General features: G+C 44.4%; 1 protein-coding gene across 4 annotated transcripts; it reads left to right on the plus strand.

Annotated features, from left to right (window-relative positions):
• The first annotated feature begins 13,511 nt into the window (after positions 1–13,511).
• Positions 13,512–75,953, plus strand: SPIN1 (spindlin 1). 4 transcript variants are annotated; one of them, XM_044287552.1, is made up of 7 exons: positions 13,512–13,986; positions 52,807–53,013; positions 53,919–53,967; positions 60,434–60,687; positions 63,461–63,694; positions 71,591–71,623; positions 74,444–75,953. In XM_044287552.1, exons 2-7 carry the CDS (start codon positions 52,962–52,964, stop codon positions 74,641–74,643), a joined length of 822 nt encoding a protein of 273 aa, XP_044143487.1. In that variant the 5' UTR covers positions 13,512–13,986; positions 52,807–52,961; the 3' UTR covers positions 74,644–75,953. The 4 variants fall into 4 exon arrangements, with proteins under 4 accessions (XP_044143487.1, XP_044143512.1, XP_044143496.1 ...); XM_044287561.1 differs by lacking the exon at positions 13,512–13,986 and adding an exon at positions 14,160–14,467; XM_044287569.1 differs by lacking the exon at positions 13,512–13,986 and adding an exon at positions 14,160–14,372.
• The last annotated feature ends 68,226 nt before the right edge of the window (positions 75,954–144,179 follow it).

A 144,179-nucleotide genomic window follows, 5' to 3' on the forward strand; every position in this document is an offset into this window, starting at 1 on the left:
AGGCATTAGATGGAAAACAGTGAAGACAGTCATCATTAAGTGGAGAAAATATGGCACAACAGTGACATTACCAAGAACTGGACGTCCCTCCAAAATTGATGAAAAGACGAGAAGAAAACTGGTCTGGGAGGCTAACAAGAGGCCTGCAACAACATTAAAGGAGCTGCAGGAATATCTGGCAAGTACTGGCTGTGTGGTACATGTGACAACAATCTCCCGTATTCTTCATATGTCTGGGCTATGGGGTAGAGTGGCAAGACAAAAGCATTTTCTTACGAAGAAAAACATCCAAGCCAGGCTACATTTCGCAAAAACACATCTGAAGTCTCCCAAAAGCATGCGTTATGGTCTGATGAAACCAAGGTTGAACTTTTTGGCCATAATTCCAAAAGATGTTTGGTGCAAAAACAACACTGCACACCACCAAAAGAACACCATACCCACAGTGAAGCATGGTGGTGTCAGCATCATGCTTTGCAGCTGTTTTTCTTCAGCTGGAACTGGGGCCTTAGTTAACCCCTTCAGGACCAGGCCATTTTTTGCAAATCTGACCAGTGTCACTTTATGTCGAGATAACTTTTAAACGCTATTACTTATCCATGCCATTCTGAGAATGTTTTCTCGTCACATACTGTACTTCATGACAGTGGTAAAATGAAGTAAAAAATGTCAATTTTTATTTATAAAAAATACTAAAATTTACCCAAAAATTTGAAAAATTTGCTAATTTCTATTTCTCTATTTTTATAATAGATAATAATACCTCCAAAATAGTTATTACTTTACATTCCCATATGTCTACTTCATGTTTGGATCATTTTGTAAATGACATTTTATTTTTTCGGGACGTTAGAAGGCTTAGAAGTTTATAAGCAAATCTTAAAATTTTTCAGAAAATTTCCAAAACCCACTTTTTAACCCCATAGGGACACAGCCTTATTTCACCTTAAGGACCAGGCCATTTTTTGCAAATCTGACCAGTGTCACTTTAAGTGCACATAACTTTAAAACGCTTTGACTTATCCAGGCCGTTCTGAGATTGTTTTTTCGTCACATATTGTACTTCATGACAGTGGTAAAATGAAGTCAAAAAAATTATTTTTTTTGCACAAAATAATACCTAATTTACCCCAAAATTGCAAAAATTAGCAAATTTCAAAGTTTCAGTTTCTCTACTTCTGTAATACATAGTAATACCCCCAAAAATTGTGATGACTTTACATTCCCCATATGTCTACTTCATGTTTGTAGCATTTTGGGAATGATATTTTATTTTTTGGGGATGTTACAAGGCTTAGAAGTTTAGAAGCAAATTTTGAAATTTTTCAGAAATCTTCAAAATCCCACTTTTTATGGACCAGTTCAGGTTTGAAGTCATATTGTGAGGCTTAGATAATAGAAACCTCCCAAAAATGACCCCATCTAAGAAACTACACCCCTCAAGGTATTCAAAACTGATTTTACATACGTCGTTAACCCTTTAGGTGTTGCACAAGAGTTATTGGCAAATGGGGAAGAAATTTGAGAATATCATTTTTTTGTCTAATTTTCCATTTTAACCCATTTTTTCCACTAACAAAGCAAGGGTTAACAGCCAAACAAGACTGTATCTTTATTGCCCTGACTCTGCCGTTTACAGAAACACCCAATATGTGGCCGTAAACTACTGTACGGCCACACAGCGGGGCGTAGAGTGAAAGGTGCGCCGTATGGTTTTTGGAAGGCTGATTTTTATGGACTGGTTTATTTACACCATGTCCCATTTGAAGCCCCCTGATGCACCCCTGGAGTAGAAACTCCCTAAAAGTGACCCCATCTAAGAAAGTACACCCCTCAAGGTATTCAAAACTGATTTTATATACGTCGTTAACCCTTTAGGTGTTGCGCAAGAGTTATTGACAAATGGGGATGAAATTTGAGAATTAGATTTTTTTGTCTAATTTTCCATTTTAACCCATTTTTTCCACTAACAAAGCAAGGGTTAACAGCCAAACAAGACTGTATCTTTATTGCCCTGACTCTGCCGTTTACAGAAACACCCAATATGTGGCCGTAAACTACTGTACGGCCACACAGCGGGGCGTAGAGTGAAAGGTGCGCCGTATGGTTTTTGGAAGGCTGATTTTTATGGACTGGTTTATTTACACCATGTCCCATTTGAAGCCCCCTGATGCACCCCTGGAGTAGAAACTCCCTAAAAGTGACCCCATCTAAGAAAGTACACCCCTCAAGGTATTCAAAACTGATTTTATATACGTCGTTAACCCTTTAGGTGTTGCGCAAGAGTTATTGACAAATGGGGATGAAATTTGAGAATTAGATTTTTTTGTCTAATTTTCCATTTTAACCCATTTTTTCCACTAACAAAGCAAGGGTTAACAGCCAAACAAGACTGTATCTTTATTGCCCTGACTCTGCCGTTTACAGAAACACCCAATATGTGGCCGTAAACTACTGTACGGCCACACATAGAGTGAAAGGTGCGCCGTTTGGTTTTTGGAGGGCTGATTTTTATGGACCGGTTTATTTACACCGTGTCCTGTTTCAACCCCCCTGATGCACCCCTGGAGTAGAAACTCCCTAAAAGTGACCCCATCTAAGAAAGTACACCCCTCAAGGTATTCAAAACTGATTTTATATACGTCGTTAACCCTTTAGGTGTTGCGCAAGAGTTATTGACAAATGGGGATGAAATTTGAGAATTAGATTTTTTTGTCTAATTTTCCATTTTAACCCATTTTTTCCACTAACAAAGCAAGGGTTAACAGCCAAACAAGACTGTATCTTTATTGCCCTGACTCTGCCGTTTACAGAAACACCCAATATGTGGCCGTAAACTACTGTACGGCCACAGCATAGAGTGAAAGGTGCGCCGTTTGGTTTTTGGAGGGCTGATTTTTATGGACCGGTTTATTTACACCGTGTCCTGTTTCAACCCCCCTGATGCACCCCTGGAGTAGAAACTCCCTAAAAGTGACCCCATCTAAGAAAGTACACCCCTCAAGGTATTCAAAACTGATTTTATATACGTCGTTAACCCTTTAGGTGTTGCGCAAGAGTTATTGACAAATGGGGATGAAATTTGAGAATTAGATTTTTTTGTCTAATTTTCCATTTTAACCCATTTTTTCCACTAACAAAGCAAGGGTTAACAGCCAAACAAGACTGTATCTTTATTGCCCTGACTCTGCCGTTTACAGAAACACCCAATATGTGGCCGTAAACTACTGTACGGCCACACAGCGGGGCGTAGAGGGAAAGGTGCGCCGTTTGGTTTTTGGAGGGCTGATTTTTATGGACCGGTTTATTTACACCGTGTCCTGTTTCAACCCCCCTGATGCACCCCTGGAGTAGAAACTCCCTAAAAGTGACCCCATTTTGGAAACTATGGGATAAGGTGGCATTATTTGGGGGACTATTTTTAGGGTACATATGATTTTTGGTTGCTCTATATTACATTTTTGTGAGGCAAGGTTACCAAAAATTGAGATTCTGAAATTTCATCTCCATTTGCCATTAACTGTTGAGGAACACCTAAAGGGTTAATAAAGTTTGTATAATCAGTTTTGAATACCTTGAGGGGTGTAGTTTCTTAGATGGGGTCACTTTTAGGGAGTTTTTACTCTAGGGGGGCATCAGGGGGGCTTCAAAAGGGACATGGTGTCAATAAAAAAGGCCATCAAAATCGGCCTTCCAGAAACCATGTCGGTCCTTTCCTTTTGCGGCCTCCCTTTTACTGATACAGCAGTTTACGACCACAAATATGGCATTTCTGTAAACTGCAGTATCAGGGTAATAAATATTAACTTTTGTTTGGTTGTTAACCCTTGTTTTGTTACCGAAAAAAACGGATTGAAATGAAAAAGTGCCAAAAATGGAGTTTTTGGCACCGTTTTCATTTTTTTTTTTTAACCGTGTTAATCTGGGGGGTTGGGTCATGGGATATTTTTATAGAGGAGATTCTTACGGACGCGGCGATACCTAATAAGTCTACTTTTTTTTATAATTATTTAGGTTTTTGACTATATTATCCTTTTTGATACCCAAACATTTTTTTGGTATCTCTAAAGTCTAGGTGTCATTTTTTTTATTTATTTTTTATCTGATTATCTTATGTGGGGGCTCATTTTTTGCGGGACGAGCGGACGGTTTTTCTGGCACTATTTTGGGGGCTATATGACTTTTTGATCGCTTGCTATTAAATTTTTTGTTATGTTTGGTGACAAAAAAAAATCTTTTTTTGCACTTTTTTTTTTTTTTTTGGACCGTGTTAATCTGGGGGGGTTGGATCATGGGGTATTTTTATAGAGGAGATTATTACCGACGCGGCGATACCTAATATGTCTACTTTTAATAAATTATAGTTTTTTTGGGTGTCTCAAGTCTGAGAACCCTTTTTTTTTTTATCCCATGTCAGTCCTAAATTGGGATATAAATTTAGTACTCCATGGAAGTGTGATACTCCCTGAAGCAACCAATAATGCAGAGGCCCGGATGATCGGGGCACGTGTCACATTGAGTTGTGGTGTCCTTCCGTATCCCCCTCCTGTGACACACTCTGCACCTTTTTTGGGTTCGTCCCTTCTTTCCAGTATGGGGGACCACACCTGGAAAGTGTTGGCCAGGGACGATCCGGGCGCCTCCAGTTCCCGAGGTACTCCGGCCTGCTCTTTCCCGGTCCGAAAAGATCAGGTCTTTGAGGACTGCCTCATAGAATTGGAGGAATGTCCCTGTGCTGCCAGCGCTTCGGGATAGTACAAAAGAGTTGTACATGGCAACCTGCACCAAGTAGACTGCAACTTTTTTGTACCATGCCCGGGTTTTGCGCATGGCGTTATATGGCTTGAGGACTTGATCAGAGAGATCAACTCCTCCCATATACCGATTGTAGGCGACGATACAATCGGGCTTGAGGACCGTTGCCGCGGTACCTCGCACAGGGACAGAGGTGATGCCGTTACCATGAATTGTGGACAGCATAAGGACATCCCTCTTGTCCTTATACCTGACCAGCAACAGGTTTCCAGTGGTAAGGGCACGGGTCTCACCCCTGGGGATAGGTACCTGGAGGGGGAGGGCAGGGAGGCCGCGTTGATTTTTCCGCACAGGTCCCACAAGCGAACGTGGATCTGGCGGCAAGGGACTGGAACAAGGGGATACTGGTATAAAAGTTATCCACGTAAAGGTGGTAACCCTTATCCAGCAGTGGGAACATAAGGTCCCACACAAGTTTCCCGGTAACACCCAGAGTGGGGGGACATTCTGGGGGTTGAATCCGGGAATCTCGCCCCTCGTATATACGAAATTTGTAAGTGTACCCTGAGGTACTCTCACAAATTTTGTATAGCTTCACGCCATACCTCGCTCGCTTGGTGGGCACATACTGGCGGAAAATGAGTCTCCCCTTGAACGCAATGAGAGACTCATCAACCGCGACCTCTCTTCCAGGTACATAGGCCTCCATGAATTTGGCCCCAAAGTGATCGATGACCGGCCGTATCTTGTACAGACGGTCATGGGCAGGATCACCTCGGGGGGGACATGCTGCATTATCGGAATAATGCAGACATTTCCGAATGGCCTCAAACCGGGAGCGTGTCATGGCTGTACTGTAAAGTGGGGTCTGGTATAGGACGTCCCCACTCCAGTACAGCCTGACACTGGGTTTCTTGACCAGGCCCATATGCAGCACGAGGCCCCAAAATGTCCTCATTTCGGCTGCACTGACCGGCGTCCAGCCACCGGGCCTGGCCAAAAAGGAGCCCGGGTGTTGAGCGACGAACTGTTGGGCGTACAGATTCGTCTGCTCCACCATCAGATTTACCAGTGGTCACTGAAAAAATGACGAAAAAAGTCATATTCAGTGTAGCCCACTGTGGAAATCTGGATTCCTGATTGGCCTACAAAATCAGGAATCACGGGCTCGTATCGCTCTGGGCTACACCAGACAAATTCACCGGCAGGGTGCTCCGGTGGATTTAACTGGTGGGCCGGGAAACCAGTACGAGCCCCAGAGCTGCTCGTACTAGGCTGGGCCACAGGGTCCCTAACATGGCGGTCCCCTTGCTCCGCCTGGCGGCGTCTCCGCCGCCTTGGGGGCTCATCATCATCGCTAGATGATGAGGAGGATGCGGATGACAACAGGAATGTGGGGTCATCCTCATCCTCACTGGGACTCTCGGATTCGGAGGCAAGCTGGGCGTATGCCTCCTCGGCCGAGAACGTCCGGCGGGCCATAGGGGAGTGTGTGTCTGCGTGTATATGTGCGTGTGTGTAACTCTTTATTTTGTGTGCGTGTGTGTGGGGGCACGGGTGTTCACGAACTCACCCTAAAACTAAAAAAATAAAAAATAAACTGACTAAAAAAAAGGCCAAAAAATGTGGAAAAAAAAATTCAAAACCGCTGATCAACCGTCCGAAGTTGATCAGCGGTGGGGTGTGCGATGCGCTAACAGTGGCCGGACACTAAGAGTGCCGGCCACAGTCAGCGTACACAAAAAAAAATAAAAAAATCTTGCACCCCAAAAAAGTGGGGGGGGCAAGTGGCAGCACCCCTGGGGGGTCTAGGGTCACACAGCTGTGCTGTGGACCCCAGACACCCTAACTAGGGTGATGCAATGAAAAGTGAAAAAAACTAACTTTCCCTTTTTTTCCCTGCCTAACCCAAACTTTCCCTAGCTGTCCCTATGTACCTGATGGGGGGTGCTGGTGGCAGAGATCGGGTCCTGGGGGCACAGATCGGGTGCAGGCAGCGGCAGCAGACACGTGCAGGCAGCTCCTCTCTCCTCCGGCTCCGGAACACAAAAGGAGGAGGAGAGGAGCGCCTGCCTCTTTTGAATCTGCCGCCGGACCGCCCACTGACCAATCAGAAAGCGATCCTGAGTGGTGATGTCACCATCACCACTCAGGATCGCTGGATGGTGATTGGTGGAGTGAAATCACACCACCATCACCATCCTGTTCCGGGTTATCGGGTCTTCAGAGACCCGAATAACCCGGAAACGCAGAAAACCGCAGGTCTGAATTGACCTGCGGTTTTCTGCGATCGCCGACATGGGGGGGTCACAGGACCCCCCGGCGCATTTGCCCCAGGTGCCTGCTCAATGATTTGAGCAGGCACCGGGTTCCGATCACCGCCCGCCGAGCGGCGGTGATCGGAACCATTCATGACGTACCGGTACGTCATGTGTCCTTAAGTACCAGGACATCATGACGTACCGGTACGTCATGTGTCCTTAAGAGGTTAAGGAGCAGTTCAGGTCTGAAGTCACTTTGTGAGGCTTACATAATAGAAACCACCCAAAAATGACCCTAGTTTTTTGACACCATGTCCCATTTGAAGCCCCCCTGATGCACCCCTAGAGTAGAATATGACATATGATTTTTGGTTGCTCTATATTACACTTGTTGAGAGGCAAAGTAACAAAAAATAGAAATTCTGAAATTTGCCATTAACTCTTGTGGAACAACTAAAGGGTTAACAAAGTTTGAAAAATCACTTTGGAATACCTTGAGGGGTGTAGTTTCTTAAATAGGGTAACTTTTTTGGAGTTTCTACTCTAGGGGTGCATCAGGGGGGTTTCAAATGGGACATGGTGTCAAAAAAACAGTTCAGCAAAAACTGCCTTCTAAAAAACATATGGCGTTCCTTTCTTTCTGCGCCCTGCCGTGTGGCCATATAGCAGTTTAAGACCACATATGGGGCGTTTCTGTAAACGACAGAATCATAGAAGAGTGGGAAAATCTTGCCAGGTCAAAATGTGCCATTATTCAACTATTTTTCTGGTCAAGAAGCCAAACGGCTCATTTCGGACTATAATAAACTTGAAGTGTTTGAACCAATCAAGTCAACAGTGAACAATCTCTTCCCGGATTGCTTTATGGCCACAGTAGACCTGAGGGATGCGTACTATCATGTCCCCATTCATCCCAGCCACCAGAGGTTTTTGAGGGTAGCAGTTCAGTTAGAGAGAGATTCTGCATTTTCAATTCCGGACGTTATCCTTCGGCCTCGCTCAAGCTCAGAGGGTTTTCACAAAGATTGTTTCGGAAATGATGGCCCACGTCAGGGAGAAGATCATCATTATACCATACCTAGGCGATTTTCTGCCGGTGGCCCGGCCAGATTCTTCAGGTTCAGATTGCCTGGTTGAGGGAAATTCTAGATCAGCTGGGATGGGAGATAAACCTAGAAAAATCCAGCTTATGCCCAGGCCAGAGATGCAAGTTCCAAAGAATGATTTTGGACTCCAGTTCCCAGAAGTGCCTGCTACCCCTGCAAAAAGCTTTACTAATCAGATCAAAAGTTCAGCTTCTTCACTCGTCTCAGTCACCTTAAGAGAGTACTGGGTCTCATGACAGCCACTATTCCAGGGGTGGAATGGGCCCAGTACCATTCAAGGCTTCTTCAGCTTCAGATCCTGCAGGATTGGGACGGAAGTCTCCCCTCTCTGGACACAAAGATATCTCTATCCTCCCAGACCCTAGATTCCTAGGGGTGGTTGATGGATCTAAAAAATCTAGGAAGAGGAGTTCCTTGGACCAGGGAGGCGGTTCTTACCTTAACCACAGATGCGACCCCATCTGTTTGGGGAGCCCATGTGGGGTCCCTGCTAATGCAGGGAAATTGGGACAACAAATCTCTCTCCCATTTGCACAATTTGAGGGAATTGGATGCAATCCGGATAGCCTTAGTACAAAGTCTCCCGGCCATCAGAAGGGTTTTTTCGGACAACATGACAACAGTGGCCTATATCAACCGGCAGGGAGGTACAAGGACTCAGGGCCTAATGTCTCTCGCTTATCAGATTTTTAGCCTAGCAAAAGCTTTTCTATTATCTCTTTTTGCAGTACACCTAAGGGGTTCAGACAATGTGAAAGCAGACTTCCTCAGTTGTCATCAGCTATACCAGGGAGAGTGGTCCCTAGATCAGGGAATTTTCAATCAAGTGGCAGCATTGTGGGGTACTCCGGAGATAGATGTCTTTGCCACCAGGGCAAACAGGAAGGTAAAGGTCTTCTTTTGTTTTTCTCCGGAGGAGCATCAGAGAGCAGTGGATGCACTGGCTCAGTCTTGGAGGCAGTGCCCTTCTGTGTGCCTTTCCCCCGCTAGAATTGCTACCGAGAGCCCTCAAAAAAACCAGAGAGGATGAGGCCACGGTAATAGTTATAGCTCCCTTTTGGCCGAGAAGGGTGTGGTTTTCATGGCTCCGCAAAATGTCGATAGCAACACAATGGGTTCTTCCAAAATCTCAGGAGCTTCTGTCCTAGCGTCCAGTTTTTCACCCAGAGGTGAAGAATCTGCACCTGACTGCCTGGTTATTGAGAGGGAGATTTTAAAGAAGTCTCTCCTAGGATGTGGTAAACACTCTGTTGGCCAGTTGAAAAAAGGTAACTTCTGATATCTACCTTGGAGTTTGGAGGACCTTTTTTAGATTCGCCAAAAGAACTGTGGATGTGCTAGAAGCTCCTGACATCCTGCTCGTATTAGAATTACTACAAGAGGGATGGAACAAAAAACTTAGGTCCAGCACTTTGAAGGTCCAGATTTCTGCCTTAAGCGTCTTATTTGAGTTTAAGTTAGCGGAACATCCTTGGATTAGGAGGTTTATAACAGCAGTGTCTAAGTTATCCCCGGTCTGTAAAAATAGAATTCCCCCCTGGAATTTAAATTTGGTCCTCTCCTCTCTCACTTCAGACCCTTTTAAAAAAATATCCCCAAAGTTGCTCTCCCTTAAGCTTGCTTTACTTCTAGCCATTACTTCGGCTAGAAGAGTTAGTGAGTTTTCTGCTCTCTCGATTGACCCTCCCTATTTGGTAGTGGAAAATCGGGTAGAGATTTCTCATGATCCTTCTTTTTTTACCAAAAGTCTCTTCACGTTTTCACCATTCTCAGGAGATAGTGTTACCTTCCTTCTGTGCTTCCCCTTAAAATAAAAAGGAATCAGAGTACCACTGTCTACATGTTAAGAGATGTATTTTGCAATATCCAAAGGTCACTCAGCCTTGGAGACCCTCCTCAGGTGATTTTGTTTCAGGGAGCAAAAAAGGGATCTGCAGCCTCTTCTCACACTATTGCTAGGTGGATTAAACAGGCCATTTCCTTAGCTTACTCTTCTAAAGGGATTGTTCGGTCCTCTGGGTTTGGGGCTCACTCTACGAGATCTGTCTCCAAGTAATGGGCAGATAGAGCCTCTGCCTCTATAGAGCAGATTTGTAAGGCAGCTACCTGGAGCTCTCCACATACGTTTTTTAGACACTATAGACTAGTTACCTTCTAATGAAGGTCTTACCTTTGGTCGTAAAGTACTTCAGGCTGTGGTCCCACCCTAGACAAATTCTTGGCTATTCTCCAGGGGTGCTGTCATAGGCGAAAAAGAAAGATTGGATTACACTTACCGGTAATCGGTTTTCTTTGAGCTTATGACTGTTAATTACCAGCCCTATATAAAATTTGTATAGAGCTATATATAATAAGGAAAATAATGGCGGCACCGGATGCAGACAATATGGGTGCTAGGTCCAGGGATGTAGCTGCTTACCCCAAATGAACAAAAACGAAGAAAGGACAGCACTCCAAGTAAAAAGTAGTGGTCTTTAATCACCCATGTGGATGGCAACGTTTCAGCTCAAACAAGAGCCTTTTTCAAGCCCTTGAAAAAGGCTCTTGTTTGAGCTGAAACGTTGCCATCCACATGGGTGATCAAAGACCACTACTTTTTACTTGGAGTGCTGTCCTTTCTTCGTTTTTATATATTATATATATATATATATATATATATATATATATATAATATATTAAAAATATATATATATATTGTTAGGTTGTTAAGATGTTATGCTTCTTAGTTATTGAGAAAAGGACTGGAGATAGAGGGGATAAAGCCTCCTTTAAAAGGCGGTTCTGTTTCCTGTCCTGAGGCGGTCTCTCCAAGGGTGCTGTCATAGGCTCAAAGAAAACCGATTACCGGTAAGTGTAATCCAATCTTTTATTGCACTTGCTGCCCTTTGCAGTTCTGATTAGATACAAACTATATTTTGTTACCATGTACTTTACATGTGTAATGACAATAAAGTTGAATCAAATCAAAATATCTGCATTTCTACAGAAGGAGAAAGACAAAGGAGAGAACTAGAGAACCTAGAGTCTGCATGGCTGAGCATTGGGGTCAGTAAGGTGGTTGTTAAGACTTTACTGCAGTGAGGGACACTGTTAAGACATCGTTCACACCAAGACACATCCTGGCCAGTCCTATCTCTAAAACCCTGTATCTCTCAGTGGACATTACAGTCATCATTTCAAGAATATGATTGCCTGCCACAGGAAGAGACTTGAGACAGAGAGAGGGACATAACTCTCATCATTGTTCAAATCCCTACATCGTTATCTGGGAGGAATTGCACTGTGTACAGTTGAAACTGTGCTTTGCTATCATTCCATGTACTATAACTCATATTTTGCACCTTGGTAAAGAGAGACTTTATTCTGCTATACTGGGCCTCTTTAATGACTCCTGCACCATACGCCGGCCAGCATACGCTACACACCCTGCTATGCATCCATACAGGGGTGGAATGGCTAACCTTGGCACTCCAGCTGTGGCAAAACTACAACACATTTAAGATGCCCCCCTTTGCTTGGCTGCTCTCAGAACTCTGTACAAATAAATGGAGCATGCTGGGAGTCGTAATTTCACCACAGCTGGAGTGCCAAGGTTAGCCATCACTGCTATAGACCCTACAGGGAAACTTCCTGATGGACCTATGTCCAGGGGCCGTCTGAGCCCTCCTCGCGGCCTCCAGCTAGGTACATAAAAGCAACCTTACGCTCTTAGCGTTTATTGATGCTAGGAATGTCAGGTACTAAATAGTGCAGTATTTTGTGCTGCACTGTGGTATTTGCTTCTGCTTGGGCAGTATATTGCGCTGCACTGTGGTATTTGCTCCTGCTTGGGCAGCATTTTCTGCTGCACTGTGGTATTTGCTTCTGCTTGGGCAGCATTTTCTGCTGCACTGTGGTATTTGCTCCTGCTTGGGCAGCATTTTCTGCTGCACTGTGGTATTTGCTCCTGCTTGGGCAGCATTTTCTGCTGCACTGTGGTATTTGCTCCTGCTTGGGCAGCATTTTCTGCTGCACTGTGGTATTTGCTTCTGCTGGGGTGGTATTATGTTCTGCACTATTGTATTGCTTAACGCTTACTTAAATTGTCCCTACCAACGTGTGTTGCCTCATCCTCGTCAATTTGAACCTGCTTACCACATCTTTTAGTTTTTTCCTGGGCTAATTTATGCTTCCAATCCATCCTTGCATCCATACAAACACTTAACATCACAGGCACCCCAACTATCATCAGGCAGGAGCCCCAGAAACAGTGTGTGCCCCCAGGGAAGAAAGGGTGCCCCCTCCTTTCACTTCACGGCCCCAGGGAGCAACAGTGTGAGGAAAACCACTGTGATTGACTGTAATAGCCAGAGCACATAAGCTCCATCCATTTTCAGCCCAGGACAGCCTGAAGTTGCAGGGACCCTCTAAAAATTAGGGATGCTCCCTGCAAATTTGGAAAAACGCTTCAGTTTTATCCTAATGCATTCTGAAGAGCATTCCGTTCAGTATGCATCAAGATGTCTTCAGTTCAGTCCCTCTTACGGCATTTGGCCGAAGAAAATACTGCAGCATGCAGACCTTTAAATCTGCAAAAAATAAATACCAGATCCGTTTTTCCAGTTGATACCGGAGAGACGGATTCGGTATTTCAATGCATTTGTCAGATGGATCCGCATCCAGAAACAAATGCTATCCGTTTGCATACGGATTTCCGGATCCGGCAGGCAGTTCTGGCAACGGAACTGCCTGCCAGAATCCTCAGACGCAAGTGGGAAAGTAACCTTACCAGTGACTGTATTTGTGAGTTACAACCTCCCTTCTGATCCTCAGCTGTGTCATGTGACCAACTCTCTGATCTCCAACTGACACAGGACAGGAAGTCAGTTACTTCTCTATCCATTCCTATGAGACAGACAGTGAGGCTCCCATAGGATACATAGAGAAACTGACTTCCTGTCCACACATAAGATGCTGTGTGATTTAGAAAGTCAATGTTGGTCACATGACACAGCTGAGGATCAGAAGGGAGGTTATAACTCACATATACAGTTTCTGGTAAGAAAACTACCTTCACTACAGATTACATCATCAGAGAATAAACATTTGTGGGCGTTCTTCTTTAACAATGCGCTCTTCAGTACTTTATATGGTGGCACCACGAGCTGATACCCTTAGTTATTATGGGTCAGATGAGGCATTCAGTCCAAGAAATGCAGCCAAACAGACCATATGTGAACAGAAGATCTATGTAACTAGTGGAACTAATGCAGTCATAAAATGTCTGTCCACCATCAAAGTGCTGGGATTCTTTGCAACGCAGTGAACTCACATGTTATACTACAAGCACTTCCATGTATGACAATCCCCACAGCCAGCGCATGTGCTCATTGTAAAGCAGGACAGCCTGGGACCCGGCGTCTAGTACCAAATCTACTCTGGCCACAGACACGAAGATAAAAAACGCGGCGGACATGCGCATTCCACTCTTACCGCTGCGGAGAGCGGGCTCCGTCTGCGCGTGCGCACAGCTCAGGTCTGCACCAACACAGGGAGGAGGGGCCCAGCTCTGTGGGGATCATTATTTGGCAGGAAGGCGAGGCCTTATCCTTGCAGGAGAGACCCTAGCACAGTGTATACTAGCAGCCAGCTCCAAATCTGGCAGCGTCTGAAGGGGGGAGGGAAGAGGGAGAAAACGAGAACTGGAGGGCTTGGAAGTTCAGGGGGGGAGCGGAGAGTGAGGCGGGAGCTGCTGTGCCAGAAAACAGCGCTGACGGCATCTGACAAAGGAGGGAGGGGGGCGGCACGGGGGGCACTCGGCCGCACCGGAGCAGTGTCGCAGCCTTCTTGGGAGAAAGTGGAGGGAAACCCCTCTCGTTCTCGAGGTAAGAGCCCATTGTGCGGGCCCGGAGCCCTTTGTCAGTCCGTCCTGTTGCTGCGAGCGCCACACTACTTCAAACTCTCCCCTAGCGCGCGGCGACGCCCCCTTGTGTTCCCCTTCGGGCAGTGACGTCACGGCGGCTGGAGAATGTATGACGTCAGAGAGGCGCTGCTATTGTTCCGCCTGGGTTTGGGAATCTTCGCTTTGTGATGCGTTTGTTGCAGGCGGCATGCGATAGTCGGGCTGGGGGAGGCAGCAGACACACGAGGCGGGGATAGAGGCAGGCACGGGCTGGGTGTCTTGTCTGCGTCTCGGGCTCTGGGTTCCTTTGTCTGCTGCCTTCCGCCCCCTCCCCCTCTCGTCTCTTTCTCCAGGACTGGACCGCTGCAGGTTTGTAAATACTGGAGGCGCACACAACATGGCTGACACCCGGCTGCTTCCTCGCTGATCAACCTGCTGCCCTCCAGCATCCTCTCCTCCCAAGGGTAAGGCTGGCTTTCCATCTGCAGGCATAGGAATGCCAAGTTTGAAGTCTGATGGCAGGCCTCGGTACCCAGTGGAGGGCTTGGGGAGGGGAGGGATGCACCACAATGCGCTGAGGGCTAGCTTAGCATTAGGAGACGTTCTGGCCACTTGAACCCTTCTGCTGGAGATGCATGAATGTCAGGGGCAGGTTCCTTGTGGATTTCCCCATGAAGGAACCTCGGCTTTTGTCATTGCTGCTGCCTGCTAGGGATTCCTTCAAGGCTCCTTGTGATTTTGACCTTGTCGCTGTAAAGGGGTGCTTCTTATGGATGATGAGGGATCCTCTTGGCTGGTTTTGTAGTGACATGTGATCTCCTTCATTGGTTATTGATTAGAGTCTACTAAATAGTCTGAGAAGTTGAGGAAACTTTACAGCACCGTTGGGCTCGCCACCAGAAGGCTGGAGTCTAAGCCAGGAGTGGATCCAAAAGGAAGGAAAGGACTACTACTTTACCTCTCGCTTGTATCTGCCTTTCTTCTAGAAAATCCGCCACCTGAATGGTGGTGGTCTTACGATTAGTGTCTGCTGACATACAAAGTTCTTTAGAATTGAAATGAATAAAAGTCACTAATCTGCTTTAAGAAATCTTCACTGGTTTCAGTGCTGGTCCAGGAAACTCCACTTCAGCATTCGTTCTGACACAGAAGAAAGCATTGCCGTCCCATTTTCTATCTTGGCTGAGGATGAAAGAGTGAGGGGGGCTGGCTCAGCTAATGAAGCGAGCCAGACAGTCGACCCCCTGCACACATGCCGTCTTCGGGAGCAGGACATCTGGGCAGATTTCTTAGTGTATCAGTAAAATTTATTTATTTTTGCTCCTTTTTAAAGGTGTTTTCTCAACGCTGATGGCTTCTCCTCCGGAATGGTCATCAGTATCTGATTGGTCTAAGTCCACCACCCCCGGCGATCACAATGTCTGAAGAGGCCTCCTCACAGCTTACCAAGCTCAGCGCTGTGCTAGATATTGCAGCCCCGTACATTCGAATGGAACTGAGCTGCAAATGGGCCTTGTGATCAATGTCGCTGGCCTAGAAAGATGATGCACCTCAAACATCCAAAAGGCAGGTATTGGCAGTTGGACCCCATCAGATATTGATGACCTATCCTGAGGAACTCCCAGAAAACTCCGTTAACTTGCCTCTCTGGACAGCCCCCCCCTTTTTTTATTTTCCTCTAAGCCTATGGCTACCGATTTTAGAGGGCAGGTCCAGACACTATTTTCCGCATTGCTAATACATAAAACTTAGACCTTTCATCAGTTTAGCCCTAGTCTAATTATGGTCTTGCCTTTTATAGGGCGGCTCCCACTGATGCCATAATGGAGTAAATCTCAGCGAGTGCTTGTAATAGTCTTCAATTCTTTATTTCATATAAAAATAATACATATAACAGGGATGTGTTTCAACCTGTCCAGGCCTTCGACAGGCTGAAACGCATCCATGTTATATGTATTATTTTGATATGAAATAAAGAATTGAAGACTATTACAACGACTCGCTGGGATGTACTCCATTACGCTGTGGTCCTGTGTCCTTTCCATGCGGGTGTGCTCTGGGTCCAAGTGCCGGCTATTTCCTGGATTCCCACTGATGCCATGGGACCTTTTAATTTTACAAAGACCCACCCTGTTCGTCCGCTCTTGGCCCAGTTGATTTTAGCGCCATTATATTATAATGAGCCGACTCAGTTATACTAGGCGGAGACCCGCATCCAATCAGAGCACACCACTCCTAGCCAGGGAGAATGAACTTCTCCCTGGCTAAGAGCGGTGCGCTCTGCTTGGAACGCGCTTCTCCCTGGCTAAGAGCGGTGCGCTCTGCTTGGAACGCGCTTCTCCCTGGCTAAGAGCGGTGCGCTCTGCTTGGAACGCGCTTCTCCCTGGCTAAGAGCAGTGCGCTCTGCTTGGAACGCGCTTCTCCCTGGCTAAGAGCGGTGCGCTCTGCTTGGAATGTGCTCACAGCCAGGTAGAAGAGAACCGCCCCCAGTGAAACTGAGTCTCCGACTAGTATAACAGAGTCGGCTCATTATAATATAAGGCGCTGAAATCATTGGGGGCCGCCCTATAAGGTAAGACCATAATTGGACTAGGGATAAACTGTTGAAAGGTCCTCTTTGAGACGGGCTGCACCAAACTTTTCACAGGGACTCTGGCTTTTGATAAGTTTGGCAAGTAGACATTTTTGATAACTTTACATCAGAATTTTACCATAGAACTGTGACGCAATTTTGTAGCAAAATGTCACATTTTAGGCAACACGCACTTTCCTGCGAAGCCATGCCCCCCTTTGGTCATCTACATGCAGTGGAGTTTTCTAAAACTAGGTGCAGTTTGCCAGAACATCCAGGTGCGCTCAGATGAGTAAATTTGGGCCATCGCCCTGTTTACTGACTGACGCATTTTAGAAGTCAGTTCCGTGCTTGGTAGACTTGTTTGCTGTCCACCTTGATGGCCCTTGCTGATAAATGCACTCTGTATGACCTGTGGGTGCAGGAAACGGACAACTACTGAACAGACTAAATAAGTGCTTGTCTCTCCTAAAGAGTATAGCTAATCTCTGAATAAAATAAACATAATGCTGTTACTATTGTGCAGTAACGTGTTAAAACCACAGTTTGGAGAGTCCTACTCTAAACTGATGTCCTCTGAAATGAAATAATGTCCCCGTCCGGAATCGCTTACAGATGTGCGCTGCTGCACGATCCCACAAATGACCACTCTATCGCAAGAGGGGGCTCTCAAAGACTATAAAGAGGTTATCCCACCAAAACTATTAGCGCAATGAATGGGGCGCTGAAAATTAATTTTTATGTCGCCGTGCAGTGATCTTAAACCATAGGCACACACCAAACGACCTCTATAGCCTGTCCTCTGTGGACATGGCCTTCTCGTTTGGCTGCCATCCATTAAATGCTGGCAACCAAATCCCGTACTCCAAAAACCTCTGCTTTATTGTAGTCTGCACACTGATCCAATAGTAGTAAAACTTACGCGTTTTGGATATACAAATCCTTTAGTCATAGCATGCTTTTCGTGGATTTGCTGCTGATCTCTGGGCATGTCTGGTTCATTGCTTTTCTTGATGCATACATGCTAGTGCATCTTCTGAAGCGGCTGCAGAGTGGACTGAGGCATCCAAAGTACATTTTATTACAACCCTGAAAACGCCTTCCATTTGATATTAAAGCTAATCCATCCCCATAGTTACAAGGAGATCAGAAATGTACTTTTTGTTTCTTTTGGTAATCTACATTTTTGACAAACTAGGTTTACTGGGACACCTAATCCATTCTCTTAAACAGTACCTTCATCCTTGTGCCGAGATTTGATCCTCCTTCTGTGCAGAAAAGACTTGTGTGGATCTCCTAAAAATGGTGCCGTGGCCATAGGCCGCCCCTACATATTAGTCTAGCTCATGTTCAGACAACGGCTATTTCTCCTTCCACTGCTATAACCCTGTGATAGCCGCTTACCTCACCTGAAACAAAATGATCGGGCATGTTGAAATCCAGCAGCTTGATCCTTCTCTCCTCAACATCTACGATCAGAGGGCCCTTACACATTAAACCACCAGCCAGTCCAGCTGAATTTGGTGGCTTACTATAGGTATAGCCATTTTTAGACTCTCGTTTTCATGATAATCCTTTTGATAATTAATTCTGAAGCCATAAAATGTCACCTGTTAGGATTGGAAAAGGCCCTTTTACGTCAGCGCATGCATATTGGGAATAAGCAGGATGTTCCGGATAATTGGCTGATCGTTGAGTATCAGGGACGGCTGCATTAACATGCTGCAGTTGTCTCCTCTATATTAGTTTTTTATACAGAAGATGATTTTATGTGTCGAATAAAATATATGATCACCCAATCAATGTTGATTCCTGAAAATTGCCCTGAAAAGGAGAAGCAATTGCATGTTTAAGTCCCCCTAGGGGGACTTCATTATTTTTATTATATAGAAATTCTAATTGCCCTTTCTCATACAGATATGCGAATAGAAAAATAAGTTATGCCTCCGGGAAAGCAGGGAGTTAAATACAAAAACAAGAAATCTCTAGGTCCTGAAAGGTTTAAGCCAAAACCAGGAGTGGGTACAAAACCTATAAGTACAAATCTTTTGTCATACTATTTCTGAGTTTAGCTTATAAATAGTGATACAAAATACCATACTGACCAGAATATTGTTGTGTAAATGAGGCCTTACGTATATTTGGTAGGGTAGCAAGAGGTTGGGGACAGATCTTTGACAGGGACTATAGGATCAGACTACACAGGGTTTATTTGTAGTCTGTTACCATAGAAAAGCATAGTAGCGTAGACAAAGAGTGATACATTTTATTTTATTTTTTAAATTACAGTTATCAAAATAAAAGCAAACAGTATATAGCAGCACGTATTAAATATAAGAAAAAGAACGGGATCGCACATCCTCAATACTATGCTTTTATCTAATTGCTTCTCGGCACAATTAACATTGCTTCTCAGCACAATTTTTCGTATACCTACCCCTGTGCTACATATTGTACATGAGGCATTAGTATACAATTTGATCAAAAAGCATAGGCCCACTCACCGCAACAAGGTTGCCTCTTTGAATGCGGATGTGCGTTCCAGTTTTTTCTTATATTTTGCACTTAGTATATAGCAGCACCCTGCTGCCAGCACAATGAGACATGCAAACACTGGAAAATTGATTACTATGAAGTGTATTACTGCTGTGCTTGCTATATATGAAAATTTTAAGTTTTGTGCACATTTTTGATATTGTGTCTGGCCCATCTACCAAAGGCAAGGTGGCTTCTACAGATGGGAACCTAACAATATCAGAATTTGCAACGTTGCCAGCTTTATATAAACCTAGCGGAGCAATGAATGTGGAGATCTCTGGATCCATGTAAGGTACAGGGCTGGTTCTAGCTGTTTTAAAGAGATGTCTGATTTTCATTTTTTTACACTAGTCGTGGGATAGTCTTAAAGGGTTTATCTGTGGAATTGATCTTTTGTGGCCACCAATAGTTGTAAGCAAATGGTTCCGAACTTTACAGGATTCTGGGGATTATTTTCATTGTTAAAGATCTAGGACTTGCTCATGCCTTCCTCAGTCTGCACTTGGGACCTCCATTGAAGATTACAGCAAAAACAATGGGCATGCAGAAGCTTTTTTTTTTTTTTTTTTTTTTTTTCTTTTTCTCTGCTAAAAAAAGGATTCCTGAACAGTCCCCATTGGGTCAGTTATGTGCCAAATCCAGGAATTCTGTTTTCGTTGGTTTGTTGATTTAGTTAAGTGAGGAGAACAGTGGAAACCAATAGCGCAAGTATGGAGGAGGCCTTACGGAAGCATTATAATTATAGTTTTGGCATTTATACCTGACTACCTGTATTATTCATGGTATATTATTCTGCTCTACATGTGTGCAGTGCTAGGTTATATCATAACCATATTGTGTCCTTTTAAAACTGACAGTATTTCTATATACACTAACAAAAAGTTAGGGATATTTGGCTTGTGGGTGAAATTTCAGGATGAACCTAAAATGCACTCTAACCTTTACAGGTGAACTTAATGTGACCTTCTCTAAACTTTTGAATGCACATGTCCAACTGTTCAGTTCTTTTTGCACAACTTGCTGTTCTCTAACAAGGAGCTTAACGGCAAAATTCACAACAGGTGTTTGATCCATGAATTGCCGAATAAGTTTCTTGGATCAATTAGAATAGGTATTTAAACAGTCCTCCTCATCATGCTGTTCACATTTTGACATCATGAGACCAAGACAACACCTAATAATTGATCAAAAGTACCTCACCATTGCAAGGCTTCAAGCAAGATGTTCTCAGATGGAAGGGAAACAGGACGGATCCGTTTTCAATTGCACCTTATTGTGTCAGTGAAAAACTGATCCATCCCCATTGACTTACATTGTAAGTCAGGACAGATCCGTTTGGCTCCGCATCCTCAGACGGTCACCAAAACGCTGCAAGCTGTGTTTTAGTGACCGTCTAAAAAAACGCAACGGAGATCAAACGCAGCCAAATTGATGCATCCTGAACGGATTCTTATCCATTCAGAATGCATTGGGGTGCCCCAAAACGGACCAGTTAAGCTGGTTAGAGCCCTGAAACGAATATTACAAGCGGACCCAGAAACGCCAGTGTGAAAGTAGCCTTAGTGTCGGTGTCATCAGCAGGTTGCAACAGACACAGATAAAGCATAGAAGTGGACGTTTTTTGGCTCCATCCCACACTGATGACTTCTTCATTGTTAACAATGCCCTGCAGAACCGGATGATGAATGCCACACAACTCCAGGCACATTTAAAGGAGATGAGGCACCCAAGTGTCACGTCAGACCATTCGAAACCGTTTACATCAGTGTGGTCTGTGTGCTAGACAACCTGCAAGGGTACCTCACCAGACACAGGTGTCACCATCTTACATGGGCCAGGGAGCATCTACGCTGGACAATGGACCAGTGGGCCTCAGTGCTGTTCACTGATGAGTCGATTCACGCTAAGCAGAAATGATGGCCACCAATGATGTTGGAGACGTCAGGGAGAGCGCTATGCATCGGCCACTGTTGTCACAGGATGAGCCCTTTGGTGGTGGTGGTACAGTGTGGGCAGGTGTCTAGTCAATACAGAACTGCCCTACACTATATGAATAGTATAGTGACAAGCCCATACTTCTTGAATACATCATTAATCTAGTCATTGGGCCTCTGCGTGAACAACACAGGCCTAATTTCATCTTCCTAAATGACAATGCGGCAGCTCGTTGAGGTCGCATCATTATAGACTGGGGCACCTCAAATGGAGTGGCCTGCACTTTCTCCAGACCTGAATCCCATTGAAAACCTATGGGATCAGCTGAGTCACCGTGTAGAGGCTTGTAACTCTGTACCCCAGAACCTAAATTTTAACGTTTGTATATTCCATTAATGGCTCACTGACCAATTGGTGAGTTTTGATAATGTGCCGTATGGTAAAAATATAATTAGTATAGTTAGATTGGCTTTCTTTACAGTTGCTATTGCTATATTTAGTTGGACAGACAGGTTCCTTTTAATAGCAGCAGTTGTGGTGTTTGTAGTCATCTTAGCGTACATTCACACGAAAAACAGATACTGTCAGTACTAGTTCATGGCCATTTTTTATCTATGTATGTGTGTGTATATATGTGTGTGTAATAAATATATATATATATATATATATAGTGATCCCTCAAGATACAATGGCCTCAGCTTACAATATTTTCAACATACAATGGTCTTTTCTGACCCATCGTGACTTGATTAGTTGCTGGTCATATGTAAGGACTTGTTTTATATGCTTATTTTTCTTAAATCTTCATTTTCTCTTATCTTGGATGGCATTTTGGGGCTTTGGAATCAATGTATAATATGCAGTATATTACCCCCACCTCGGGTAGTGCCGACAGTTCCTTATAAAAAAAAAAATACATTTGCATAAGAGGAACACTTGCTGTACACTGGAGACACCAGGACCTGACACTCCCAGCATCACATGATGTGATGTCCTAATACTGGGAGCGTGAGGTCCTGCTGCCTCCAGTGTTGAGCAAGTGGGTGAGGTGTTTATTTTTTTATTTTTTTAAAGGATCCATCGGCACTACCAGAGGTGGGGGGCCATTATTTATACTGGGGAACTTGTACTCCTCTCATACACTCGATCCTTAGGGCACAATTTTGGGTGTGACGCGTGCCGTGTCCAAGTATCGCAATGTGACTCATGTTTGTTGTGACTGCGACACATAAATCGCCAAAGATCCACCAGTGTCACACCCAAAATCGGTGAAGCCGTACCCTTTTGTAAGAGTAATAATAACTGGTTGCAACTGAAAGATCGGTTCTGGTCATCTGGGTTAATTCTGCAGAAGGTTTTCCTCAAGCTCTATTCACACAAATGGGAGTCTCTCGGTCTGCCTCGTGTGAATTGACCCTAAATGTACATGCATGGTTGATCTGTCGAGGTGAGAGCTGATGTTGCAGATAAGGCTACTTTAACACTCGCGTTTGGTGCGGATCCGTCATGGATCTGCACAGACTGATCCGCACCGATAATACAACCGTGTGCATCCGTTCAGAACAGATCCGTTTGTATTATCTGTAACATAGCCAAGACTGATCAGTCTTGAACACCTTTTGAAAGTCAATGGGAGACGGATCCGTTTTCTATTGTGCCATATTGTCAGTGAAAACGGATCTGTCCCCATTGACTTACATTGTGTGTCAGGACGGATCCGTTTGCCTCCGCATCGTTAGACGGTCACCAAAACGCTGCAGGCAGTGTTTTGGTGTCCACCTCCAGAGCTGAATGGAGGCGGCACGGAGGCAAACTGATACATTCTGAGTGGATCTTTTTCCATTCAGAATGCATTGGGGTAAAACTGATCCGTTTTGGATCGCTTGTGAGAGCCCTGAATGGATTTCAAACGGAAAGCCAAAACGCCCATGTGAAAGTAGCCTTAGCTTGTATGATCCATTTTTGTGATGTGGCATTTATGTGACACCTTTCTCGCGTGCGCTTGTCATTATGAGCTCTTCTGCAGTTTCCATATACTTTCATGTATGCAGTGTCTGGGACCACCAGTTGTAGGCTGCGTGGATTTATTAGTGCTGTATATGGTTCTCTGACCTCAGGTCAACTCTTGAGATCTTGTGGCTTGAAAAACTTGCTTCGTATTCCAGAAGTTTTTATTTTATTTTTATTTTTGGTCCTTCAGTGTTGTTATGCGGGCAAAACATGATCTCTGTGAGTTTACCATATTCTGTGAATTTGAAGCATTTTTTTAAATCTAAAAACTGCACCACTGTTGCCCATAGGCCAAACACATAAATGGAGTGATCTGCATCCCCACACTCATTCCATGGTCACACAGCTGCTCAATAAATCTGAATCTGCATGGCGGGGATGCTGTTGTAGCAGAGGGAAAGAAAGAAGGTGCTGGAATTCTAGTGGATAAAGCAGACGTCGCTGCCTTTATCGTTCACACGTGTGGAGCCCAGGACACCCCATTGATTTGGAAATATATGAAATACATAGAAGGAAATTGACACCCATCATTTAGTTTATACTGTATCTTAGCAAAAAAATGTAGGCGTAAGAGTCCCATCCCTAAATAAATATCAAGTAGACTATTCCTTAAAGGGATGGTCTGAGCTCCAAACCCGTTTTAGTTAGGTCTTGGAAAGTGTATAACATTAATACAAAAAATTCACCATCACTCCGTTCCATCCAGGCTTGTTTTGTTCCCAGTGGACTGGAAGAGTCATCCCATCTGTGGTCACATGAATTTTTGTTGCCATTCACTGCCCTCAGTGGTGATGTGTCCCCATGCAGCTGGTAGTTATTTATATTTGGTTTATCTTTGCTTGATTATGGGGCGGCCATCTTGCCATAGCTGCCGTTAAGAATATTTTCCCAACACCTCCACAATGGCACTGACAGTAGGGTTTTCCCCCTTCTTATGGACTAGAAGCACATGTTTAAAAGCCCCCTCCCCTTTACCTGCTTCAATGGTTTCATGTCCCTTTAGTATGTGTAAAAGCCTCTGCCTAACAGTGCCAGGAATACTCCTCTTATCACTCCCTTTTTATCCTTCAGAGATCAGAGGGTCTGGTGGGGGGGCTGTAGTGTTCCTTCTTTGTTCTTGGCCTAAGCCCACTGATCGAAGACAGCCTTTTGCTTTATTGTGCAGGCTTCCAGTTGGCGCCCGCACTTTTGCATCAGGCGGATGCCTGCTCATCTGCACCCTGGGATTCTTCTTACCAAGAGAATCCCACGCCCATACTTCTGGTTACATCGGTGATGTAGGCTAGTGCAGGGAAGATGCCTACTTGAGAGTTAAAGCATCCTTTTCTTTAGCAGCAGCTCCTCTCCGGCTTTCCCTGGTGGAGGTTGTCGGTACCGTGCGGCCCTTCCAATCAATCCTCCCTACAACTGGGGATCCCTTACTGCCCTAAACACAGTAATCCTCCTTTCCACTGTTCTAAGGGTTGTGTATCCTCGTGTGCTATTAAAGTGTTGGTACCCTCTGGCAATGTCTCCTCATGGTGCGCCCTCTAATTTGGGGCTCTCTATTTTCCTCCCCTTTTTTTTTTTTTTTTTTTTTTTTTTTTTTTTTTTAATCCCAATATTGACTCTCAATATTGTATGATCTTAGGGCAGCTAAAGTGTGCTATCTACAGAAAGTCCTGGCCACTGCACTCTAAATAACCACTTTGCTCTAGAAGTACTGAAAAAGTTGTTACAATAGAGGCTCCTTGTTAGACTCCTTGAGAACCCTTAGGGCTCTTTCATCCTCTCTATCTCCCTGTGATTTTGTAGTAAAAAGGTCACAAAGTTGTCACTGACTTTGTAGTAAAGTCACAGAGGCAAAGAGCATGATCAATCATGTTAATGCGGCTTGGCTCTTTCACGCAGTGGATTCCATGCACGGGATCCGCTCGTGTTAAAGAGCCCTTATTAAGGAATAGTTAATGCAGCTTGAGACTGTCTCCTTAGCCATCTACTTCTAGTAGATCATTAGTCCTGGACCCCTGTAGCTATGGTATTGATATAAATGAAGTCCTTTTCTTCAGTGTAGACTGATTCCTCTGATGATGATGGGTCTGGCCAGCCTCTATCTTCCGGAAGACACTGAATCTCTTCTAAAGACCTCAAGATCTACTCTGCATACTGAAGATAAAAAATAACTTCAACCCATCTAGGATCAGATGTTTCAGGGCCTCTAAGGAAAGGAAAAAGCTTTACCCATACACCATAAAATTAAGACCTTGATCTCTAGAGAGTGGAGGGACCCAGTAAAAAGGAAATATCCTTTAGCAGAACAAGATTTGTTTCTTTGGGACAAAACCGCAAAAATAGATGTCCAGTTGCCTGTTTTAACAAACAACCTTTTTTACCCTTTGACATTTATGAACCTATTAAGAGAGTCTATGGAAAAAAAATTGAGGGATTACTCAAATGTACCTGTGACACCAACACAGCTATGTTAAGGGCTAACTGCTGTATTTTTGATACCAGAAGCCTTTTTATGGTATTTTAAGGTCCCTTTACACGGGACGATATTACAGCAGATGGTTGTGAAGGAAGTGTTCCTTCTCGACAATCTGCTGTTCACTGGTGGAGACCGGTGCATTTACATGCAGCAATCTCCTCCAGAGGGGGAGGCGCGATCGCTAATGCCATCACTCGTCCCTATACGGTCTCATTGTTTACACAGCACGATCGGCTGCCAGTAAACCATCATTTTCACGTGCGCACAAACGATCAGATTCATCAGTTAATCTGCAGTACATTTACACCGCCCTATCATCGCTAATGATCGTTACTATGAATGCTCGTTAACGATAATCTGTGCGATTCCCTGCCTTTATAAAGTACCCTTATGCCTAATAGGCGCCACCTGTACAGTTCACTTACGGCAGTTATATATTATTCTAATCCTGCCAGTAATGATAAGGAGATATCACCTCTGTGTACAGATAAGACAGGATTCTCCATACACAATAGGTGATTGTCAGAGCTTATCTATCCTTTCCCTGTACAATGAGCTCTGTACATAGAGGTCATCAGGTCCCTTCCTGACCATTGTGTCTATGGCCCATGGGGCTGCCGTAAAGCAATTTTATTAATACTGTGTAAATGCTGTTAAGAACAGCTCAGGCAAAATGGCCGCCCCCATAATAATCTTCAGAAAACTGCAATCGGAAAATAAAGAGCTTAGACAAAAAAAGGATGTGCCTCACTATCTAGTTTTAATTGGCAGATAACATTTTTTGGCAACACATTTCCTTTTAAGAATTGTATGTGTATATATGACGCAAAAAATTAGAATATCGTGCAAAAGTCCATTTATTTCAGTAATGCAGCTTAAAATTAGAATTTTGTGAAAAGGTTCAATATTCTAGACTCAGTGTCACACTCTGGTCAGCTAATTAATCCATACCCCCAGAACGGATCCGTTTGTATTATCTGTAACATAGCCATGACGGATCAGTCTTTAACACCATTGAAAGTCAATAGAGGACGGATCCATTTTCTATTGTGCCAAATTGTGTCCGAAAACTGATCCGTCCCCATTGACTTACATTGTGTGTCAGAACGGATCCGTTTGGTTCAGTTTCGTCAGACGGAGCAAGCAGCGTTTTGGTGTCAGTCTCCAAAGCGTAACGGAGGCATTCTGAGCAGATCCTTTTCCATTCAGAATGTATTAGGGCAAAAACGGATCCGTTTTGGACCGATTGTGAGAGCCCTGAACGGATCTCGCAAACGGAAAGCCAAATCGCCAGTGTGAAAGTAGCCTAAGCTGTAAGCCATAATCGTCCAAATTATAACTAATAAAGGCTTGAAATATCTCGCTTTGCATGTAATGAGTCTCTCATGTGTTAGTTTCACCTTTTAAGTTGCATTACTGAAATAAATGAACTTTGCACAATATTCTAATTTTTTGCGTTTCAAAATAAATGATATACACAGTACAGACCAAAAGTTTGGACACACCTTCTTATTCAAAGAGTTTTCTTTATTTTCATGGCTATGAAAATTGTAGATTCACACTGAAGGCATCAAAACTATGAATTAACACATGTGGAATTATATACTTATCAAAAAAGTGTGAAACAACTGAAAATAGGTCATATTCTAGGTTCTTCAAAGTAGCCACCTTTTTTGCTTTGATTACTGATTTGCACACTCTTGGCATTCTCTTGATGCGCTTCAAGAGGTAGTCACCTGAAATGGTCTTCCAACAGTCTTGAAGGAGTTCCCAGAGATGCTTAGCACTTGTTGGCCCTTTTGCCTTCACTCTGCGGTCCAGCTCACACCAAACCATCTCGATTGGGTTCAGGTCAGGTGACTGTGGAGGCCAGGTCATCTGGCGCAGCACCCCCATCACTCTCCTTCATAGTCAAATAGCCCTTACACAGCCTGGAGGTGTGTTTGGGGTCATTGTCCTGTTGAAAAATAAATGATGGTCCAACTAAACTCAAACCGGATGGAATAGCATGCCGCTGCAAGATGCTGTGGTAGCCATGCTGGTTCAGTATGCCTTCAATTTTTTATAAATCCCCAACAGTGTCACCAGCAAAGCATCCCCACACCATCATAACCTCCTCCTCCATGCTTCATGGTGGGAACCAGGCATGTAGAGTCCACCCGTCCACCTTTTCTGCGTGCGTCGCACAAAGACACGGTGGTTGGAACCAAAGATCTCAAATTTGGACTCATCAGACCAAAGCACAGATTTCCTCTGGTCTAATGTCCATTCCTTGTGTTCTTTAGCCCAAACAAGTCTCTTCTGATTGTTGCCTGTCCTTATCAGTTGTTTCCTAGCAGATATTCTACCATGAAGGCCTGATTCACACAGTCTCCTCTTAACAGTTGTTCTAGAGATGTGTCTGCTGCTAGAACTCTGTGTGGCATTGACATGGTCTCTAATCTGAGCTGCTGTTAACTTGCGATTTCTGAGGCTGGTGACTCGGATGAACTTATCCTCCGCAGCAGAGGTGACTCTTGGTCTTCCTTTCCTAGGGGCGGTCCGCATGTGAGCCAGTTTCTTTGTAGCGCTTGATGGTTTTTGTGACTGCACTTGGGGACACTTTCAAAGTTTTCCCAATTTTTTGGACTGACTGACCTTCATTTCTTAAAGTAATGATGGCCACTCGTTTTTCTTTACTTAGCTGCTTTTTTTCTTGCCATAATACAAATTCTAACAGTCTAGTCAGTAGGACTATCAGCTGTGTATCCACCTGACTTCTCCACAACGCAACTGATGGTCCCAACCCCATTTATACGGCAAGAAATCCCACTTATTTAACCTGACAGGGCACACCTGTGAAGTGAAAACCATTTCGGGTGACTACCTCTTGAAGCTGATCAAGGGAATGCCAAGAGTGTGCAAAGCAGTAATCAAAGCAAAAGGTGGCTACTTTGAAGAACCTAAAATGACATTTTCAGTTGTTTCACACTTTTTTGTTATGTATATAGTTTTGATGCCGTCGGCGTGAATCTACAATTTTCATAGTCATGAAAATAAAGAAAACTCTTTGAATGAGATGGTGTGTCCAAACTTTTGGTCTGTACTGTATATGTACACGCACACACTTAGGCTACCTTATCACCTGCGTTTAGGTGCGGATCCGTCTGGTATCTGCACCTATAATGCAAACACTTGTATCCGTTCAAAACTGATCCGTTTGCATTTCCATGAACAAAAAAAATTAACATTTTTATTTATTTCTTTGTTCATGGTAATGCAAACTGATTCGTTTTGACTTACATTGTAAGTCAGGACGGATCCGTTTGGCTCAGTTTCATCAGACGGACATCAAAACGCTGCAAGCAGAGTTTTGGTGTCCGCCTCCAGAGCGGAATGGAGGCAAACTGATGCATTCTGAACGGATTCTTATCCATTCAGAATGCATTGGGGCTGAACTGATCCGTTTTGGGCCGCTTGTGAGAGCCCTGAAACAGATCTCACAGGCGGACCCAGAAACGCCAGTGTGAAAGTAGCCATAGATGTTATTCCTGCCTGTGATATTGCGATAACTACAGAAAATCGATCTCTACAGTATGGGAAGTATCAGCATATTGTGAGGCTCCTTTTATACAAGCAGAAGAATTGCCTGAACTTGCAGCATTTGTATTTGTTTAATTTTTGCTTTTACTTCAATGATTGATCGTCCATTCAAACCCCTCCTCTCACTTTGTGTGTCGGCAGCACATCCCCTTTTTTCCAAACGATCATTTTTATGCCGCTATACCAGAGAGAGTTCCTGTTTAGGTCCTAATGGACTGGAAGCTGTTTAACCTTGCATTCAGTGGGGATCCAACGGTTTGCGGCATTATCCAGCTATGCCGGATACGGTGAACTCCAGCCAAATTTCACAATGCAGTTGCGAAGGAAGTCCCACGAGCGCTTATCTACACCTTCCATCCTTCATTCATCTGGAGTATATAAACCACGGAACTAGTTGTGAAATAGATTCCTGCTGAGTATGTAAATGCCTTGTTTTTCTCCTCCGTCTTCCATGCTTGAGCAGTAATGTGTAGCCACAGCATTACACACACCAGAAAATTCCAATGAGCGCTTACTCCATTGTAACAGAAAAGTCATTTTTTTCCATGCACCAGTTTACGAGCTGCAGAAATTCACTTCTGTGAGGAGTGTTCAGGCTTGTATTCGTTACATGAGATGTTTTCTGTCTGAAGGCTTGGTGATTTTCCTCTGGGTCCTAATATTAAAGAAAGAATAGAATATGTAATACTCGTGTTATGCTCAGCACCACTACTACATATATATGATTTGCTGTGCCAGCTGGCAGTAGCCATTTCTGAAAGAAGCCGTTCAAAAAAGGAGGGGGGGGGGGGACCCAAAAGGGCATCTTGAGGTTTTGTCTGAACAGCACAGCGAGAAACGTGGCATGGAACAGTCTTCAGTAGTAAACTGCCTGCTGCTGGCACATGTGGACCCAGGTATATATATGTCCCAATGTTTAGTTCCTTCTGGCTCCCAGACCTTCATCATCCTATGTCTGTGTCCAGTTCTTTATTCATAAGTGCTGTCCGCCTGGTGCAGTGTATGGCTACATGGTGACACTGGTCTCGGCCAGGTTCACTGAGTAGCGCTGATCCCCTGGAAATGAATGGGTGCTGTGCCCGTTGCCAGAAATCCAGCAGTGTTGGATTTCTTGCTCCGGGTGCGCCGATCACATTCATTTCCATGGGATTGGCGCTACTTGGTGAACCTGGCCATGGCAGCTGCCGCACGACCAGTGTCGCCATACTCTAAATAATGGGGGGCCTCCTGAAGTACTTTCTTTAGTGGGACATGTTTTCTCAGTTCTCATAATATGTGAAAGATGTCACTTTGTCACCTCTGCTGACATGAGATCACAGTTTGTTTTATTGCAGTCTACTGTTATTCCTCCTGGCAGTGTAGTAATAATTTGACATCTGGTTCATACCATTCCCCTTGATGTTCAAGTATGTCCCTATGGGACTGTGATACCTAATCAGTGTACTCCATCTCCGGCAGTCCTGTTGAGACGGATTAGAGTGGTAGCATGCCTGCTCGACCTGCCAGAAGGAAGAGAGAGGTAGTTGCTGTGGCTCCATGTACAGTTAAAAGGATTGGTGGCCCTCCTGACTCCTTTCTTGTTCCTGCAAATTGACGCTGTCGACACTGATTGGACTGTCAGTTTATCAGACCCCTCCCAATCTAACAGTTATGCCCTATCCTTCGGGTAGGTTTAGCTTCTAACCAGAAAATCCCTTTAATTGAGTTTAATATGGTTTAACCGCATCCGGCTTCATCTCGCCCTCTCCTGCAGGGCAGAAAGCAGACAAAGGCTGTCTTATGTCAGAGCTGTGTGCTCCACCTGCTTCGGTCTCCACAGTTTTACAGCTGCAGCTTTTCATGTACAATACCTTAAACTCTCCAGCCTATTCCACACTGATTGTATCTTAGCAGGTTTGAAATGCTGCGTTATTTCTAATAATGATGGAAAGTGTTTGGTACATGCCTGGAGGGTATGTCCACATGGGACGGAGAGGCATTCTGTGGATGCCGCAGAAAATTCTGTGGCAAAATTCAAATGTTTTACATGTGGATTTTAAAACTGATTTCACCCCATGTATTGCATAGGGTGATATCTCCAGAAAGAATGTTTAGTGCTCACATTAAGAGAAACAAGAATATTGCAGGTTTGATTTTTTTTTTTTTTTTTTTTTTTTTTTTTTTTTTTATGGCTAACAAAAATAGAAGTAATGATGTTACATAGCGAGCTTTCGAGACATCCCCAGTCCCTTCATCAGGTGTACTACAAGAATATATGAAGAAACAGAAATATATATATATATACAGACATGGGGGAATGAATGGACATTTCAAAAATAACGGAACATCAAATCAAAGATCTTTTAGAAAGAGTCCTAAATTATCTTACAGATAAGGGGTGTGAAAGTTTTATGGTCTCTAAATTGAAGACTCTTTTTAGATCTTGTAGCGTGTCCTAAATCCTGGGGTAAACGGAGCCTGAAAGAGAAGGTTCATCTTATAGTATGCTTTGATCTGTCTCTGAATCCCACTGATCATTAGAACAATGTGGCCTCTGTGCTCCTCTGGTATCTTTGATTTTTGTAGAGCCAGTGGATTGACTGGAAGAATTTCAATCTTGCGTTGGAATGATCAGTGGGGTTGGAGGACACAGACTGACCAAACTGGTGGCATCTCATGACACATTAGCAGATATTTTAAGGTTGGAGAATCTTGCTGGAAATACATGTCTATTTGCTGTGGAATCTGCAGCAGAAGATGTAGACTGAGACCTGCAGATTGTACCCCACTTCTATATCTGCATAGCTTCCTTGGCTCTCGCATAGCTAGGAGGGCCTGCTTTTCATTAGTTCTTGGACATTGCTTGAAAATGTACTTGCTCCCTAATTTCTAGTACTCCCCTAATAGACTATTACTTCCTTTCACTTGCCTTCTCTGTGGATACTCATGAAACCCAGGTTCAAGTCTTTGTGTCCCTTTTGCTGTAAATGATTTGACAGGTGCTCCGCTTTCTTGTTTACTTGCTTATATAGAGGCACCTATTTTCTTTTTGTATTTTTTGAAATCCCTGAGGAAGAGATCGAGAGTCTTCTGGTGAAAAGAGGTATTTATAGCTTCGAAGTGAAATCTAATACGGAAGGAGCATTCGGGTATTCCCACCCTGCATTTCCCTGGATGTTGGTTTTTCCATGTATCTTGAGAAAAACATAGCTGTTTGTAATCTAGTATGTTAGAACTCAAATGTAGACCGTGATCTGTGGTACAGTGTCACTTTGTGGGGAATTTACAGGAAAATTTACCTATTCTGTAGTTTTACTGAGGAAAATGACGTGACTGAAGGGTGGATCGTTTAGCACATGTGTAAATGGAGCATTATCAGATAAGCTCTTCAAATGATTTTCACCAGGGGATCCTGCTCTCATGGATGGGGTCATGACTGTTGTCATGGACACCTGATTTGGTGGGTAACTGATTAAAAAGTGGAAAATTTTGCAGTTTTGGCTTTCTCAATTGATTTTTAGTAAAGAATGTGATCTATTACTTTACTTGAAAAGATGAGATGGGAAGGTTCTGCTAGCTACCGCTAGCAGGGATAGACGACGGATCCTTAATATTGCTAGGCAAGCAAAGCAGGAAAGGGAGGTAGATGTTATTGTCCATCTTGGGACAAACGATCTGGCTTGCAATGAGGTTTCAAAGGTGAAAAGCTTTTCACACACTTGGAAAGGATATACGGGAGGTTGCATCAACTGTTTAATTCTCTGCAGTTTTGTCTGTGCATAACCTTCAGCATGACAGGAAGATGCGCATTAAGCATTCAATGTATGGCTTGGTGAATGGTGTCTGAACCAAGGGTTTGGCTTTGTGTCTCATGTTTAGCTCTTGTTGGAATGGAAAAGAACTGTACAAGAAAGATGGTTTGCATCTTTCTCTCAAGGGAACGAATGTCCTCTGTGAACAGTTCCAAGTATTTGCTAAGAAGCATTTAAACTTGGAAAGGGGGGCAAAAGAGTGATAATCCAGCAGTCCAACTGTCCCCCGGAACAATGCCAGAAGATGCCAGTAGCACAAAGGTTAAGAAATGACCAGCTCAGATTCTGGTCTACAAATGCTCGCAGTTTAGGGAATAAGATCAATGAACTTGAGGCTATAATGGCATCTGAGAATATAGATGTAGTGGCTGTTACTGAGATGTGGTTCAAGGGGAGTAATGACTAGGATATATACAAATACCAAGGTTCTCTCTGTACAGAGCAGGCAAGAAGGGGGAGGGGTGGCCCTGTATGTGAAAGATGGCATCAAATCTAATTTGATACAAGTTAGCGAGAACAATTTAGAGTCAGTTTGGGTTACCTTGCAGCTTGATAATCGTAAGGTAACTCGTGTAGGTGTGATATATAGACCACCTAGCCAAGTCAATGAATTAGATAATCTACTAGTTGAGGAAATAACTTCCCCCTTCAATATCATTTTAGCTATCATTATGGGAGACTTCAATCTTCCTGATGTAAACGGGAAAACCAAAATAGCTAGTTCTGCCAGGAGTACAGATATTCTAAATTCCCTACTGGGATTAAAGCAAGTAGTTGAGGAGCCAACCCGGAAGGAGGCCATTTTAGATTTAGTATTCACACATGGGAATTTGGTATATATTACTGTAGGGGAAAGCTTTGGATCTAGTGATCACCAGTCGGTGTAGTTTACTATAAGTACAGTGACCTGAGTCACACCACACAAAAACAAAAGTTTTAGATTTTAGAAAGACTAACTTTTTTTCTAAAATTAGATTAGTGGTATACGAGTCCCTATCAGATTGGAACAGTTTCATTGGAGTCCAGGAGAAATGGGGCTACTTAAAAGTGGCACTATTGAAGGCAACAGAAAATTGCATTAGGCTTGTCAGTAAAAGCAAAAAAAAGCAAGAAGTGGCCAAAATCATTAAAAACAAAAAGGAATTATAAAAAAAAATAAAGAGGATGACTGGCAAATTTATAAGATTAGGCAGAGCGAGGCCAAACAAGTTATAAGAGCTTCTAAAGCACAGGCAGAAGAGAAAGTGTCTGTCAGGGAAAAAAAGCGATAAGGCATTCTTCGGATACATAAATGAAAAACGGAAACTAAAACAAGGAATTGCCAAATTAAAAAGAAAAGGAAGGTATATGGAAGAAGATAAAAACTAGCTGACTGCCTCAATGAATACTTCTGTTCAGTTTTTACAAAGGAAAAGGACCTCAGTTAGGAAAGGAGACTAATGAATCTTTTGATGCATGTGTCTTTTACAGAGAAAGAGGTTCTAAGTCAGCTGTCTAAAATTAATACAAATAAGTCACAGGGGCCTGATGGGATACACCCAAAGCTATTAAAAGAGCTCAGCGGTGAACTAGCAAAACCATTAACAGATTTATTTAACCAATCCCTGGTAACAGGAGTTGTCCCAGAAGATTGGAAATTAGAAAATGTTGTGCCCATTCACAAGAAAGGTAGTAGGGGGGAATCGGGCAACTATAGGCCAGTAAGCCTGACATCAATAGTGGTGAAATTAATGGAAACCATACTTAAGGAGAGGATTGTGGAACCTCTAAAATCCCATGGATTGAAAGATGAGAAACAGCATGGGTTTACTTCAGGGAGATCATGTCAAACTAATCTTTATTGGGTTTTTTTTTATATTTTTTTTTTTTATTGGGTGACGAAAATAATAGATGGAGGAGGTGCAGTAGACATCGCTTATCTAGACTTTAGTAGGGCTTTTGATACTGTCCCACATAGAAGGCTTATCAATAAATTGCAGTCTTTGGGCTTGGACTCCCATATTGTTGAATGGGTTAGGCAGTGGCTGAGGGACAGACAACAGAGGGTTGTAGTCAATGGAGTATATTCAGACCAAGGTCTTGTTACCAGTGGGGTACCTCAGGGATCTGTTCTGGGACCCATATTGTTTAATATCTTTATCAGCGAAATTGCAGAAGGCCTCGATGGTAAGGTGTCTTTTTGCTGATGACACAAAGATTTGTAACAGGGTTGATGTTCCTAGAGGGATACACCAAATGGAAAAGTATTTAGGAAAACTAGAGGAATGGTCAAAAATCTGGCAACTATAAAATTTAATATTAAGTGCAAGATAATGCACCTTGGGCTTAAAAACCCAAGAGCAGAATATAAAATCAGTAATACAGTCCTAACCTCAGTATCTGAGGAAAGGGATTTAGGGGTCATTATTCCAGAAGACTTAAAGGTAGGCAGACAATGTCATAGAACAGCAGGAAATGCTAGCAGAATGCTTGGGTGTATAGGGAGAGGAATTACCAGTATAAAGAGTGAGATGCTCATGCCGCTCTACAGAGCACTAGTGAGACCTCATTTGGAGTATTGTGCTCAGTACTGGAGACCATATCTCCAGAAGGATATTGATACTTTGGAGAGAGTTCAGAGAAGAGCTACTAAACTGGTACATGGATTGCAGGATAAAACTTACCAGGAAAGATTAAAGGACCTTAACATGTATAGCTTGGAAGAAAGACGAGACAGAGGGGATATGATAGAAACTTTTAAATCCATAAAGGGAATCAACAAGCTAAAAGAGGAGAGAATATTTAAAAGAAGAAATACTGCTACAAGAGGACATAGTTAGAGGGGCAAAGGGTTAAAAGTAATATCAGGAAGTATTACTTTACTGAGAGAGTAGTGGATGCATGGAATAGCCTTCCTGCAGAAGTGGCAGCTGCAAATACAGTGAAGGAGTTTAAGCATGCATGGGATAGACATAAGGCCATCCTTCATATAAGATAGGGCCAGGGGCTATCCATAGTATTCAGTATATTGGGCAGACTAGATGGGCCAAATGGTTCTTATCTGCCGACACAGTCTATGTTTCTATTTGCTTGCTTGGCTGATTTACATGACTGGCGGCGGCTCCCCTGACTAGAACTGACTGTCAGTGGTTTATGATGCAGTCAGTTCCTATCTGATCATGGGTCTATTGTGATGTATTGTGGAGGAACTGCCTAGTCTCCCCAGCATTTCCTTGGCAATTTGGATTGGCAGAATTTCTTTTATTTTCTTTGTAAATGTCAGTAGTAATATTGCGAGAGGGTGAAAAGAACTGGTCCCATGTTGAACGCATGACTGGGTGGGACCACCTGCATCACGGGTCATAGGAATTAACTGTGTTCAGAATAATGCTGCTTGTCAAACCTCGTTGAGGAACCTCATGCCGTATTAGTTGCCAGAACAGCTATCTAGGACGTAAAATATGTAGCATTATTATAAAACTGCATTAATTCCATTGCATACATAATATATCAACTTAGTGAAATGGTTCTTCAGTCGTATCGTAGCCGTGTCAACGTTACGGAACGTTGTCCATGTTTGACCGGTTGTTGAAAGGCTCTAGACTGCTACTAAATTGGTCTGTCGTGGGACCCGAGTAATGGGAAGCAGCTAGAATCCAGGTATGGTTGGTCAGTTCCTGTTGTTACATCTTCTTATACTTATTACGTGTTTTGCGGTGCTAAGCTGTCATTGTAGATGGAACATGGACCCCTGTCATGTACAAGCTCTATTGCTCAGTATAATTTAACATTAGAAATGTCAGTCTGCATTTTGTTGGCTCCTTTTTTTTATGTGCCTTTAAAAAAATCCAGGCACATCAACTGTTGGGGTCCATTCACACGTCCGCAAATGGGTCCACATCCATTCGGCAAGAAAAGGAACTGGTGCGGACCAATTCATTCTCTATGGGGTCGGAAGAGATGCGGAGAGCACACTGTGTGCTCTCCGCATCTGCATTTCCGGAGCATGGACCCGAACTTCCGGGCCACGGCTCCACAAAAAAATATAACGTGTCCTATTCTTGAACACCATTGAAAGTCTGTGGGACGGATCCGTTTTCTATTGTGCCAGATTGTGTCAGAACGGATCCGTTTGGCTCAGTTTCATAAGAGAGACCGCTTTTATCAGAGGTGTCCGCCTCCAAAGCGGAATGGAGACTGAACGGATGCAAACTGATGAATTCTGAGCGGATCCTTCTCCATTCAGAATGCATTAGAATGCAAACTGATCCGTTTGGACCTCTTGTGAGAGCCCTGAACGGCTCTCGCAAGCGGAAAGACAAAACGCCAGTGCGAAAGTAGCCTTAAAAGTTTGTTGCCCTTGAATACCTCCTCCCAAATAAGATGAGATGCAATTTAGAAAAATTGCGTTATTTCACAGCATGGCCTTCTAGGAGTGTGAAGATTGTGGCTGTTTTTTACTATTTGTCCCTCTTTGTATCGCACTGATGTAATGGCAATGTCTATCAGTTGTCACAGATGGTAATTAAAGCGTCTTTCGAATAATCCATGTTCCCTAGTGGATAAGAGTGATTATCCTATACCACAGTATAGTGTTTCTCATTAACCTGAAATCTGATCGCTTTTCTGTGTACGAAGGATCTGTTGTGGAACTCCCCTTTTCCCCATTTATATTCTTGACTTTGGTACATGGCTAGATATTTGCCTTGGCGTCAGCTGTGAAGGTCTTTTTAAATGGCTTTTAAAGGGGTTTTCCACAACTGCGAACATACAAAGAGCGTTCTGTAAAGCTATTATACATAATGCAGCAGGAACAGATGACTACCCCCAATTCTCCTATTTGTGGCACAACCCTTTAGTGTGAGCAAAGTATATGGAGTTGTCATTTTTACTGGAAAAAGTGAGCAAAATCACGCTCCAAATGGAAGTAAGCTTTTCCACAGCTCTCACCAGTTACAGCAGTGATTATGCATACCTCTCAGGCCAGAACACGTGGGGAAAGCTAGTAAAATAACACTCTTCAGGAATGGGCTTAAAGGGGTTGTACAACAGAATTTTTATTTAACCATATAGGAAAAAAGTCACACCATTTTTCCCTAATTTTCCGTTCCAGTGCTGCTCCAGTTTCCACTGTGTTTTACTTCCTGGTATCGGCTTAAAATTCCAGGAGTCCCTGCTATGGTTAAGATTAACCTATAGAATGCAAGCTGCTGGCAAAGAAACAACTTCGTGCACATCAGCATTCATCCTTTCCGTTCTCCTACTCCATTATAGGGGCAGGAAAAACAGGACGGATTCGGCACACAACTGAGCCTACGGACTCCATAGACTATAACCTGTTAGGTTTCCTCCCGGAGGAAGATTTTTGAAGCGGAGATAAAAATCCTGCATGCACTACTTTTGTCTCCGCACCAAAATCATCTTCTGAGCGGAAACCTAATGGACCCTATTATAGTATATGGGGTTCGTAGGCTCAGTTTGGCTCAGTTATGTGCCGAATCCATCCTTTCCGTTTTTGCTGCCCCTATAACTGAGTAGGAGAACGGAAAGGCTGAACGCTGACCCGGGACCCCCGCCGATCAGCTGTTTGAGAAGGCAGCGGTGCTCCAGCAGCGCCATGGTCTTCTCACTGTTTACAGCCGGCCCTACTGGCGTCTCGACTAGTATCAACTAGCGTGGGCAGGGCTAAGCTTCATTCAAGTGAACAGAGTTACGTCAGTGGGCCGGCGGTAAACAGTGAGAAGGCCGTGGCGCTGTTGGAGCGCCGCTGCCTTCTCAAACAGCTGATCGGCGGGGGTGTCGTACCCCCGCCGATCAGAAGCTGATCTATCCAGGATAGATCATCAGTTAAATGAAAGTGCAGAACCCCTTTTAATTTATAATTTACGGTACATTTATAATATACTAGTGCCTAATACCAATTTGCACCACCCCTCCCCCACCTCAGTGACTGAGTGAGTAACTACTCCAATAAATAACATAGTATTAGATGAAAGAAAATAAAATGACCTTTTTTGTAGTCCAGAAGAAAAGGTGGCAATCTGGCACACAAGCGGCAGAGCAGACTTGGGCGGCACACGGCACTGCAGCCACTCCTCCAGACAGCACTACTTCAGGGCCGGGACTTCAGCTCCTCTGCAGAAGTCCCGCAATTTGTGCGCTTGACTTGTTTTGCTGCGCGGAGCCGTGAGACTTCAAGACAGCTTGGGGGCGCTCGCGCTGAGCGCATTATCGGCAAGGTTAGATACCGAAACTTAGAAAATCATGAATATCGGCCGATAACATCTGTAAATCCGATAATCGGTCGATCCCTAGTGATGGGGCACATGTACATAATTAGGGACTGGGTAGTGACAAGAGGCAGGCTGGAGGCCACTGTATATTACACACAGGTGTCTTCCCCACTCAACAAAACTGAAGATTGACTCTCCTTAACCCTTTCAAGACCAAGCCATTTTTCACCTTTGTGACCAGGCTTAATTTTGCAAATCTGACATGTCACTTTGTGTTAATAACTTTAGAATGCTTTTATTTATCCAAGCCATTCTGAGATTTTCTCGTGACCTCTCGTACTGAATGTTAGGGGTAAATTTGGGTCAATCAGTTTCTATATTTATAAAATATCCCAAATTTACAGAAAATTTTGGGGGGAAATTTTATTTTCTAAATTTGAATTTCTACGCATTAAAGTCAGATAGTAATACCTCATTAGATAGTTTTTACTTTTAAGATTCCCTATATGTTTACTTAATGTTGGCATCATATTGAATATTACAATTTTCAAAACCGACTCTCTGAAGGACCAGTTCAGTTCTGAAGTCACTTTGTGAGGCTTAGGCTACTTTTACACCTGCGTTGGGTGCGCATCCGTCTGGTATCTGCACAGACGGATCCGCACCTATAATGCAAACAATTGTATCTGTTCAGAACGGATCAGTTTGCATTATGAAGAACAAAGTTAAAACAAATCCGTCCTGACTTACATTGAAAGTCAATGGGGACGGATCCGTTTTCAATTGCACCATATTGTCAGTGAAAATGGATCTGCCCCTATTGACTTACATTGTCAGGACGAATCCGTTTGGCTCTGCATCGCCAGAGTGGAATGGAGGCAGAACGGAGCCAAACTGATGCATTCTGAACGGATTCTTATCTATTCAGAATGCATTGGGGCTGAACTGATCCGTTTTGGGCCGCTTGTGAGATCCCTGAAACGGATCTCACAAACGGAATTCAAAACGTTGGTGTGAAAGTAGCCTTACATAATAGAAAACACCCATAAATTACCCCATGTTAGAAACGACACCCCTCCAATTACTCAAAACTGGTTATAGAACCTATGTTTATCCTTTAGGTGTTCCACAAGAATTAAAGGAAAATGGAGGTGAAATTTACAATTTTCAGTTTTTGTACAGATTTTTAATTTAAATCTAATTTTTCCTATAACATAGCAAGGGTTAGTAGCAAAACGAGTCAATATTTTACTCTAATTCTGCATTTTACAGGAACACCCCATTTATGTCCGTAAACAGCTGTATGGGGACAAGGCAGGGTTCAGAAGAAAAGGAGCAACATGGTTTTTGTGGGGCACATTTAGCTGGAATGGCTTTTAGGTGTCGTGTCATATTTAAAGGCACACTAAGGCACCCCTACAGTAGAAACCCCCCCAAAGTGACTCCATTTTGGAAACTACACCCCTCAAAGAATTTAGTGAGGTGTGTAATGACCACTTTTACCTCAGAGGCGTGTCATAAATTTAGAAACACTTGGCTGTGAAAATGAAAAATTTCTATTCTTTTACAAGAAAGTCTCTTAAGCCCAAATTTTTCACTTCAACAAGGGATAAAAGGAGAAAATGCACCTCAAAGTGTTACCTATTTTCTCCTGAATACGGCAACACCCCATATGTGGTCATAAACTGCTGTATGAGCAGACGGCAGAATTCAAAAGGAAAGGAGCCGCATCTGCATTTTCTAACATGGAATTTGCTGAAATAGATATTAAGCAGGGTGGATAAAAATCTATATTTTTTTTTTTGTTTTTTTTTATCGAAAAAATCTGATTTATTTATTTAAATCAGATTTTTTTATATAAAATGCTTTTTGAGGAAAATACATAACCTTTGGATGGTAATTTCATTATGAAATAAAGATTACTTTTTAAATTATGTAGAATAAGGCTGTATATGTTTAATTTTTTGTTAAATTCCATTAATCCATTCACAATGTCATGCTCTTCCAGAGGTTTTTGTAAGATTACTGGGTAGTTTCTCTGCCTACAAGATATTATCACAGATGCTTGGTTTAATTTTGGAGTTCTCAAAACTGAATTTATAACATGAAAAGAGTTCAGAAAAAGATCTTAATCCTAACTTCTACAAACCTATAAATACAGAATCAACCCCTTCAGTGCTAAGTTTAAAGTTCAGTGAATAGAATATAAACAATATATTTCTGATTGTTTGGAGTGGAATAGATCTGCACAAGAAGAAAGTGAAACTAAGCGTAAGGAGGAAAAGGCAAGCAGACAAGGAGTACTACAAAATGAAAGTGAAACTTTCTGAGCACAGTACTGCACAGCCACAGACAGACAAGTCTTCGGATCTTTTTGTGTGTGTATGACCTGAGGTTTATCACATTCTTTCCTTGGAGGAAAAAAAACTATAATGGCAGCAGGCCGTAAAAGAGACCCAGTTTGGCAATATTTTAATGAAGTTCCTTTACCTATCGGTAAGGCGGGCATGCGTGCAAAATGCAAACACTGCAACAAAGAAATGCAAGGCCTGGTGGCCCGAATGAGGCAACATCATGAGATGTGCTGTGATGAAGATGACCAAAGAAACACATTTTTCTCCTTCCTAAGTACAACAGAAAAATTGTCCAAATATGAATCTTTATGTAAAAAACTATGATTTAAATCAAGCCTTACTGACTAGTGATTTAGATCGTGATTTAAATCTGTTTGATTTAAATCAAATCCACCCTGATATTAACCTCTTAAGGACATAGGGCGTACAGGTACGCCCTTGTGCCCTGGTACTTAAGGACACAGGGCGTACATGTACGCCCTGTGTATTTCTGATCACTGCCGTGCGGCTGGCAGTGATCGGAACCCGGTGCCTGCTCAAATCATTGAGCAGGCACCTAGGCTAAATGCGCGGGGGGGTCCCGTGACCCCCCCATGTCGGCGATCGCGGCAAACCGCAGGTCAATTCAGACCTGCGGTTTGCTGCGATTTCTGCAGTTTCTGATCCCCGCGGTCCCTGACCGCGGGGATCAGAAACTTTAGGATTCCAAAAATGTTCCTGCATCCCTCCCCCCTGCACCCCTAAGTTATTTGAGCACGGTGGGAGGTGCAGGGGGAGGGTTGCGGGCGGTGCGGTAGGCGGGATCGCGATCCCCCGCCCGCCTCCCCTTGAATAATCGTTGGTTTCTAGTGGGTATACCAGGGTGCCAGCACATTGCTGGCACCCTGGTATAAACGGCTGACATCTGTGCTGCGATGTCAGCCGTTTAACCCTTTCCATACCGCGGTCCGTACGGACCGCTGTATGGAAAAGGTTAACAGCGCAGGGAGCTCCCTCCCTCTCCCATCGGGGGGCTGCTGTGCCTTTGCAGCCCCCCGAATGGAGAGGGAGAGAGCTCCCAGGCAGCCCCCCCAGAGCCCCGTCCTTACCCTTCCCCGTCTGCGCAGTTCTGACCATAACTGAGCAGACGGGGAAGGTTCCCATGGCAACAGGACGCCTCTCAGGCGTCCTGCTGTCCATGGTGCTGAACAGATCTGTGCTGAAAGGCATAGATCTGTTCAGACAAAGTGTAAAATACAGTAAAGTACTATATATTGTACTGTACTGTATTATACAGACATCAGACCCACTGGATCTTCAAGAACCAAGTGGGTCTGGGTCAAAAAGAAAGTGAAAAAAAGTGAAAATAAAGTAAAAATCAAAAAACACATTTATCACTGATTAAAAATAAAAAAAATTAAATTCCCTACACATGTTTGGTATCGCCGCGTCCGTAACGACCTGATCTATAAAACGGTCATGTTACTTTACCCAAACGGTGAACGCCATAAAAATAAAAAATTAAAAACTATGATGAAATTGAAATTTTGCCCACCTTACTTCCCAAAAAAGTTAATAAAAGTGATCAAAAAAGTTGTATGTACTCCAAAATTGTAACAATCAAACCGTCATCTCATCCCGCAAAAATCATACCCTACCCAAGATAATCGCCCCAAAACTGAAAAAACTATGGCTCTTAGACTATGGAAACACTAAAACATGATTTTTTTTGTTTCAAAAATGAAATCATTGTGTAAAACTTACATAAATAAAAAAAAGTATACATATTAGGTATCGCCGCGTCCGTATCGACCGGCTCTATAAAAATATCACATGATCTAACCCCTCAGGTGACCACCGTAAAAAAAAAAAAAAACGGTGTAAAAAAAGCAATTTTTGTCATCTTACTTCACAAAAAGTGTAACAGCAAGCGATCAAAAAGTCATATGCACCCCAAAATAGTGCCAATAAAACCGTAATCTCATCCCGCAAAAAATGAGACCCTACTTGAGATAATCGCCCAAAAACTGAAAAAACTATGGCTCTTAGACTATGGAGACACTAAAACTTTTTTTTGTTTTAAAAATTAATTCATTGTGTAAAACTTACATAAATAAAAAAATTTGTATACATATTAGGTATCGCCGCATCCGTGACAACCTGCTCTATAAAATTACCACATGATCTAACCGGTCAGATGAATGTTGTAAATAACAAAAAAAAAAAAAAGGTGCCAAAAAAGCTATTTGTTACCTTGCCGCACAAAAAGTGTAATATAGAGCAACCAAAAATCATATGTACCCTAAACTAGTACCAACAAAACTGCCACCTTATCCCGTAGTTTCTAAAATGGGGTCACTTTTTTGGAGTTTCTACTCTAGGGGTGCATCAGGGGGGCTTCAAATGGGACATGGTGTCAATAAAACCAGTCCAGCAAAATCTGCCTTCCAAAAACCGTATGGCATTCCTTTCCTTCTGCGCCCTGCCGTGTGCCCGTACAGCAGTTTATGACCACATATGGGGTGTTTCTGTAAACTACAGAATCAGGGCCATAAATAATGAGTTTTGTTTTGCTGTTAACCCTTGCTTTGTAACTGGAAAAAAAATATTAAAATGGAAAATCTGCCAAAAAAGTGAAATTTTGAAATTGTATCTCTATTTTCCATTAAATCTTGTGCAACACCTAAAGGGTTAACAAACTTTGTAAAATCAGTTTTGAATACCTTGAGGGGTGTAGTTTCTTAGATGGGGGTCACTTTTATGGAGTTTCTACTCTAGGGTTGCATCAGGGGGGCTTCAAATGGGACATGGTGTCAAAAAAACTGTCCAGCAAAACCTGCCTTCCAAAAACCAAACGGCGCACCTTTCACTCTACGCCCCGCTGTGTGGCCGTACAGTAGTTTACGGCCACATATTGGGTGTTTCTGTAAACGGCAGAGTCAGGGCAATAAAGATACAGTCTTGTTTGGCTGTTAACCCTTGCTTTGTTAGTGGAAAAAATGGGTTAAAATTGAAAATTAGCCAAAAAAATGAAATTCTGAAATTTCATCCCCATTTGCCAATAACTCTTGTGCAACACCTAAAGGGTTAACGAAGTTTGTAAAATCAGTTTTGAATACCTTGAGGGGTGTAGTTTATAGAATGGGGGCATTTTTGGGTGGTTTCTATTATGTAAGCCTCGCAAAGTGACTTCAGAGCTGTAGTGGTCCCTAAAAATTTGGTTTTTGTAAATTTCCGAAAAATTTCAAGATTTGCTTCTAAACTTCTAAGCCTTGTAACATCCCCAAAAAATAAAATATCATTCCCAAAATAATTCAAACATGAAGTAGACATATGGGGAATGTAAAGGCATCACAATTTTTAGGGGTATTACTATGTATTACAAAAGTAGAGAAACTGAAACTTTGAAATTTACAAATTTTTCCAAATTTTTGTTAAATTAGGTATTTTTTGGTGCAAAAAAAATATTTTTTTTTTACTTCATTTTACCAGTGTCATGAAGTACAATATGTGACAAAAAAACAATCTCAGAACGGCCTGGATAAGTCAAAGCGTTTTAAAGTTATCAGCACTTAAAGTGACTCTGGTCAGATTTGCAAAAAATGGCCTGGTCCTAAGGTGTAAAAAGGCTGTGTCCTTAAGGGGTTAAGGGCCATAACGTTTTTATTTTATTGTTGACTGAGCTGAGTGGGGGCTCATTTTTTGCGTGGTGGGCTGTAATTTTTAATGGTATAATTTTTGGGTACATATGACTTTTTGATCCTTTTTTATTGAATTTTTTTATGAGGTGAAATGGGCTAATATTGCAATTCTGCCACTTTTTTATTTGAGGTTCTTCATTTGGTGTATTTGTTAAGATCATTTTATTCTATGGGTTTATACGGTTATGGTGATACCAAAGTTATATTGTTTTATTCTGTTCTACCACTTTTATATCAAATTATTTTTTATTTTTTGCATCACCAAGTTGAAGACCCATAACTTTTAGATTTTTACTTCAATGTAGTTGTGTGAGCTTGTTTTTTGGGGGTTCTATATGACTTTTTGAGCGCTTTTTATTCCATTTTTCGTAAGAGGTGAAGTAGGCTAAAAATAGCATTTCTGTCTTTTTTTTTTTTTTTTTTTTAAATGGGGTTCTTAATGTGGTAGATTTGATATAATAATGTTAATTTGTGGGTTAATACAGTTATGGCGACACCAAACTTGTATTGTTTTTGTTGTACCACTTTTATATCATAAAATCACTTTATTAAATTTTAAAAACATTTTTGCATCACCAAAATCTAACACCCATAACTTTTTTTATTTGTATCTCAACATAGTTGTATGAGGGCTTATTTTTTGCGAGAATCGGCTGTAGTTTTTATTGGTATAATTATTTATTCAATTTTTTTTATTTTTATGGAGGTAAGGAATAAAAACTGCAATTCCGCGCTTTTTTTTTTTTTTTTTTTTTTTTTTTTCTTTTTTTTTCTTCGGACAGCGTGGTTTAGTACCATGATCATTTTATAGATCAGGTCTTTACGGACACTGCGATACCAATTATGTGTAGTTCTTATTTATTTATTTTTTCATTTTTTTTAATCTCTTGGGAGAGAGAAGAGTGGATATGGGAAGTCAATTCATTTTATTTTTAATTTACTTTCCTTTTTTTTTTTAATGAAGTCCCACTTGGATCTTGAATATCCAGTGGGATAGATGCCTGTTCTATAAAAAAAAAAAAAAAAAAAAAAATATATATATATATATATATATATATATATATATATATATATATATAATATATATATATATTTTTTTTTATTTTTTTTGGGGGGGGGGGGGTTTGTCTTTACAGCGTAACTTTGCAGGGTTAATTGTGATAATTGTACAGTTCGGGTCATTACTGATGTAGTGATGCCAAATATGTGGAGGAGATTCTCTCCTTCTTCTTCATAATAATAATATTATTATATATATATTTTTTTTATTTTATATAAAGCTTTTTTATAGGAATATATATATATATATATATATAATATTTTTGTAAATGTATTTTTTTTGCCTCTTACTAGACTAACAAGGGGACTTTGACATGTAATCCTCTTATTGCTTACATATTACACTGTATTACTTATGTAGTGCAGTGCATTATTCTGTCTTTATAAAACTGACAGGCAATCTTTTAGGCTATGCTTCTGGAATGGCCAAATAGGCATACACTGAAGGCAGACCTAGGGGTCTTCACTGTGGACCCCTAGCTACTGACTACAGACATTGGCATCCAATGATTTTATTTGAAATAGTTATTCACCACAGTGTCCTAAGGTATTAACCACTTCAGCCCCGCTAGGTGAAACCCCCTTCATGACCAGGCCACTTTTTACACTTCGGCACTACACTACTTTCACCGTTTATCGCTCGGTCATGCAACTTACCACCCAAATGAATTTTACCTCCTTTTCTTCTCACTAATGGAGCTTTCATTTGGTGGTATTTTATTGCTGCTGACATTTTTACTTTTTTTGTTATTAATCAAAATGTAACGATTTTTTTGCAAAAAAATGACATTTTTCACTTTCAGCTGTGAAATTTTGCAAAAAAAACGACAACCATATATAAATTTTTCGCTAAATTTATAGTTCTACATGTCTTTGATAAAAAAAAAATGTTTGGGCAAAAAAAAAATGGTTTGGGTAAAAGTTATAGCATTTACAAACTATGGTACAAAAATGTGAATTTCCGCTTTTTGAAACGGCTCTGATTTTCTGAGCACCTGTCATGTTTCCTGAGGTTCTACAATGCCCAAACAGTAGAAAAACCCCACAAATGACCCCATTTCGGAAAGTAGACACCCTAAGGTATTCGCTGATGGGCATAGTGAGTTCATAGAACTTTTTATTTTTTGTCACAAGTTAGCGGAAAATGATGATGATTTTTTTTTTTTTTTTTTTTTTCTTACAAAGTCTCATATTCCACTAACTTGCGACAAAAAATAAAAAATTCTAGGAACTCACCATGCCCCTCACAGAATACCTTGGGGTGTCTTCTTTCCAAAATGGGGTCACTTGTGGCGTAGTTATACTGCCCTGGCAATTTAGGGGCCCAAATGTGTGAGAAGAACTTTGCAATCAAAATGTGTAAGAAATGACCGGTGAAATCTGAAAGGTGCACTTTGGAATATGCGCCCCTTTGCCCACCTTGGCAGCAAAAAAGTGTCACACATGTGGTATCGCCGTACTCAGGAGAAGTTGGGGAATGTGTTTTGGGGTGTCATTTTACATATACCCATGCTGGGTGAGAGAAATATCTTGGCAAAAGACAACTTTTCCAATTTTTTTATACAAAGTTGGCATTTGACCAAGATATTTTTCTCACCCAGCATGGGTATATGTAAAATGACACCCCAAAACACATTGCCCAACTTCTCCTGAGTACGGCGATACCAGATGTGTCACACTTTTTTGCTGCCAAGGTGGGCAAAGGGGCACATATTCCAAAGTGCACCTTTCGGATTTTGCAGGGCATTTTTTACACATTTTGATTGCAAAGTTCTTCTCACATATTTGGGCCCCTAAATTGCCAGGGCAGTATAACTACGCCACAAGTGACCCCATTTTGGAAAGAAGACACCCCAAGGTATTCCGTGAGGGGCACTGCGAGTTCCTAGAATTTTTTATTTTTTGTCACAAGTTAGCGGAAAATGATGATTTTTTTTTTTTTCTCTTTTTTCCTTACAAAGTCTCATATTCCACTAACTTGCGACAAAAAATAAAAAATTCTAGGAACTCGCCATGCCCCTCACGGAATACCATGGGGTGTCTTCTTTCCAAAATGGGGTCACTTGTGGCGTAGTTATACTGCCCTGGCAATTTAGGGGCCCAAATGTGTGAGAAGTACTTTGCAATCAAAATCTGTAAAAAATGACCGGTGAAATCCGAAAGGTGCACTTTGGAATATGTGCCCCTTTGCCCACCTTGGCATCAAAAAAGTGTCACACATCTGGTATCGCCGTACTCAGGAGAAGTTGGGGAATGTGTTTTGGGCTGTCATTTTACATATACCCATGCTGGGTGAGAGAAATATCTTGGCAAAAGACAACTTTTCCAATTTTTTTATACAAAGTTGGCATTTGACCAAGATATTTTTCTCACCCAGCATGGGTATATGTAAAATGACACCCCAAAACACATTGCCCAACTTCTCCTGAGTACGGCGATACCAGATGTGTCACACTTTTTTGCTGCCAAGGTGGGCAAAGGGGCACATATTCCAAAGTGCACCTTTCGGATTTTGCAGGGCATTTTTTACACATTTTGATTGCAAAGTTCTTCTCACATATTTGGGCCCCTAAATTGCCAGGGCAGTATAACTACGCCACAAGTGACCCCATTTTGGAAAGAAGACACCCCAAGGTATTCCGTGAGGGGCACTGCGAGTTCCTAGAATTTTTTATTTTTTGTCGCAAGTTAGTGGAATATGAGACTTTGTAAGGAAAAAAGAAAAAAAAAAAAGAAAAATCATCATTTTCCGCTAAATTGTGACAAAAAATAAAAAATTCTAGGAACTCGCCGTGCCCCCCACGGAATACCTTGGGGTGTCTTCTTTCCAAAATGGGGTCACTTGTGGCGTAGTTATACTGCCCTGGCAATTTAGGGGCCCAAATGTGTAAGAAGTACCTTGAAATCAAAATGTGTAAAAAATGGCCTGCGAAATCTGAAAGGTGCCCCTTTGCCCACCTTGGCTGCAAAAAAGTGTCACACATCTGGTATCGCCGTACTCAGGAGAAGTTGGGGAATGTGTTTTGGGGGGTCATTTTACATATACCCATGCTGGGTGAGAGAAATATCTTGGCAAAAGACAACTTTTCCCATTTTTTTTATACAAAGTTGGCATTTGACCAAGATACTTTTCTCACCCAGCATGGGTATATGTAAAATGACACCCCAAAACACATTCCCCAACTTCTCCTGAGTACGGCGATACCAGATGTGTGACACTTTTTTGCAGCCTAGATGCGCAAAGGGGCCAAAATTCCTTTTAGGAGGGCATTTTTAGACATTTGGATCCCAGACTTCTTCTCACACTTTCGGGCCCCTAAAAAGCCAGGGCAGTATAAATACCCCACATGTGACCCCACTTTGGAAAGAAGACACCCCGAGGTATTCAATGAGGGGCCTGGCGAGTTCCTAGAATTTTTTTTTTTTTTGCATAAGTTAGCGGATATTGATTTTTTTTGTTTTTTTTCTCACAAAGTCTCACTTTCCGCTAACTTAGGACAAAAATTTCAATCTTTCATGGACTCAATATGCCCCTCACGGAATACCTTGGGGTGTCTTCTTTCCGAAATGGGGTCACATGTGGGGTATTTATACTGCCCTGGCTTTTTAGGGGCCCTAAAGCGTGAGAAGTCTGGAATATAAATGTCTAAAAATGTTTACGCATTTGGATTCCGTGAGGGGTATGGTGCGTCCATGTGAGATTTTATTTTTTGACACAAGTTAGTGGAATATGAGACTTAGTAAGAAAAAACAAAAACAAACAAAAAATTTCCGCTAACTTGTGCCAAAAAAAATGGCTGAATGGAGCCTTACCAGGGGGGGAGTGATCAATGACAGGGGGGTGATCACCCATATAGACTCCCTGATCACCCCCTGTCATTGATCACCCCCCCCTGTAAGGCTCCATTCAGACATCCGCATGATTTTTTTACGGATCCATGGATACATGGATCGGATCCACAAAACGCATGCGGACGTCTGAATGGAGCCTTACAGGGGGGTTATCAATGACAGGGGGTGATCAGGGTAATCACCCCCCTGTCACTGATCACCCCCCCTGTAAGGCTCCATTCAGACGTCCGCATGATTTTTACGGATCCATGGATACATGGATCGGATCCACAGAACGCATGCGGACGTCTGAATGGAGCCTTACAGGGGGGTTATCAATGACAGGGGGTGATCAGGGTAATCAGGGTGATCACCCCCCTGTCACTGATCACCCCCCCTGTAAGGCTCCATTCAGACATCCGCATGATTTTTTACGGATCCATGGATACATGGATCGGATCCACAAAACGCATGCGGACGTCTGAATGGAGCCTTACAGGGGGGTTATCAATGACAGGGGGTGATCAGGGTAATCAGGGTGATCACCCCCCTGTCACTGATCACCCCCCTGTAAGGCTCCATTCAGACATCCGCATGATTTTTTACGGATCCATGGATACATGGATCGGATCCACAGAACGCATGCGGACGTCTGAATGGAGCCTTACAGGGGGGTTATCAATGACAGGGGGTGATCAGGGTAATCAGGGTGATCACCCCCCTGTCACTGATCACCCCCCCTGTAAGGCTCCATTCAGACATCCGCATGATTTTTTACGGATCCATGGATACATGGATCGGATCCACAGAACGCATGCAGACGTCTGAATGGAGCCTTACAGGGGGGTTATCAATGACAGGGGGTGATCAGGGTAATCAGGGTGATCACCCCCCTGTCACTGATCACCCCCCCTGTAAGGCTCCATTCAGACATCCGCATGATTTTTTACGGATCCATGGATACATGGATCGGATCCACAAAACGCATGCGGACGTCTGAATGGAGCCTTACAGGGGGGTTATCAATGACAGGGGGTGATCAGGGTAATCAGGGTGATCACCCCCCTGTCACTGATCACCCCCCTGTAAGGCTCCATTCAGACATCCGCATGATTTTTTACGGATCCATGGATACATGGATCGGATCCACAGAACGCATGCGGACGTCTGAATGGAGCCTTACAGGGCGGTTATCAATGACAGGGGGTGATCAGGGTCATCACCCCCCTGTCAATGATCACCCCCCCTGTAAGGTTCCATTCAGACATCCGCATGATTTTTTACGGATCCATGGATACATGGATCGGATCCACAGAACGCATGCGGACGTCTGAATGGAGCCTTACAGGGGGGTTATCAATGACAGGGGGTGATCAGGGTAATCAGGGTGATCACCCCCCTGTCACTGATCACCCCCCCTGTAAGGCTCCATTCAGACATCCGCATGATTTTTTACGGATCCATGGATACATGGATCGGATCCACAGAACGCATGCGGACGTCTGAATGGAGCCTTACAGGGGGGTTATCAATGACAGGGGGTGATCAGGGTAATCAGGGTGATCACCCCCCTGTCACTGATCACCCCCCCTGTAAGGCTCCATTCAGACGTCCGCATGATTTTTACGGATCCATGGATCCATGGATCGGATCCGTAAAAATCATGCGGACGTCTGAATGGAGCCTGACAGGGGGGTGATCAATGACAGGGGGTGATCAGGGAGTGTATATGGGTGATCACCCCCCTGTAAGGCTCCATTCAGACGTCCGCATGATTTTTACGGATCCATGGATACATGGATCGGATCCGTAAAAATCATGCGGACGTCTGAATGGAGCCTGACAGGGCGGTGATCAATGACAGGGGGTGATCAGGGAGTGTATATGGGTGATCACCCGCCTGTCATTGATCACCCCCCTGTAAGGCTCCATTCAGACGTCCGCATGATTTTTACGGATCCATGGATACATGGATCGGATCCGTAAAAATCATGCGGACGTCTGAACGGAGCCTGACAGGGGGGTGATCAATGACAGGGCGGTGATCAATGACAGGGGGGTGATCAGGGAGTTTATATGGGGTGATCAGGGGTTTATAAGGGGTTAATAAGTGACCGGGGGGGGGGGGGGGGGGGGGTGTAGTGTAGTGTAGTGTGGTGTTTGGTGGGACTGTACTGACCTACCTGAGTCCTCTGGTGGTCGATCCTAACAAAAGGGACCACCAGAGGACCAGGTAGGAGGTATATTAGACGCTGTTATGAAAACAGCGTCTAATATACCTGTTAGGGGTTAAAAAATTCGGATCTCCAGCCTGCCAGCGAGCGATCGCCGCTGGCAGGCTGGAGATCCACTCGCTTACCTTCCGTTCCTGTGAGCGCGCGCGCCTGTGTGCGCGCGTTCACAGGAAATCTCGCGTCTCGCGAGATGACGCGCCGATGCGTCCAGGAGGAGAAAAGCAACCACCTTCCGGACGCATCGGCGCGTTAGGCGGTCCGGAGGTGGTTAAACGGGCATGATCAACGCTTTATCTGGGCCATTAGAGCAGGAGCCTGGCTGTCATGAGGAGACCCGTGCAGCGCTTGGACTAGGCCGCCGTAAAAAGTTATTCCATGACTTCCAATATTGTGACCTGCTTTGGTAGTCAGGTGATGGTTGTCCCACTCACACATTTATTATTATTATTATTATTATTATTATTATTATTATTATTATAAAAAAAAATTTAAGGCGCAAGAAATATGAAACCTGAAAATATTGTTTTTTGTTTTACAGGTAATTTGGAGATAGCACTTCATGGTTGAAGAGCCCCTTGTGCGGTGGAAGGAAAGGCTGTCTTTTTCATGTAGACTGCAACTACTACATCAAACTTGGAGTGACTAGTTTTCACCCTAGTTTGGCAGCATTGCTGCCCTGGCATACACAGATGAATGAAGACTCCATTTGGAAAGGCAGCCGCTCAGCGATCAAGAGCTGATGCAGGTAAAACTTTGTTGGCTGTAGATTGTAAGTGCTACTGGGATACTGAAGGGACAGTTCTTTTGATTTGGTTCAGTTATTCATTAATCGAGTTTTCACACTTTTTTTATTTTGACTTCTCATGGGCAAGTCGTAGTAGCACCATGAGTCTAACTACTAAAGCAATGTGAAGAAACAAACTCCAGGTCCTCCATTTAAAAGTTCTTCTAGTAAATGTATTTATAACAGTATTAATCTTTTTATATACATTTTGGCCCTCTGGGTTTGTTTTGTTTTTATTTTTGAATAAGCCATGTGTAGTGTAATTGACAGAACAACATACATAACTGCACAAATCAGCATGGTTTGCATCATGTGTTTTCATGTTACTAGAAAACATCCTTATAAATTATGAAAGTTGACAAACCTAAGAAATATATTCTTAATTTTGTGTTGAATCACTGCACTTTCACCAAATTTTGCATGAATCAATAGGTACAGGTGAATATAAGAAAAATTGTAATAGTCTTATCAGAGAATATGCCTTTTTCTCCCCTCTGCCATCTGTGCTCAAACTCGTGCTACCAGTCACCTCCCTGTCAAGGCAGATTAATTAACTGGCAAAATGCTTAGGCGATAGGGCTTATAGAGTGTAGGGTGTACTAGTTCTAGGGACGAATTTCCAGACCCAGGGGTCACCAATAACAGAACAGTGGTTTTGCATTTGTCCAGTATAGAGCTTAGCAACTGTATACTATAAGATGTATAGGAATAAGCAGAATATCTGCAGACCTGTGCTCTGTAGACCCTGGACCCATTGCTTCCAGTGGCCAGTGTGAAAACTGCAGGAATTGTATTTATAATATGCATTTCTTTTATGCCCTTGAAACTGTATCTATTTATTGTGTATTGTTTTTCTTATCTACCAGCACATGCAGGTGTTTCTGCAAATATGATGAAGAAAAGGACCTCTCACAAGTGAGTATAGAAGAATCTTTGTGGATTTGGTTTAGGCCTTTACTAGTGCATCCAGCTGGTAACAGAAAATAGCTCCTTATTCTACAAGGATGCTTCAGTGTGACCTTAGCACTTTACAGTTGTGTTCAAAATAATAGCAGTCAGACATAACTAACCTGATCAATCAGTTTTTTGTAGGAATGATATTTCTACTTGGCAAATAATTTACTAGCAGGTGTAGTAGAGTAATAGAAATCCAACAGTCATGACATGCATGCTGCCGATTCTCTGTAATTCAATCACTTATTGAAAGGGGCATGTTCAAAATAAAAGCAGTGTGGAGTTCAATGAGTGAGGTCATTCATTCTTTGAAAAACAGACAGCAATTATTGCCCTTATTTAGGGAAGGAAGGCATCAAATGTTGTACATGCTGGTTACAATGCATTTCTCTCTGAGGAAAATGGGTCATTCTAGATATTGTTCAGAAGAACAGTCTACCTCGATTTAAAAAGTTGATTGGAGAGGGGAAAACATATATAAAGAAGTGCAGAAAACGATAGGCTGATCAGCTAAAATGATCGCAAATGCTTTAAAATGGCAACCAAAACCTGAAAGACGTGGAAGAAAGCGAAAAACTACCATTCGAATGAATAGAAGAATGGCCAAAATGGCAAGGACTCGGCCAACAATCAGCTCCAGGAAGATCAAAGAAGGTCTAAAGTTACCTGTGAGTATTGTTACAATTAGAAGAGGCCTATGTGAAGCCAAGCTATCTTCAAGAAGCCCCTGCAAAGTCCCACTGTACATATGCTGAAGAGGTTACAATTTGCTAAAGAGCACATTGACTGGCCTAAAGAGACATTTTGTGGACTGATGAAAGTAAGATTGTTCTTTTTGGGTCTAGTGGCCGGAGACAGTTTGTCAGATGACCCCCAAACACTGAATTCAAGCCACAGTGCACTGTGAAGAAAATAAAGCATGGTGGCGCAAGCATCATGATATGGGGGTGTTTCTTATACTATGGTGTTGAGCCTATTTATTGCATACCAGGGATCATGGATCAGTTTGAATACAATGCCCTTGAAATGGGTGTTCCAACAAGACACCAACACCAAACACACCAGTAAACGTGCAACATCTTTGTATCAAACCAACAAGATTGACGTTATGGAGTGGCCAGCCCAATTCCCGGATCTTAATCCAATAGAAAACTTGTGGGATGACATTAAAAAAAGTTTCTGAGGCAAAACCAAGACTTGGAGAAGAACGTGGAATGTAGTCCAATCCTCCTGGGCTGGAATACCTGTTCACAGGTGCCAGAAGTTGGTTGACTCCATGCAACACAGATGTACAGCAGTTCTCAGAAACACTGGTTATACAACTAAATATTAGTTAAGTGATTCAAAAGAAAGCAAAATATTCAAACATTTTTCAGTTTATATAGTGAATGTTTGAGTTTGTAAAGAAGAATACAAACACTGCTATTTTTTGAACAACAGTCTAATATTCACTTTTTTTAAAATTTTTCGAAACAACACAAATTTGATATATTTTTCTTTTGTTTTGATTTGGAATAGAATGTGCAGTGTTCCCAATGCATTTGTGTGTATGGAAATAAAAGCTCTTAGAAGGATTTTGAGCTTTATTCACTCTTTGAAACACACTGCTATTATTTTGAACACAACTGTATATTAGACTGTCCTCCCTTGTTCCTGCTGTTCAATAGTAGCTAGCCCTACATAGCATTCTTCTTTTCTTGCAGTTTTGCAGCTATGAGAATACTATAAAAAAAAAAAAAAAAAAAAAAAAAAAAATTCATGCAAGTATTTATACCATCGCTTAAAGAGGACCTTTCACCGATCCTGACATATTGAAGTAAGAATACAGACTTGGAGAGTGGCACCCGGGAATCTCACTGCACTTACTATTATCCATGGGCGCCGCTCCGTTCTCCCGCTATGCCCTCCTGTATCTTCAGTCCCTAAGTTATAGTAGGCGGAGACTGCCCTTGTTCTGCTGTAGCGCTGGCCAATCGCATTGCAGAGCTCACAGCCTGGGAGAAAATAACCTTCCAGGCTGTGAGCTCTGCACTGCGATTGGCCAGCGCTACAGCAGAACAAGGGCAGACTCCGCCTACTATAACTTAGTGACTGAAATCTCCGCCTACTATAACTTAGTGACCGAAGATACCGGAGGGCATAGCAGGAGAACGGAGCGGCGCCCGGGGATAATAGTAAGTGCAGTGATAACCCCGGGCGCCGCTCTCCATGTCTGTATACTTAGTTCACAATGTCAGGATCGGTGAAAGGTCCTCTTTAAGATTGTGCATTTATACAGCTCCCCAATACCTGCCTGAAGTAGTTTGAAGGCAACGCCAGAATTTCCAAACTATGTTGTGCCCCTGATATAAGCCTTTGCTTTATGCTAGTCTTGTTCGCCTGATAACGTGAGAGCTTTTTTTTTTTTTTTTTTTTTTTTGGTATGCAGTCAGGACATGTACAGTGGGTGCCCAGAGAACACCAGGGAGCTGTGAGTACAGTAAGAGCTAGCATCGCTACTGTCGCCACTCCCAGTGCCTCCTGCATGCTTTCCATAATGGAAGTGATCACTAGCAATCGCTTTGTAAGAGGCACTGCCATTTTTCCCACACTTTTGAGGGGGGAAAGTGCGTTTTGTAAAGCCCAAAAATAACATTTATTTCACAGGCTTTAGCCAGCTGGCCAAGCGATCAGGCAGTGATCATAAAGGTGAGGTGATGGTCAGGTCATTGCTGGGATACTGATACTAGGAGGCTGCTGTTAGTCCTAACGGGGACAATTGTCACTGCATCTGGGCAGATTTCTCCTGTATAGTCCAAGTGTAAAGAAATTTAGCAAAGCCTTGCAATGGTCTTTTCTGACGTTTTGAGGGACAGAGTACAAGAATAGAATATTACACGAAATAACCCGCCCAAAAAAAAAAAAAAAAAAAATCCACTCCCTTATAACAGTTAATTAAAAAAGTAATATTTTGATTTACAGTATACTATGACAAACTCAAATCTGAAGTCCATTTCAGATTGAGACTATATTACCAGAAAAAAATTCTAAATTGTAATGTGTTTTTACTACTTTCTTCAAACTAAAAGTCAAAAAATTCTCAAGAAATAAAATGGTGTGTAAAAAAAAAAATAATAAAAAAAATATGAAAAGGAGCCTGCATTATTCATGAAATAACTCATGATGCTAGCGGGAACAAATAATTTTTTTTAACTAAATAGTATAGCTATTAAACGTATGAAAACCGGCTAAACTGGTCCTGAAGACCGAAGTAGCCTTGGTCCTGAACTGTGTACTGTCTTGTTAAATATTGGGGTTAAAGGACTCAATGTTGTAGAGGCCTATGCTTATTACTTTACAGATTGATATAGGGGCATCATGGTAGCCATTTTGTCTGCTTGCTAGAAGGTCAATGCGAGTTTATTCTTTCTGGACAAAGACTTACAAGGAAAGAGTTGGGAATCTATACGTAAACATTCTCATATCGTAAACTGCGGGGGACTCTGACAGGTACCATAAAAGATTCTTCAGGCTTCTACAAAAGATAGTGAACGAGGAATGGAATGTTCTAAAGAATTGTATTTATTTTTTTTTTTTTTTTTTTTTTTTTCCTTCTCCATAATTAGAAAGGGGGTTTATTAAAAAGTTGCCTGATGTAAATTTGCAATTCATAGCAGTGATATTAGCATAATGTTATTGTATTATGATGTTATAGGCTACATCTATATATTTATTTGATTCATTGGAAGTAAAATATAAACCTGTAATTTCATCATATCCATTATATATTGTTTAAGTATACCCATTGAAACGTATTAGTATGTCTTATTAACAAGTTTTTTTTTAATCTATAGAATTAGGTAGGATATACTATATATTTTTTATTTTTTTTGTGTGTGGCAAAGGCTACTGTTGGGAACGAATTACCGAATTTTCCAAGTATATGGAGAAAGAAGATTAAGTGCTTTGGTAGATGGTCTTAAAGTAGTATATCTATAAGCAGACTATATGTCTGATAGTTGGTATCCATTACAATCCCTTTTCCTCATATTTAGGGCTTTGTCCAGAGCTTAGGTCAAAGGTTATCTTTCTGTTAGATCTTTAGAAAATATAAGAATTAAATGTAATTATACAAACTTTTACATAGAACACTAGTGTCCCCTTGTGGTGGTGCTGAGTAAGAGATGAGTAGCCAGTTGATGCACTATGATGTCATTGGTCATGTGGAAGACCAAATAATTGGTGGTATAGTGTAAATTTCTTTATATTTTATTTATATATATATATATATTCAAATAGACAATATCGTTCTTGTAGGATCTAGATTTGAGATCATTTCAACTGCAGTGCAAGTTAAGTCTTTCAGTCTTGGGAGATAAATATATATCATATTTTTCACTTTATAAGACTGACCCATTTTTCAGAGGATTTGAACTAAAAGGGGGGTTGTAGTTGTAGTTACAGTATGTTTAAAATGAACACTGCCCAGGGACTGTTCTGTAATTGGCATCTGTCTAGATATGACTATAACCCCCCCCCCTCATCCATAGGAATCCACCCATATTTTGCCGTACATTTGTATTTCTATGGATGATGGGGGTTATAGTCATATTTGGCACACAGTTTTTAATTTGGGTACCATAAATTGCCTTAAGATGTCCTCACCTTGGGACTTAAGATTTCATCTACGGTACCCAGAGTGGGGGGGGGGGGGATGTCATGTGGTAACTGAACAGTGTACCGGTAGCTGATTGGTGGCGAGTCCTGCTCCCCCTTCCTCCACCAATCAGCACCAGACAAGTAGAGTAGGGGTGAGTAGAAACTGCCCAGGGGGAGAGGAGGAGGGGGGGGGGGGGGGTGTATGGGGTCTGGAGAGGAGGTGAAAGTGTCAGGACCTGTACTTGGATACAGAGATTAGAGTTACGGTACCGGTCCAGACACTCCAGAACCAGCTCACATGGAGGTCGGGCGAAACACTTGGTCATCACTGAAACCGCCAGCCCACTGCTTAGTGCCGCAATGTATGCACGGGCTGGCGGCTTCACTGAAGGGTACTGTGAGTGCTGCCCGCCCGTTCTCCTGTCTGTCCTCCCGCCCGTTCTCCCATTGTTTTATGGCAGCTTAGGAGCAGTTAGTTAGGGCTCCTGAGCTGCATTGAGTTACACATTTGGGCCACATTCGTTTTATAAGACACACATTTTAGTTTCTAGTCAATGGCCTTGTCGGAGATCAGCAGGAGCACACGGCGTCATTGGTTTCGATGATTGCGTGCGCTTCATGCCGCTGCTGCACTACAGTAATACACTCGTATGATCTATACCAGTGTATTACTGTAGTGCAGCAGCGGCATAAAGCACATGGCGTCATAGCAACCAATGACGCTGTGCGCTCCTGCTTTCAGCAGGAATCCAGGCCGGGATACCACGGACCGTTCACGGCCGTGTGCATTCGGCCTTATTCTGTGGGCTATTGATAAGATACCCATTTCATTTAAAAAGTTATTTTATTGGTTGCATTTATATCTTACAAGTTACCTATTTTTCCAATTGATTGAACATAATTGATCATTATTCTTTGTCACCAATTTGATATTTTATTATTTTGCACTGAAATTGTTTATAAATAAATATATATATATTTTGTATATAATTGTTTCCCTCTTGTCTTCAACTCAGCGCAGATGACGAATTCTTGTTAAAGGGAGTCTGTCACCTCCATATGGCCATATACAGTGCTTTTATTGTCCTATAGAACACCTCTACCTGAATGTAATGGTACCTTTGTCTCTTTCTTTACACTTACAGAAAAACGAACTTTGATTCATATGCAAATGAACACTGGCAAGTTCACTGTGTTGGAGCCCAGGTTTCTCTGCCTTATTTTTTCATTGTTCCTCTGCCCGCCCTCCTATTCCCTTGCGTCATCCTTCGGTTCAGCCGAGATCCCACGCTGGTGAACAGCGGTAATGTGGTGTTTGCCGGCGCATGCGCAGTACTTAAAGCGATGCCGTGCCCACAATGGGCATCGCAGTGTGCATTCTCCGGCCCGGTGAGGCAGTGCACAGGTGCTGGGATGACGCAAGGGAATAGTAGGGCGGGCAGAGGCTGGGGCGGGAAAACATTTAAAGGCAGACTTGCCAGTGCTCATTTGCATATGAATTAAACTTAGTTTTTCCAGCTTCTGCAAGTGTAAAGCAAGTGTAAAGAAAATAACAAAGGTACCATTACATTCATGTATAGGTGTGCTATAGGACAATGTAAGCACTGTATATGGCCATATGGAGGTGACAGACTTCCTTTAATTTGGATTTTAAGTTGGAATCTCCTCAACTTACAGATCCTTGCTTGTTTTCATAAATAGAAAACTATTCATCAGAACAGTATAAACGTTGACAATCTCAAGGAGGGAATACATTCTGCTAAGCTTTAATAGACCCTCTCATTTTTAGGAAACATCGAAGCAATATGGGACCAAGTAAACCAATCTCTCAACCAAGAAGAAATATTGTAGGTTGTAGAATACAGCATGGCTGGAAAGAGGGCAGTGGTCCAATAACTCAATGGAAAGGAACTGTTTTGGATCAAGTACCAGTTAACCCTTCTCTTTATCTTATAAAATATGATGGATTTGACTGTGTGTATGGACTTGAGCTTCACAAGGATGAAAGGGTGTCTGCTCTCGAAGTTCTTCCAGACAGAGTTGGTAAGTGCACCAAAATCATGATTTACTGCACAAGTGATCATGTAGACCCGCACTTTATGTATGTTACAGCTCGAAAGATACGAAGAATAACCTTGTATGTGGTGCGTTTTTAATAACAAAATGTGGCAGGAAAGCATAGGCGAAACTAAAACTAGTATTAAGGGTTAATGGTTTGACTAGATCTATAGGGTAGTAATGACAAACCAGAGGATAATATGGTGGATGTGTGCATAAAATCAAAACGCTGCATGCAGAAGCCTACAGTGAAGCACTTTGAGAATTGCACCCTTTGAGATGAGTTGGGTTCCTTTTAAGGCTACTTTCACACTTGCGGCAGTGTGATCCGGCGGGCAGTTCAGGCGTCGGAACTGGCTGCCGGATCCGCCGATCTGCCGCTGACAAAGCATTTGTGAGACAAATCCGGATGCGGATCCGTCTCACAAATGCATTGCAAGGACGGATCCGTCTCTCCGCTTGTCATGCGGACAGCCGGATCTGTTTTGTGTATTTTTTTTTTTTTTTTTTATCAAATTTTTACCAGTCTGCACAGTCCGGAAGGACTGATCCGGTATTTTGAATTCCGGATCCGGCACGAAGGGTACTTTCACACTTGCGTTGTTTGATTCCGGCAGGCAGTTCCGTTGCCTGTACTGCCTGCCTGATCAGGCAAACTGTATGCAAAAGCATGTCATTTTTTCTGACTGATCAGTCAGAAAAATGCATTGCAATACCGGATCGTTTTTCCGGTGTAATCAGGCAAAACGGATCAGGTATTTTTTTTCTCTCTCATTTTTAAAGGTGTGCGCATGCGCAGACCGGAAGGATGGATCCGGCATTCCGGTATTTTGAATGCCGGATCTGGCACTAATACATTCAGGTAAGTCTTTTTTTTTTTTTTGCCGGAGATAAAACCGTACAGTTTTCTCTTTTGCCTGATCAAAACGACTGAACTGAAGACATCCTGAACGGATTACTCTCCATTCAGAATGGAACTCTGTGTGCGGCCATAATAAGCAGAGAGTGACAATATAAGAAGATTGGCGCTTATTTAAAGGGGTTTTACATGGCCAATGCATGAGTGATGGACGATGGTTAGAATAATTGCACAAACTGCATGGAGAATGAACATTGTCCTGTTTACACGAGGCAATGTGCTGCAGACACACAATGCTTTTGTAGCTTCCTTAAAAGATCCAATAATCCAACAGACACATTTTTCCCCTGATCAGCCACAAAAACATTTGTATGAAAGTTGGCTCCCGATCGTCGAACCCCCCCCATGTAAAAGGGCCTTTAGACATTGTTCACATCCGCTATATTTACCACAGCAATACTAGTGCAGCACTCTACATTCCAGTAAAATAAGATTCTAATGTATCCAAAACATGAAGAGGCCAAAATATTTGTATTATGCTTTTTCCACTGACCGTGGGCTCTGTGGCCTTAAGCCAGTATTACACCTGCCGTCTAGTGTTTTTTTTTGGGGGGGGCAGATCATGGCTAACAACGAGCGTTTGTAGTGATCCTGGTTAGCGATCATCTGGCAGTCTAATACTGCTGCCGATTGCTCATCGGGCAGTCTGCCTTTTGACAGGTTATAAAATCGTCGCAGGTGGCAGATTGTGGTGCCTAATCACTACCTGCTGTGACAAACAATGATTTAGTATAGGGAAGAGCGATGGTGTAACATGCAGCAGTCTCCTCCGCCAACAAGCAGGCGATTGGCAGGAAGGAATGCATCCTTCCCAACAAATGCCTGCTAAATTGGGCTGTGTAATACAGCCTTTAGGGCTCATGCGCTTGACCGTTGGATGTTTTGTCTGTAAATTTCAGATCTGCAAAACGCTGATACAGGCCATGTGCATTCCGTATTTGTGAACTGAACTGCTGGCCCCTAAATGAACAATCCTATCCTTGTCCATAATGCGAACAATAGTAGTACATGTTCTATTTTTTTATTTTTGTGGCCCCATTGAAGTAATGGGTTCTGCATATGGGCCGCAAAAAGAACAGACACTGACAAAAAATAAATTTGTGTGCATGAGCCCTTAGGCTGAATGTACCACCTCAATTGTTAAAGGGAACCTGTTATCAACTTTATGCTGACCTCACTGACAGACATGCTGATGTCAGCGGTGTGTCACTCATGAGCTACAAGTAAGTGGTTGCTGAGAACCAGCATCATAATCCTTGCAGCCCAGGCCTTGAAGAGTCACATCTACCTGAGAAGAGTCCTGGTTATACATAATCTCCTGCCCACCTGCTGATGATTGGCAGTTCTCTCCTAGAGAGATGGGGAGAAAACTAGGTAGAAGCCGGTCAGTCATCAGCAGGTGGGTAGGAGAGCAGGATTCATGGATAACCAGGACTCTTCTCAGGTGGCCAGGACTCTTTTCCAGGCCTAGTCTGCAATGATAGTAATGTTGGTTCTCGGCAACCACTTACTTGTAACTTATAAATGACAGACGGCTGAAATCAACTCATCTGTCTCTACTTTATACTGCTGTTAGTATGGGCAGCAGAAAGGCGATGATAGGTTCCCTTTTTAATTTGTTTCTCAATTTGTCTTCTCTCCTGATTATTATATATTTCAACTTCTAGAGAAAATGGGCGCAGGGTGGACAACTCGGACTAGAAAATGTGGAGCTAACTTCACACAATTAGCAGTGGAGCTAACTTCACACAAATATAGCATTGTTTAATTTGTACAATTGTTTTATAGCGTTACGATTGGTCATTTTTGTGAAACAATTTTTTGTTTCTTTATTCAAAGCATCATCTCGAATCAGCGATGCCCATTTAGCAGACACAATGATTGGTAAAGCTGTAGAGCATATGTTTGAAACAGAAGATGGCTCGAAGGATGAATGGAGGGGGATGGTACTGGCACGAGCACCCATTATGAACACATGGTTTTATATCACCTATGAAAAGGACCCTGTCTTATACATGTATCAACTTTTAGATGACTACAAAGAAGGAGACCTTCGCATTATGCCAGATTCAAGTAAGTCATGCTTGTATTTTTTTATTTGTTAATATGAATGGAAATATTTTTTCACTTTTCAACGTGAATGTCCCACCGAAAAATTTCTGCTGCTTCACCCCTTTCCGGCCTTTGTCGTATGGCAGAAGTTTGGTTGTTAAACATGGCTTCCACTCCGCTTCCGTTTTACACAGCAGACACCGGAAAGCAATGTCTGTGATTGGTGACTGTGGGGCTTGAGCGGCTTCACCTCACTGACACTGAGGGAATCGCTCGGTTTTCAATGCAGCTTTGTTCTTGTGAAAATTTCGAGGCCTGCCAAAGTGAAGTTCATGAAACTCCCACAGGCTGCAATGGTAAATCATTGCAGTCTATGGGACAAAATAATAAAAATATCTATATATCTATATATATATATATATATATATATATATATATATATATATATATATATATATATATATATATATATCTATATCATTCATATATATATATATATATCTATATCATTCATATATATATATATATATATATATATAATCACTGCTATGTCCCAAAATGCCCATACCATTAGAAATTAAATGTATTTATCCCATATGGTGAACTGTGGTCATCAAAATGGCTGATTTAATTTTTTTTTTCCATTCCTTGAGCTCCCAAAAACATAATAAAAAGTGATCAAAAAGTCATACAGAAGGCCACGCAAAAAATTAGCCCTCACTCAGCTCGGTAGATTTGAATATAAAGTTATGGGGGTCAGAATATGGCAATGCAAAAAAAAATATTCTGATGTTAAAGTATTAACACACAAGAAAAACGATGTAAATGTAGTTTACTGTAAAAGTACTGACCTGGAGAATGAAGGTAGCAGGTCTGTTTTTACCACATGTGGAATGCAGGAAACCCGAAACCAATAGGGCTATGGCATCCAGCTTCTCACTAGATCGTGTGCAATATTAAGCGGTGCCATTAGAAAGTGCAACTTGTCCTGCAAAAAGCAAGTCCTCATACAGCCATGTGAATGGGAAAAATAAAAGTTACAGCTTCGGGAAGGCAGGGAATAAAATATGAAAACGCAAAAATTGAAAATCACACGGTCCTCAGGGGGTTAAAATCAAATGGTAACACACATTCTTTCTAATCCGTTTTTATTTTTTGATTGCAGATTTCTTTTAATCTACTCCCTGAACATGATTATGGGGGCGGCCAATTTGCTAGAACTGTTCTTGATAACATTAAGGCCGCATGCACACGACCGTGGTGTGTTTTGTGGTCCGCAAAACACGGATGGCGTCTGTGCACGTTCCGCAATTTGCGGAACGGCACGGACAGCCTTTAATATAAATGCCTATTCTTGTCCGCAAAGCGCGGACAAGAATAGGACATGTTATATATTATTTTTTTTTGCGGTGCCAAGGAACGGAGCAACGAATGCGGACAGCACATGATGTGCAAGTGAATGGGTTCGCATCCGAGCTGCCAAAACTGCGGCTCGGATGCGGACCAAAACAACGGCTGTGTGTATGAGGCCTTAGAGAGATGATTTAAAGCAGCCACCATGGTTCATAGACACGTTGGACAGGAGGGGACATTATTGACTTCTGTGGGAGAGTTTTCTAGCCCTGCTGTGTGACCTGTGCAGAGATCAGGAGGGAATAGATAAGCTTTGATATCACCTGCAGAATTTTATGTTGTGTGTTTTTTTTTTTTTTTTTTTACTGAAGGTATTTAGATGGAAGGTTACAAATAACACCAGAAAATTGTTTAAAATTATTAATAGCCTTTTCCCTACCGCCCCATGACTATATATGTTTGCAGTAGTGACTTTAAAGATGGTGCCCACTCCACACTGATCGCAGACAGTTAACCCCTCAGATGCTGTGGTCAGATTGCCACTTCTGTTTAGCAGTGGGAATCGGTATATTCAAATGTAGTGTCTTCCACTTGCTGGCCTACATTGAAATATACCCATGAAATGTCTTTCACAGTGAATGAATGGCTCTCCCGATCACCCCATGGCGCAGCGCTTCCAGGTTTTTAGCTCTCAGATGACCACAGCATCTGAGGGGTCAAATGCCTGTGATCGTCATTATTGCTGATTGGGGGGGGGACATTAGCCCCAGGTGTCTGCTATTTAAAACAGCAGAAACCCCGCTGCTATGTTGGCCGCTGCGCTTGCGAGTGGGAACTATTTTTAAAGATCGGACTTTTGCTATACATGTATGGCGGAGGTCAGGAAAGGGTTAAATAATCACTTTCTCCAACATTTCCTTTAGGCTGATTGCACACTGCCGTGAGCGGTCCGTGGAACCGCGGCCTGGATTCCTGCTGAGTGCAGGAGCGCACGGCGGCATTGGTTGCTATGACGCCGTGTGCTCCCTGCTGCTGCCGCCGCAGTAAAGTAATACACTGGTATAGATCATACCAGTGTATTACTGTACTGTGGCGGCAGCAGGGAGCGCACTGCGTCATAGCAACCAATGCCGCCGTGCGCTCCTGCACTCAGCAGGAATCCAGGCCGCGGTTCCACGGACCACTCACGGCCGTGCATTCGGCCTTAGGCTACTTTCACACTTGTGGTGTCTTGTGGTATTAAGATCTGGCAGAGGATCTCAATACCGGAAAAAAATGTTTGTTTAGTTTTCATATATTCGGAATGGAAAGACATCTGTTCAGGATGTCTTCCATTCCCTCAGCATTCGGTTTTGTGACTGGACACAAAAACTTCTGTAGGAAGCGGTGTCCTAAAAAACTGGGTCCGTCACCCATTGACTTTCAGTGTATTTAGTGACGGATCCATTTTTTTTCTGTTTTGATTTCACACAACCGCATCCTAACTGAACAGATGCATCCTGATGTGCAAAATCAAAACGGATCCGTTTAATTACGGTATTGAGTTCCTCTGCCGGATCTCAATACTGGAATTAACAACGCAAGTGTGAAATGGGCCTTCTTCCCAGAACAGAGCCACACCTGTCCACCGGTTATGTGCCGTATTACAGCCTGACCCCATTCACTTCAGAGGATCTGAGCTGCTATATCTGGCCTAAGATGTAGACCTATGCCAAAAGTATATTCTTTTGACCTACATATGAATGGTGTGTATATATTGCTTCAACTGTCTTAATACAAATTTATGCAAAAAAGGGAGTGAAAGGTAGTTATATACAACTTTATAGGCATACAGTTGTATCCATCTGGGACATTTGTGTAATGGCGACGTGGTCTGAACCTTGCCCAATCCCAAATTTTGAAAGAAAGGTGTAGGCTGGATTTTAACTTATCCAATCTTCTATCTAAAAGATCAGATGTGCATTGAAATAGCTAAGGGAACCTTCACATCACAGTTTCATTTTCTGTTCTTTTGGTCCTTTAGAGGAACAAAAAAAAAAAAAAATTCCCATGCATCAGTTAAAGAGGACCTGTCACCACTCCTAACATTCCTCTTAATAGCGCCATGCATTCCTTATGTAATAGCGATTCTGGAGCATCTATTCTTATGGCTCTGTTATGCCATTCCTTTATTATTTCTACTAGAAGTTATGAATGAATGAATTGCTAGCAGTGTGCATTAAGGGTACAGAGGGGTGTTAACCAGTTGGGGGGGTGTACCTGCACAGACTCACTCTATCCAATCAGTGCTGCCATAGTCAGACTGTGCAGGTACACCCCCCAACTTGTTACCTCCCCTCTGTACTAGGGCTGCACGATATGGGAATTTTGTGCGATTGCGATTAGGGCCCTAAAAATTGCGATAACGGTATGCAACGCAATATTTAAAGGGAATTGTTCTAGAGGTCTATTTGCTTGGATTTTCAAGGCAAAAGCACACACAAATTACTGATAATGCTGAAATGTAGTTATGCTTAACTCAAGAACTAAAATGCACAGTGTTTTTCAAAATAAAACCTCTTTTACTAAATTAAATAACATATTTGCATTACTGCAAAAGTACAAAATACAAAACTTGCCATTTTCGTAATAGCACTGCACAGAACAGATACATAAAATAGAATAAATAAAAGAACATTTGTTCATTAAAATAACGACTTGCCTCCAGCCCCTCCTCCCTCCCCATACTGTAACTGATGTATCGCCGGCCGCGCTGTGCAGCATAGCGGCCGGCGATACATCCGTGTCAACCACGTAAAAAGTCAACCATCGCTTTATAAGGCGCACTGCCATTTTCCCCCCCACTTTTGGGGGGGAAAATGTTTGTGTTATAAAGCGAAAAATATGGTAAAATAATTGCAGCATTTTTGGGTCGGCCAATTGGCGATTTAATTGCGATTGCTTTGGCGATATATTGTGCAGGCCTACTCTGTACCCTTAGGCCCCTTTCACCCGGGCGAGTATTCTGTGCGGGTGCAATGCGTGAGGTGAACGCGTTGCACCCTCACTGAATCCTGACCCATTCTTTTTTTTTTTTTTTTATGGGGCTGTGCACATGAGCTGTGATTTTCACGCGTCACTTGTGCGTTGCGTGATAATCACAGCATGCTCTATATTCTGCATTTTTTACGCAATGCAGGCCCCATAGAAGTGAATGGGGCTGTGTAAAAATCGCAAGCATCCGCAAGCAAGTGCGGATGCGGTGTGATTTTCACGCATGGTTGCTAGGTGACTATCGGGATGGGGACCCAATCTGTATTTTCACTTATAACATGGTTATAAGGGAAAATAATAGCATTCTGAATACAGAATGCAATGTAAAATAGTGATGGAGGGGTTAAAAAATAAAATAAAAAATAACTGAGTCCACTTGATCGCGTAGTTGCGAATCTATGTCTTCTGTAATGTTGAGCTGCTGGCTAAGGACCTGTGGTGACGTCACCTCACATGGTCCCTCACCATGGTGATGGACCATGTGATGAGCACAGTAATGTCATCAAAGGTCCTATTCCTGTGCACAGCAAAGACAGAAGAGATGCCGGCTGCACAAGTGGATTAAGGTGAGTTAAAAAAAAATTAAGATTTTATTTTTTAATTTTTATTTTTTTTAACCCCTCCAGCCCTATTGTACTATGCATTCTGTATTCAGAATGCTATTATTTTCCCTTATAACCATGTTGATAGGTTGGCACTTCCTGATCTGTAAAGATCTCTTCTCTGCAGTCATCGCATTGCAGGGCATGGTTAGATTGAAAGGTAAATGCTGTATTATAGGATGACACCACTTAGAATAGGTGGTGGTCACAGCTCCTCCCCTTCCCTGCACAGTGAACTCTGTAAATGTCAAAGCATGCTTCAACACTCCGGTAGAAGTCGGGTGCATCTCCAGTCACCAGTCGGAACATAACAGATTAGAAAAAGTTTCAGTGTCTAGTTTTAATTGGCAAAAAATAAAATCTAGGTGATACATTCCCCTTAACCCGTTTTTTACCTAACAATTTTTGCATTATTTTTCTTTACAATTTTGTTTTTTACTCATTAACCTTCTAGAACCAAAAATGTTAGTTTTCGTTTCACAAAGCTTTTGCAGGCTTGTTTTTTGTGGGACAAGTTGTACTTTCTAATGGCACTATTTAATATTGCATATGATGTCGTGAGAAGCTGGAACAAAAATTTAAATGGTGTGGAATTTGAAAACATGCAGTTCAGCCATTGTTTTATGGGTTTTGTTCAGTGGTTAAAATTTACAATGCCATATTCTGACCCTCCTAACGTTTTTCTAGTTATGTCTATGGAGCTGTGGGAGGGAGGGCTCTTTCTTGTGGGGTGATCTGTAGTTTTTACTGATATAGTTTTGGAGTCTGCATAACATTTTAATTACTCTTTATTCACAAGTGAGATCCTTGAAGTGGTTTTGGTTTTTGTCATGGCGGTGTCAGATTGTGTGGCATGTAAGGGGTTGTGCGTACTACTTACAGGAACGCTTTAGGCGAATCCTGAAGGGGGTGGAGCATGACTATCCTTTGCTAGTCTTTCAGTCTTGCAACCCACCATTAGGCCCTGCACTAGGTATAACAGTGTATCACTTTTTCCATGAGTCTTCATTTAAAAAAAATTGAGGGGGAGATTTATCAAAACTGGTGCGAATGGAAAATGGCTTGGTAATCAAGCATATTCCACCTTTCATTTTCCAAAGGAACTCTGAAAAGGATCAGTCTGGTTGGTTGCTATAGGCAGGCAAGTTTCATTTGGATCAGATTTAATAAACCTCCCCCTAAGTCCTTTGGGGGTTTAAATTGTGGCTCCTTATATCATTATTTTTATTCCTTGTATAATACATGAGTGGTGCAAAGCATTCAGGTCCTTCTAAAAAAAATTAGCATATTGTGATAAAGTTCATTATTTTCTGTAATGTACTGATAATCATTAGACTTTCATATATTTTAGATTCATTACACACCAACTGAAGTAGTTCAAGCCTTTTATTGTTTTAATATTGATGATTTTGGCATACAGCTCATGAAAACCCAAATTTCCTATCTCAAAAAATTAGCACATTTCATCCGACCAATAAAAGAAAAGTGTTTTTAATACAAAAAAAGTCAACCTTCAAATAATTATGTTCAGTTCTGCACTCAATACTTGGTCGGGAATCCTTTTGCAGAAATGACTGCTTCAATGCGGCGTGGCATGGAGGCAATCAGCCTGTGGCACTGCTGAGGTGTTATGGAGGCCCAGGATGCTTCGATAGCGGCCTTAAGCTCATCCAGAGTGTTGGGTCTTGCGTCTCTCAACTTTCTCTTCCCAATATCCCACAGATTCTCTATGGGGTTCAGGAAAGTTGGCAGGCCAATTGAGCACAGTAATACCATGGTCAGTAAACCATTTACCAGTGGTTTTGGCACTGTGAGCAGGTGCCAGGTCGTGCTGAAAAATGAAATCTTCATCTCCATAAAGCTTTTCAGCAGATGGAAGCATGAAGTGCTCCAAAATCTCCTGATAGCTAGCTGCATTGACCCTGCCCTTGATAAAACACAGTGGACCAACACCAGCAGCTGACATGTCACCCCAGACCATCACTGACTGTGGGTAGTTGACACTGGACTTCAGGCATTTTGGCATTTCCCTCTCCCCAGTCTTCCTCCAGACTCTGGCACCTTGATTTCCGAATGACATGCAACAGTCCAGTGCTGCTTCTCTGTAGCCCAGGTCAGGCGCTTCTGCCGCTGTTTCTGGTTCAAAAGTGGCTTGACCTGGGGAATGCGGCACCTGTAGCCCATTTCCTGCACACGCCTGTACACGGTGGCTCTGGATGTTTCTACTCCAGACTCAGTCCACTGCTTCCGCAGGTCCCCCAAGGTCTGGAATCGGTCCTTCTCCACAATCTTCCTCAGGGTCCGGTCACCTCTTCTCATTGTGCAGCGTTTTCGGCCACACTTTTTCCTTCCCACAGACTTCCCACTGAGGTGCCTTGATACAGCACTCTGGGAACAGCCTATTCGTTCAGAAATTTCTTTGTGTCTTACCCTCTTGCTTGAGGGTGTCAATGATGGCCTTCTGGACAGCAGTCAGGTCGGCAGTCTTACCCATGATTGCGGTTTTGAGTAATGAACCAGGCTGGGAGTTTTTAAAAGCCTCAGGAATCTTTTGCAGGTGTTTAGAGTTAATTAGTTGATTCAGATGATTAGGTTAATAGCTCGTTTAGAGAACCTTTTCATGATATGCTAATTTTTTGAGAGCTGTATGCCAAAATCATCAATATTAAAACAATAAAAGGCTTGAACTACTTCAGTTGGTGTGTAATGAATCTAAAATATATGCAAGTCTAATGTTTATCAGTACATTACAGAAAATAATGAACTTTATCACAATATGCTAATTTTTTTAGAAGGACCTGTATAAGCCTCTGAACTATGTCCTTGCTTCATCCTCTGGTTTCACTGATCCATCCAGAGATGGTGGCTATCACTTTTATTTTCTTGTTATCATTTACAACCTTATTAATCATATCGTTATACCTATTAGGACATTCTCCATCCATGCCAAAGAATGACAAAGGTAATACATTTTGCATTTGTTCATATCATCATTTAATATGCCATATTAAAGTTCTTTAAATTATATTTCCTGTATATGTGCTACATCAAGCGTCCCATCTGCTGAAAAACTGGGTGACCATTTCATATACCTTGTTTCTGGGGACAAAAATCATAAAGCCATATAACATTGATATTTGAAGTACTAATTTCTTTGTCCTAAAACTACTACTCATGTATTATAAGGAATGGTGGCCATGAGTTTGTTTTCAACGTGTTCCTTGGTACTTTTTAATTACCCCTTTCGCATCTTGTGTCAGAAAACTTCTACCATGTCTATTTAAAATTTGTTCAGCTGCAGAATCCTGTTTTACATGTGTATAAAAATCTAATGAAAATCAATTTTTATTTTATCAATGCAGATTTAGTCAAATACAGTAGAATGTTTTTTTTTTTTAATGGAGAAAAGCTTATGTATTGTGCCCAGTGTGATTTACATAGAGGGGTTCTGGTCTGGAGGCATTCCACCAAAGTCGTAGGTCACCCAGGTCTCCATAAGACTGCTAGCCTAATTACCCAACATTACTGGGGGCCCAGTCTGGAATTATGTTGCCGCATGTTCCATTTGTGCCCACAACACAACTGAAAACGGAGACCTGCAAGTCTCTTACTTCCCTTGCCAGTGCCAGAAGCCCATTGGTAGCACGTGGCCATAGACTTCATTACAGATATCCCTCCTTTTTCAGGATGCACTGGAATCCTGGTGGTGGCGGCTGACCCATTCTCTAAATAATCTTTATATAGTCCCAACATATTCCGCATCGCTTTACAATTCTTCAGGAGTTCAGACAGGAATAAATAGCATAGCAACAGACAAACATAATTACAAAAAACAGGCTGCACACCGTTATATAGTCTATATAACAGTGTGCAGCCATATTGTTTTTTGTAATTATGTTTGCTTCATGGATATGCACCTGTGATTCTGAAGGTTCTAGTCTAAATTTTCTTGCAAATGGCAACAGACAAGTCAATAATTAGAACAAAAGGAATTAGGGCCCTGTTCTCAAGAGTTTACAATCTGAGATTCTAAAATTGTCTCACTTTGATTTTGCACTGGTGTTTTTCTACCACTGAAAAAATGGCAGCATAAAAAAAAGTTTAAACCCACCCTTAAAGTTTAATCCCGTTCACGGCCCTTTGATGTTACTAGTATGTCAGCAGAGTACGAGAGGTCCCGCTCCATACAGTTGGCACAATGACTGGGAGATAACTTTAATCCTGGTCATTAACCCTTCAGATGTCATGGTCAATCGCTGCCATGGCATTTGAGCATTTAGACAGAGGGAGGGGACTTCCTCTGCCCGCTAATCTGAAATTCTGCGGCAGTATCACTGGGCTCAGATCAGTTGCTAGGACAGCCCCGTGGCCTTGTAAAGGCTCCCAGGCCTGTCATAGTATGGCCTGACAGGCGAGCCTGTAAAAATCCCATAGGCTGCCCATATTGCAGTCTGTGGTATAACGCTGGGTTCAGACCTGAGCGTTCCGAAAGGAGCGCTCTGTATGCGCGCTTGTACGGGCGTTTACAAGCGCGCATACAGAGACAGGCGTGCACACATTGTCGCGCGTTCCCGAAAGTCTATTGTACGGGAACGCGCGACAAACGCTCAAAAAAAGGGTCAGGTACTTGTTTGAGCGTCGGGCGTTTTACAGCGCGATCGTACGCGCTGTAAAACGCCCAGGTGAGAACCATGCTGATAGGGAAGCATTGGTTTCTCCTTGTTGTGCGTTTTACAGCGCGTAGGAACGCGCTGTAAAACGCTCAAGTGTGAACCCAGGGTTAGTGATCAGAAGATCGCATAGGTCAGTGTTTCCCAACCAGTGTGCCTCCAGCTGTTGCAAAACTACAACTCCCAGGATTCCTAGACAGCCTTTGGCTGTGCGGGCATGCTGGGAGTTGTAGTTTTGCAACAGCTGGAGGCACACTGGTTGGGAAACACTGGCATAGGTAAACACCCTAACCCTGGGTTCACACCTGAGCGTTTTACAGCGCGTTCAAACGGGCTGTAAAACGCTTAAGACATGAAAACCAATGCTTCCCTATGGGAAGGGTTCACACCTGGGCGTTTTACACCGCGTACGAACGCGCTGTAAAACGCCCGACGCTCAAACAAGTACTTGAGCTTCTTTGGGGCGTTTTGACGCGCGTTTGTGGCCATAGGACACTGCAGTCAATGACACAAACGCGCGTCAAACGCGCGTTTACTATTACAAAAAACGCGCATAAAAACGCGCGACTAAAACGCGCGTAAAACGCGCGTTTGGGGAACGCTCAGGTGTGAACCCAGGGTAAGGGAGGGAAAAAACAAAACCTGTCTAATTTCACACAAGCGAGTTCTCCGTCCTGATGAGACGCGTGTAGTGAACGCTTAGCATCTGGACTCAATGGGTCTGTGCACATGAGCATTGTTTATCACTGTTCATCTCGGTGTTCAGAAAAAAATTGCAGCATGTTTTATATTGAGCATTTTCATGCAGCCCTGGCTTGATAGTAGTGAATAGGGTTTGTGTAAAAAACGGAAGGCGTCCGGATGCAATTATGGTTGGTAGGAGATGTAAATTGTTACTCTTCAGTTTTTCTTCACATGTTTGAAAAACGCATAAAAAACGGACAGAGTGCCATTGCAGACAAAACGGATTCAACTTGTGTAGAAAGCAGTTTTTCCCTGACCCATTCCATATCGCTCGTGTGAAAGGGGCCTTAGGAAGTTGATAGTTAATGTTTTGTTAGATGTGTACTGATGTTTGTTTTTTCTTTTGTTTTCTTTTATGCTACCAATAGATGATTCTCCTCCAGCTGAAAGAGAACCTGGTGAGGTTGTTGACAGCCTGGTGGGGAAGCAAGTGGAATATGCCAAAGAAGATGGCTCAAAAAGGACTGGCATGGTTATTCATCAAGTTGAAGCCAAACCCTCTGTTTACTTCATAAAGTTTGATGACGATTTCCATATTTATGTCTACGATTTGGTGAAGACATCCTAAGTAGGATTGTGGACAGCCTTGCCAAACTTGTGGATCTAAATAGATGTAAAATTTGTAGAAAGACTTTGTTTTCTGGTTACAGAAATGTTCAGATATTCCTGCGAACCCACAATCCCTGGTGTTGCGTACTAAAGAAAGGGAAAAGTCATCTTTCTTTGAAGAACATACTTGCCCATCTTTCTCTTAAACAGGAGCAAACCACTTTCACAGGTTGACATGTTTGGATCTGGAGGATGCTACGTTTTTGAACATGAATCTTTAAAGCTGAAGGTGTCTCAGTGCAAAGACGAGCTGAAGGCGTCTCAATGCAAAAACGAGCAAGCCCAGCCATGCAGATTACGAAATAACAGGATAGATGTGTATTTCTAAGCACTCATTCCTTGCTCTACAGAGAACTGTTTGGTATGTCTAACGTCCGTAAACTAGGTGTCCAATATTTTAGCTTTCAGCGTCTTTGTTGAAGGCCGTAGGGGTAATTGATACTTGTGCTGTGAGTCCCAGCAAATCATTGCACTGTGAAGTATTGACTTCGTTCACACCAACTTTGTGCCAAATACTTGGCACAATCCAGTTGAGTATCGGCGGGATGTTAATTGGCTGTAAATTGGCCTGAAGCTCCACATTCAATATGGCAACACTAGTGCAGCTGTGTAAATGAGAGAAAATGTATTGATGCAAAAATAAAGACCTAACATTTCCTAATTTTTTGCTTTACCGTGGACATAATGTTTTAGATTGTGGGGCAGTTCTGCACCAAGTTAAACTGTGTTGAAAGCATATTTCAGTGTTATGTTTGTCTTGTGAGTGAGAAGTGTCTCTGCTTCCCACGTGTTTTTTTTTTTTTTTTTTTTATTTCCCCCAGACCCTTTTTTTGGCTATACCCTTTTTTTTTTTTTTTTTTTTTTTTTGTAATTTGCTGCTGGTCACTTTGTATTTCAAGTCCTATCAAAATTTTGTGCCCTTTATGGATTCGACTATCTTAAAAAATAATTTGAGAAATGCTGAAAAACAAGTGACAGAATGGAAACAACATTTTCCTATCCGATGTAGTAAATCTTAAAGGGTTTCTGTCACCTAAAAAATGGGTATTAAGCTGGCTGACATTAGCGAACATAACTATATTAGTGCCGTCTCGCTGCCTAAAGCCTTTATTGAGAAAACTGAACTTTTATCATATGCTAATTATCCTCTAGGCCACGCCCTGTTACACTATATTGACAGGGGCAGGCATCCATGGTCTCCTACCTCCGGCCTTGTCTGCAGTGTAAATCTCGCGCTGTTTAGTATTCGGCACAGGCGCAGTGAGTGAAGGGATCTCGCCAGCTTTCTCACTGCGCCGAATACTGAACGGTGCGAGATTTACACTGCAGACAGGGCCGGAGGTAGGAGACCAAGGATGCCTGCCCCTGTCAATGTAGTGTAGCAGGGCATGGCCAGAGGTGGGAGAACGGAGCCTCTAGGTGCCGCCCCCCCCCCCCTCAGAGGCTAATTAGCATATTATACAAGTTTTTCTCAATAAAGGCTTTAGGCGGTGAGACGGCACTAATATAGTTCTGTTCAGCTGACATTAGCTAATGTCAGCCAGCCTAATACCCATTTTTCAGGTGACAGAAACCCTTTAAGACCTATGCAGAACTTGAGTTATGACTACGTTTTTGCACCCCTGAAGTACAATTCTGATCTATAGCCTGAGACAAGCATGTAAGCTTCTTGAACATGGCAGTAAAACAGCACAAATTTTGGCTGTGCCAAATTAAAAGTGCATTCTCATCAGGTTCTGTTACAGGTGAAATACATACACTAATGGTGTCTGCTCCAGGGCGAGGGCTTGCAATGCAGGTTTATATGTAAGCCTCTTTCTATTAGGGGTGGCTTTTTCACTTATATGTTGCATTCTGCATTATTTTGCACAGATCATTTTAAGCCTTCTGTATGTTGACTTGTAGAGTCAACATAACCTTACACTCCCCAAAATTCTAGAAGTATTGGATATCGGAAATGCAGTGTAATAGGAGCGTAATTGTGACCGTCTACAACACTGACCTGGCTTACAAGTTGTGTTGGTGCCAACATATAATAATTTTTCCTCTGTGAACTTCAAGCTCTTGCATTGGAAATCAATGCATTATATCAGCATCTTACTGGTACTGAATGAATGATAATGTAGTGTACCACGTATTTCACCCACTGCTACCAAGTATTGCAAGAGTTGCGACTTGGGTGCAATGGATACAGAAATGCCGCATGTGTCCTCCCATATAGCTTTCCATTTTGTAACCACAGAGCTTATAGGGTTTTCGTTTTGTCCCCCTGTGCTGCTAAGTTTTAGCACTTGCCTCCTGTTGGTGCACGACAGTGCTGAACTGTTACTCAAAACCCTTGTGGCGTTATTTTTACAACCTCTTTTTTGCCATGTTTCATATTTAGCCTTATGGCAAATGCCTTTTTTTTTTTGTTTGTTGGTGTCCATTGCTATTTCAGTACTTCCTTGAATGTTCTTTCGGGCAAGCAGAGGCAGGCAGAGAGTGTACAGTGAATAGCTCATCCATCTGTCTTTTTGTGTTACACACTAAAGGTCTTGAATCATGTTTTTTGTGTATTCAGCAAAGTGCATAGATTTGCAACAGTGTTTCTATCCTGCAGATCTCTAAAGTGGCTTATATTGACTCTGGAGAGTCCTGCATGTAAATCTCAAAGCAGAGCCTGGCTCCGTGAGCCCACCACTATAGTTTGGTAACACATTGTAAATGTGTGCGCGCGCGCGTGTGTGTGTGCGCAGTTGGAGACGCACAGTATGTATTGTCAAATTGGGCTTTTTTCTTTTGGATGCTAAAGAACTCATTTGACCTTATGGTTACATGTATACTTGCTGTTTATATACCGTACATTTTTCTGTACTTTTTTTTTATTTTTTTATTTTTATTTTTTATTTTATTTTTTAATGCTTCTGTTACTTGTTTTCACCTAAGTCAGGTGCATGTACATTAAAGAACTTTCGCCATTCATCTCTTTTTCAGGTTTTTGTTAGGGCTCACGTTTTAGATCTGCATGCAGTGCTTGCATTTAAAGTTGCGTTACATCTCGCTACCTGGATACAAGTGGTTTGAAGTCATTGTCCAGAAATTTCACCGGACTGAACTGCAAGCTTTGTTTTGTTTGTAATCCTATTTTCAACCCTTTTTTTCTGATGTATAATTGTATTTTGTGTGCGTGATGTCAGGCTGCCATGTAATAATACATAAAAATATATATGAAGACTATAATTGACCAGACCATTCTTTATTGCATGCTTAGTTAGTATGCTTACTGTTACAAAATAAAGGTGCATGTGTGAAATGTTGCTTTTTTTTAATTTTTTTTATTCCTTATTATTTTTTTTTTAACTGCCACCCCCTCCCTGCCCCATATAATTTTTACTTGGCAAATTTGCTTGCCTAGCTTTGAGAGAATTAGATTCAAAAGGCACATTTGCGGTCAGCAAATACAGGTACAATATTTTATTTATTCATTTTTTTTCAATTCCACCCCTCCTTCCCCCTCCTCAAAATGTGAGCACAGGTCAACGATCAGGTCAGATTGACCATTAAAGGGATTTTCCAAGAAATTTTAACTGAGGACCTATCCTCTAGATAGGTTTTCAGTATCTGATTGGTGGGTGTCCAACACACAGGACCCCCAACAGTGAGCTGTTTGAGAAGGCACTGTCATTTGCAGTACAGCTGTGGCCTGCTCGCAGCTTACCAAGCACAGTGCAGTACATTGTATAGCGGCTGTGCTTGGTATCGCAGCTCAGTCCCGTTCACTTCTATGTGACCGATGAACGTGACGTCACATGGCCTAAGCAAAGCTGCGAGAAGGCAGCAGTGCTACTTTCTCAAACATCCAATCGGCAGGGATCTCCCACTGATCAGATACTGATGACCTATCCAGAGAATTGTCTCCAGTTGAAATATCTCGGGGGCGGGGGGGGCGGCCCTTTAAACAAAGGTTAATAAAAAAAAACGCCTTTAACATTGAGATAATTGTATAGCAATGGAACCTCCCCTCCCATGGGAAACCAATAGAAATACATTTATAACTTGTGTCTTTACCAAAATCTTTCCTATTTCTCATGCACATTACTGTGGCTCTTGCAGATAAGAGGATCTTCCACCCTAACTGGACTATTTCTCACATCTTTTATTTGATGTCACCCTATGAAAATATTTTTGTGTAGCATATTCTACAGAAAGCATAATCCTGAAACACGCAACAGAATTTTGGTCAAAGCTAGGATTTTTTTATTTCAAAATTTATTTTTTTCTTCAGGTTCTGTTCCTGGTTTTGGCTTTACAAATATTATTGCAAAATAATGACTAGAATACTGTCGTGTAAAAGAGGGCTTAATGTTTATGAAATATCAAGAAAATTAATGCTTGTCATTAGTTTAGTTTCTTGGCCCTCAGGTTGGTGCCAATTTCGACTTTACTGAAAAGACTAAGTGCACATCTGTAGTTGGGCATAGGAAGAGAATACTTAAACCTCCTGATCTAACATATGCCAAACACTGCTGGAGCCCCACAAAACCCATTCACTAGAATTGGGTCCTTTGGTTTCCGCTGTAAATGCTGGCATTTTGCCAGACAAAATACCGCTGGATGCAGACGGAAGTATTTAACATTTTTGGGGCTGGAATCTGTGACTGGAGTTCCTGCCAGGACACCCCACCGCAGATGTGTACCTAGCTTAATCTGAGAGCCTGTTTTATAGAGATGCACTGCTTAAAAAATTAAGGCAGTAGATTCCTAGCACTTTGGCTTTATCAAATTTCTCAGATGAAATTAAAATTGCCACTGTTCTGACCTTTTTAACAGGGAAATCGGCAAATGGCAAAATTAAGAAATATTAAAGAGGTTACTCAACAAATTATTTTTTTTCACCCATTTTTAAGAGGAGGGAAGCGATGTATGGACACTGCAGTGTCTGCTCTAAGGAAGGTTGTATACGGAGTGATGCTCTCCTACGAGCTTCCATATGTATGGAGCGGGTCTTAAACCAGACAGAAAAAAGCCTCTGTATTCATCAGTGAAATGGGAGGCATAGTACAGTAATGGACTCGCGCACCTCTATAGAAGCCTGATTAATGTAGTACAAAATGGCAGTGTGCATGAGGGTTTACTTTTTATTGTTTTTCCTTACAATTTTGTGTATGGTAAGCTACATAAATTTGTTTTAGAACACTACTTTGTCTTTTTAGGCATTTTAATGATTTCCGTGGGCATTCTTTGTATGGAAATAAATTCTGCATAAAGCAGAACTCTATGCAGCTTGAACAAGCATGATGTGTTGCAATTTCCTGTTGAAAGTTAAGAGGTAAAACCTTCAGGAAGCCAGTTTAATGATTGACTTCTGTCAGCATTTTTATGCCGTATGTATGGATGTAGCTCAGATCTCTTGACTTATTATTTTTTTTTTTTTCTTCTCAGTTTTATTTTACTAATGTTAACCTGTCTGCTGTATTTTGAAAATATATCCCATATCGATATGCTACTGTAAATATTTTTTTTTACTACGTCTCTGGTGTGACTATTCTGAAAATGTTCAAAATAAATCTTGTACATGCAGTTTGGTTTGCAGATGTTCGTACTGGCCAGATTTCCGCGCGGGTGCAATGCATGAGGAGAACGCATTGCACCCGCACTGAATCCGGACCTATTCACTTCTATGGGGCTGTGCACATGAGCGGTGATTTTCACGCATCACTTGTGTGTTGCATGAAAATTACAGCATGCTCCTCTTTGTGCGTTTTCCATGCAACGCAGGCCCCATAGAAGTGAATGGGGCTGCATGAAAATCGCAAGCATCCGCAAGCAAGTGCGGATGCAGTGCGATTTTCACGCACGGTTGCTATGAGACGATCGGGATGGGGACACGATCATTATTATTTTCCCTTATAACATGGTTATAAGGGAAAATAATAGCATTCTTAATACAGAATGCTTAGTAAAATAGGGCTGGAGGGGTTAAAAAAAGAAAAAAATAATCTTACTCCCCTTAATCCACTTGTTCATGCAGCCTGGCTTCTATTCTGTCTTTATCTTTGCTGTGCACAGGAAAATGACTTGTGGTGATGTCACTACGCTCATCACTATGGTCCGTCACATGATCTTTTACCATGGTGATGGATCATGTGATGACCGGAGTGACGTCACCACAGGTCCTTTTCCTGCACACAGCAAAAAAGACAGAAGAGAAGCCGGGCTGCGTGATCAAGTGGATTAAGGCGAGTTAAATTATTTATTTATTTTTAACCCCTCCAGCTCTATTGTACTATGCATTCTGTATTAAGAATGCTATTATTTTCCTTTGTAACCATGTTCTAAGGGAAAATAATACAATCTACACAACTTCACAGAAGTTCGGGTCGTTTTTTTTTTTTCTCTTGCGCTTGTGCAAAACGCATTACAATGTTTTGCACTCGCGCAGAAAAATCATGCATTTTCCCGCGACGCACCCACATCTTATCCGGGCCAAAAACATGACGCCTGTGTGAAAGAGGCCTTAGTGATGACATGTTATCTGTAATACCCTGTTTTCCAGCACTGCTCCTGTCTGTCCAGGCCGTTGGAGCAGAAGTGCAGCTTTCACGGGAGAGCCAAGCCCCAGCTCTCTGCTGCACTGGAGATCTGTGCAGCACTTAGACTGGGCCGCCTTTTTACGGCAGCCCAACCTGAGGTCCCTTAGTGACCGTGTATTGATCATCACCAAGGGGTTAATCTCTCATACGTGCTGAAAGTATACATTGGTCATTAAGTATTAAAATTTGACACACCAATTAGACACTATCCTAGATATTAATACAATGAACTCGAAAAATCTATAGATTTCATTAAGCTGTCCACTACTACATACAGTAGATGGTCCTATTTAGAAGAATTTAATTGATTACTTGAAGTTCTACTTTCTAACCATAATGCAGCACATTAGAATTTATACACTGATTCAGGGGTGTGGAAATAAAAATAAAAAAAACTACTTGTCGAAGGACTAAAGCGGGGGCTCTATCTACTTGTCCCTCATGACAATCTACTTGTCCTACTACAATTTTTTTTAAAAATATATTAAAACCATATTTCAATGCACCACCACGCTTCCTTATGCAGGGAGGATGTCTTGCGTTCCAGTCTTTTTGGTGTGAAATGACTCTAAGTTTAGTCCTCGTTCACACCAGATGATTCTGTCCAGAATGCACTACATCGTGGCTGGCTCACTATGTTGTGGGGCAGGAGGGGGGTGTGACAATCCAATGAAGTGAATGGCACTACAGCCACAGCCGATCGGATGCACTGGATCGCAAGGCACAATTATGCCTGAGGTCCGGTCAAAATGCTGCTTGCAGCATTTTGTTTGGACTGGTCCGCATGCATAATGTGCCTTGCGATCCTGTGCAGCCGATCGCATTGCAGCTGTTGGGCATGGTTATGGTGCCAATCACTTCAACAGACCACTATGCCCCCTCCTGCCCCACAATATAGTTAGCTGGCTGCCATACGGTGCAGTGCATTCTGGACAGAATCGAGCTGGAACGCACTGCCTGGTGTAAACGAGTCCTTAATGTGATCACAGCAATTAGTTGACACTTAGCTGCTGATGTGGCATGGAAAGGACCCCCCCCCCCTCTCACCTTCCCAGTTTGACAACACCTGCAGAATGGGGGTCCTCTGAGGTATGCTGGCAGAGTTGAGAGCTCTATCAATGCCCCTCGCTCTGTCACTGCTCCTCCCCCCGAGACGGAGACGTGACAGAACCTTTCATTGCTCCACCCCTCCAGCTCTGTCATTTCTTCCCCACGCTGTCACTACACCACGCCCCCGATCGTGAAAACTCAGATCCGATTGTATATTCTAACACAGAGGCGTTTCCATGGTGATGGGGATGCTTGAAGTTAAAATATACCATAGGATTGGAGAAAACTCCGATCCGACGGTATATTCTAAACCTGAGGCGTTCCCATGGTGATGGGGAAGCACCTCTGACAGGGCGCTGCCATCCATGGCACCTGAGGGGTTAATTGCACGGACGGCAGCTCCCTTTCAGAGGTACCGAGAATGTTTCTACAATGTTTGCATTGGTGGGCAGTGTCCTGGCTGCCATGGTAACCTGATCAGAGCTCCAGCATTACACTGCTGGGACTCTGATCGGAACTTCGGCTGCCAACAATGATGGAGGGGGGAGGGTGTACTGCCAACCAATGATTTTAATACTGGGATGGGGGGTTGCACTGCCCACCAGTGCAAACATTGTAGAAACATTCCCGGCACCTGACCTCTGACAGGGAGCTGCCGTCTGCGTAGTTAACCCCTCAGGTGCTGTGTATGGCAGTGCCCTGTCAGAGGTGCGTCCCCATCACCATGGTAACACCTCAGGTTTAGAATTATCTAAATAATACCTACCTAATGTAATCAGAGTGTGTAGTCAGTCCCCAGACCTGAATGCAGTTCACAAGCTCGGGGACGTTCTCGGTCAAGGCATCCAACATCATCAAATAGCGCCACAGACCAGGACACCAGTGTTGCATGAGCATGCCCAAACATTGTTGGGCATGCATACAGGACTGTGGGGTGGTACACATTGCTGAGTCACTGTGATGAAATTAACACAGATTGGATCCACCCTTGATTTTAATTTTTGTACTTTTTATTTTGTTATGATTTGGAATCCAGCCCTCACTTAATAGATTATTTTTGGTTTCCATTAACTGTTGAGAAATGATTTTGTTCTTGCTGCGTTACACAATTTGTCAGTTCAGATTTTCAACCTGAATCTGTCTTTACAGGCACGATGTGTCATTGTTGTTCCCTTTAATCTTTCTGCATTCTTAAATCCAGAACTGTTGCTACTTTCCTTGTCATGGGCATACAAGAGCACAACCATTAATCCTGAAAGAGGTGAGAAAACCCCCAGAGGTGACTGTTCATTTGTCCACTGTTAGAAAAGCAGTGAACAAACATGGTGGTCATGATGGGACACCATGAAAAAAAACGGCTGTCAAAAAATAAAAAATTTAACTGGCTTAAGTTTGCCCTGGACTACCTAGATCAGGGATCAGCAACCTCTGGCACTCCAGGTATTCTGAAACTACAACTGCCAGAGTGCTCCATTCACTTTTATGGGAACAGCTGAGCACTTTTGCATGCTGGCAGTTGTAGTTTCATAGCAGGTGGAGTGCTGAAGGTTGCTGATCCCTGACCTAGATGTTGTAGAGTGCTTCTAGGAAAATGTTCTAACAGATGAGGCAAAAGAGAAACCTCTTAGCACAAAATGCTCAACTCTATGGGCCAGATTTACTAACGTGCGCCTCTGCCAAAAATAAAAGGTGGTGCAATTTGGCGCACCTAGGGTTTCTACTCTTTTTTTGTGTCGATCCCATGTTCATATGTGCCTGCACGGCTGAGAAAAATAGCCTTGTGACAAATACCACGCCTTGTGCCCGCTTCACGTCACCTACGTTGACCTCACGAGACGCAGTATGGTCACTTGTTACCAAAGTGTGACGTTTATACCTTTAAAGGAGGAGCAGGTAAGGTCAGCTTGGTACAGTTTACACAGACACCTTCTGCCCATGTGGACACAGAGGGGCAACAAGCGGAGAGAGCTTTTTTTTTATATTATTTATTTATTTAAATTACTGCTGTAGTGAAAACAGCGCTGTCTCAGCCTGGGTATCTGCCACCAGCTTCTCGGTTGATATAAGCCCAGCCCGCTAATGGGATTATATAAGGTGAGAAACCAACCGCAGCGGTAATTTATAACTAGGCCGAAACACGGATGTGGGGGGGGATTCGTGATCGAGATGTAGGATGGCACAAGAATAAATTATATATTTAATCGCCTTAAGGGCACACTATATGTGTGTGTGTATATATATATATATATAAAAAAAAAACACACAATATACACAGAGAGAATATATACAGTGGTCTGAGGCTACAGATACAGGTGATATAGGAGCTCCTCCTACTGGTAAGTATAACGCTTCTACAAATTGCTAAGTAACCATGGCAACCGGGACTGCAGTAGCGTCCTGGTTGCCATGGTTACCGATCGGAGCCCCAGCGATTAAACTGGGACTCTGATCGGTACTCTCCGATCAAGGAAGACCCACGGACGAAAAAACGGTCACTGACCTACGGACCCTGTTTTTGCGGACCATAAAAAAAAAAAACGGTCGTGTGCATGAGGCCTTAAGCAGAGCAAGAGACAGTTACCAAGTAAGAGGAAAATTCCTTTGGCCTATAATGGTGGAGAAGTCCTTGGTTGCAGTGAGGTGAGCTGGTTCCCGGTCTCTCCAAACACATTGGCACGATGTGAAAATGTAGGTGCCAACATGTCTGGGAGGTATCATTTATCCTGGGCCAGGGCTTAGACCTCCTTCTGGGGGTTTTCCTGCAGGATTAGCTTGCCTCCAACCTGGCTGGTTAAGGTGTGACTTGAAGCCTGGGGCTTCCCCCCTTGCTAGCTGACATCAGATGGCTGGGGGGGTGAGAACTTATTTTGCATGTACACTAACTGTGTACATGCCAAAAGGTGAATCAAATGACAATCAGGGCTGCCAATAAATGATGAACCATATTCCTCACACCTCCCCCCTTTAGAGGGCACTCGGGGAAGCACATTCCTGTGTTTCCCCGTGCGCCCCTCCGCACCCTCTGGTGGCGAATGGCAAAGTGGTACAGCTGGAGCACCAGTCTCCGGCGTACCCACCTTCCATTAATAGTCACCCAGACTGAGCATTACACAGAGGCTGAAATTACTGGCGTCAGTTGGTACTATAAACGGCCGCGGAAAGTCGGCTGCCTGTAGTACCGGGAAGCTGGAAAGGGCGGCCAGTGGCATACCGCCCATAGAGGCAGACCACGCCACTGCTATGGGGCCCGCGGCACTAGGGGGCCTGTAGCGCAGAGAAGGCCCCACCCGCTCATGACCGGCTGCAGCCGGCTATGCGGCTGCTTTTCTCCCCAGGGCCCAGCCCCAACATCAACTTATCTTCCGCAATCGCCGAAACACCAGCCTGCATGTGGCGCTCGTGCCGCTGGCCAATCAGCACAAGGCAACTCTGTTGAGGCAGCTGCTGATTGGCCAGTGGCACAAGGGGGCGGGCGGGAGAATCGGCTCGAACTTTGCCGTCGGCCCTTCACCAGAGTCAGTGCCTGCCCTGAGCTGAGGAGAGAGAGGTAGTCCGGAGGAAGATTCTGAACTCTGAAGCAGTGAGTAGTACTGTGAGTGAGCACTGAGCAGTGCACCTGTTGTGTCCCTGGCTGGCTGGGGGCTGGCCTGAACTTGAGTCTTGAAGTAAGTCACTCGTCTCAGACTCAGTCAAGTGAAGTACCGTTCGTTCGTCCCTGCCGTGTCACTGCCGGTTGCACTCCCTGCAGCAGTGCCTGGCCCGGCCGACTAGTCCAAATTCCAAATATATTATAGCACAATGTACACAGAGATATTTACCACTACTGACTCATGGAACCCCAGAAATAGTGCCCCGGCCCCCAACCATCATGGCTGATGTCCCATGTGACAGGTCCCAAAAATCTAGCAGATGTCCCGATTAAAGGGAATCTGTCACTAGCAATTTACCACAATTTTTTTTCCATGAATCCATGTTTAACCACCTCAGGACCGCCGTACGCAGGATTGCGTCCTGCCGGCGGTCCTGCTCTTCTGGGTGGACGCATATACGCGTCCTCCCGCGAGAGCCGAGATTTCCTGTGAACGCGCGCGCACAGGAACGGAAGGTAAGCGAGTGGATCTCCAGCCTGCCAGCGGCGATCGCTCGCTGGCAGGCTGGAGATCCGAATTTTTTAACCCCTAACAGGTATATTAGACGCTGTTTTCATAACAGCGTCTAATATACCTCCTACCTGGTCCTCTGGTGGTCCCTTTTGTTAGGATCGACCACCAGAGGACTCAGGTAGGTAAGTACAGTAGCACCAAACACCACACTACACTACACCCCCCCCCCCCCCCCCGTCACTTATTAACCCCTTATAAACCCCTGATCACCCATGATCACCCCATATAAACTCCCTGATCACCCCCCTGTCATTGATCACCCCCCTGTCAGGCTCCGTTCAGACGTCCGTATGATTTTTACGGATCCACGGATACATGGATCGGATCCGCAAAAAGCATACGGACGTCTGAATGGAGCCTTACAGGGGGGTGATCAATGACAGGCGGGTGATCACCCATATACACTCCCTGATCACCCCCTGTCATTGATCACCCCCCTGTCATTGATCACTCCCCTGTAAGGCTCCATTCAGACGTCTGCATGATTTTTACGGATCCATGGATACATGGATCGGATCCGCAAAACACATGCGGACGTCTGAATGGAGCCTTACAGGGGGGTGATCAATGACAGGGGGGTGATCACCCATATACACTCCCTGATCACCCCCCTGTCATTGATAACCCCCCTGTAAGGCTCCATTCAGACGTCCGCATGCGTTTTGTGGATCCGATCCATGTATCCGTAAAAAATCATGCGGATGTCTGAATGGAGCCTCACAGGGGGGGTGATCACCCTGATTACCCTGATCACCCCCTGTCATTGATAACCCCCCTGTAAGGCTCCATTCAGACGTCCGCATGCGTTCTGTGGATCCGATCCATGGATCCGTAAAAAATCATGCGGATGTCTGAATGGAGCCTTACAGGGGGGGTGATCAGTGACAGGGGGGTGATCACCCTGATTACCCTGATCACCCCCTGTCATTGATAACCCCCCTGTAATGGCTCCATTCAGACGTCCGCATGCGTTCTGTGAATCCGATCCATGTATCCATGGATCCGTAAAAAATCATGCGGATGTCTGAATGGAGCCTTACAGGGTAGGTGATCAGTGACAGGGGGGTGATCACCCTGATTACCCTGATCACCCCCTGTCATTGATAACCCCCCTGTAAGGCTCCATTCAGACGTCCGCATGCGTTCTGTGGATCCGATCCATGTATCCATGGATCCGTAAAAAATCATGCGGATGTCTGAATGGAGCCTTACAGGGGGGGTGATCAGTGACAGGGGGGTGATCACCCTGATTACCCTGATCACCCCCTGTCATTGATAACCCCCCTGTAAGGCTCCATTCAGACGTCCGCATGCGTTCTGTGGATCCGATCCATGTATCCATGGATCCGTAAAAAATCATGCGGATGTCTGAATGGAGCCTTACAGGGGGGGTGATCAGTGACAGGGGGGTGATCACCCTGATTACCCTGATCACCCCCTGTCATTGATAACCCCCCTGTAAGGCTCCATTCAGACGTCCGCATGCGTTCTGTGGATCCGATCCATGTATCCATGGATCCGTAAAAAATCATGCGGATGTCTGAATGGAGCCTTACAGGGGGGGTGATCAGTGACAGGGGGGTGATCACCCTGATTACCCTGATCACCCCCTGTCATTGATAACCCCCCTGTAAGGCTCCATTCAGACGTCCGCATGCGTTCTGTGGATCCGATCCATGTATCCATGGATCCGTAAAAAATCATGCGGATGTCTGAATGGAGCCTTACGGGGGGGGTGATCAATGACAGGGGGGTGATCAGGGAGTCTATATGGGTGATCACCCCCCTGTCATTGATCACCCCCCTGTCATTGATCACCCCCCCCCCCCCTGGTAAGGCTCCATTCAGACATTTTTTTTGGCACAAGTTAGCGGAAATTTTTTGTTTGTTTTTGTTTTTGTTTTTTCTTACTAAGTCTCATATTCCACTAACTTGTGTCAAAAAATAAAATCTCACATGGACGCACCATACCCCTCACGGAATCCAAATGCGTAAACATTTTTAGACATTTATATTCCAGACTTCTTCTCACGCTTTAGGGCCCCTAAAAAGCCAGGGCAGTATAAATACCCCACATGTGACCCCATTTCGGAAAGAAGACACCCCAAGGTATTCCGTGAGGGGCATATTGAGTCCATGAAAGATTGAAATTTTTGTCCTAAGTTAGCGGAAAGTGAGACTTTGTGAGAAAAAAAAAAAAAAAAATCAATATCCGCTAACTTGTGCAAAAAAAAAAAAATTCTAGGAACTCGCCATGCCCCTCATTGAATACCTTGGGGTGTCTTCTTTCCAAAGTGGGGTCACATGTGGGGTATTTATACTGCCCTGGCTTTTTAGGGGCCCGAAAGTGTGAGAAGAAGTCTGGGATCCAAATGTCTAAAAATGCCCTCCTAAAAGGAATTTGGGCCCCTTTGCGCATCTAGGCTGCAAAAAAGTGTCACACATGTGGTATCGCCGTACTCAGGAGAAGTTGGGGAATGTGTTTTGGGGTGTCATTTTACATATACCCATGCTGGGTGAGAAAAATATCTTGGTCAAATGCCAACTTTGTATAAAAAAATGGGAAAAGTTGTCTTTTGCCAAGATATTTCTCTCACCCAGCATGGGTATATGTAAAATGACCCCCCAAAACACATTACCCTACTTCTCCTGAGTACGGCGATACCACATGTGTGACACTTTTTTGCAGCCAAGGTGGGCAAAGGGGCACCTTTCGGATTTCGCAGGCCATTTTTTACACATTTTGATTGCAAGGTACTTCTTACACATTTGGGCCCCTAAATTGCCAGGGCAGTATAACTACGCCACAAGTGACCCCATTTTGGAAAGAAGACACCCCAAGGTATTCCGTGAGGGGCACGGCGAGTTCCTAGAATTTTTTATTTTTTGTCACAAGTTAGCGGAAAATGATGATTTTTCTTTTTTTTCTTTTTTCCTTACAAAGTCTCATATTCCACTAACTTGCGACAAAAAATAAAAAATTCTAGGAACTCGCCATGCCCCTCACGGAATACCTTGGGGTGTCTTCTTTCCAAAATGGGGTCACTTGTGGGGTAGTTATACTGCCCTGGCAATTTAGGGGCCCAAATGTGTGAGAAGAACTTTGCAATCAAAATCTGTAAAAAATGCCCTGCAAAATCCGAAAGGTGCACTTTGGAATATGTGCCCCTTTGCCCACCTTGGCAGCAAAAAAGTGTGACACATCTGGTATCGCCGTACTCAGGAGAAGTTGGGCAATGTGTTTTGGGGTGTCATTTTACATATACCCATGCTGGGTGAGAAAAATATCTTGGTCAAATGCCAACTTTGTATAAAAAAATGGGAAAAGTTGTCTTTTGCCAAGATATTTCTCTCACCCAGCATGGGTATATGTAAAATGACACCCCAAAACACATTCCCCAACTTCTCCTGAGTACGGCGATACCACATGTGTGACACTTTTTTGCTGCCAAGGTGGGCAAAGGGGCACATATTCCAAAGTGCACCTTTTGGATTTCACCGGTCATTTTTTACACATTTTGATTGCAAAGTTCTTCTCACACATTTGGGCCCCTAAATTGCCAGGGCAGTATAACTACCCCACAAGTGACCCCATTTTGGAAAGAAGACACCCCAAGGTATTCCGTGAGGGGCATGGCGAGTTCCTAGAATTTTTTATTTTTTGTCGCAAGTTAGTGGAATATGAGACTTTGTAAGAAAAAAATAAATAAATAAAATCATCATCATTTTCCGCTAACTTGTGACAAAAAATAAAAAGTTCTATGAACTCACTATGCCCATCAGCGAATACCTTAGGGTGTCTACTTTCCGAAATGGGGTCATTTGTGGGGGTTTTCTACTGTTTGGGCATTGTAGAACCTTAGGAATCATGACAGGTGTTCAGAAAGTCAGAGCTGTTTCAAAAAGCGGAAATTCACATTTTTGTACCATAGTTTATAAATGCTATAACTTTTACCCAAACCATTTTTTTTTTTTGCCCAAACATTTTTTTTTTATCAAAGACATGTAGAACAATAAATTTGGCGAAAAATTTATATATGGATGTCGTTTTTTTTTGCAAAATTTTACAGCTGAAAGTGAAAAATGTCATTTTTTTGCAAAAAAATCGTTACATTTTGATTAATAACAAAAAAAGTAAAAATGTCAGCAGCAATAAAATACCACCAAATGAAAGCTCCATTAGTGAGAAGAAAAGGAGGTAAAATTCATTTGGGTGGTAAGTTGCATGACCGAGCGATAAACGGTGAAAGGAGTGTAGTGCCGAAGTGTAAAAAGTGCTCTGGTCATGAAGGGGGTTTCACCTAGCGGGGCTGAAGTGGTTAACAGAGTACCTTTTTTCCATCTGTCTTGTTCTTTTGATTGTGAGTCTTGTCATTTCTTCAAAAAATCGATTCTTATGATATGTAAATGACGCTGTAAGGAGCCCAGAGGGGCGTTATTCTTTCTCCACGGTGCCCAGGAACGCCCCTCTGAAGTGCCGTGCCTGGCAAAATTTGAAAGCTAATAACGCCTCCAAGACAAGTTCATCTAAATCGCCTCCCAGAGGCGCAGCTAAGTGCTCAACACCCCCCCTCCTCAGCGCCGCGCTCTGCTGCAAACACCCCGATCCTCCTCTCGCCGGCATCCCAAATCCCGCGCAGGCGCCGTGCCGTCAGTCTTCTTATCATAGCGCAGGCAATTGCCGGCACTGCGCCTGCGCGGGATTTGGGATGCCGGCGAGAGGAGGATCGGGGTGTTTGCAGCAGAGCGCGGCGCTGAGGAGGGGGGGTGTTGAGCACTTAGCCGCGCCTCTGGGAGGCGATTTAGATGAACTTGTCTTGTAGGCGTTATTAGTTTTCAAATTTAGCCGGGCACGGCACTTCAGAGGGGCGTTCCTGGGCACCGTGGAGAAAGAATAACGCCCCTCTGGGCTCCTTACAGCGTCATTTACATATCATAAGAATCGATTTTTTTGAAGAAATGACAAGACTCACAATCAAAAGAACAAGACAGAGGGAAAAAAGGTACTCTGTTAAACATGGATTCATGGAAAAAAAAATTGTGGTAAATTGCTAGTGACAGATTCCCTTTAACAGGGCACCCCAAATAAGGAGACCTGCAGGCTGCAGCAGATATCCCATGTGACAGGTCGTCCCCAGGAAACCCCTAACAGTTTCTGTAGGTCATGTATAAATTTATTTAATGGGGGTGTGGCATAGGAGGAGCCAGGTTGATATGGCTCTGATTCTGGATCTGACCCAATAGTCAGGGAAGGTTGATGTACTGCTCCGAATGGTATGAAATGATAGGCATACGTACGCCTCGAGAGATCACACACAGACTGTCACAGAGAAGTCAATGCTAGATGTTCCGTTTATTATTCAGATTACATGATTTTTTATAGCAGAAAAAGGGGAACTTTATGACTCGGCTAATATGATCTAATTGTCACATTACTAAGTCCCATGATAACGTATCACATTATCACTCCATACTTTAGCAAAAGTCAGCATTATGTCAGCAATATGTCAGCAATTTCAACATCATAAAGTGATTAGTAAGGGATTATTAAGGGAGCTGGCTGCTACTTCAGGGGCCATTTTGTTAAGCAAACTGTTAGATATAATACAAGCAAGTATACATTTGATACTAGATATATGATTCCACAACAGTCCCCCCTTGTAGACTTGATTGTAGACTTTCCCTAAACCTAGCGAATCCCTTGGCATACCATTCGTATCCTCTTCACCCACAGTGGCGACAACTTATCCCTTGTGAATAAGTTCCCGATTGAGCGGACTTCTGGTAATACCCTGGGATTCATTTGTCCCTAATTCTCATCATCTCTTGGATCTTCAGGCCTGGGTAGAGGAGCTTCATCAGCGGGAGTTGGAGAAGGCGGGGGTGTCGGGAATGCAGGGATCACATCCACATCTATTGCGGTGCTAGCCATTTGTTCATAGAGAAGTAGTATGGTTTCCTCAGCAGGCTTCTTTCTGTTGGTGATGCGGTTAATGCAGGAAACAACAACTTTGATAAATATGTAGATTACCATCAATATTAGGGCTATCTGTAATATTCCCTGAATTATTCCCATCGTCCATCCACTAATTCCCTTGAACCAGTTACTGGGATTAAGGAATGAGAAAGTGTCAGACCACCATGTTGACTTATCTGCACTGTGAGCCTCTAGCCATTCATCACGTATCTCACTCATCTTTTCCAAACCAGCTTTTACTTGTAGATTACCTTGTGGATCGATATAATGGCAGCATGCAGTACCTACTACCTGACACATACCTCCATCCTTTGCAGTCAAATAGTCTAATACTAAAGTGTGTTGATTAGTGACTATGATGAGCTGATTCTGGACAACATTAGATGTATTCATCAGTTTCATAATTTCCCAAATCTGATCATCCAAGTAGTCGGTAGCCATTACTAGTTTGTCATATGTTTGTGTAAGCATAGGATAGATTAATAGAGTACTAAAGAACTTGTTGGCACCACTCATTTCTACAAGATGGGGTTTTCCATTTGGTCTAGGAATGTTATCTGCGGCTCTTTTATATAAGGTGTGTTTGGGGATAGTATTGACATTTAATTTTCCATGAGGCAGTGTAAAAGTGGCTGGTGTGAGCCTAGCAATTGTACATAAACCTTTGAAATCCGAAGGGAGCCATTTATATGCCCTGTGTCCACATATGTTGAAGGCTGCTTGCAGCCTGTAATTGTGGGAGGAGCGTGCTCCCCCTTTATAAACCCCCTCCTACAAGCAGGAGGGCGCCCGTTGTTGCCTACTTTTCGTGAATGAGCAGCAGCCCAGCGCCTGACATCACTTCCGGTCGCCGCGTCAGTGTGTCTCCGGTTCCAGCAGCATTCCCTGTGGTGAGTATAGCCGCTCTGCGGCTGGCCAGGCGCGCCGCCACCGGCACCTCGTTCCTTGGGCTCGGCAGCGCTTGCCCGTCGGCCCCGCTCTGGCTGCCGCTGCAGCCCGATCTGTGTTCATCGCGGGCCTCCCCGCCCCCCGCACCTCGTGCTATTCCTCTGGCGCTCGGCGTCACGGGATGCCGCTCCGCCTGAGGGGCGGGGGGAGGGCGGGGAAGCTGGTCAGCTGGCAGGGACATGTTACGGCAACCCGGGCCGTTATTTCAGCATGGCTGGGGTGCTGTGTTGGGGATTCGCCCCTCAGCCGGCGAAAATTTTGTTTGTTGTTCCCTCCCCAGGTGACTAAGCCATTGCGGGGTCGGGAGCGCCGGCATTGGCGGCTCCCGGCGTCCAAGTGCCGGCCTGCGGCAGTCACCTTTAATAAATGAAGAATGAAGTTCTGCAGCTCGGGCTCACATTTGACCCTCGCACTGCTGGGTTGAATATGGGAAATAAATAATCAAGTTAAGTGCTGCAGCTTGTTCTCACATTTAACCCTCGCACTGCTGGGTTAAAAAAAAAAAAAAAAAATTTCGGCTGATGGTTAACTCTTGCACTGCTGGGTTAAATTAAATAGAAGAAAAAAAAAAAAAAAAAAAGGGGGGGGGGGCCGTTCCCAGTTCCACATCTCCGGTGCTGGGCTACCTGGTCTCAGGGGTAATGCCGCCCTGATTCGCTCAGGGGGCAATGTCTTCCTGAATCACCCAGCTGTGGTGTCTTCCTGAATCGCTCAATGTAATGTCTTCCTGAATCGCTCAGGTGTGATGTCTCCCTGAATCGCTCAGGTGTAATGTCTCCCTGAATCGCTCAGGTGTAATGTCTCCCTGAATCGCTCAGGTGTAATGTCTCCCTGAATCGCTCAGGTGTAATGTCTCCCTGAATCGCTCAGGTGTAATGTCTCCCTGAATCGCTCAGGTGCAATGTCCCCCTGAATCGCTCAGGTGCAATGTCCCCCTGAATCGCTCAGATGCAATGTCCCCCTGAATCGCTCGGGTGCAATGTCCCCCTGAATCGCTCGGGTGCAATGTCTCCCTGAATCGCTCGGGTGCAATGTCTCCCTGAATCGCTCGGGGGCAATGTCTCCCTGAATCGCTCGGGTGCAATGTCTCCCTGAATCGCTCGGGTGCAATGTCTCCCTGAATCACTCAGGTGCAATGTCTCCCTGAATCACTCAAATGCGAGGTCTCCCTGAATCACTCAGGTAATATTTTCCCAAATCACTCAGGAATGATGTCCGCCCAGCTTCATGTTGGTGTCACGTGTTCACTGGGTCAATCGGGGGCCGGGTGTTCCTGGTTCGTCCAGGGTCATATGTTCCCTGTTCGCTCGGGTTTCATGAATCTCCGTGGTTGGCCGAGCTCCTGGTGTTCCTAAGCGTTCGGGGCTCATGTGTTCCCTGTTGTTCAGGGGTCATGTGTTCCCCGTGTTGTGTCAGGTGCCACGGGCAGTACAAGCCCGGGTGTCATGTGTTCCCTGGGTCATCCGGACCCGATTCCGGCCCAAGTTTCCCTTGGGTCAGGGTCACGCACCCTTCCCTGCCCAGGGGTCTAGCTGTTCGCATCCCTCGCCGGGTATCGGTCCAAAACCCAGCTTGTTTCACGTATAACAGGGTCTCGGCCTCCAGGATTGCGAGCTAGCTGCGTTCGTTCCGCCAAATCTTCTCCTGGTCCAGGTAAAACCCAGCCACGGGCCTGCTGTGCACCTTGCCACTACGCAGCGTATTTATTGTCACAAGCTCCCGTCCACAGGTCTCCATCTCACCCAGAGATCAGTAGCACGGTCCGTTTTTTTCAGGTAAGTAGCGAACACCTCTACGTGGTCAGACCCATTCCCCCCTGCATCGCCCAAGTGCGAATGTCTTCCCCGAATCGCTCGGGTGTGAGGTCGTCCCTGGATCGTTCAGGGGCAATGTCGTCCCTGAATCTTGGGGTCAATGTCGTCCCTGTGTCGCCCAGGGGTAATGTCTTCACTAAAACACGTAAGTATCATGGTTTCCCTGTATCACCCAGGTATCATCTTCCCAGATCCCTGAATCGCTCAGGTCTCATGTTTTTCCTCAGGTCCCAGGGGTCATGTCTACCCTGAATCATTCAGGTTTGTTTTCCCTGGCTTTTTCTCCAAGTTACAGGTGTCATTTTACCCAGGAACCACATGTGTCATGTCTTCCCTGAATCCTCAGGGTTATGTTTCTCCAATTCAGGCGTCATGTTTTCTATCGCTCATGTCATTCTTCCCTAAGTGACTCAGGGGCCAGGTCCCTGAATCGCTCTGGTGTTATGCCTCCCTTAGTCACTTAGGGGTAAGGTTCCCTGAATCGCTCAGGTGTGGTGTTCCCTGAATCGCTCAGGTGTGGTGTTCCCTGAATCGCTCAGGTGTGGTGTTCCCTGAATCGCTCAGGTGTGGGTGTTCCCTGAATCGCTCAGGTGTGGTGTGTTCCCTGAATCGCTCAGGTGTGGTGTGTTCCCTGAATCGCTCAGGTGTGGTGTGTTCCCTGAATCACTCAGGTGTGGTGTGTTCCCTGAATCGCTCAGGTGTGGCGTTCTCCCTGATGCAGGTTTTGTTTTCCTTCCTCTTCCAGGTCGGTTGTTCCCAGGTTGCATATTTTCCTGAACAGTCTAGTTATGTATTCCTCTGATGCACACAGGTCAGGTTGGCCTGATTCGCTCAGGCTTCTGTTTTCCCGGCTCTCCCAGGGAGTATGTAGTGGCCAGGTCCAGCCAGATTCAAGGTTCTGCCCGGCCCTCCCAGATGTCCGTCATCTTCATGTAGATGCATATAATTGCCTGCGTTGCTTGGCATCGCCCGATTTTCGCAGGTTCCATGCGTCAGCCTGTAATGCTCAGGGATTGGTTCAGCAACGTCCGGCTGGTTCCTGGGTACCCGATTCGTGTCCTGTGTGTCTGGATTTTGTTTCCGCAGGTTTGTTGCATGCTGCGCGACTTCAGGCTCTGATGCTGGCTGTCCAGGGTCACCCAGCAGTTGGCCATGACGCCCAGGCTGCATCCCGGTTCTCCATCACCTCTTTCCAGTGCCACCAGATCGCACCTCTCTCCGGGTCTCGCACCGACGCAAGCTTATTTTTCTTGTAAGCAGGGCCTCAGCCCACCGGAATGTCGATCCATCCTCAGTTATATCGCAGGGCTCCTCCATGCCCCGTCACGCCACGGGCCGGGTTTCAGGTAGGTTCCAGCCGAGTGGCGGCGTGATGCCTCTCCAAAGCTCAGAGCCTTCCTTCATTCATCACGAGCCACCTTTCCAGGTCTGCGGTTATCGCCGGAGACTCGGCAGCAGTGTCCGTTGATTCGGTAGGTTGCAATCCTTTCTATACCATGTTCTTCTCTGTTTCCTGCTGATTCTCAGGTTTCATGTTTTTCCGGATTAGCTCAAATGCACGTTTTTTGCCCATTCACCCAGGTCTAATTCCCGGAGTCGCGCGGTTCACGTGTTTCCTGGATCACTCAGGTCCATGCATTTCCCTGGGTCGCTCGGGTTCATGTGTATTCCTGAGTTCCTCGGGTTTATGTTCCAGAATCGCCCGGGTTCATGTTGTCTGTGTCGCTCGGGTTATGTATGTTCCCAAGTCACTCAGGTTACATTTCCCTGAATCGCTCAGGTTTTGTATCTTTCTGTCTTGCAGGTTGCCAGTATCGCCAGGTGGTATGTTTTCCTGATTCACCCAGGTCACGTATTTTCCGGAATCACTCAGGTTTTGTTTCCTGTCTCCAGGTTGGCAGTTTTCAGGTTGTGTGTTTTCCTTGATTTCTCAGGTTACATATTCCCGGATCGCTCAGGTCTGTGTCCCACAGGTGGTTCGCTTTTGCCTGAATCGCTCAGGTCTTTTGGTCCCACAGGTTGTACGCAGTTGCCTGAATCGCTCAGGATCCGTTATTTGCCTGGAACGCTCAGGGTTTCAGCGGTAACCAGTGGCTTCCATAGCCCATTACCACACGCACCGCCACCTGTCATTCAACACCATCAAGCTGTATTGGCCGGCATTCAATACCGTTGGGTGCTCGGGGACCCCTCCGCCAAATCCGTTTCGTATCAGGCCTTCAAAGCCACCCCCAGGGTTAGCGCGGCGGACAAGGTGCGTAGGCAACCAGTGTCGGGCTAGCTTTCTGCAGATTGGCCGTAGGCCTAAACGGTCTCCCTTGGGCACTCAGCAAGCATCATCACCAAGCAGCCATGTACCTAGGGTTCCACGGGCTCTTGGACCGGGGGAGTTCACCTGCGGCACGGTCAACCGAGCGACCCTGCTCAGGCAACATCTCGCCTGGAATTTGGTCCACTTCATACGGTCCATCCCGGCCACCGAGTCCAATCTGGCTGGTCCTCCCACCGAGGTAGAGTTCTTCCCTACGGCCGACTGTTGGTGTTCCGCCAAGGTGCTCCAGGAGCTCCTGGCCTCCCTCCGATTTTCCGCTCTAGACGACCCGGGGCTCCCGATCAACGGTAGGCACCTGCCTTAAACCCTGTTTATGTCAACATCCGTACCCTGGCCGCAGGGCTGGGTTCATGCCTAGCACGACATCCAGGCACTCCTTCTGCTAGGGGCCGCATCCGCAGCATCAAGTCATCGGGTGCCGGCGCATGTCATCCGCAAGATGGGTCGTTGGCGGTCGTCCGGCTTCACAAAGTACATTCCGAATCCACGGGCGGAGATCTCCAGAGCCTTTTGATCTTTGGCATTAGTTCACACTATGCTTCAATTAATGCTTCACTCCCTGCTACGTACCAGTTCTCTTTGGCCACTATTCAGGCCGTACCTCGTCACTGGCGCCGGGCACACTCCAGCCAGTTGATCTAGGACAGTCCGTAGGCATGCCTATTCTGTTCCTCGCTTAGCTCCTCCCACAAATGTTGAAGGCTGCTTGCAGCCTGTAATTGTGGGAGGAGCGTGCTCCCCCTTTATAAACCCCCTCCTACAAGCAGGAGGGCGCCCGTTGTTGCCCCTCCCTACCAACCCCTTTTCTCATACTCTCCTCCTAGGTGGCCCACTATTCAGGCCGTACCTCGTCACTGGCGCCGGGCACACTCCAGCCAGTTGATCTAGGACAGTCCGTAGGCATGCCTATTCTGTTCCTCGCTTAGCTCCTCCCACAAACTAGGTATATATATATATTTTTTTTTTTTTGGGACCGAAACCACTGTACTATTGAACAAACGAGTGATTAAGTGGGCTAATATGATACCTTCTGCTAGTTTTTGACCCTTTTCTTGACCCTCTGTGGTTTTACTAGTTATCCCTATTGTCAAGTCCCTTACACTGCGCCGGGCGCAGGCCAGATCACCACTTGCTTCAGCATCTATACCAATGCACTGTACTGGACTGTCTGGGTTGGAATCATTACAGCCTGATCTGTTATGGGAACTGAAAACCATACCATGGGTTTGTACCTGTAGGCAGTAACAGTGGGTCCAATTTGGGAAGCAGGAAACATTGCTCCACATATAGTCATTCCAGGGCATATTGCTATTCTGAGCTGAGGGTCCTGTTCTGTTTATCATTAGCCATGGGGACCCATCCCAGGCTACTACTATTAGGGAAGCTTTTCTGTTGCCATTTTTGGTATTAACCTCATTTATGCTAGAAAGGAAAACAGCTGATCCTGCCAAATCTTTTATCTCTTGGAAGGTTAGGGGCACAGCTAAATAAGGCATAGCTCTAGCATTTACTGGGCCATGTGTACATATCCAACAATCTTTTAGTGAAGAGGTGGTGGTGTCAGAATCACCTTCCTTCAGGCTTTTATACAACACTTGATGATGTTTGACAAACTTATTGTCCCACCCGTCATCATCCATTTCTGCCGGGGGAGGAATGTATGCACTGGTGAGTGTCACCAGTGCTAGCAGATAAAAGAAAATCATTGTGTTATTTCTGAATCTGGCGGGTTCCTTATCCTTTTGCAGTGAGAGGCGTGGATCCAGGTGGATCTCCCTTCGAGCTTTACAGAAGTTGGAGTGGTCAGTAGTACTTGGTAAGGCCCCTCGAAGAGTGGTTCTAGGGTACTTCTGACGTGTTTCTTGACCACTACCCACTCTCCTGGTTTCAGAGTGTGGCTGCCTTCTAGGGAGTCAGGATCTGGAATGGAAGAAAAGACTTGTACATGGATGTTAGACAACTGTTTGCTCAAAGCTATCACATACTTTGCAACAGATTCATAATGCATTTGCAACTGTTGAGGGAAGTACAGCCCCATCCGGGGTCCCGACCCAAACAATATCTCATGTGGAGTCAGCTTATGGGGAGGTTTGGGAGTGTGTCTGACTGCAAAGAGTGCTATTGGTAAACACTGAACCCAATTGAGCACTGTCTCCCTAGTCATTTTCAGCATTTTTGACTTTAATACCCCATTCAGTCTCTCGACTTTGCCGCTACTTTGGGGTCTGTAAGGGGTGTGGAATGCCAGGTGTGACCCTACCATCTTCCAGACCTCTTGGGTTAGGTTAGCAGTGAATGCTGGGCCCTGATCACTCTCAATGACCTCAGGTACCCCGTACCTACAGACAGTTTCCTGTATCAATTTTTTAGCAGTAGTTGTTGCTGTCTGATTCCTGACGGGGTAGGCTTCTGGCCACCCAGAGAACATGTCTACCACTACTAACACGTATTGAAACCCTTGGCACATTGGCATCTGGATATGATCAATCTGGATCCTCTGGAAGGGGTATAAGGCTTTTGGGAGACATTTTTTGGGCGTGGGCTCAGTCCTACCTGGATTGCATTGGGCACAGATTAAACATGACTGGACATATTTCACTAGTACAGGAGTGATTCCTGGGGCTACCCATATTTTATCGATGAGTTCTTTCATTATTGTCTTAGATTGATGAGTGGGCCCATGGGCCACAGAGGCTATTACAGGATAGAGTGCTCTAGGCAAGCACACTTTCTTCCCTTGTGTCCAAAGTCCGGATTCTTCTTCCAGGGCTGACTCCTTTAGCCAGGTTTCCTTTTCTGAGCGGGTGGCTTGCTTCTGCATCTGTTTCAGTAGATCCCATGATACTTCTTGTTGCTTGACATCCGGTTGTGCTAACATGATTTTATCTGGCTGTGCTCTTTCCTCTTCCATTGCTGCCTGTTTGGCTGCTTGGTCAGCCAATGCATTTCCTTTGGCTTCTGGTGTGTCAGCACGGGTATGTGCCTTTACTTTGATTACTGCTACTTTGGTGGGCAGGAGTACTGCAGTCATCAAAGCCTCCACTGCTAAAGCATGTTTAATTGGGGTTCCTGCTGCTGTAATGTAATCTCTGGCCTTCCATATTATTCCGAAATCATGAACTACTCCAAAAGCATATCTGGAGTCTGTGTAGATGTTAGCAGTGGAGTCTTTTGCTATGAGGCAGGCCTCAGTAAGGGCTATGAGTTCAGCCTCTTGTGCTGACTGGTCTGGGCGCAATTGCCTTGCACACAGTACTTCATACTCACTAGTAACTGCCATGCCTGTATGGAATTTCCCTTTGTCATCGGCATACCTTGAACCGTCTACAAAGAGTGTCCAGTGTGGGTTTTGCAAAGGAGTATCCTGTATTGATGGTGGAGTTCCTACTTCAGCTTCCATCATTGTAATGCAATCATGTTCTTGTTCTTTGTAAAGAGAGTCGGTTGAGGCCCATAGTTCTTCTTCCTGAAGATCTTCTTCAGCACGTAGATCAATAAAATCTTCAGAATCTCCATCTGCAGTATACTCCCCCCTTGGGAGAGGAAGGAGTGCAGCAGGATTGAGGATGTGGCATCTCTGGATGGTGACATTATCTGGCAGAAGCAGACTACACTGGAGCCTGAGGTGGCGTTGTGCAGTGAGGTGTTTAGGTTGTGTTTGTTGCAGGATAGCTGAGATGTCATGGGGAGCCATGATGGTGAGTGGGTGTCCCAGGACGATGTCAGCGGTAGCGTTCAGGAGAGAACTAGCAGCATGAACGGCCCTGACACAGGAAGGGGTGGCTCTGGCTACAGGGTCTAGACGTTTTGAGAAGTAGCCTAGAGGTCTACTACGACCCCCATGGCTCTGGGTGAGAACTCCAGTGGCATGACCCTGACGTTCCATGACATAAAGGCGAAAGGGAAGCTGATAGTTAGGGATGCCAAGAGCTGGGGCAGTGACAATGATTTGTTTGAGAGATTGGAATGCTTTTATGGCTTCTGCAGTCATTTGGAAAGGGACAGTAGCAATACGGGGTATGCAATCAAACAGTGGCTGCATCAGAACGGATGCATCAGGGATCCATGGTCTACAGTATGAAATTAGTCCCAGAAAGGTTTGCAGTTGGTGAGGGGTATCTGGCAGTGGGATGTCTGAGACTGCTTTCTTTCTGGCATCCGTAAGATGCTTACTGCCTTGTGAGATGCAGTGACCTAGGAAAACAACTTTTGGAAGACACAACTGTAATTTAGAACGTGAGACTCTGCACCCAGCATCCGCCAGGTAGGCAAGAAGTGAGGCAGATGAGTTCAGGCAGACGGGGTGTGAGTCAGCACAGAGGAGTAAATCATCGACATATTGTAAGAGTTCCACCTCTGGGTGATCTGCTTGCCATGGTTGTAAGATGGATGCCATTGCTTTGCTAAAGCAGGAAGGACTATTATGAGCTCCTTGAGGCAACACCGTCCAGGTGTATTGTTTTCCATCATGTGTAAAAGCAAAGAGAAATTGGGAGTCTTCATGTAATGGGACAGAGAAAAAGGCATTTGCTAGATCAATGACAGTAAAGATAGCAGCCACAGGAGGAATGCTAGCAAGCAAAGTGTGGGGATTTGGTACAATGGGGGTTTCAAAGACCGTAGCCTCATTAATTGCTCTGAGGTCTTGTACCATGCGATATACAGGAGGCTGTCCCTTCACACTCTTCTTTTTAATTGGGTATAAGGGAGTGTTACATGGTGAGGTGGTAATTTTAATAGCTCCATTTGCAAGAAGAGCCTGTATCTGGAGGGTGATAGCATCTCTCTGGGAAATGGAGAGAGGGTATTGTGCTTTATATGGCAGTAAGTTAGGATTCTTCAAGGTTACAGTGACTGGCGGGACTTTGAGACGCCCAATGTCTTGGGGACCTTTGGTCCAAAGGGTATCAGGGATGAGGTGCAAAATGCTTTGCAGCGAATCCCCTTGTTCATGTGATTCAAGTGACTGGGATTTTAATGCCATTAGGAGGCAGGTTTCTTCAGGACTCAACGCCGTACCTAAAACAACTGTACCATTTTCCTTGAACTGGATGTTGGCCCGTATTTTCTGAAGAAAATCTGAGCCTAATAGGTTATAAGGACATGTCTGGCTTACAACAAATTGTGACATTACTCCAGTGGGCAGATGTAACTGTGGAGATTGGCTTTGGGACTTAGTGGAGGGAGTAATCAAGAGAGGCTTAGTAACAGGGTTGTGCTGGGTGACCCCTTCTAAACCAGAGCAGGGTAAATGCATATCTGTGAGCCAGGAAGGGAGTATGGCGGTCTCACATAACACACTGCGGGCTGCACCAGTGTCTACAAGGAATGAGAGTTCCTTCCCTGCCACATCGAGGGTGATTCGAGGGGCGGGGCCTGCAGGAGGGGCAGAGACTGCCATACACGGGGTGTCCCCTCCCAGCAACACTGGTTTGCCAACGTCCTAGTGGGATGGAGCTGGCCATGGAGGAGGAGTTCCTCTTTGGCTCTGATCTGCTGGCCACAGATGTTTGGAGCGACAGTTTCTCTTAATGTGCCCTGGTTTGCCGCACCCATAACAGACACGGGGCGGGGGTCTTTCCTCTCTTCCTTCTCCCGTCATGACTGCCATGACTGATATGCGGGATTTCTTTGTACTACTCTCCAGGCCTTTTGCAACTTGTTCTAAGATTTCCAATGTTAATGATTTCCATTCTGGGCGACAGGTTATAAGAGATTTGTTCAGATCTGGCCTAAGGCCATCTACAAATGACCGTGCTAGGAGTCTTAGGTGCACAGGTTCATTTGGACTGAATCCCATATCTTTATAGTTTTGTTTAACTCTTTGTACAAACTTTTCTACTGACTCTGCTTTATCCTGTACCATGTCCTGCAGGGTTGTGGACTGCTCTGCTAGTCTGTCTTTCGCCCACTTATATAATTGCTGAATGAAATCACGGCCAGATTCTGAATCACGAGTGTCATAATTTGCTCCAGGGAGTTCTGGTTGGCGTATGTGATCCATTATAAGTGAAGAAAATTCACCAGTTTTATTTTGTACAATACTTTGCAAGTCTGACCAAGTACACCCGTAGGTTTGATATACTTGTGCCAATTTTCTGTAAAAGGGCATAGGGTGAGTATCAGGGTCAGGCATGAGGTTCACTATGGTGAACAACTGCTGGGGGGTAAAGGACACATACTTAGGTGGCCCGACTGGGCGAGTGTTCAAGTATATTTCCCTTAAGGCTTCAAGATTTCCTTGTCCTATGTTATGGATCTCTCTTTGCAGCTCTGTAATTTGGTTTTGAAAAGACTCATTCACTGCTCTTGCTGCACCCTGCTGGCTACTTAGGGTAATATCAGAAAATCGTCCAAGGTGCGGTGGGCTGCGATATCCCGGGGTTTGTGCTGCAGCACCAGGTGCATAGTCCACTGTCTGCTGTGAGTCTTCCCCTGCATCTTCCTTTTGTTTCTCCCCATCCTCATCTTCCTGATCTACAGCACCACTACCTCCTACCATTATATGAGCTGGAGCTATGGGCTGACTGGGTAGCATGTAGGTGCCGTCAGGATTTACAAGTGGGTATATAGTAGTGACTTGTGGCATGACAGAAAGAGCAGGGTTTGGGGAGATTACAAGTCCAGCCTTGGGCGTTGGCTGAGGACAAGATGGCGTCATTGCTGGGACTGGTGAGACGTGCTGGGGGGCTAAAAGAGCATGATTATGTGGGCGTGGAGCACCACAGGCTAAGCACGTATCACGGGGGGCAGGGTTCTGCTGACCACAATGTGTACAAGTCCAACTTCCCCTTTTTCTTTCAGCTGCGCCATTATAGGGCGGTGGCTGTTCCTGTACTAAGACTGGGCCAGGCCGATAATAATGGAGTCCTGATTTTTCATCAAACATTGCTTCTCCTTTTGTCTGTTCAAATTCTTTGCTACAGTCCAGCCATACCCTAACTGTATCTATCAACTTATCATCATTCAATTTGCCTCTCTTCTCAGTCAACAATGTCTGCCATATAGCAGAACACAATACACCTCCTTTTGCAATATCATAACTCTTTTCTAACTTGCTTAGTCCTTTAACATAACTTTTTCCTCTCCGGTCCGCTACGTACTGTTCAGGTGAACAATAGCCCTTCGGGACACTATTTCGGTTACCCATTTTTTTTCAAAACACCACGTTCTGGAGCCTTCAACACGTTCTGGAGCCTTCACTTACTGTCTCTGATAGTTGGATTAGCACAGACACTGACAAACAAACACCTTGAGCTTGAGATTAACACACCACTGGGTTATCAGCAAGCTGTCTCCTTCCCTTCTACTATTTCTTGGGGTCACACACCAGGGTTACCCCTCAATGTAGGCACTTTAGGAGACTTCTATTGTTCTGTCAGTCTATGCCTCTCCTTTCTCCCAGAGAAACCAACCATACACAAAAAAATAATAAAACACAATACATCAAGCTTATCAATACAATGGGGTTCTTACTTTCATGCCCCTGAGGATGCCTCACTGTCGGTGCACCCCTCCCTAGAACAAATATGGATAGACTAAGCCAAGGGACACAGAATAGGTAAGATGAATATATTTTCTCACCTCTTATTACGGGCCGCGGTCCCGGTGTCCGTTGGCTTGTCTCTCTGGGTCCAGTCTCTGGGGGTACGCCAGCAGGAGGTCCAATCCTCAGGCCCCACGTTGGGCGCCAACTGATATGGCTCTGATTCTGGATCTGACCCAATAGTCAGGGAAGGGTTGATGTACTGCTCCGAATGGTATGAAATGATAGGCATACGTACGCCTCGAGAGATCACACACAGACTGTCACAGAGAAGTCAATGCTAGATGTTCCGTTTATTATTCAGATTACATGATTTTTTATAGCAGAAAAAGGGGAACTTTATGACTCGGCTAATATGATCTAATTGTCACATTACTAAGTCCCATGATAACGTATCACATTATCACTCCATACTTTAGCAAAAGTCAGCATTATGTCAGCAATATGTCAGCAATTTCAACATCATAAAGTGATTAGTAAGGGATTATTAAGGGAGCTGGCTGCTACTTCAGGGGCCATTTTGTTAAGCAAACTGTTAGATATAATACAAGCAAGTATACATTTGATACTAGATATATGATTCCACAACAAGGTCAGGAAGTGGGAGGGGCCATGATGGGTAGTGGGCGGGGTTAAGGGGCCCAATTCAGATTTTTGCTATGGGGCCCAGTGATTTCTATGTACGCCTCTGAGTATGTTGCAGGCCCACACCGACCAGAAGCGGGGTACAACCAGCAAGCGTGGATACTGGTTTCCGTACCTCAGGACAAGCTTCAGGCAGCCTGAGAAGGCACGTACCTCGCGTGCCAGCGACTCAATCCCAGGATGTACCTGGTCATCCTGGCCCACGCCTGGGGAAGGCAGAAGGCCTTCCCCGTGAACCTGTTGCAGGCGCATCAGGAGTGGGAGGCAGCTGCCTCTGAGGGCGGCCTTCAGCGCCTGGAAGACCGCCTCGCAGTCGGTTGTCCAATCGACTGCGGAGGGCAGCTTCTTCCTGGTGCGGTCCATCAGAGGCCTCGCCAGGCTACTATAGTGGGGTGCGAACCCCCTATAGTACCCGGTGAACAGGAAGGACATCACCTGGTTCTTGTCCTGGAGGGTGGGCCAGGATGCACTGGCATCCACTCCCGGGCTCCGGTTCTGAAGCTTCCCCGCCTTCCCGGGGCTCCTCACTTATGCCCAGCTGGCACTTTCCTGGCGTAATGGTCAAGCCTGCCTGGCAGATCTGCCCGAGCATCTGCGCCAGATACTTCCGGGGATCCCCCTTGTGGGACCGAAGACGGCAACAATCTCCAGGTACGCGGTCTTGTACCCTTCGAGTCCCTTAAGCCGGTGGACCATCCGTTTAGAAGTGACAAGGGAATACTCTGTGCCCAAGGGCAACTCGGTGGACTCCGTACTTCCGGGCTTTTTGGTTAACATTTCCCAGAAGGGGCGGCATTCCGGGAGGGCAGCTGCCTCCCACTCCTGATGCGCCTGCAACAGGTTCACGGGGAAGGCCTTCTGCCTTCCCCAGGCGTGGGCCAGGATGACCAGGTACATCCTGGGATTGAGTCGCTGGCACGCGAGGTACGTGCCTTCTCAGGCTGCCTGAAGCTTGTCCTGAGGTACGGAAACCAGTATCCACGCTTGCTGGTTGTACCCCGCTTCTGGTCGGTGTGGGCCTGCTCCATACTGTCATGCACCAACCGTGACAAGGCCTGCGCCTTTTCCTGGAAGCGCATGACACACTCGATGACTGACGCCCCAGGGGTGGCTACGTCTTCCATCCAGGCCTCTGTCTTAACGGCCCCTGGGTATCTGGTCACCGGAATCTCATGCGCAGCCCACAGAACTTCCACCCTGAACGGATAGGGTACCACAAATTGTCAGTCCCTAGACCACGCCTCTAGTGAGCCCTGTTGGACCGTGGCCTGGCACAACTGTCCTTGGTCCCAGATCGTCCTCTGGAGTTCTGAATCCAAGGGAGGCCGTGCCACCTGCTCCGTGAGAGCTTTCAAGCTGGCGCTACCCCTAATGCCACCTGAAACCCCTGGTGGGACGTAGTCAGAATAGATGACTGCCACGTCACCTGTCAGTTCTACCAACTGCTGGTCCCTAGGCCACTCCTCCGGTGAGCCCTGCTAGACCGTGACCCGGCCTCCTCCCGGTGACCACATTTGTTTCAGACCGGCACAGGCACAGGTAAGGGCTTACCTGTGTATCGCCAGACTTGTGAGTCAAGATGGCAGCCTGCATGTAGTCGCTGGCCATCACTGGTGGTAACATGACCATATAGTTATTTTTTTATTTGTGATGATTATTATTATTGTCATGTCCATGTGCAACAAGCAGCAACATTGGCAGTGATGGGGGAGTGTGTAAGTAAGGCCTTATGCACACGACCATTGTGTGCAACCGTGTCCGTTGTTCCGTTTTCCGTGATTTTCTGCGGACCCATTGACTCTCAATGGGTCCGTTGAAAACTTGGAAAATGCACCGTTGTTCATCCGCGTCCGTGATCCGTGTTTCCTGTCCGTCCAAAAAATATGACCTGTCCTATTTTTTGGACGGACAACGGTTCACGGACCCATTCAAGTCAATGGGTCTGTGAAAGAACACGGATGCACACAAGATTGTCATCCGCGTCAGTGATCCGTGTCCGTAGGCTACTTTCATACAGACGGATCCGAAGATCCGTCTGCATAAAAGATTTTTCAGAGCTGAGTTTTCACTTTGTGAAAACCCAGATCCGACAGTATATTCTAACACAGAGGCGTTCCCATAGTGATGGGGACGCTTCAAGTTAGAATATACTACAAACTGTGTACATGACTGCCCCCTGCTGCCTGGCAGCACCCGATCTCTTACAGGGGGCTGTGAACCGCACAATTAATTGTGCGTATCATAGCCCCCTGTAATAGATCGGGGGCTGCCAGGCAGGAGGGGGCAGACCCCCCTCCCTTCCCAGTTTTAAATTCATTGGTGGCCAGTGCAGCCCCCCCACCCTTCCTCCCTCTACTGTATTAATTTCATTGGTGGCCAGTGCGGCCCCCCCCCTCCCTCCCTCTACTGTATTAATTTCATTGGTGGCCAGTGCGGCCCCCCTCCCTCCCTCTACTGTATTAATTTCATTGGTGGCCAGTGCGGCTTCCCGTCCCTCGCTCTACTGTATTAATTTCATTGGTGGCCAGTGCGGCCTTAGCAATATTAGAAGCATTATACTTACCTGCTGCGCTGTCTGTGACCGGCCGGGCGCTCCTCATACTGGTAAGTGACAGATCTGTGCTTTAAGCAATGCACCGCACAGACCTGTCACTTACCAGTAGGAGGAGCGCCCGGCCGGTCACAGACAGCGCAGCAGGTAAGTATAATGCTTCTAATATTGCTAAGTAACCATGGCAGCCAGGACTGCAGTAGCGTCCTGGTTGCCATGGTTACTGATCGGAGCCCCAGCGATTAAACTGGGTCTCCGATCAGAACTCTCCGCTGCCACCAATGATGGGGGGAGGGGGGAGGGGAGGCCGCACTGGCCACCAATGAAATTAATACAGTAGAGGGAGGGAGGGGGGCCGCACTGGCCACCAATGAAATTAATACAGTAGAGGGAGGGAGGGGGGCCCGGGGGGGGCCGCACTGGCCACCAATGAAATTAATACAGTAGAGGGAAGGGGGGGCTGGGGGGTCCACACTGGCCATCAATGAAATTAATACAGTAGAGGGAGGGAGGGGGCGCCGGGGGGGCGCACTGGCCACCAATGAATTTAAAACTGGGGAGGGAGGAGGGTCTGCCCCCTGCTGCCTGGCAGCCCCTGATCTCTTACAGGGGGCTATGATACGCTCAATTAACACCTCAGGTGCGGCACCTGAGGGGTTAATTGTGCGGATCACAGGCCCCTGTAAGAGATCGGATGCTGCCAGGCAGCAGGGGGCAGTCATGTACACAGTTCTTAGTATATTCTAACTTGAAGCATCCCCATCACCATGGGAATGCCTCTGTGTTAGAATATACTGTCGGATCTGAGTTTTCACAAAGTAACTCAAATCCGATGGTATATTCTAACATAGAGGCGTTCCTATGGTGATGGGGAAGCTTCAAGTTAAAATATACCATCGGATTGGAGAAAACTCAGATAGGGACTCCTGACTTTACATTGAAAGTCAATGGGGGACGGATCCGTTTGCAATTGCACCATATTGTGTCAACATCAAACGGATCCGTCTCCATTGACTTGCATTGTAAGTCAGGACGGATCCGTTTGGCTCCGCACGGGCAGGCGAACACCAAAACGACTTTTTTTTTAAACTTTCCTTCATGTCTGGTGATCCTCCAAAAATCACGGAAGACACACGGAAGAAAAAACGGACACGGATCACGGAACAACGGAACCCCGTTTTGCGGACCTTAAAAAAAACTATAGAGAACTCACTGGGTGCTATGCAGAATGAATTTAAAAAAATAAAAGCCGCGATCTCTACCTTAATGATGGATCTTAATAATCTCTGAAAAAAAGCAGTAGACCTGGAGGACAGGTCAAGGAAATGTAATGTGCGAATCTTGGGGTTACCCGAGGGAGCTGAGGATAAGAATCCTACTCAATTTCTAAAAACGCTGATTTTGGAGAGTTTTGGAAAATAACATTTTACTCCATTGTTTTTAGTAGAAAGGGCCCACCGGGTCCCAGGAGGTAAATCAATCCATGGGAGACAGCCAAGGACACTTCTTGCTAAGATACTGGTCTTGCGGGACAGTGATATTAAAGAGGACCTTGTAATGCAATTTTAGGCTACTTTCACACTTGCGTTCGTCGGTCCGCTCGTGAGCTCCGTTTGAAGGAGCTCACGAGCGGACCCGAACGCCTCCGTCCAGCCCTGATGCAGTCTGAATGGAGTGGATCCGCTCAGACTGCATCAGTCTGGCGGCGTTCAGCCTCCGCTCCGCTCGCCTCCGCACGGACAGGCGGACAGCTGAACGCTGCTTGCAGCGTTCAGCTGTCTGCCTGGCCGTGCGGAGGCGAGCGGATCCGTTCAGACTTACAATGTAAGTCAATGGGAATGGATCCGCTTGAAGATGACACCATATGGCTCAATCTTCAAGCGGATCTGTCCCCCATTGACTTTACATTGAAAGTCTGAACGGATCCGCTCAGGCTACTTGCGCACTTAGAAATTTTTCTAAGTTATTAATGCAGACGGATCCGTACTGAACGGAGCCTCCGTCTGCATTAATATGATCGGATCCGTTCAGAACGGATCCGATCAAGCGCTAGTGTGAAAGTAGCCTTATTAAGGGAGATATATACCTGTTCTTGCGGGGTACCCCCGTTGATGCTGCCACCCTGCTTGATTTTTTTTAAATATGCCTCCTATGCCCCACTGTGCCCTGACAGATTTTCCCGCTCACTATGCTAATACTGAGTATCGGAACAGGGAGAAGGAGACACCAGGGTTTTTCAGTGGGCGTCTCCTCCCAGGCTCTGGCGCGATCCAATCACAGCGGAGAGTGTCACAGCCAGGGAGAAATCCGGCGGGGCGTAGGAGGCATATTTTAAAAAATAAAGCAGGGTTGCAGCATCAACCCGCAAGTACAGGTATATATCACCCTTAATAAAATCGCATGAAAGGTCCTCTTTAAGAAGGTGAGGGAGTGTCCCCCTGTTATACATGATGGGAATATATTGGCTTTTTTCTGGACTTTTCTAATGAGATCTAAGAAAGGAGACATTATTTTATTGAAGTTAAAAAGCGTTTACAGGAAAAAGGAATTAAGTATTTACTTGTCTATCCAGCTAAACTCCGGATCATCTTCAAGGATGGAATTCATTTTTTTGATACGTCGGACATGGCTATGGATTGGCTTGATTGGAATAATTTCTGACTAAGCTGCTACAAAATCTGATTAAGGGCTCTTTCACATCTGCGTTCTTTTCTTCCGGCATAGAGTTCCGTCGTCGGGGCTCTATGCCAGAAGAATACTGATCAGTTTTATCCTAATGCATTCTGAATGGAGTGAAATCCGTTCAGGATGCATCTGGATGTCTTCAGTTCCGGAACGGAACGTTTTTTGGCCGGAGAAAATACCGCAGCATGCTGCGCTTTTTGCTCCGGCCAAAAATCCTGAAGACTTGCCGCAAGGCCGGATCCGGAATTAATGCCCATTGAAAGGCATTGATCCGGATCCGGCCTTAAGCTAAACGTTGTTTCGGCGCATTGCCGGATCCGACGTTTAGCTTTTTCTGAATGGTTACCATGGCTGCCGGGATGCTAAAGTCCTGGCAGCCATGGTAAAGGGGAGCAGGGGAGCAGCATACTTACCGTCCGTTCGGCTCCCGGGGCGCTCCAGAGTGACTTCAGGGCGCCCCAAGTGCATGGATCACGTGATCGCATGGCACGTCATCCATGCGCATGGGGCGCTCTGACGTCACTCTGGAGCGCCCCGGGAGCAGCGCGGACTGTAACTATACTGCTCCCCCGCTCCCCACTGCTACTATGGCAACCAGGACTTTAATAGTGTCCTGGGTGCCATAGTAACACTGAAAGCATTTTGAAGACGGATCCGTCTTCAAATGCTTTCAGTACACTTGCATTTTTCCGGATCCGGCGTGTAATTCCGGCAAGTGGAGTACACGCCGGATCCGGACAAGCACAAGTGTGAAAGAGACCTAACCTGGAATAACATTTAAGTTTCAAATGTTTCCTTTTCCTGTTTAGTAGTAATGGTGGGGTCGGACAGTAGTGAGAGGGATGGTGATAGTTGAGAGATCTGTTGCAGAATGTGGCGGATCAATTGGGTTCAGGGGTTAGGGGTGGGTTGTGATGCGTCTTGTAGGATAGGGGGAAGGAAGAAGGGTCTGTTAAAAATCTCTAGGGAGTTTTATTTCTTGATTTAATGTTAGTTAGAATTTTTACTTGGAATGTTCGGAGGTTGGGGGATAGACTAAAGAGACAAGTGGTCTTTGATCTTGTGCGGAGACATTTACCAGCGATTGTTTGTCTGGTGGAGACTCATCTTTCTGAGGATACCTCCTTGAGAATCGCCAGGGGATGGGCTGCGCAGACGTATCACTTCACTTTTACTAGTCATTCTAGAAGAGTCTTTATTCATAGAGCGATCGACTTTGTCTGTGAGGCATCCTCAGTCGATGAGCAGGTATTTGTTTTCCTATATTTATATATAGGATATAAAATATATATACAGTGGGATGCGAAAGTTTGGGCAACCTTGTTAATCGTCATGATTTTCCTGTATAAATCGTTGGTTGTTACAATAAAAAATGTCGGTTAAAAATATCAGATAGGAGACACACACAGTGATATTTGAGAAGTGAAATGAAGTTTATTGGATTTACAGAAAGTGTGCTATAATTATTTAAACAAAATTAGGCAGGTGCATAAATTTGGGCACCACAAAAAAGAAATTAAATTAATATTTAGCAGATCCTCCTTTTGCAGAAATTACAGCCTCTAAACGCTTCCTGTAGGTTCCAATGAGAGTCTGGATTCTGGTTGCAGGTATTTTGGACCATTCCTCTTTACAAAACATCTTTAGTTCATTCAGGTTTGATGGCTTCCGAGCATGGACAGCTCTCTTTAAGTCACACCACAGATTTTCAATTATATTCAGGTCTGGGGACTGAGATGGCCATTCCAGAACGTTGTACTTGTTCCTCTGCATAAATGCCTTAGTGGATTTTGAGCAGTGTTTAGGGTTGTTGTCTTGTTGAAAGATCCAGTCTCGGCGCAGCTTCAGCTTTGTCACTGATTCCTGGACATTGGTCTCCAGAATCTGCTGATACTGAGTGGAATCCATGCGTCCCTCAACTTTGCCAAGATTCCCAGTCCCTGCACTGGCCACACAGCCCCACAGCATGATGGAACCACCACCATATTTTACTGTAGGTAGCAGGTGTTTTTCTTGGAATGCTGTGTTCTTTTTCCTCCATGCATAACGCCCCTTGTTATAGCCAAATAACTAAATTTTTGTTTCATCAGTCCACAGCACCTTATTCCAAAATGAAGCTGGCTTGTCCCAATGTGCTTCAGCCCACTTCAAGCGGCACTTTTTGTGCGGTGGGCAGAGAAAAGGCTCCTCTGCATCACTCTCGCATACAGCATCTCCTTGTGTAAAGTGTGCCGAATGGTTAAACGATGCACAGTGGCTCCATCTGCAGCAAGATGATGTTGTAGGTCTTTGGTGCTGGTCTGTGGGTTGACTCTGACTGTTCTCACCATTCGTCGCTTCTGTCTATCCGAGATTTTTCTTGGTCTGCCACTTCGAGCCTTAACTTGAACTGAGCCTGTGGTCTTCTATTTCCTCAATATGTTCCTAACTGTGGAAACAGACAGCTGAAATCTCTGAGACAGCTTTGTGTATTCTTCCCCTAAACCATGATGGTGAACAATCTTTGTCTTCAGGTCATTTGAGAGTTGTTTTGAGACCCCCATGTTGCTACTCGTCAGAGAAAATTAAAAGAGGAGGGAAACTTACAATTGACCCCCTTAAATACTCTTTCTCATAATTGGATTCACCTGTGTATGTAGGTCAGGGGTCACTGAGCTTACCAAGCCAATTTGAGTTCCAATAATTAGTTCTAAAGGTTTTGGAATCAATAAAATGACAACAGTGCCCAAATTTATGCACCTGCCTAATTTTGTTTAAATAATTATAGCACACTTTCTGTAAATCCAATAAACTTAATTTCACTTCTCAAATATCACTGTGTGTGTCTCCTATATAATATATAAAACTGACATTTTTTTTATCATAACCAACGATTTATACAGGAAAATCATGACGATTAACAAGGTTGCCCAAACTTTCGCATCCCACTGTAATTATGTATTTTAGCTTTTGTTTATATTCCACCTCCGTTTTCCTTTTTAGTGCTTAATTCCCCGCTATCTTATATGGATCAATGGCCTGAATATCCTTCATTAGTTTTGGGGAGTTTAATTGTGTCATCAATCCTACTACAGATAGGGTTTTCATGGGGGAGGGGATGGTTATACTTCTGTCCAAGTGTCTCCCTTGGCACTTTTTGTCAAAAAGCTGGTTTTGAGGATGTTTGGGGACGTTTAGGGAATGGAAGAAGAGTATTCTCATGCATAAGTAAATCTGTCTGTGAAGGTTCTCATTTATCCAGGTCATGGTATATATCTGTAAAGAATAAATCAAGGCAACTGGACGTACTGTAGATTTCTTGAAAACATTTCACTCGTTCTTCCAACGAGCTTTCTCAAGTCTTATAACAGTGGAAGAGGGAAGGAAGCTGGGAATAGAGGTCTATCGAAAACCAACACACACAGACCAGTACCTGCTATTTGATTCCCACCATCCTCTAGACCACAAACTGGGAGTCATCCAGACTCTACACCACCGGGCAGAGAAAATCCCCACCAGCACAGAGGCCAAGGCGAAGGAACTCAAACACCTCAGAGGGGCACTTAAAACTTGTGGGTATCCAGTTTGGGCCTTTGTCAAAACAGAAGGAAGGAGAAGAAAGAGCACCAAGACTACCAGTAAGGGCAAGAAGCATGACAGATGCAAGAATATGGTTATCCCATATGTAGCTGGGGTGTCTGAGAAACTCAAAAGGATTTTTAATAAACATCACATTCCTGTTTGCTTTAAACCCAGCAACACACTGAGGCAACAACTGGTTCACCCCAAAGAGCCAACGCCTAAACACAAGATGGACAACATTGTGTACGCAGTCCAGTGCAATGAGGAATGCTCAGAACTGTATATCGGCGAAACAAAACAACAACTACATCAGCGTATGGCTCAGCATAGAAGAGCCAAAACCTCTGGTCAAGATTCATCCGTGTACTTACATCTAAAAGGAACAGGTCACACCTTTGAAGACAGTCAAGTACGTGTTTTGGATAAGGAGGCCGATTGGTACAAACGAGGCATGAAGGAGGCCATCTACGTAAAAATGGAGAAGCCTAGCTTGAATAGAGGTGGGGGGTTAGACATCTATTGTCTGCCACATACAATGCTGTCTTGACACCTTTTTCTGGGAAGTCCTTATCACCTACTGACTCCAATTAGGATAATAGAATCAACACCTTTGACCCAATGCTGGGTGTGGTGACCTCTGACCCCATGCTGGGTATGATTACCAGATGTGGATTCAGTTACATATTTATTCCCAGAATTTTTGTACAGTCACTCAGAATTGAGAAAGCTCGTTGGAAGAACGAGTGAAACGTTTTCAAGAAATCTACAGTACGTCCAGTTGCCTTGATTTATTCTTTACAGATATAAGTAAATCTGGTAAATCTATGTCTAGGATAGATTTTGCCCTAATGAAGAAAAAATATATCTCTTGTGCAAAACGCATGAAATATGAGACAAGGTCCCTTTCGGACCATGTTCCTTTGTCCCTTGAACTTTGTTTGGCCTATGATAGAAATACAGGGAAACCCCCATTTAGATTAAATCCCTATTGGTTGTCAGTAATGGAGAATCATGAAATAATACAAAAGATTGACCGTTTCTGGGATATGTAGTGTGGGATACTTTTAAGGCCTTTATGAGGGGAATCCTAGTCAGCAATATTTCTAATCTGAAGAAGGGGTATGGTACCAGTGAGAAAAATTTTAAAAAGCTAGCGGCATCAGCTACATAATGCTTCTATAGGAATAAGACAAAATAGGAGGAAAATAGGAAGGTTATGCAGAAGACTAATCTGACTTTTTGTTGGAGAAGGCTCAGCAGAGGCTATTCTTTAAGGGTCAAAAATATTTCACAGAGTCAGGGCGACCTGGAAAATTGCTATCCAGAGTGATTTCAAATCAAGACAAAAAAAAAATGTATAGATAATATTTGTTTGACTAATGGTAAAGTAGTTAATGGACAGGATCCTATAGAGAGAACCTTTTTGGATCATTTTTCAGAGTTATATAAAGCAGACAGCAATATTACGGATGAAATGATGGATTCCTACTTGGACGCCATAACCTTTTCAGTTATTACTGTCGCTCAGAATGAAGCACTGGAGGTGGACTTCTCCATGCAGGAAATGGAAGGGGCAATTAAAGCAAAATTCACGGATCTCCTTTGTTATATTTTCCTGATCCTTAACCAGCTTGATCCAATGGGGGTTTAGTCTGAAACTCCTTGTTTTCTTTTTGAGATACCCCATTTTTATCGTTACTACTATTGGAGAGTGGTCAGATATCGTGTGTATTTTGTACTTCATTTTTATTACAAAATCTAAAAAATCGGGGTTAGCTAAGGCTAGATCTACTGTATTCTGGACATAACAGTATTCGCCCAGCTAAAGCAAGAAAATACTTTTTTTTCCCCCATATACAGTATGTATCGCCAAATGTCTATCAGTGCCATTTCCCGGGAGACCCTTCTTAATTATGTTAATTTTTATTTACCTACTTTATAGACATGATCCTTAGAGTATCTATCCTCCATGACATCATTAAAATCCACAGAGACCAGAACCGGGCTCTGGAGCCTATAAAATCCGCTAAATATGACATGACACACATAGAAAAGGGAGGAGGAACATACACAAATGCCAGTATACAAACAGTGCCATTTAAACAACAGTACAAAAAAAGAGAGAGAGAGAGCACCCCACCGTGACCACCAAGACCCCATCTTCCCACCCAACCCATCCCCCCCCCCAATTAGCTCTTAACCTTCACCCCTCCCTCCCGTTCCCCCGCCCGACCCCCTTTGAACATAATCTACTTATATCATATTTACTTATTCAGGAGCCTACCTACCATCTAACCATTCTCAAACCTCCTCAGAGTGAGTGAAAAAATTTGCTTGTTCCTGATATCTCACTCTCAATTTAGTGGGGTAGAATATAGATTAAAAATAATATTGGAGATATGGCACTCAATATCTGGGAATTTTGCTCAAAACAAGTCGCTTTATTGATGCAATAAAATACTTAAAATGTCATACAAAGTACGTAATTTGTACAGAAATTAAATAACATAATGATAAAAAGTCACAATTGACAATATAAAAAATCACTTATAGTGTATATATAAACACACATCAGACAGCAAATGGGTACTTGTCTGTAATCTGATTGAATGGGTCCAGAGAGTTAAATTCTCAGCACTAGAGCACTGAATGTGTTATTGCTCAATAGTTTTCAATGAGAAATTGATCGAATGTCACCATTAATTCGGTATAAAATAATCACCGATTATCATTATTGTAGTGCAGTCGCAGGATTTTCGGATTTAATAGTAGAAGTTATTCCGAATATGCATATATCACAGTTCATGGAACTTATCGGATTAAAGTTCAGAAGTTGTTAGCTCTAGGTGGCGTCCCACCTTTTTTCAAGCTATTTAAATCCCTTACCTCCACTTCTCAATACGGTTTGTTCAGTCACCGTTTCCTCAGCGTCCCAAATATTCGATTTCTCCTTTGCTTGTAAATCAGAGTGTCTCACTCTGAGGAGTTTTCGAACTTGATGTAGGACGAGTTGATCACTTAGGAGGTTATTGGTAAGGGAGGTGTAGCTGTAGATCTCCTTGCGTACGCCAAAAATGGTGGTAATGTGGGGTCCAGGTTCCTCCCAGACGCGTTTCGAAGTCCCAAGGGGTGCTGACTTCTTCCTCAGTCGTCACCACTGAGGAAGAAGTCAGCACCCCTTGGGACTTCGAAACGCGTCTGGGAGGAACCTGGACCCCACATTACCACCATTTTTGGCGTACGCAAGGAGATCTACAGCTACACCTCCCTTACCAATAACCTCCTAAGTGATCAACTCGTCCTACATCAAGTTCGAAAACTCCTCAGAGTGAGACACTCTGATTTACAAGCAAGGAGAAATCGAATATTTGGGACGCTGAGGAAACGGTGACTGAACAAACCGTATTGAGAAGTGGAGGTAAGGGATTTAAATAGCTTGAAAAAAGGTGGGACGCCACCTAGAGCTAACAACTTCTGAACTTTAATCCGATAAGTTCCATGAACTGTGATATATGCATATTCGGAATAACTTCTACTATTAAATCCGAAAATCCTGCGACTGCACTACAATAATGATAATCGGTGATTATTTTATACTGAATTAATGGTGACATTCGATCAATTTCTCATTGAAAACTATTGAGCAATAACACATTCAGTGCTCTAGTGCTGAGAATTTAACTCTCTGGACCCATTCAATTAGATTACAGACACGTACCCATTTGCTGTCTGATGTGTGTTTATATATACACTATAAGTGATTTTTTATATTGTCAATTGTGACTTTTTATCATTATGTTATTTAATTTCTGTACAAATTACGTACTTTGTATGACATTTTAAGTATTTTATTGCATCAATAAAGCGACTTGTTTTGAGCAAAATTCCCAGATATTGAGTGCCATATCTCCAATATTATTTGAAATTCTTTACTTTCTGGTGTTTGGAGTTCACACCTAGATATTGAGCACCTCTCCATCCTACGGAGTAGTAGAGCCACTCCATTTTTGTAAAAATTTTTAGAATATAGATTATTTGATCTTGGCGGCCGCCATTCTCTTCTTAACTTCTCTAAATTCTCGACGTTTAGCTTGGGTTGCCCTAGAATAATCTGGGTATATTTATATTTCCCTACCGTTATATTCTAGGGGCGAGAGATTTATTTTACTTTTCATAATAATATCCCTATCCCGGGCGTTTATCATTTTGGCCAAAATTGCTCTTGGCGGGCTCCCGGCCGGTGGCTGTTTATTTGGTATCTGGTGGGCTCTCTCCACCAAAAACCACATAGAAAATCGATTTGCGCCAAACACCTCCAGTAGCTATTGCTGGATAAACCCACTCGGGTCTTCCTTTTCAGCCCCTTCAGGGAATTCGACCAAGCGTATGTTCGCTCTACGAGATCTATCCTCCATTTCCGTAACTCTTTCCTGCAATGCTTTCTTTTCAGTTTCTATAACCTCCATTCTATTCTTTATCCCATTCACCTCTTTTTTTAATTCCCTTGTAACCACCTGAAGATCTTTAACTTTCTCACGTACTTTGTTCTTCTCGTCCTTGATCAAAGACAAATCTACTTGTACTGTGGATATTTTTGCTGACAGTTCTCCCAATGATACACTCGACTGCTGTACAGCATTCAAAATGTCAGTTTCTTATCCACCAATTCTATTTTCTCCTCCATTGGGGCGTTCTTATCACTCTTCCCTTCTACTCTTTCACTACCTTCCTCTATATTTTGTGGATCTATCGGGTCGGCTTTATTTTCTTTATTACCCTTCTGATTTGTCCTGGTCTTGTATTGTGTAATGTATCCATCTTTGAAATTGGGCTACCTCCACTTGCATCCAGAGACTTCCTTTGGTGGCATTATATTAACAGGAAACTACCCTGGGTGTGTAAAGAGGTGGAAGGAGAAGAAGAAGAGAAAAAAAAAAGAGGGAAAACCAAGAACTACATATAAATATTCAGTTATAAGTTAGGCCGCAAGATCATTCTGCATAGCGATAGTGATCCGCAATCTATATTATTTACTTTACCGCCAAATTAAAATCAGACTTGTATGTCCGGCCTTTTCCTGACTTGCCCAAGTCAAAAGTTTCAGCCTGGAATACAGAGGTCGGACAGGCGCATCCAGAGAGTTTCTTCTCCCCACGCATCGGGCCGAGTCTCAAATTGCTATATTACACAATCTATCCCACATGTATCATCACCCCTAATAATTATACATTCCTTATAGACAGACAATACCACAAGAAACACTATATATTGCAGCTGCCGTTTTTGGAGCGCGAGATAGTCTCATCCTGGTTAGTTACATAGCATTACTAGATGAGAGTTCTACAAGCGCGAAAGATATTGCAGGGTGTTAATTTTTCAGGAGAGTTCCAATGTATTAGTGCTTTAGGGTCATCCCTCAGTGCGCTCACTCTCCAATCCGATGTTGTTCACTGGGCCACAGCCCAATCTAGAACCCCAAAAAAGGACAAAGGGAATCGCAGCCAATCCGCCAAATATGAGGGCCGCTGCGCACAAAAAAGGCAACCACACTAAGCACCACAAATGGATCAGGTGCTACACCAGTGATAGTCCCGCTGGCTTGTGTGTCTCCAGTGTATTGCACAGATTAAGGGGAGTCTCGTTCACCAGGAAAAAGTTGGAGCCATTATCCACAAACACTAGCGGACAATGGTATTTGACATTTCCGTTTCATCTTCCACATCGTATCCCTTCAGTGGGATTCAGGGATATTCTTATTTACTTACTTCATACAGTTCTATCGGAGCTTCATAGGATCTTTGGGACGGGCGATACCCCTCTAAACACTCCAATATCTGTGCAGATGAATACAAGTGGGGACGCCCTCTCCCAAAAAAAAAAATCACCGCCTCCCTGCCGGGTGCTGCGTGCGGTGAAGGATACAGATGTCCAGACAGATATAGCACCTCTGCATTTAAGCACAGAGGTCTGTCAGTCCATTCCACCATCTCTATTTCCCACGCATTGGAACCGCCAGCCTATTCCCTTTTATCAGAATGTCACCACAAAACAATAGCGCACCCCCAGAAACTTCCTCTTACCTAGTCCATTATAGTTGCGGTCGAGCTGGAGGGGGAAACGCCAACACGGGCCCGAGACTGGAGCAGCAGGTCACCAAACTGCAGAAGGATGCCGGCCGAGGACAGAGGTGGAGCAGAGATGAGACGGTAAGCATGCCAGGTAGGAGAAGGACGCCGATTCAAGGCCGCAGGACCATAGGTGGAGCGGCGCTGATCAGTCAGCGTTCACAGCGCTCGCAGGATTCACATCGCTGAGATCCAGGAGCCGGGTAAGGGGAGGGATATGGGAGGAACCGCGGCACGCCTACGTGATTACGTCATGCCGCATTGACGACCTTTTGCAGCTTTATGGTAAAAAATGGGGATATGGCTGTGACTTCCTTTATCTAGAGCTGATCGAGTATCCCTGGTCAAGATGGTTATTCTACCCCAACTCCTTTATATTCTTAGGAATTCACCCATATGGATAGAGGATACATTTTTTTTAACTTATTGAGAGAATCATTAATGATTTATTGTGGAGAAGGAAGCGAGTAAGACTTAAATTGGAATATTTGTTTAAACCATTGGAGCAGAGGGGTTTGAATCTCCCCTACTTCAAGGGATACTTTATTGCTGGCCAGCTATGGTGGTGTCATGAATGGCAGAAAAGTGCATTCTTATCCACTTTGGTGAGGAGATCCTCGTATAATAATATATTTACTCTTTTAGAATCTGGACAATTGATCAATCGGGAGCAGGATTATAGTGAGGCTACAAAATTATTGTCTAAGACTTGGGGTACTATTAGATTATGGTTGGGGGTAAAAGGGTCGCTTCATATTACCGCTCTTTGGCACAATTCTTATTTACAGACTTTAGGCGGTATAGCTGAGGATCAGTTTTGGCAAAAGAATAGGATTATAAGTGGTAAAGAATAGAGAGATGTTGCCGTTTTTGGATTTAGCACAAAGGGTGGAAAAACTATCGTGGCACTTTTTAGTTTGAAGGACAAATCACTTTTAGAGATACTTCTTTTTTCTTAAATGAGTTGACAGGGATTTTAGAACAGAGACTGAAGATTGCAAATATTTATAAATTATTCCTTAAGGCACGATTTACTAAAACACAATCACCAGGACATAAAGCCTGGGATTTGGATTGTCCAAGTATTTAATCAGAGGAATGGGGGAATATATTTTTGAATCTTGAGGTTAATTCAGGTGTCTTTTGACTATATTGTCAACCCTGACTATCTATGATATTTAAACTTCATGTATTTCAGGCAGAGGCGTACATAGGAATCACTGGGCCCCATAGCAAAAATCTGAATTGGGCCCCTTAACCCCGCCCACTACCCACCATGGCCCCTCCCACTTCCTGACTTTGCTTCTCCCATGCCACACCCCCATTAAATAAATTTATACATGACCTACAGAAACTGTTAGGGTTTTCCTGGGGGTGACCTGTCACATGGGATATCTGCTGCAGCCTGCAGGTCTCCTTATTTGGGGTGCCATGTTAGGCTACTTTCACACTTGCGTTCGGGTCTCCGCTTGTGAGTTCCGTTTGAAGGCTCTCACAAGTGGCACCGAACGGATCCGTCCAGCCCTAATGCATTCTGAGTGGATGCGGATCCGCTCAGAATGCATCAGTATGGCTCCATCTGTCCTCCGCTCAGCAGGCGGACACTTGAACGCTGCTTGCAGCGTTCGGGTGTCCGCCTGGCCGTGCGGAGGCAAACGGATCCGTCCAGACTTACAATGTAAGTCAATGGGGACGGATCCGTTTGAAGTTGACACAGTGTGGCTCAATTTTCAAACGGATCCGTCCCCCATTGACTTTCAATGTAAAGTCAAAACGGATCCGTTTGCACTATCATGAACAAAAAAAAAAAATGTTATTTTTTTTGTTCATGTTAATGCAAACGGATCCGTTCTGAACGGATCTAAGCGTTTGCATTATAGGTGCGGATCCGTCTGTGCAGACACCAGACGGATCCGCTCTGAACGCAAGTGTGAAAGTAGCCTTAAAGGGAATCTGTCACTAGCAATTTACCCCCAATTTTTTTTTTCATGAATCCATGTTTAACAGAGTACCTGTTTTCCATCTGTCTTGTTCTTTTGATTGTGAGTCTTGTCAGGTCTTCAAAAAATCGATTCTTATGATATGTAAATGAAGCTGTAAGGAGCCCAGAGGGGCGTTATTCTTTCTCCACTGTGCCCAGGAACGCCCCTCTGAAGTGCCGTGCCCGGCTAAGTTTGAAAACTAATAACGCCTCCAAGTTCATCTAAATCGCCTCCCAGAGGCGCGGCTAAGTGCTCAACACCCCCCTCCTCAGTGCCGCGCTCTGCGGCAAACACCCCGATCCTCCGCTCGCCGGCATCCCAAATCCCGCGCAGGCGCAGTGCCGTCAGTCATCTTATCATAGCGCAGGCAATCGCCGGCACTGCGCCTGCGCGGGATTTGGGATGCCAGCGAGAGGAGGATCGGATTTGGGAGGAGATTTAGATGAACTTGGAGGCGTTATTAGTTTTCAAATTTAGCCGGGCACGGCACTTCAGAGGGGCGTTCCTGGGCACAGTGGAGAAAGAATAACGCCCCTCTGGGCTCCTTACAGCGTCATTTACATATCATAAGAATCGATTTTTTGAAGAAATGACAAGACTCACAATCCAAAGAACAAGACAGATGGAAAAAAGGTACTCATGGATCCATGTTTAATAAAGTACCTTTTTTCCATCTGTGTTCTTCTTTTCCATGTCAGTCTTGTCCTTTCTTCTAAAAATCGATTCTTGCTGTAAGGACTGGAGCCCAGAGGGGCGTTTTTCTTTCTCCACGGTGCCCCTCTGATTAGTGCCGTGCCCGCCTAAATATGAAAACTACTAACGCCTCCATCATTTAGCTGAATCGCCTCCCAGAGGCGCGGCTAAGTCCTAGACACCCGCCCCCCTCCTCAGCGCTGCGCTCTGAAACACCCGATCCTCCTCTCGTCGGCGTCCCAAATCCCGCGCAGGCGCAGTGCCGGCGATTGCCTGCGCCTGCGCTCTGATAATACGGCTGAGGGCAACAGCTTCAACATCGTCACTGGGCTCGGCGCATGCCCAGTGACGATGTTGAAGCTGTTGCCCTCAGCCGTATTATCAGAGCGCAGGCGCAGGCAATCGCCGGCACTGCGCCTGCGCGGGATTTGGGACGCCGACGAGAGGAGGATCGGGTGTTTCAGAGCGCAGCGCTGAGGAGGGGGGCGGGTGTCTAGGACTTAGCCACGCCTCTGGGAGGCGATTCAGCTAAACATGGGGGGGGGGCCCTGGGGAGAAAAGCAGCCGCATAGCCGGCTGCAGGTCATCAGTGGGCGGGGCCTTATCTGCGCTACGGGCCCCCCAGTGCCGCGGGCCCCATAGCAGTGGCGTGGTCTGCCTCTATGGGCGGTACGCCACTGATTTCAGGTGTTTGATCACTCTATTAACCCTGATCTTTCTTGTTATGTGTTTGTACTGTGTTGTTGATATCCAGCAATATTTAGTCAATTAGGGTGCCATTGGCACTTCATTATCCTCACCTCATACCCGGGGTACTCTAGTATAACTTCCTATCCCTGTAGGGACACAATAGGGATATTAGTCTAGGTACGTGGACAGGGGGTCTCCACCATCAGGCGCCTCCCCTGGGCTGAGGTTCCAGGATAGGGGCGGCTATAGGGATAGATTCTCCTCCCACCCCAGGTAACTCTCTTAATTGCTGGATAAGTGTCATCAGTTAATTAGTCTGTATGTAATTTTTGGTGTTTGTATAGGAGGCCCATATGGGACCTTTTTAAAGGCATAGCATTAAAATTGTGATTTTAGGGGTTGTTTTGCGGCTGGAACTTGATATTTTTGAATCTAGGTTTATTATCTCATAATTTTAATCACATTTTGGTACATTTTAATTTTTTCCATAGATTATATGTCACACCCCTATGGCTTAGTAAATGTGGGCTAAGGAATAGTTGTAGATGCCCGCGGTGTTATTATTCAGGTGCGGATCACCTACATATGTTTTGGTCCTGTCCAGAACTAAAAGAATATTGGAATAGTATTACTAACTTTCTTATTCATAAACTGAAGGTACAGATTGCTTTTATGGTAGAATCTTTTATATTGAGTGATCTCTCTAAGTTAAGTAGTCATAAATATCAAAAGATTTTTCTAGGTAGAATACTATTCTTAGCCAGACTCTTGGTTACTCGAACATGGTTTTCACGATACACCCCAGATTTGAACACCTAGATAAATTTGGTCAATAAGGTAAAAAATTATGAGAATATCCTATATAAGCATAGAAATGTTCAAGAGAAGTGGATCAAGATATGGGAGACCTTGGGGTTTTAATACTCTGACAGTATATTTTTAGTTCTGGTATCTTTTCTCTTATGCTTCTCTTCTGATTCTTTGAGTGATAGTGAGATGTGAGACACATCACAGGGCTGGGGCTGGTTTAGGGGGAAAGAAAAATATAATAATATTGAATTCTGATATTATATTAAAATCAGAATTGTAACTGTTTTACCTTTAATAAAGATATTTAAAAAAATAAATAAGAGGAATCACAGAAAACCCCTTTAAGTCACGGGCATGGTCTCCCACTGGTTGCAAGGCTATTTCACATAACCTGACATGAATACGTTCCCTATCTGGTGTAAGTAGGAGACCTACTTATTAGCCCTAAAAGATAATCTTTGTTAACCACTTCATTTCCAGACTGTTAACCCCGCACCCCCACCCCCTTTTTTTTACCAGGCTAACTTTAAATTTTTCAGTTTTAGCAATGGGCCTATATAACTGCATATAACTTATTTAATTTCTGACCCAACCTACATGTATTTGATATTATATTTCATGGTACACCTTAGAACCTTAGAGGGACGGTACGAGACGCAGGCAGTGTAATAAAGGCCAATACGTTGTGCAGTCTTTTGGTGAAACAATTGAGTAGAATGCATTGGTTGAGTCAATGCAGCTTGCAAAAAGAGTGGCTATATAAAACTAATGCAAATAAGTTCTATGCACAACCAGAATTTTAAAGCAGACAAATTGTGGATTAGTGTACTCTGTGCCATGTGATAAGGTCCTTGAGATTGATTCACCAGTGTCCAGAATTTCATAATAGACAACACAAAAGCAGAAAGTGTTTTCAAATTAATTCTTGGAAAACAACTACGTCATATAGTCAACCCCTAACCATTTTAGAGTGCATTCAGTTGCGGCAGATTGTGTTGCAAAAATCCTCTGCAACTCAATATCCATTACATTCATTTCATTCATTTCAAAGGAACTTGCAGAAATCCATTTGCTTCCTGTCAAAACAACCAATTCCGGTGAATGGAAGAGATTTTCAGTCGTAGAACTTTTGTACACTAAAATATACTCCATGTCAATGCACCTTTAGTTGGAAAAAATAGAAATACACCTAACCTCAAAAACACACCTTCTCTTCTCTATGAATACTAAGCACCTTTACAGATGGCTACAGACTAGAGAGAGTTATCACTCCAATGCCTAAGAAAAAGGTGCAGTGGAACTAAAAATAAGGATATCGCTATTGAAGTTTACTTTTTTCAGCTAATGAATCCCAGAAAGGTTCTGTTCTACTCCCCAGTTTTCTTGGTGAACAAGCCTAATCGGCACATTAATCTGTCATCAGCCTGAGGAGGTTTAACCTGTGTGCCTCTTGTCAACAAAAAATCTTCACGGTCTTCATAAGAGGAGGTCTTGGCCTTCTGGTATCATACTGTGATATTCCTTTTTTTGTAGAAAGATTTTCTTTCTGTTCTTTGGAGTGGATAATCAACTCGGAAAAGCTACACTTGATTATAAGTCAGGGAAAGGTTCTGAATTCTCTTCTGCAAACCTCACCTCACAACAGTAAAACAGGACATATTTATCAAGATATTTTTCATTTTACTGCATTTACAAGAGATATTATGAGAGTGCTGATTACCACAACCGCCTCTACGGTGAAATGAGTTTTTTGACCGTGTCTTTCTAGATCACATAAAAGGTAAGGCTAGTTTCACACTGGAGCTTTTAGATCTGGCAGGGAACAGCTTGCTGGATCTCTCTGTATTCTGGCATTGGTGGAAGCTACTGCACCACTGTGCAGCCCCACTAACGATAATGCGGACCGGCAGAGATCCAACCGCAACCCAGCAAACATGGTGAGAATTGGCCGGAGTACAACTGCTGCTTGCAGCGTTTTTAGGCCGGCCAATTCTCAGCATGTTTGCCAGGTTGCAGCCAGATCTCCATCAGTCAGCCATTATATTTAATGGGGCCAAAGGGTATGACATAGCGTCCGGCAACTCCAGATCCAGACATCTCCAGCAGGCTGCTCCCTGTGTGAAACTAGCCTTAGTCTTTTGTTGGTGGATGGTAATAAATAATCTGCAGCAGCTGTTGACTTAACTGGTTTTCCAGAGAAAGCGATTTTGAGAATATGGCTCAGATGGGGTTAAAAGTCAAAACAATCATTGTTCACCTCTAACAATCCCCTGCTGCTGTTTCAAGGCTGTTTCAGTTCCAGTTTTAGCTCTGTACTGTCTGGTCCCAACTTGACACATACCAGAAATACCACAAAATGCTGTTTAGTCAAACACTGGCTGAGGCAGGTCACTGCTAAGGCCAGTAATTGGCTGAGAGGGACTTTCCTGGCATTTCCAGTGGAACCGAGAAGAGCAGCAGAGACTGGAGCAACCATGGAAGGACAGCAACAGGGGATTGGTGGAAGTGAGCAATGATTCTTTTTTACTTTTAACCCTATCTGATCGGTATTCTGGAAAATATCTTTAAGTGGGAAGGAAAACATCACAGCAGCAGTACAGCACCAAGAAGAATGGTGTTTGAATAGGAATAGGGGCCAAAACTGACCAAATAACTAGAATATGAACTCAGCCTTACAGGTCGATGTTAGCGCCAAGAAGAGCACACTCCTTTTACACCGTCGTCAGCTGATTCCACATAGATGTAAACAGCACCTGTTCTATTAAACGCTTAAACAAGTAGAGCCCCCCCCCCCCCTTACAGAGTGGAGAGGGTGTCAGCAGTAAGTTTGTGTTGATGTCACTGATTATTTTGCCTCTCCTCTGATCCGTCAGAAAAAGAGCTCCCAAAAAAAATGGATCCTGTCTGTTGAGCATTTGCCTTCACTCGGTCAGAATTTAATCAGTAATCCATCAGTATTGCTAAAGCCCCCCCAAAAAAGGAGTGGATCCAATGTTTTGTACCCATTTCTGCTTTTGGCTACCAAATCACAAGCTAATTCTGATGGGACCATACAGGCCTTACAGCTGCTACACAGACAGGATCCGTTGTGCGTCTCATTTTTCCTTCCTTCTGACAGATCAGAAAAAGGGTCAAATAAAAGATGATGTCAGCTAAGGCAAAATAGTGGCCCAGTCATGAAGTGGGGAGGGTGGGAACAGCATGAGAAGTCCACAGAGTGGCCCTATGACATAGTGGTGAGGTGGAAGCAGCATAAGGAGACCACAGAGTGGCCCAATGACAGTCTGGAGGTGACGGCAGCATGAGGAGGCCACAGAGTGGAGCGATGACAGCGTGTGGAGGTGGTGGCAGCATGAGGAGGCCACAGAGTGGCACAATGACCGAGTGTGGAGGTGGCAGCAGCATGAGGAGGCCACAGAGTGGCATGAACATGAGAGATTGCAGATGTGGCAGCAGCATCAGAAGGAGCCCACAGAGTGGCACGACGATGACAGATTGTGGAGGTGGCAGCAGCATGAAGAGAGAGATTGCAGAGGTGGCCGCAGCATGAAGAGGAAACAGAGTGGCACGATGATGAGATATTGCAGAGGTGGCAGCAGCATGAGGAGGCCACAGAGTGACACAATGACAGTGTAGAGGTGGCAGAAGCAGCATAATCAGGAGGCCACAGAGTGGCACAATGACAGTCTGGAGGTGGCGGCAGCAAGAGGAGGCCACAGAATGGCACAATGACAAAGTGTGGAGGTGGCAGCAGCATCAGGAGGAGGCCACAGAGTGGCATGACGACAAAAGATTGCGGAGGTGGCAGCAGCATGAGGAGGCCACAGAGTGGCACGATGACGAGAGATTGCAGAGGTGGCAGCAGCATGAGGAGGCCACAGAGTGGTACAACGACGAGAGATTGCAGAGGTGGCAGCAGCATCAGGAGGCCACAGAGTGGCATGACGACAAGAGATTGTGGAGGTGGCAGCAGCATCAGGAGGAGACCATAGAGTGGCACGATGACAAGAGATTGTGCAGGTGGCAGCAGCATGAGGAGGCCATAGATTGGCACAATGACAGAGTATGGAGGTGGTAGCAGCATGAGGAGGCCACAGTGTGGCACGACAATAGAGTGTGGAGGTGGCAGCAGCATCAAGAGGATGCCACAGAGTAGAACGATGACAGATTGCAGAGGTGGCAGCAACATGAGGAGGCCACAAAGTGGCACGATAACGAGAGATTGCAGAGGTGGCAGAAGCATGAGAAGGCCATAGAGTGGCACGACAACGAGAGATTGCAGAGGTGGCAGCAGCAGCATCAGGAGGAGGACACAGGGTGGCACAATGACAGAGTATGGAGGTGGCAGCAGCAACATCAGGAGTCCACAGAGTGACACAATGACAGAGTCTGGAGGTGGTGGCAGCATGAGAAGGCCACAGAGTGGCACAACGACAAAAGATTGCAGAGGTGGCAGCAGCATGAGGAGGCCACAGAGTGACACAATGACAGAGTGTGGAGGTGGCAGCAGCAACATCAGGAGTCCACAGAGTGACACAATGACAGAGTCTGGAGGTGGCAGCAGCATCAGGAGGAGGCCACAGAGTGGCACGATGACAAAAGATTGCGGAGGTGGCAGCAGCATGAGGAGGCCACAGAGTGGCACGACGACAGAGTGTAGAGGTGGCAGCAGCAGCATCAGGAGGAGACCACAGGGTGGCACAATGACAGAGTCTGGAGGTGGCAGCAGTATGAGAAGGCCACAGAGTGGCACTATGACAGAGTGTGGAGGTGGCGGCAGCATCATCAGGAAGAGGCCACAGGGTGGCACAATCACAGAGTGTGGAGGTGGCAGCAGCATCAGGAGGAGGCCGCAGAGTGGTACGAAGACAGTGTGTGGAGGTGGGTGGGAATAACAGTAACCCGCTGACGATGGTGGGTGTAAGAAGGTGTGGCATCAGGCAGGTGGCAATATCAGAATAGTAACTGAGGCAGGTAGCCAGAAGAAAATGGTCTCTTTTGTCAAGGTTTGGGTGAGGCAGCATAGATGATCTAATCTAATGCATCAGGCATTGGTTGGTGGAAATCCTGGGTCATCCACGCCTGAGTCATCTTGACAAAGGTCAGTCTCTCCACATTTTGGGCTGACAGGTGAGTTCTACTTGGGGTAAGTATGGCCCCCACCGCACTAAACACCAGCTCTGATGCCACACTACTGGCAGGGCAGGACAGCTTTTCCAGGGAAAACTATTCCAGTTGCGGCCAAAAATCCAGTTTGGCTGCCCAGTAGTCCAGCGGATCTTCAATGTGGGGTGGCAGAGTGCTGTCCAAGTATGCCACCACCTGCTGGTTCAGGTCCTGCTCCAGGTCTAGCTGCTGCTGCTGGTGAGTACTTTCTTCACGATGTGGGTAAAGAAAGCTGCTCATCAGTGACTCTAGTCTCAGGCTGCTGCTGATAGAGCCTGGTACTGCTCCTGCCACTCCACTCCTCCCCAGTAGCCATGGCAGTGGAACGTGAGCGCAGAGGCCCCCCCTCCTCTTCCCGGTCGGACCTACGACAGGATGGACCATGGCGCAGATAGACAGCGGCCAACTGACTACATAGGATGTCTCTATACTAGTTCAGTTTGTCCTCCCTCTCTGCGAGTGTAAAAAAGGCCCCCATTTTGGACCGGTAGCGAGGGTCCAACAAGGTGGAGAGCCAGAAGTCATACCTCTGCCGAATGGTGACAATTCGGCTGTCACTATGCAAGCAAGTGAGCATGCATCGGGCCATTTGTGCCAGTGACTCGGACAAACTTCCTGCCTCCATCTCCACTGCATACAGCCATGGTGTGTCTGAGTCCTCTGCCTCATCTTCCTCAACGCCCTGTAGCTCCTCTGGCTGCTCCTTTTGCTCATCCTCTCCTGTTACCTGTGTAGAAAAGCCACCCATTTCGCTACACATTGCTTGTGCTTCAATGTCCTCCTCCTCCTCCAGTTCAGCCCCACAGGGCTCATGGGGCTGTGAGATCTAGGCACCATACTGTATCTCCAGTCCCCTGACCAGCCATATTTACCAGCATCTGTTCCAGGACATGAAGCAGTGGAATGACATCGTTCATCCCGTAGTCCTGGCGAATGACAAATAACGTGGCATCCTCAAAAGGCCTGAGCAGACGGCAGGTGTCACACATGAGCTGCCACTGGCTGACATCGAAGTTACCCAGGGGAGTACTCCTGTACACTTGGATCATTAAGAATTCGTTTATGGCCTTTCTCTGTTCATATACAGACGTGGACAAAATTGTTGGTACCCTTTGGTCAATGAAAGAAAAAGTCACAATGGTCACAGAAATAACTTTAATCTGACAAAAGTAATAATAAATTAAAATTCTATAAATGTTAACCAATGAAAGTCAGACATTGTTTTTCAACCATGCTTCAACAGAATTATGTAAAAAAATAAACTCATGAAACAGGCATGGACAAAAATGATGGTACCCCTAGAAAACACAGAACATAATGTGACCAAAGGGACATGTTAATTCAAGGTGTGTCCACTAATTAGCATCACAGGTGTCTACAACCTTGTAATCAGCCATTGGGCCTATATATATGGCTCCAGGTAATCACTGTGTTGTTTGGTGATATGGTGTGTACCACACTCGACATGGACCAGAGGAAGCAAAGGAAAGAGCTGTCTCAAGAGATCAGAAAGAAAATTATAGACAAGCATGTTAAAGGTAAAGGCTATAAGACCATCTCCAAGCAACTAGATGTTCCTGTGAGTACAGTTGCACATATTATTCATAAGTTTAAGATCCATGGGACTGTAGCCAACCTCCCTGGACGTGGCCGCAGGAGGAAAATTGATGACAAATCTAAGAGACGGATAATCCGAATGGTAACAAAAGAGCCTAGAAAGACTTCTAAAGAGATTCAAGGTGAACTTCATGCTCAAGGAACATCAGTGTCAGATCGCACCATCCGTCGTTGTTTGAGCCAAAGTGGACTACATGGGAGACGACCAAGGAGGACACCATTGTTGAAAACGAATCATAAAAAAGCAAGACTGGAATATGCCAAACTACATGTTGACAAGCCACAAAGCTTCTGGGAGAATGTCCTGTGGACAGATGAGACAAAAATCGAAGTTTTTGCCAAGGCACATCAGCTGTATGTTCACAGACGAAAAAATGAAGCATATCAAGAAAAGAACACTGTCCCTACTGTGAAACATGGAGGAGGCTCTGTTATGTTCTGGGGCTGCTTTGCTGCGTCTGGCACAGGGTGTCTTGAATCTGTGCAGGGTACAATGAAATCTCAAGACTATCAAGGAATTCTAGAGAGAAATGTACTAGCCAGTGTCAGAAAGCTTGGTCTCAGTCGCAGGTCATGGGTCTTGCAACAGGACAATGACCCAAAACACACCGCTAAAAACACCCAAGAATGGCTAAGAGGAAAAAATTGGACTATTCTAAAGTGGCCTTCTATGAGCCCTGACCTCAATCCTATTGAGCATCTTTGGAAGGAGCTGAAACATGCAGTCTGGAAAAGGCACCCTTCAAACCGGACACAACTGGAGCAGTTTGCTCATGAGGAGTGGGCCAAAATACCTGCTGAGAGGTGCAGATGTCTCATTGACAGTTACAGGAAGCGTTTGATTGCAGTGATTGCCTCAAAAGGTTGCGCAACAAAATATTAAGTTAGGGGTACCATCATTTTTGTCCATGCCTGTTTCATGAGTTTATTTTTTTACATAATTCTGTTGAAGCATGGTTGAAAAACAATGTCTGACTTTCATTGGTTAACATTTATAGAATTTTAATTTATTATTACTTTTGTCAGATTAAAGTTATTTCTGTGACCATTGTGACTTTTTCTTTCATTGACCAAAGGGTACCAACAATTTTGTCCACGTCTGTAGTCGGTCTAACATATCAGCCTTTGTTGGGGGATGCCGTTCTGCCGCTGCTGCTCAAGGAGGGTTTGCTTTGCAGTGTATTAGTGGCTGAAGTGCATGCAAAGTTTCCTGGCCATTTTTAGGATGTCTTGCAGATGGGTGGAAGACTTCAGGAACCGCTTGACAACCAGATTGAACACGTGTGCCATGCAGGGCGGATGACTCAGCCCTACTTGACGCAGCACCGACACAATGTTCTTCCTGTTGTCTGTCACCATGGTTCCGATTTTCAGTTGTCGTGGACAAAGTCAGGATTCGATTTCTTGACGAAGGACACGGAGCAGTTCCTCCCCTGTGTGACACCACTCGCCCAGGGAAACGAGGTGCAGAACAATGTGACACCGCTGTGCCCTGCACATGTGGTATGCTGGAGGGACCCTGTGAATTGTCCCTGCAGTGGAGGCTGAGGACACAGTGAAGGATGAGGAGCCTGAGGCAAAGATTGTGGCAGGACCAACTGCCTGGCAACGTGGAGGTGGAAGCGGCGTCACCTGGCCAAGTTGCTGGTGTGGCTGTGCAGGAACCACATTCACCCAGTGGGCCGTAAAGGACATGTATTGTCCCTGCCCATAGTTACAGGTCCACATGTCGGCGCTGCCGTGCACTTTGGCAGACACCGACAGGCTCAAGGACTGGCCCACCTTCTGTTCTACATGTTTGTGCAGGGCTGGTACTGCCTTTTTTGGCAAAAAATGATGGCTTGGAACTCTCCACCTTGGCTCGGCACAAGCCATCAGTTCTCTGAAAGGTGCAGAGTCCACCACTTGGAAAGGGAATGACTGCAGCACCAGCAACTTGGACAGGAGCACATTCACCTTCTGCGCCGTTGGATGCAAGCACGCATACTGTTGTCTCTTGGCAATCGCTTCGGTGATCGATTGCTGACGGAATTACTGATGAGGAGGAGGAGCAGGAGCATCAGGACTAGCAGATGATGGAAAGGACAGACAGCTACCTTCGCCTGAGGTGGTGGAACCTTGACTGCCTGAAACCGGGTGTGTGCCACTGGGTGATGCAGTGGTTGCTGCAGTAGGCATGACCACCACATCGGAGCCACGGTTGCCCCAGGCCACTTCATGGTGATGCTGCATATGTTGATGCAGGGCCATGGTGCCAACATTTGCACCCTGGCCACGCTTCACCTTCTGCCCACATATTCTAAATATGGCTATGTTCACCTCCTCCGCACTGACTGACTGCTACTGTTTCCATAAACCTGTGCACTTCTACTTCCCGGGCAGGTAGGATCCTGCGAAGCGGGTGGTCTACCCGGGGCACGTTTCACTCCCAACCTCCTACTTCTGTCACCCTGCTGACTCCTGGCCATGCTAGCGACTTGTTGGCTCACAGGCAAGCTGCCACCCTCTTCTCCCGATGATGATGAAGCCCCTTTGTCACCCAGCTCCCAAGTGTGATCAGCTACATCATCATCATCGAGTACTGTTCTGCACATCACTAATATCCTCCTCAACCATCTCTGGGTCAGGAGCCTGACCGCTCACAACACCAGCTCCCATGCCACTCTCCTCATCAGTACTTGCCCGCCTAGTGGAGGAAGCGGAGGATGTCTCCTCCAGATCTTGACTGGGCAGAAGCTGCTGACTGTACTCTAGTAGATCGTCCTTGCTGAAAAGTGGAGCCGAGCCCACAGCATATAATACTTCTCTGGCTGAGGGAACAGAAAAGGACAGAGGCAGGTTGAGGACAGATGAAGGCACAGGGCCTGCTCCCGGGCCATGCCAACTAAGCGTTGTGTCAGAGGAACTCACCGACTTTTGGCTGGGGGTGTCTGATATCACTTGAGAAGAAGTGGATGACCGAGTCAACCATTCAAGACCTGTGGGTTGCTGGTCAAGACACGACCACTAGATGATACCGGGAGCTCAGGCCTCTCGCTGCGACCCCCTGATGCCACGCCCCCTTACTCTGCTGCGACCTCTGCCTGCACCAGAAACATTTTCGCCTCTGCCACTCCCCTGTGCAGAGCCTGGCACTTCTCTGTCTGACATACTATTAAATCAAATAATCCAATGTTAGATTAAATATTTTTTATTTCGCCACTAATACACTGCAGACAGGGCCTCAGAATAGATCACTGCACCGCAGAACGTCAATTAGGCTCAAATTATTATCTACTTATATTCAACAGGCTTTTCAACAGAGAAGTACAACGCTAGACGGAGAATATGTTTTTATTTCGTCACTAATACACTGCAAACTGGGCTTCACAATATATCACTGCACTGCTGAACGTCAATTAGGCCCAATTTTTTTTCTACTTTTACACAACAGGCTTTTCAATAGATATATGCAATGCTGGACAGCGAATATATTTTTATTTTGCCAGTAATACACTGAAAACTGGGCTTCACAATATATCACTGCACTGCGGAAAGTCAATTAGGCACAAATTTTGTTCTACTTTTAGACAACAGGTTTTTCAACAGATATTTTTTTCTTTTTCCACTAATTCACGGAAAAAAGGGCTTTAAAACAGATAACTGCAGCGCAGAGCGGCATATATATTTTTCCTTTTTTCACTAATACACGCAAAAAAGACTTTAAAACAGATAACTGCACCACAGAGCTGCAAATATATTTTTCCATTTTCCACTAATACATGAAAAAAGGGCTTTAAAACAGATAACTGCACCTCTGAGCGGCAAATATATTTTTCCTTTTTCTACTAATACACGCATAAAGGGCTTTAAAACAGATAACTGCACCGCTGAGCGACAAATATATTTTTTCTATTTTCCACTAATACACGCAAAAATGGGCTTCAAAACAGATAACTGCACCACTGAGCGGCAAATATTTTTTTTCTTTTTCCACTAATACACACAAAAAAGACTTTAAAACAGATAACTGCACCACAGAGCTGCAAATATATTTTTCCTTTTTCCACTAATACACGCAAAAAGGGCTTTAAAACAGATAACTGCACTGCTGAGCGGCAAATATATTTTTTCCTTTTTCCACTAATACACGCAAAAAAGGACTTTAAAACAGATAACTGCACTGCTGAGCGGCAAATATATTTTCCTTTTTCCACTAATACACGACAAAAAGGGCTGTAATTTTCGCCCTTCACCACACAACGGCTAATAAGCCCTTTTTCCCCCACTAATACAAGCCAAAAAATGCTTTAGAACATATAACTGCACTGCACAAGGGCAAATAAAACATAGAAATATTTGCTTGTAATAAACCCTGTTAATGCCTGTATCAAACAGCATTTGCACCCTTATAAGACAGGTTTGCTGGAATTACAGAGCTGTATAATGGCAATTTGGATCCCAATCAGTGCAGCAAGATGTAATCAGATTGTTCCTATTACCCAGGCTGTCACCTCCCCGACTGAACCCTGTTCAACACAAATGCTGGTAGAATGATTTCTTGCGCTATCCTTTACCTACACCTTGAGTAATCTTTCCCTGCACTTGTAAATTGTTTTTATCACCACAATCAAGTCTTTCCTATCACTGTCCCTAGAGCCTGGAGACATGTCTCTCCCTGCACTAAGCACACTGGTGAATGGCATAATCTAAGATGGACACCGTATTTATAGGGCTGTGACATCACAGGGCTGACTGGCTGCTGATTGGCTGCTTACATGTCAGTATGAGTGATTCTGCCTTCCCAGAGTTCCTTGTCGCATGTCCTCATGCATGTAGCAGCCATTTTAGGAAAAAATTTGATTCGTTACCACGAAGTGCGAGGAAATTCGCATTCGGTGCGAATTAAATTTTTCCTGAAATTCTGATCGAATTCCACTTTGTCAGCTTCGATTCACTCATCTCTAGTGAGAAGGTCTGGGGCTCCATGCAAGATCTCGCCTCGAGAGGTAAGGATGATTCTGAGAAGGGTCAGGAATCGGCCCAGAACTACACGGGTGTCACTGCCAGCTCTCTGAGAAGGTCTGGCAGATGTTCTTCTGTACCTCTTGCATGATGTTCTTTGTTTTGGTTTCACTTTGTCATCTCCTTTCCTTCTCCCAGCTGTCACCTATTCACACTAATTGCCTCCCTTTATGTTCCCTCCCATACTGCCTCACTTTGCGGTTTATACTACTTCCTGGATTGAAGTGATCACTGCTGGAGACTTCTGTTACTGCTTGTTCAGATAAGTCCTTTCTTGTATTGTGTTTCTTTGCTGGCTTGATTCTAGGTGACCCTGACTCCCTCCGTATTAAATGCAGGGAGCCGGTGGTCATGTCCCCTCACTATTATAGGGTTTTCAGGTGTCACACAGTCTAGGTACGAGGGCATGCAATTGTCTACCTCTGAGACCCTTGTATATGCTTAGCAGTCAGGGTGAGCTCTTAGGGTTTTGCTGGGGTCACCTTTATACTCCTTAGTTTGGGATCAAGCCAGTCGGATGTTTATCCATAACTTCCAGCTATCTGCAATATCATCCGTGACAACGGGAGGACCTGGTTAATGACCCGAAGAGAGCTGGGACCACAGTCTCAAAGATTACCGTTAGTAGCAAACTATGCCGTCGTGGATTAAAATCCTGCAGGCCACGCAAGGTCCCCCTGCTCATGCCAGCACATGTCAAGGCCTGTTTGAAGTTCACCAATGACCATCTGAATGATCCAGAGGAGGCATGGGATAAGGTAATGTGGCTAGATGAGACCAAAATAGAACTTTTCGGTATCAACTCCACTCGCCGTGTTTGGAGGAAGAAGAAGGATGAGTACAACCCCAAGAACACCATCCCAACCATGAAGCATGGGGGTGGAAACATAATACTTTGGGGGTGCTTTTCTGCAAAGGTGAGAGGATGACTGCACCATATTGAAGGAAGGATGGATGGGGCCATGTATCGTGAGATTTTGGCCAACAACCTCCTTCCCTCAGTAAGAGCATTGAAGATGGGTTGTGGCTGGGTCTTTCAGCATGACAATGACCCGAAACACACAGCCAAGGCAATTAAGTGGCTCCGTAAGAAGCATTTCAAGGTCCTGGAGTGGCCTAGCCAGTCTACAGACTTTAACTCAATCGAAAATCTTTGGAGGGAGTTGAAACTTAATGTAGCCCAGCGACAGCCCCGAAACATGAAAGATCTGGAGAAGATCTGTATGGAGGAGTGGGCCAAAATCCCTGCTGCAATGTGTGCAATCTTGGTCAACTACTACGGGAAATGTCTGACCTCTGTATTTGCAAACAAAGGTTTCTGTGTCAAACATTAACTTCTGTTTTTCCATTGTATCAAATAGATACTGTCTCTCACAGTTTAGGTGTACCTACGATATAAATTGCAGACTTCTCCATTCTTTGTAAATTGGAATTACTGTATCAGTAATAAAAGGTGGGACGAATCCAATTTTTTTCTAATCCAAAAAGGTTCTCGAATCTATCGAATCTCGATTCCTACGAATCTTGTACATAAGAATTGTGTGAACGGTGTAAGAAAAAAACTGATCCAATGTAATGACCGGCGTCACGCAAAGGGAGGGAAAAGGGAAGGCCCTGCCCAAGGGAGAGGGAAAGGTGGTGACCCCTGACTCACCTTGCGGCTGGCACCTGACTGCCCTGACGTCCCTAGACGGGTTCCTCACCTGTACGCGATCACGTGCCTAAACCCTGGCTTTCCCTAAGTTGAGCCCTAGGTAGTGAACGGGGCGGTGGGATCACTAGTCTGCACCACTGACACTAAAAGGAAAACACCAAGGAGAGGACAGACAATACAGACAAACATATAATCCCAGGTGGGCGACAACAGCAGACCACAAAGGCCCAACAGGGATCCGGAGGGTAACGTTCTGGAACAACAACCAGGGAACGCAGCAACACAGCTCCAGTGAGTCAGTATAGAAGTCCAGGCAGGAAGCTCTATATCTGGCAACCAGAGAAGTGTGAGAGGGGAATATAAGGAGGTTGAGAGTGCTGGACAAGGAACAGCTGAGGAGAAGGAGCTACGGATCCCTGAGTGAGCCAAAAAGGGTTGCAAAGCAAACCCAGAAAGCTACCATAAAGAAACAGCCCTATCTTACTACGTAGAGCGTGCAGCCAACCGCTGCGACTTCCTGACCCCGGGTATAACGGAGTCAGGCGTGGTTCTTGACACCCCCCTCTCTACGAGGGGCCTCCGGACACTCAGGACTAGGTTTCTCAGGATGAGAGGCATGAAAAGCCCGAACTAGCCTGTCGGCGTTTACCTCAGACGCAGGAACCCACATTCTTTCCTCGGGACCGTAACCTCTCCAATGCACCAGATGTTGAAGAGAGCGGCGGACCCGACGAGAATTAACAATTTTGGATATCTGAAACTCTAGATTACCATCCACAACAACAGGAGGGGGTGGCAGTGGTGACGGTTCTAGAGGTGGAACATATTTTTTGAGTAACGACTTATGAAAGACGTTATGGATTTTAAAAGTCTGAGGTAGCTCCAGGCAAAAAGCCACGGGGTTGATGATGGCTACAATTTTGTAAGGGCTAATGAACCTAGGACCCAGTTTCCAAGAGGGAACCTTTGATTTAATATTCCTAGTAGACAACCACACATAGTCATTCACTCCTAGGTCCGGACCTGGCGACCGTCTCTTATCAGCCATGCATTTGTATTTACCTCCCATATTTTTCAAGTTAGCTTGCACCTTCTGCCATACCGATGAAAGAGATGACGAAAACCGTTCCTCTTCGGGAACCCCAGAAGACCCCCCCTCTTTGAAAGTACAGAATTGGGGATGAAAACCATATGCACCAAGAAATGGTGACTTGCCAGTGGATTCCTGACGACGATTATTTATGGCAAACTTAGCTAACGGTAAATATGATGACCACAACTCTTGGTTTTCAGACACATCTTAGATATGTCTCAAGGTTTTGGTTGGTACGCTCAGTCTGTCCATTCGACTGAGGATGGAAAGCTGAGGAAAACGACAAGTGTACCCCCAAACGGGAACAAAAAGCTTTCCAAAAGTTAGAAATAAACTGGGTACCCCGATCCGAAACAACATCGGAAGGGACCCCGTGAAGCTTCACGATTTCACTGATGAATACCTGAGCAAGAGTCTTAGCATTAGGTAGTGCGGGTAACGCAATGAAGTGTACCATTTTGCTAAACCTGTCCACTACTACCAAAATAACTGTTTTACCCGCAGACAAAGGTAAGTCAGGGATAAAATCCATTGACAGATGTGTCCATGGCCTATTGGGAATGACAAGTGGCAATAAAGACCCTGCAGGACGTGTATGAGAGACTTTCGCGCGCGCACAGGTAGAACAAGAAGACACAAAATCCATTACATCCTGACGCAACCTTGGCCACCAAAAACGACGAGACAATAGCTCCAAGGTTGCTTTACTACCCGGGTGCCCAGCAAGTGCCGAATTATGATGTTCCTTTAATAATTCGAAACGCAGGTTCAACGGTACAAACAATTTCTCTGAGGGGCAAGAGACCGGGGCGTCCCCCTGGGCCTCTAACACCTTCCCCTCCAGAGCAGAGTGTACCGCAGAGACAACCACTCCTCTTGGTAGAATGGGTACCGGATCACTCACATTACCCCCTGTAGGGAAACAACGAGATAGTGCATCAGCCTTGGTATTTTTTGCCCCAGGACGATAGGTAATAACAAAGTTAAACCTGGTAAAAAATAGCGACCACCTAGCTTGTCTAGGAGTGAGACGCTTAGCTGATTCGAGGTACAGAAGGTTTTTGTGATCCGTAATCACAGTGACGGGGTGGATTGCCCCCTCTAAAAAGTGACGCCATTCGTCAAACGCTAGTTTAATAGCTAATAGTTCCCTATTGCCAATATCATAGTTCTTTTCTGCTGCAGATAGTTTTTTAGAAAAGAAAGCACAAGGACGCCATTTGCCAGGAGACGGACCCTGAGACAGCACAGCCCCCACTCCCACCTCTGACGCATCGACTTCAACAATAAAAGGCTGGGAGACATCAGGTTGGACTAGTACAGGTGCCGAGGTAAACCTCTCTTTTAGAGAGGAAAAAGCAATTTTAGCGGCGTCAGACCATTTAGAAAAATCAGTCCCCTTCCTAGTCATGTCAGTAAGGGGTTTTACAATAACTGAATAATTTTTAATGAATTTTCTATAGAAATTTGCGAAGCCCAAGAACCGTTGCAGTGCTTTGAGGTTCTCAGGAAGATCCCAATCTAAAATTGCTTGGACCTTCCTAGGATCCATACGGAAACCTGAAGCAGATAATAAATAACCTAGGAATTGTAGTTCCTGAACGGTGAAGACACACTTTTCAATTTTAGCATATAAATTATTCGTCCGTAGGACTTGCAGTACTTGTCTGACTTGCACCTCATGTGTTTTCAGATCCGACGAATAAATTTAAATATCATCTAGGTATATTACCACAAACCTGCCGATAAGATGACTAAAAATGTCATTAACGAAATGTTGGAAGGCAGCAGGAGCATTGGTCAGACTGAAAGGCATGACTAGATTTTCATAATGCCCCTCAGGGGTGTTAAAAGCTGTCTTCCACTCATCCCCCTCCTTGATACGAATCAGATTGTAGGCCCCCCTAAGATCAAGTTTGGAGAACCACCTAGCACCCGCAATCTGATTAAACAGGTCAGGAATGAGAGGAAGAGGGTATGGGTCTCGGATGGTTATCCGGTTTAGCTCGTGGAAATCTAGGCAAGGACGCATGCCCCCCATCTTTCTTTTTAACAAAGAAAAACCCTGCAGCCACGGGTGAAGAAGAGGGTCTGATGTGTCCCTTAGCCAAGCTCTCGGAGATATAATCTTTCATGGCTTGTCTCTCCGGACCCGAAAGATTATATAACCTGGTCTTGGGTAATTTTGCGCCAGGAATAAGGTTAACCGGGCAGTCATAAGGACGGTGAGGTGGTAACTTCTGACAACCCTTTTCAGAAAAAACGTCCTCAAAGTCCGACACAAATGTAGGTAGGGTAGCTATGGAGGCGACTAAGCAATTGCTACTTAAGCAATTTTCTCTGCAATGCTCACTCCACTCCAATATCTCCCTGGCCTGCCAATCCACCACTGGATTGTGCGCTACCAACCAGGGAAGGCCCAGCACCACCGGAGTGGAAAGCCCCTCCAGAACATAACATGAAAGCATCTCGTTATGGTTGTCCCCTACCCGAAGGTGTAAGTTATGAACAATGTGAGTGAGGTTTCTCTGAGACAGAGGAGCAGAGTCAATAGCGAAAATGGGAATAGGTCTCTGTAGCGTACAGAGAGACAAACCCATAGTGTGGGCAAAATGGGCATCAATCAAATTTACTCCTGCTCCACTGTCTAGAAAAAAAGAAATAGTCTCCGTCTTAATGCCAAAAACAACAACCGCTGGCAACACAAATTGCGATGTTCGTATGGAGGAAACATATACCCCCCGGCTGACATCCTCCACACAGCCTGGGGTTAGTAGTTTTCCGACGGTCTTTTTTTTTTGAGGAAAGAAGGACAGACATTAATTAAATGACCCCCCTCCCCACAGAAAAAACAAACCCGACGCCTACGGCGAACCTCAGGAGGATGGACCTGACGAGTAGTTCCTCCTAGCTGCATAGGCTCGTCTAAGTCCGTACAGACTAACTGCTGCTTGGGAGGGGTCACCAATTGCTCCGGGTTTTTCAATCTGTCCCTAAGACGTCTATCTATTCGGATAGAAAGGGACATAACCGCATCAAGGGAAAAGGGGGTCTCATACAGCGCAAGCGCATCCTTAACCCTTTCGGATAACCCAGAGCAGAACTGACTCCTGAGAGCCGGGTCGTTCCACTGGGTATCCGTAGCCCACCTACGGAACTCAGAGCAATACTCCTCTACTGACCGCTCTCCCTGTAGGAGTCTCCGTAATTTTGATTCAGCCAGTGCGACTCGTCAGGGTCGTCATATATGAGACCCAAGGCCCCAAAAAATTCATCCACTGACCGGAGAGCATGGGAATCAGTGGGTAAAGAGAACGCCCAGGATTGCGGGTCCCCCTGCAGCAGGGAAATAACAACCCCCACCCGCTGTTCTTCCTTACCAGAGGAGTAAGGGCGCAGCTTAAAATATAATTTACAGGCCTCACGGAATGTCACAAACTTGTCCCTTCCCCCAGAAAATCTGTCAGAAAGAGCAACCTTGGTTCCGCAACAACCTGGTTACCAGTAGCAACCGCTGGGCTTGCGGTCTGTTGCAATTGCTGCTGTTGCTGGAGGACCGACGCCTTCAATCCTGCCATGAAATTGGTTTGACAAAGCAGCAATTGGATCCATACTGGATTCTAAGTAGGTAAAAAATATATATATATATATATATATTTTTTTTTTTACCTACACAAAATAAGGGCCAGATATAATGTAATGACCGGCATCACGCAAAGGGAGGGAAAAGGGAAGGCCCTGCTCAACGGGGAAGGGAAAGGTGGTGACCCCTGACTCACCTTGCGGCTGGCACCTGACTGCCCTGACGTCCCTAGACGGGTTCCTCACCTGTACGCCGATCACGTGCCTAAACCCTGGCTTTCCCTAAGTTGAGCCCTAGGTGGGATCACTAGTCCGCACCACTGACACTAAAAGGAAAACACCAAGGAGAGGACAGACAATACATACAAACATATAATCCCAGGTGGGCGACAACAGCAGACCACAAAGGCCCAACAGGGATCCGGAGGGTAACGTTCTGGAACAACAACCAGGGAACGCAGCAACACAGCTCCAGTGGGTCAGTATAGAAGTCCAGGCAGGAAGCTCTATATCTGGCAACCAGAGAAGTGTGAGAGGGGAATATAAGGAGGTTGGGAGTGCTGGACAAGGAACAGCTGAGGAGAAGGAGCTACGGATCCCTGAGTGAGCCAAAAAGGGTTGCAAAGCAAACCCAGAAAGCTACCATAAAGAAACAGCCCTATCTTACTACATAGATCGCGCAGCCAACCGCTGCGACTTCCTGACCCCGGGTATAACGGAGTCAGGCGTGGTTCTTGACACCCTCGTGACATCCAAACACTTATGGGGGCATCTGTGGATGGCACTGTTATGGGGGGATCTGTGGATGGCACTGTTATGGGGGTATCTGTGGATGGCACTGTTATGGGGATCAGTGGATGGCACTGGTATGGGGGATCTGTGGATGGCACTGGTATGGGGGATCTGTAGATGGCACTGTTATGGGGATCTCTGGATGGTATTGTTATGGGGGAATCTGTGGATGGCACTGTTATGGGGGATCTGTGGATGGCACTGTTATGTGGGATCTCTGGATGGCACTATTATGGGGGATCTCTGGATGGCACTGTGATGGGGGGGATCTGTGGATGACACATATATAGCATCTTATGCTATGTGCCATCCACAGATCCCCCCATAACAGTGTCCCTGCAGTGTGAATAACCCCCAATACAGGGGCTGGGGGTCGGCATCTGGATTAGGAATGACAGTGGGGACCGGTGCAGTCCCTGTATTCAAATGCACCGGCCCCG

This window comes from Bufo gargarizans, chromosome 1, assembly GCF_014858855.1.
Source record: "Bufo gargarizans isolate SCDJY-AF-19 chromosome 1, ASM1485885v1, whole genome shotgun sequence".
Lineage (NCBI taxonomy): Eukaryota > Metazoa > Chordata > Amphibia > Anura > Bufonidae > Bufo > Bufo gargarizans.

Coding starts and splice junctions, on each gene's coding strand:
- SPIN1 (XM_044287552.1), top strand. CDS start 52,962: ATGAAGACTCCATTTGGAAAGGCAGCCGCTCAGCGATCAAGAGCTGAT. Junction 53,968..60,433: donor AAGAAAAGGACCTCTCACAA/GTGAGTATAGAA, acceptor TCTCATTTTTAG/GAAACATCGAAGCAATATGG. Junction 63,695..71,590: donor TCGCATTATGCCAGATTCAA/GTAAGTCATGCT, acceptor TATACCTATTAG/GACATTCTCCATCCATGCCA.